Below are 121,896 nucleotides of genomic sequence, written 5' to 3'. Positions count from 1 at the left end.
GCCCCGCCCCCCGCATCTATCCCTCCGCCCCTCCTCTCCGCGGGCTGCCCGTGTCCGCCTGTGGCGCTGTCAATAAAGTTGGTTGAACGCGAGGCCTCTCTCCCTGCTGCCCCGCTGGCTTCGGCCCTCGCGCTCGCTCTGCGGGCAGCCGATTGGTCGCGGCAGCTGCCGCTCTCCGGCTTGGGCCAATGGGCGGCCTAGGCCGCCCCTTTCTCCCCGCCCTTCTCCCGCTGCCCGGCGCTGCGAGCGAGCGGCTGCTGCGCGGAGGCTGAGGCGCTGCGGCCCGCGGAAGGACCATGTTCCGCCGAAAGCTGACGGCGCTGGATTACCACAACCCGGCCGGCTTCAACTGCCGAGGTGCGGGGCCGGGCGCCGCGAGGGGACTAGGCCGCAGGCCCGTCACCCCAGACGGGCTCCACCTCCCCCAAGCTGCGCTAGGCCCCGTCTCCCCGTCCCCGGCTACCCTGAGCCGTGCCCCCCAGGCCTGCTCTGGCCGCCCCGCCCCCCTCTGCTCTGGTAGCCCCCTGGGGGGCCCCGCCCCCCCCTCTGCTCTGGTAGCCCCCTGGGGGGCCCCGCCCCCCCTCTGCTCTGGTAGCCCCCTGGGGGGCCCCGCCCCCCCTCTGCTCTGGTAGCCCCCGGGGCGCCCCGCCCCCCCTCTGCTCTGGTAGCCCCCTGGGGGGCCCCGCCCCCCCCTCTGCTCTGGTAGCCCCCTGGGGGGCCCCGCCCCCCCTCTGCTCTGGTAGCCCCCGGGGCGCCCCGCCCCCCCTCTGCTCTGGTAGCCCCCGGGGCGCCCCGCCCCCCCTCTGCTCTGGTAGCCCCCGGGGCGCCCCGCCCCCCCTCTGCTCTGGTAGCCCCCGGGGCGCCCCGCCCCCCCTCTGCTCTGGTAGCCCCCGGGGCGCCCCGCCCCCCCTCTGCTCTGGTAGCCCCCGGGGCGCCCCGCCCCCCTCTGCTCTGGTAGCCCCCGGGGCGCCCCGCCCCCCTCTGCTCTGGTAGCCCCCGGGGCGCCCCGCCCCCCCCTCTGCTCTGGTAGCCCCCTGTCTGGCCCTGGGCTGCCCTGCCCCCCTCTGCTCTGGTAGCTCCTGGGGTGTCTAGCCCCCCCATCTGGCCCTGGGGCGTCCCGCCCCCTCTGCTTTAGTAGCCCCTGTTGCCATCCCTAGCTCTGGCCTTAGGGCGTCCATCCAGGGCCGGCACCAGCCTGGCAAGCAGGTGCTTGGGGCGGCTGCTCCGGAGAGGGGCGGCACGTCCAGGAATTCGGCGGACGGTCCCTCACTCCCGCTGGGAGCAAAGGACCTCCCGCTGAATTGCCGCCGCAGATCACGATCGCAGCTTTTTTTTTTTTTTTTTTATTTGGCTGCTTGGGGCGGCCAAAACCCTGGAGCTGGTCCTGCGTCCATCTCCTGCAGTGCTCTAGGGCTGCTCTACGGACCCTTCATCCTCCACCTCCTCTGGCCCCATGGGCCCAGCTGGTTGGCAGCTGCTCCGGCCTTTATCGCTGGCTTCGTGCACACGGGGTTGCGTGGCCTGGCGTCCTCCCCTCCCACTAGACCTACCTTACTATTCAAACCCTACCGTGGGCTTGCCTGGGCTGGGAAAAGGGAACGTTAGGAAAGGTTAATTAACAATCAACACTTTGTTCTCCCTGGCAGTCAGGCTATGAAAGAAATGTTCCTGGGCAATGTTCGATAAGGCTGTTTCTGGGGCAAATATCTGTGTGTTTATTTTTTAATTCATTCATGAAGGTTGCAAAGTTACACTGTCAAAAGTTAGCAAATGCTGGAATTCATGTTGCCTGTGCAACCTTACTTCAACTGGGTGTGTTCATTGTTTTATAGTGTGTAATTACTTGATCATATTCAATTTTTTCCCCCACAGACTGCTATCTCAGTGCGCAGATCTGCTCAATTAATGAACAACTATGCAGTATTTTGTTTTATCTTCGTTGTTAAGGATGTGGCCCTAGATTAGGGTGACCAGATGTCCCATTTTTATAGGGACAAGATTATTTGGGGTTGTTTTTTTTTTTTTTGGTATTGGCTTCTATTACCCCCCACCCCTGTCCCGATTTTTCACACTTGCTATCCGGTCACCCTACCCTAGACCTACCTTACTATTCAAACCCTTCCCTGATCACAGAACTATTTCCTCATGAGATTTTCCATGGTACTCATCACAACAATATTTGAGTGCTGCCCAAACAGTAATGAATTTATTTTCACAAGACTTCTGTGGGCTAAGGTGATATTATTATATACCCATTTTGCAGTTATGGACCTGAGGCACAGATGACCAATTTGAGATACCTAGTAACTGATTTTTCAGAGTGCTTCACATTATATGTTGCTTTACATGTTCAAACGCAGCTTGGATTGATGTTGGTTGCAATTGTGAGTGCTCAGTGCTTCTGTAGTTCACATCCCAGGGTCTCAAGTTGGGCACCTAAAAAAAATGAGCACGCAATTTAGTTGCCACCTGTGAAAAGTCTGGTTTTAAGTAACCTACCTAGCATGATGTAGGAGCTCTGTGCCAGAGGTAGGGATAAAATCCAGTTCTCCAGGGCAACGTTCGGCTGACTTTTTACCATGAGACCATCCTTTCTCTTCCTGCAATCCCTGCCTTGTTCAGGACACATCTTCCAACTTCTACAACCAATGAGGTGCAGTTGTCCTACAGGCTGGTCTCATTCACACATAGCCCCATTCATCCCCCAGAGCAGGTGCAACCTCCACTGAATGAGGTGGTGGTCCTATGGAAAAAACAGTATGTGATCACGTAATTATAGACTGTATCATAATGCATATGCACAAGCAACCCTAATTCTGGCATTTCCTAACTTTTCAGCACTTGATTTTTGCAACTTTAATGTTCTTTTACTGTAGTCTTTTGGGTGATAGGTATGTGTGTATGTATAGATAGATTAGATAGATGTGTAGTTTGGCCTGTTTGTTCAGTTTTAAGCTTCAGGTGGTTTGTTGTCTTTTTCCCTGGTGGCTCCTTCAGCAAGCAGAAAAGAGATGTTCTTGCATACTGACATTTGCCAGCGTTGCTTGTCTAAAGTGCTTTGTGGTGCACCTTGATCACTATTGAGGCTACCTTATCAAATCTATCTTGTCAGGCAGTTCCCCTTCATTTATGTTGGGAGCACATCTTTTTCCCCTCTTCTGCTTTCAACAGGTTTAGGGTACATTATTCTGCCAAAACAGTTTTAGGGCATTGGGAACATCTATCTCCACCGCTGCCGAAAGAACGGCTCACTGCAAGCCTTGAAAATTACCCTGGTCTGAGGTCCAGGAGTAGAATTTTACTACAGGATATTAAGGACTGAACCTATGCAAAATAGCACTGCTGCTTTGAGGGGCCAATGTGAGATACCATCGCTTAAAAACATCGATCAACTGTGTATAGAAAATAATGTTGTATATAACTGAAGAGCAGGTTGTTTTTGTTTTCTGGATCAGGTGGCCAATGAGATATTGCATTCATGTCACTTTGATAACCATCTTCCACCCCTCCCTCTATCCCCTGGCCTCAATGCCAGTCTAATTTAGTGATTGTTCTGTAGGACCTGTTAGATTTGAAATAAGCATTTTACATTGCTGTTCTTGTTGTTGACTGACTAGAAGTTTTCAAGCCTATTTTTAACATGATTAAAACAGTCAAGTAAATTCTCACCAAGAGTCCACATGGTGAAAGATTATAAATTAAGGTGTATTTTTGGAATCACTGGACAATAGCATTTAAAAAGAAAAAGAATTGGCTGGGGACACAGGTATTCAAATTATCTTCATGCAGTGGATCAGAATTTAAGGGCCTGCTTTTGCCCTCATTGACTTCTGTAAGAAAACATGACTTTATTCTGATTTATTATTTAGTTTATTGTTTTTATTTCTGGCTATAGATGAAACAGAATTTAGAAACTTTATTGTGTGGCTCGAAGACCAGAAAATCAGACACTACAAGATTGAAGACCGAGGAAGTCTAAGAAACATACACAATGACGAATGGCCTAAAGCCTTTGAAAAGGTAACTTTGTACCTGAAACAGTAGAACACGTTATAACCTATGTGTGGTAGTTGGTTTTGGTGATAAACCATCTCTCTTTTTACTCAATGTATATGTTACAACAAATATATTTGAGACACAAGGTGAGTGAAGGAATATTTTTATTGGACCAACTTTTGTTGGTGTGTGACACAAGTTTTTGTGCTTACACAAAGCTTAAGAAGTGACCAACAGAAGTTGGTCCAATCAAAAATATTCCCTCATCCATATTGTCTAATATCCTGAGACGAAGGTGGCTACAACAACACTGCATACAACAAATATATATAGAATCCTAGAATATTAGGGTTGGAAGGAACCTCAGGAGGTCATCTAGTCCAACCCCCTGCTCAAAGCAGGACCACTTCCCAGATGGATTTTTGCCCCAGATCCCTGAATGGCCCCCTCAAGGATTGAACTCACAACCCTGGGTTTAGCAGGCCAATGCTCAAACCACTGAGCTATCCCTCGGAGAAAATGATGAATTCTTTATTTGCTAGAGTTCTAAATATTTTACAGAAGCCAAAATGCAGGGGTAATTGAACACTATAATTTGTTATACGTAATTTTCTCTTAAATCTAAACACGATCAGTTTTTGCAATAATTGGTATCCTTATCTCTTTCCTTACTGGTTAAGGTATTTCTGCCTTTGCTGCAGAAGGAAATGGACTAAAAATAGTCAGTTTTTCTCTGCATAAAACTATACACCAAGGTGGAAACTGACTAGGATCAGATAGTCTTAGCAGCCTATAAAGGTCTACTGTAGCCAGCTCTGTCTGTTGCTACTTCTGATGGATGACTGTCCACTGCCTGCAGAAAGCATGGCAGATAGCCATCAATTTCTGGCAGACTTGCTGTGCATGAACACTTTGACACTCTCCTCTCTGTCTGTGACATCCACATTCCTTTCTGTCTGAGGGCTCAACACCTGCAAGGTGCTAAACAGTCTCTGGATCTGATGCTGCAAAGCAGTTAGTCTTTCAGCACATTTATTTCAGTGGGACTACTTGGATGCTTCCATGTCTTGAGGGATGAGGCTAAAGTGCTCAGGACTTTGTAGGATTGAGCCCTAAATCACTGGAAGTGTAGTTGTTTAGTTTTTCTGACCTGTCCTCCGCTTTCCCTGCTTATGGTGTTGGAGGAAATGTAGGGGCGACAGGGCGATGGCATAAATATAAATTTAATTAGAATGTTTTGGAGTGTTTTAGATCTCTTGTTTATAATATTACAAGGAAAACATCAATTATTCACTAGTTCAGAAGCAGATATGATTGCAGTAAAAGCTGTGTTATCCGGTCCTGTACCAACCAGAAAGCTCTATAAACCGGCATTTCTAATCTTCATAGAAAGTCCAATTTATAGTCTGGTTGGTGTGGGGCAGGCAGGCTCCCTACCTGGCTTCACATGGCTCCCCGGAAGCTGCTCCTAGGCAGAGGAACAGGCCACAAGGGGTTTGGAGTGCGGGAAAGGTTGCAGGGCTGGGGGTTGGGGAGGGAGTGCGGGGCGTAGCAGATGGCTCTATGCGCTGCCTCCGCCTGCAGGTGTGTCACCCACAGCTCCCATTGCCCGCGGTGAGCGCCCCCGGGATCTGGCACCCTGAAACCCCTCCTGCTTCCCAAGCCGCTGCCCCAAACTCCCTCCCAGAGCCCACACCCCGTTCTGTGACCCAATCCCCAGCCCTGTGCTGCCTCCCACACCCAAACTCCCTCCCTCTTAGTTAACTGGTGTTTTTTCACTTATCAGCACCCCCCATTCCCCCAACATGCTGGATAAAAAAGCTTTTGCTGTACTAAGATGAGAGACATGGATGAATTGTGGCATGAGAAGCACTGAAGTGCCTCAGAGGAACCACAGTGGGGAATATAACGTATTTCAGGATGACATCATTCATTAATACTAGCCTTCTGACAAAACTGAGCTTGATAGAAGAGGGGATTGTAGAATTGTTTTGATAGGCATTATTGACAATGTTGACTAATTTGTGGATATGTTTCCTCCCAACCAGTCATGATGATGGATGAGTTTTCCCATTTTTTCTCCTCCACAGTATCTGAAAGATGTTAACTGTCCCTTCAAGATACAAGAACGACAAGAAACAATCGATTGGCTTCTTGGGTTAGCTGTTAGGCTTGAGTATGGAGATAATGGTATGGCTGGTTTTTAAATACCTTTACTTAAAGGTGGTAGGGAAACTGTTGTGAATGATTTTGTTAATATTACACAGGATTTTTCAACCTGAGGCAATGAGAGCACATAGAAAGTATGTTTATTAAAAATGTGTAATTTACTTTCAGCATTTTTATGAATTCTTATTTTTATTTTGTAACATTCGAATAAGAGTTTTCTCCTTTTCAGAGCAACTTCTCTGCATTGATTATTAACGGTAAACTCATAATTTGTTTCCTAGTTTGTTTCATCTGCAAACACTTGGAAGGTGGTAAGGTGATAGGGAACAGCCAGCATGGATTTGTGAAGAACAAATCATGTCAAACCAATCTGATAGCTTTCTTTGATAGGATAACGAGCCTTGTGGATAAGGGTGAAGCGGTGGATGTGGTATACCTAGACTTTAGTAAGGCATTTGATACGGTCTCGCATGATATTCTTATCGATAAACTAGGTAAATACAAATTGGATGGGGCTACTATAAGGTGGGTGCATAACTGGCTGGATAACCGTACTCAGAGAGTTGTTATTAATGGTTCCCAATCCTGCTGGAAAGGCGTAACGAGTGGGGTTCCGCAGGGGTCTGTTTTGGGACCGGCTCTGTTCAATATCTTCATCAACGACTTAGATATTGGCATAGAAAGTACGCTTATTAAGTTTGTGGATGATACCGAACTGGGAGGGATTGCAACTACTTTGGAGGACAGGGTCATAATTCAAAATGATCTGGACAAATTGGAAAAATGGTCTGAGTTAAACAGGATGAAGTTTAACAAAGACAAATGCAAAGTGCTCCACTTAGGAAGGAAAAATCAATTTCACACATACAGAATGGGAAAAGACTGTCTAGGAAGGAGTACGGCAGAAAGGGATCTAGGGGTTATAGTGGACCACAAGCTAAATATGAGTCAACAGTGTGATGCTGTTGCAAAAAAAGCAAACACGATTCTGGGATGTATTAACAGGTGTGTTGTGAGAAAGACACGAGAAGTCATTCTTCCGCTCTACTCTGCTCTGGTTAGGCCTCAGCTGGAGTATTGTGTCCAGTCTGGGCGCCGCATTTTAAAAAAGATGTGGAGAAATTGGAAAGGGTCCAAAGAAGAGCAACAAGAATGATTAAAGGTCTTGAGAACATAACCTATGAAGGAAGGCTGAAAGAACTGGGTTTGTTTAGTTTGGAAAAGAGAAGACTGAGAGGGGACATGATAGCAGTTTTCAGGTATCTAAAAGGGTGTCATAAGGAGGAGGGAGAGAACTTGTTCACCTTAGCCTTTAAGGATAGAACCAGAAACAATGGGTTTAAACTGCAGCAAGGGAGGTCTAGGTTGGACATTAGGAAAAAGTTCCTAACTGTCAGGGTGGTTAAACACTGGAACAAATTGCCTAGGGAGGTTGTGGAATCTCCGTCTCTGGAGATATTTAAGAGTAGGTTAGATAAATGTCTATCAGGGATGGTCTAGACAGTATTTGGTCCTGCCATGCGGGCAGGGGACTGGACTCGATGACCTCTCGAGGTCCCTTCCAGTCCTATAATCTATGAATCTATGACAGAGGAAGAATTAAAATCATACACAAGGTTGACTTCACTATGGGATCAATGTGAGGCACAGAGGTGCAGAAAAGACATTTTTGTCTCTTCAGCATATCTTTGATCTTCAGCAGAAATAACAAGTCAAATGTTCTTAGCAAGATATATACTTAATTTTTTCCCCATATGAAAGCAAATGGTAATATTCCTATCCTGTTATCTAATAGGCATGGTGTCCATTGTATAGTAAAGTGTCGTACTCTGTCCATCTGATGTCCAAGGATCAGGGTCAACTGAAATGTGTGACTAATGGTCCATCTAGAGTGATTACTGAATGTCCCCTCCATTAATATTGAAGGGGCTCCAGCTTAGAAATCCAGTTGACAGCCTTTTTTATAGTAGTTCTTCACTCTACAAGAATCAGTTGAATTGTCCCTTCTTGCTTAGCTAGGATGAAGACTGCCACTTAAGAGTCTGTCACAGGGTTGCCCAGAGGATTCAGGGGCCTGGGGCAAAGCGGGAGAGCTGCGGTGCTTGTACTCACCCGGCGGTGGTCCGGGTCTTTGGCGGTGGGGGGCCCTTCAGTCACTCCGCGTCTTCAGCAGCACTGAAGGGCTCCCCGCTACCGAAATGCCACCAAAGACCCAGAGTGACTGAAGGGCCCCCTGCCACCGCACTCTGGGCGGCCCTGGTCTGACACGCTTTTATGTCCTCCCTATGATGTAGCACATCTCTGCAGTTGTGCTTCGACTTTGAGCTAGTACATAGGCAGTTGTAACAGCTCCTACCTGAGCAAGGTTTATTAGAATTTTCCTCTTCTGGAGTTTCAGTAGTGGGAAACAACTGAAACATCTACTAACTGATTTGGCTGCCAGTCTTCCACCATGTGCTGAAAATGCAGTTGGCCCAATTGCAGCTAACCATGTGCATTAGTAATGGGTTTTTTTCTATGCTTTGAGCTCCATTAATTTTAACTAATTATTAGCTCTCTCCTGAATTTTACATTTATGAAGCAAAACTGTTTTTATTTTGGCAGCTGATAAGTATAAGGACTCCACGCCTGACAGTGCTAAAAATACTGACAATGCAGCAAAAAATGCAGAGCCACTGATAAACTTGGATGGTAAGTATACAGTAACTTTATCTTTTTGATCTCTAGAAAAATATTGTTGTTGATGCATCTTACGTCAATCTGTTCCTCTTAAATCTACAGCCTCTATCTATATTTTAAGCGAAAACCTGAAAGTCATATTTTAGCATTTTGGTTACCAGATAGATTCAGAAAATCATCTTCAGCGTTTTTGAAATGTGTGGGTTCGGGTATTCTAATGCTGTACTGAAAGTACCTATCTCAAGGCATGTTATGTCTTTTGATGTTTGTTTTGAAAGCTTTATTTCCCAAGACTCTGCATTTATACTTAAGGAGAGACGAGTGCTAGTGGTTTGCTCCAAAGTACTTGCTCCATATTAATTCCAGTCCTTTTGAATTGGATTGATGAAGAGCTTGTTTTGGTGAGAGAATCTTTTTCCTGTAGAGCAAAGTACCTAGAGTTTTATTCGGGCATGAGGAGGAAGGGATGCAAGCCAGAAGAAGGGGGTGGGGGGGGTGAGGGGAGAGGAAGAATATTCTAAAGAATAGTTAGTCTAGTCTAGTTAGATGTAGTCTAGTCAGCAGGGCCTGATGAAATGCACCCTAGGTACTTAAGGAGCTAGCTGAAGCAATCTCAGAATGATTAGTGATCTCTTTGAGATCTCCAGGAGGATGGGTCCCAGAGGACTGGAGAAGGGCAAACAATAGTACCTATCTGTAAAAAGATGGCCTGGGTAATTATAGTGTAATTTTGATCCCTGGAAAGATACTGGAGCAAATTATTAAGTGAGCAAATTATTAAGTAACCAATTTATAAACACCTAGTGGATAATAAGTTGATAAGTAATAGCCAACATGGATGTCAAGAACAAATCATGCCAAACCAATCTAATTTCTTTCTTTTACAGGGTTACTGGCCTAGTAGATTCCAAGGCCAAAAGGGTCCACTGTGATCATGTAGTGTAATGTCCTGTATAACTCAGGCCATAGAAATTCCCCAAAATAATTCTGTGTGTGTGTGTGTAATAATTCTAAAAAACAAACCCCACTCTTGATTTAAAAGTTATTGATGTGGACACTCCACTCTGACTCTTTGTAAATTGTTCTAATGGTTAATTACTCTCACCATTAATGTATGCCTTATTTCCAGTCTACGTTTGTCTAACTTCAACTTCCAGCCATTGGATTATGATATACCTTTCTCTGGTAGATTGAAGAGCCCATTATTAAATATTTATTCCCCATGTAGATACTTAATGAAGTTACCCTTTAACTTTCTCTTTATTAAGCTTAATACAGTAAAAGCTGTTTTATCTGGCCCTTCACCAGCCGGAAAGCTCTATAAACCGGTATTTCTGATCTTCATTGAAATTCGGGTAAATTCAGGTGTAGAGGAGTGTAGAGCGCAGGCTCTGGGAGGGAGTTTAGGTGTGGGAGGGGGCTTGGGGCACGGGAGGGAATGTGGGGTGCTGGTTACGGGGGGCATTCACCTCGGGCGGCTCCCCGCCAGCGGCAACTTGTCTCAGCTGCTTCTAGGTGGAGGCGTGGCAGGCATCTCTGCGCATTGTCTCCGCCCTGCCCTGAGTGCCAGCAACGCAGCTCCCATTGGCTGAGAGCTGTGGCCACTGGGAGCTGTGGGGGACCTCCTGCCACGTCTCTGCCTAGAAGCAGCCAGGACAGGTTGCCGCTTGCAGGGAGTCACCCGAGGTGAGGGGCCCCCGGATCCAGCACCCTGAAACCCCTCCCGCACCCAAACGCCCTCCCAGAGCCTGCACCCCATCCTGCACCCAAACTCCCACCCTCTTTGTTAACTGGAATTTTTCACTTACCAGCACACCCCATTCCCCCAACATGCCAGATAAAACGGCTTTTACTGTAGATAGACTCAAAGAGCTCAATCACTATAAGGCTTGTTTTCTAATCCTTTAATCATGCTCATGAGTCTTCTCTGAACCCTCTCCAATTTATCAACATCCTTGAGTTGTGGATACCAGAATTGAACAGAGTATTCCATGAGCGGTTGCACCAGTGCCAAATATGGCAGTAAAATAACCTCTCTGCTCCCACTTGATTCACTTGTTTAGGCGTCCCAGGAAAAGACTAGCTTTTTTTTTTTTGCCATTGCGTCACACTGGGAGCTCATGTTCAACTGATTATCTACCACAACCCCCAAATCTTTTTCAGAGTCGCTGCTTCACGGGATAGAGTCCCCCATCCTATAATTGTGGCCTGCATTTTGTTCTTAGATGTATACATTTGCGTTTAGCTGTATTAAAATGCATACGTTCCTTGCACCCACTTTACAGAGTGATCCAGATCACTGTCCTCTTCATTATTTACCATTTCCCCAATCTCTGTGTTGTCTGCAAACTTGATCAGTGATTTTATGTTTGCTTTCAGATCATTCATACAAAGGTTAAATAGCATAGGGCCAAGAACTGATCCTGCAAGATCCCACTGGGGAAACACCCGCCTGATGATGATTCTCCATTTTACAGTTACATTTTGAGACCTATCAGTTAGCCAGTTTTTAATCTATTTGATATGAGCCATGTTAATCTTATATCATTTTGGTTTTGTAATCAAAATGTCATATGGTACCAAGTCAAATGCCTTACAGAAGTCTAAGCATGTTACGTCAACACCACCTTTACCAACCAAACTTGTAATTGAGTGAAAAATGATATTAAGTTAGTTCGATAGGATCTATTTTCTAAAAACATGTTGACTTGCATTAATTACGTTACCCTCCTTTAAGTATTTGAGTCCCAAATCAGCCGCTCCACTATCTTTCCCAGGATCGATGTCAAGCTGACAGCCCTAAAATTAAGCCTATGGTTCCAAAATGCAGGTTAGATTTCTTGCTCTATATCTGGAACCAAATATAATGACAGTATTTATTTATCTTGCAGTGAATAATCCTGACTTTAAGGCTGGAGTGATGGCTTTGGCTAACCTTCTTCAAATCCAGCGACATGATGACTATTTGGTAATGCTTAAGGTGAGATTCGCATCTTTAGTTTTTCATATTTTGGGAATCTGGTCTGAGCAATTAGGGTAACTTTTATTTGCACCCAAAAATCAAAAGTTACTGACTTCACATGGGGGGAAAAAACCCCACCCATAACATGGTGTGTGAAGTCAGTAACTTTTGATTTTTGGGTGCAAATAAGTTTGTCTGCTAATACATTTTGTACTTAATTTCTGGTTGGTGTAAAAGAAAAATGATCATCTGAATTGAAGATATGGGCATTTATATTTCAAAGATTTTCAACAAATGGTGGTAGAATTCCTGAAGTCGTTAACTGAGAATTCGTGTCATCTAAAGCTGCTGCACTTATTTCATGCCTTTTATTCCAGTATCTCTGAATGCTTTAAAAAGTTAATGAATGTAAACCTCACAACACACCTGTGAAGTAAATAATAGTATTCCAATTCTAGAGGTGGGAGAAACTTAAGAACAGAGGCTAGGTGACATGACCAGAGTCTCTCAAAAAAACCTGTGGCAGAGCCAGAATTAGAACCTGTATCTCCTGACTTCCAGTCCTGTACTAGTTCATGACTGTCCTTCCACTTTGCCTTAACTTAAGCAGATCTTATTTTATCCTGTAAATTAATCAGACTTTCTAATGGCCAGATAAAGCAAATTGGCTGATTAATTTTCTAATTTACGCTCCTATCCCAAGTACTAATTGGAAGACACAGAAGATCTGTGGTTCAGTGATGGAACTCCGTAGTCTTCTATGAATCTCGGATCAAAACTGTATTCTTACATCATTGTACTGGATTGGAGCAAAGTAACCCCTCAGTCTTGATCATAACAAAATGTGGAAATAAGCTTTGTTTTGTTCAGCAACCAAAAATATGCTAGGTATTTCAGACAAATAAAAGGATATAGTGTAAATTTGTTTTGGAGATAGTGTGGATTTAGAAGTTTGTAATACCTTCTTATGAAGTACACGGTAACCTGTAATAGCTATGTTAAAAATGTAGTTTTTACGTCTTCACTATATCCAGTGCTAGACAGCAATAATCACTATATTTTAGGGCCGTCAAGCGATTTTAAAAAATTAATCGCAATGTTAATAATAGAATACTATATTTTGGATGTTTTCTACATTTTCAAATATATTGATTTCAATTACAACACAGAATACAAAGTGTAGAGTGCTTCCTTTATATTTATTTTTTATTACAAATATTTCCACTGTAAAAAATCAAGAGACAGTACTTTTCAATTCACCTAGTACAAGTACTGTAGTGCAATCTCTTTATCATGAAAGTTGGATTTACAAATGTAGAATTATGTACAAAACAAATTACATTGTTTTATTTTTGAATGCAAAATTTTAGCGCCTACAGGTCCACTCAGTTCTACCTCTTGTTCAGCCAATCACTAAGACAGACAAGTTTGTTTACATTTGCAGGAGATAAGCCTGCCCGCTTCTTGTTTACAATGTCACTTGAAAGTGAGAAGAAGGCTTCACATGGCACTGTTGTAGCTGGCGTCGCAAGATATTTATGTGCTAGATGTGCTAAAGAGTCATGTGTCCCTTCATGCTTTAACCACCATTCCAGAAGACCTGTCCATGCTGATGATGGGTTCAGCTCAATAATGATCCAAAGCAGTGCAGACCAGCACACGTTCATTTTCATCATCGGAGTCCGATGCCACCAAAAGAAGGTCGATTTTCTTTTTTGATGGTTCGGGTTCTGTAGTTTCCACATCGGAGTGTTGCTCTTTTAAGACTTCTGAAAACATGCTCCACACCCCGTCCTGATCAGATTTTGGACAGCACTTCAGATTCTTAAACCTTGGGTTGAGTGCTGTAGCTATCTTTAGAAATTTCACATTGGTACCTTCTTTGCGTTTTGTCAGATCTGCAGTGAAAGTGTTCTTAAAACGGACAACATGTGTTGGGTCATCATGAAATATATGGCAGAATGTGGGTAAAACAGAGCAGGAGACATACAATTCTTCCCCAAGGAGTTGAGTCCCATTTAATTAATGTATTATTATTTTAACGAGTGTCATCATCATGGAAGCATGTCCTCTGGAATGGTGGCCAAAGCATGAACGGACATACGAACATTTAGCATCTCGCACGTAAATATCTTGCAATGCCGGCTACAAATAGTCCCATGCGAATGCCTGTTCTCACTTTCAGGTGACATTGTTAATAAGAGTGCAGCATTATCTCCCGTAAATGTAAACAAACTTGTTTGTCTCAGTGATTGGCTGGACAAGAAGTAGGACTGAGTGGACTTGTAGGCTCTAAAGTTTTACATTGTTTTATTTTTGAGTGTACTTATGTAACCAAAAAAATGTATATTTGTAAGTTGCACTTTCACAATAAAGAGATTGCACTACAGTACTTGTATGAGGTGAATTGAAAAATACTATTTCTTTTGTTTATCACTTTTACCGTGCAAATATTTGTAATGAATAATATAAAGTGAGCACTGTACACTTTGTATTCTGTGTTGTAATTGAAATCAATATATTTGAAAATGTAGAAAACATCCAAAATATTTAACAAATTTCAATTGGTATTCTATTGTTTAACAGTGCAATTAAAACTGATTTAAAAAAAAATTTAATCTCGATTTTAAAATATTAATCGCAATTCATCGTGAGTTAACTGCGATTAATCGACAGCCCTACTATATTTGTATTATGTTTTTCTATGTAAATGTATTGAAACTTCAAAATTTAAGAGAAAAGCAGTGAATAGGACCAGAAATGTGGAGAGGATGACAAAACACAACAGGCAAGAGGAGAGTACGGCAAAGAAAATCCTGAGAGAGCTCTTTTGCTTTTAACTGGGTTAAGACTAAAACTTCATGCTGGCAGTTCTGGCTTATAAACCACCCTAATTTTGTTCTTGTGGCTTGATATTGCTAGAATGTGTCAGTGGAATTGCTGTTTTGTGCACAATTTTGTGATACATAATTTCTATATGTGAACAATGTGATAATCTAAATTAATACTTAGCTATTATACAGTGGCTGCTTTAGAAAAGCCTAAGAGAGAACAAGAGTTACAGCTAAAATTTACTAAACCTTTGTAGCTAGTAAAGCAAAAATTCCTTGATGTTCTCTTTGCCCAGCTAACATTTTGAGAAGTTGGCCGGGGAGAACACCTTCCTCACAGGTACCAACAGTGCTAAAATAATTTTCTTTCTGCTAAGTCTCATTATTTTGATAGTCATCGCAGCTGTAATGATTTCATGATGAGACATCCTAAACAAATTCATATTCTTAGTCAAATTAATCTCTCTTAATGCCAGTTCCCCTGGTTTGAAAGAAAATTCTATATTGCCTTAGCTCGATGTTGTAATGTCACATGTCAACTTTAATCATATGTCAGGCAACAGGAGAAATAGAAAGTGAAGTGATGCATGAAGTAATTTGAGTGCTTTTGTCAGACTTGAATAACTCAGCAAGGAAATGGTGAGAGAAACAGCTGTAATGAGCAGACTTTTTGCTTTGTTATGGTCCAATTCTGGCGCTCTCGTATCCAGAGTTATTTTTAGAGGCCTTTATACAGACATATATCCGTATGAATAGTCCTGGAGTGGTGAAAGTTGCCAAGTGCAGGAGCCAGTAAATTAACCAGATGGGCAGAAGGATTGTAAAATATCCAAGATCAAGGCTGTACTTTTTTCCCAATTTTTAAATATTACAAGTCCTTTTGACTTCATGTTTTATAAACAACTCAATAGCCAGATTTACTTCCGATTCTGGGCGGGTGGACGACGGTTCAAACCATGGCAAAGGGCTCCGAGCGGCAGTAAGCACCTTCATTGGACATTTTCCAGTAGTGCAAAATTTTGTGGGCCTTCCAGCTGTCAGCATAGCTCAAAAGTAGGTGCTGTTGACTTGGGAAGGGACCATGGCTAGCTCATCCTCAGGATGAGCTAGCCTCTGGTTGAGGTTAAAGCTGCTTCACGCTGTTTGACTTCCATGGAGTACTGGAGAGACATGCATCAACATGGAATTCTTTCTTTGGTCTTCAAACTTTGTTTCTAGGCAATTCGCATTTTGGTTCAAGAGCGCTTGACTCAGGACGCCATAGGAAAGGCAAATCAATCGAAGGAGGTAAGTGAATGTAACGCAAGTCCACCTGCTGTAATGAGTCTTTACAGTATTCAATCAAGTACATTTAAATATAGAAATGGATGTTTATTTCTGGCTAGCATTTGTATTTGGTAGCATTCAGGTAGGAGAGGTAGAAGAAGATTTATCCACTTCATACAGCAAATCTGAATCTGAAAGACCAAAGGAAAAGTCACACAGAATAATCAAATGCATGTGATTTTTTTCATGATAGTTATTTAAACAAAAGTTTACTGCTTAATGGAGTGTAATCACAATCCTCTAACATTACAGTAATGTACACTACAACAGGTTTCAGTATCATCATTTCAGTGGAATAGGAAGAGAGGTCCTGGACTGACTCTTGTTCCCAAGTAGTAGTGATGGCTAAATAAACAAGTGGAAGTATTTTATTTTCTTCCCTGTAGTGTAGAATATGCTGTTTCTAGCTTCTCATGTGACTTTTATGGGAGTTGGGGAGGGAATCTAGGCTTTTTTCCCTACCCATCCAAAAGAGAAATGACTGGGATGTATAATTCCATAATGAAAGAATTGCATGAATAATATATCTATGAAAATATGGCTACAGAGCAAGGTTTGTAAGACATTCAGAATGCGTTTGGACAAACATTGCAAAAGGAACGTTCACAGAGAATTCTGGTTTATCAGAGTCATTTCGTAAACATTCTGGCCATTCAGTCCATTACTTGCAATACAAGCTGCTGGTGTGGTGTACTGAGTTTAGATAGTAAAGGCAACTTGTACACCTTTAGGGCAAAGCTGTCCAGAACTGTTCCTAAAGAGCACCTATATACTGTATGCTCAGAGTTGCGGGTCCCTTCATCCCTCATGACATCTACATCACAGCAACACTTACTGTATGATAGATAATGAATAGATGGCACTTCTTGTATTTGTTAATTGGTGACTACAAATGAGTCTTGAGTTGTAACCTGCACTGACTTAGTAAGCAGCGGTGCAGTAAACAAAGGCCTTAGATGTACATGTGACGGGTTCCACCCAGGGTGCCACCTGGAACTGGGGTTCCACTGAGCCCTCTGGCCCACCAGCCTGGGCTCCCTCTCTCACTGTGCTGCTAGGACAAGCTGTAGACTGCTCCCAGGCCTACACTCCCGCATTCATACAGACAGGGACACACTGAGCTCCAGTTACATGCAGGCAGACCAGCCACTGCATGAACCAACAATAGAGAGGCTACAGCCAAGATACCCCCCAGCTTCCCAACCTAGGACCCCAGAGCTGTACCGCCCACCCCTGATCAAAACTCCAACCAATATGAATTTATTACCCGGTTCACTTCTCCCTCAATGTGGAGAGGAATATGCAACAAAGTTGTGTTAACTAAGCTGAGATTTTTCCCTAGACACATACGTCTGATGAAGTGGGTATTCACCCACAAAAGCTTATGCTCCAATATATCTGTTAGTCTTTAAGGTGCCCCAGGACTCTTTGTTGCTTTTTACAGATCCAGACACAGCTACCCCTCTGATACTTCCTTAGATACTTCACTTAAAGGCACACTGGTTTAGATCAAAACATAAAACAAGTTTATAAACTACAAAAAGATAGATTTTTAAGTGATCTCAAACAGATCAAAGCAGATTACCTAGTAAATACACAAAACCACAAAGTAAACCTAAGATACTAGAAAGATTGGATATGAATTAGCAATTTCTCACCCTGACTCATGATACGAGCAGGCTTCCAGATTCTCAAGGCACAAGCTGTACTTGCTTTGCAGCTGGGTTCCCCGCCCCTGTTCCAAGTCCTTTTCTTTCAGAGCTTCTTTCAGCTGTTGAGTTGTGGGGGAGTGAAGAACAACAGATGAGGTCACTCCCTGCCTTATATAGCTTTTCCATATAGTGGGAACCCTTTGTTTCAAACTTGGCTCCCAGACCAGTTTGTGGAAAAAATACTGATACCCAAAATGGAGTCTAGAGTCATGTGGCCTGGTCACATGCCCTTGAGTCATAGCAGCCATTACTTACAGGCTGTCTGGAGTTCTCAGGTATGAAATGCATCATTATTATGCAATAATCATATCATATATATAATAATATTACCATGACAAATATGGGGTGTACTGTCACAGTACGTTAGTGGTTGAATTAGATTTTAAAACTATTACAAGAAGAGAATATGTGAACAGCTGAGATTACTATATCAATATCAGTTATAGGATGCTAAGCTTGTAAAACTGAAAGCTAACCCTGTGCTGCTGTTACTTACGTCACTATAGGGTTGGAGTAGGAAAATAGAAGTTTGATTCATCCTTCCTCTCTTCCCCCTCCTCCTCATCCCCTCCCCTCCCCCCCAGTAAGTGCTATAAGAAAACATAATCCTCTTTGTTTGGGAAAGGGTAGAATTCCATTTTCTTCTCTACTTTCGGCAATCACGGTTACCTGTTAATATTTTATAGTTCCCAAAGGTGTGTTTGGCTCTTCATAGAAGGCATAGAACGAGCCAGTAACTAGCCCAGGGCGCTTCTGGACTAAATTTTAGAGTGATGCAGCAAGTGACAGACAAACAGGAGGAAATCGGTTTGTGAGAGGATGAGCATTTTGGTACTCAGTTAATGCATGTACACAACGTGGGAAATGATGTTAGCAGAATAAATGGATTATATAATGATCTTCCACAACACACGTTCTAGGAGGAAGAAAAACCAGAGGTTGTAATTCACATTGTACTGTGCCAAATTGATCAAAATGTCTTTTAAGAAGTTAAATCGTTAGGAACTTAATGGGATAGAAGGGATAACAAACTTTTTAGACTTTGCCCAACTTTGGGCACTACCAACCTGAGCTATCTGATGGCCGTTAAATAACTTCTTTCAGTGAAACTACAGGTCTGTCGCATCTTACGCGCATTTAACATGCGCAATTTCAGCTTTACGCGGTCGGCAAAAACAAAAAAGAGAAAAATAACAATTTTAATACTGTACCTGTTGTGCTGGCGATTCCGCCCGCCATTCAACTCAATGTAATTTTGACTCTACGCGGTTTTCGCTTTACGTGCTGACCGCGGAACGGAACCCCCACGTAAGATGAGACTCGCTGTATGGTCTTTGTCCCATGCCCTGCGGACAAGACTCTGCAAAAAAAATTGTCGTTCCGACATTCTTGGCAGCCTCAACGCAATGGCTAAGGATTAAATGGATGTAGAAATGGAAGTCCTAGAGCTGATTTCTCCAACTGAAGGATCAGGCATGCTGCCAGGACTGTGTGGGGAGATTTGCACAGCCCCACTTGTTTTTACCAGCTCTGTGAATAAACTGAACGCTTCAGTTGGTTAGGACTGTCAAAAACTAAATCTTTTAAGATCAGTAGATTTCTTTATTTAAATATGGACTGGATTATTTTTTTTTTTAACTGACACTTTATAGCTCTAGGTCAATATTTAATCAGAGTCTAGACTAGGATTCTGATTATACTGCGAGCTGAAGAGAAACTTTTATCACTGACTTTTGAATATGAACACTTCCCAATTCCGGTAATGTACCTTAGGCATATTTGAAATATGCAAACAAATTCCATCTACAAACGTAAGAAACTTTCAGTACAAGATAATTTTATTTGTATGACCGTATTTAAAGGTGTGCGATCAGTATCCATACTGTAAAGTCTTTACAGTAGATGCAAGGGAGAGGAAGTAGTTACATTAATTATGGTGTCTTGCCACAAGACCACATTCTCATTCCTTCATAAATCCTCTTTATGGCACAAAGGGGATGTAAAACTGCCTTAAGACAGCATCTGATTCCTGGGGGTTTTCTGACATAGGGTGTGTGTCAGAGGTAGGAAGGGGTAGACTAAGCCCAATGTACTCCAGTGGACCTGGCCAGCAGAGTGGCCCTTTGTGAGGGCCATTAACCATCAGCACAAGTTAACTAGCACCCTGGGCTCGCCCTCGGCCCCTCCCCTGCAGCTTCAGCTCGCCCCGGCGCAATGCTCTGGGCGGTGGGGCTGTGAGCTCCTGGGGCAGCGCAGCTGCAGAGCCTGGCCTGACCCAGTGCTCCAGGCAGCGCGGTAAGGGGGCAGGGAGCGGGGGGGTTGGATAGAGAGCAGGGGAGTTCGGGTGGGTGGTCAGGGGGCAGGGGTGTGGATGGGGTGGGGGGGAACGGGGTTGAATGGGGGCAGGGGTCCTGGGGGGGAAGTCAGGAAGGATGGGGGGTTGGATGGGGCGGCAGGGGGCAGTCAGGGGACAGGGAGAAGGGGTGGTTGGATGGGGTAGGGGTCCCAGGGGGTGGGCCGTCAGGAATGAGAGGAGGGGTTAGATGGGGCGGCGGAGGTCCGGGGGTGTGTGGATGGGGCAGGAGTCCTGGGGGGGGGGGGGGGGGCGGGCAAGGGCAAGACCACGATCCTGTCCCATAACTGGCCCTCCATACAATTTACGAAACCCGATGTAGCCCTCAGGCCAAAAAGTTTGCCCGCCCCGGTCTAGACCTTGCTGCACAGTGCACATGATTCAATGCAGCACGGCTTACTTCATCTGTTCTAAATGTGTACTAGAGTCACTGGAAAGCAATAACTGTCTTATGTAACAAATTGTATAATGGTATCCCTCAGTGCTTCTAGAGAAAAGATAGCCCTCTATTTTAAGGGACTAGTATTTAAAATTTTACTGACGCTTCCATGCTGGATAAAACTTGCATGCAATGGCTAGCCTTGGAGCAAATGTTTGAAATCAGGCAGGCTTTCATTTTATTTGCACTGGATTGCAAAAACAAGTAGGTGACTTCAGTTATTTTTGGTCACACAACATTGAAATTGGCTGCTTATTAAATTTGATTCTTCCTGGACATGAGTCCATAAAGTGAATTAGTATATTGGATGGAGGGGATTTTAAATGACCCCTTGTTTCATTTCCTATATGTACTGTAGTCAGGGCTTAATTTCAGGTTGCCAGCTCACCATTAGAGAACTAAAAATCACTTTGGGCAAAGAGCATGGAGCCCCCGGGAGAATAAGAGCACACCTACTATTGCTGCAGAAGCATCTGTTGCTACCACAGATCCTTGCCTGCCCCAATAACATTGTTAGATACCACATGATCCAGGAAGAGGAGGACTTCCCTACCGCTTTGCCAGGATGAACAGCTGCTATGAGAGCTAGTGATCACTGTGTATCACCAAAAGGACCCTTGTTCCATGAACAGAGAGCTGACACCATGTCCATGTGGGAAGGAGGCATTGACAAATAGTATTTCTCATCAGAACGGTAACATTAGTGACTTCAGTCCTCCAAAACACTTTAAAACGAACAAGTCACCAATTTACTACTGGTTGTTGTCACGTTTACGTTGCAGCAATATTTGTTTCACTTTGTTCCGAAACTAAGAATTTCACATGGATTATCTGGTCTCCTGAAAGCTAGGGACTTTCATATCTGGGTAACAGCTTTCTGAGTAAAAAGAACGAGGAGTACTTGTGGCACCTTAGAGACTAACAAATTTATTAGAGCATAAACTTTCGTGGACTACAGCCCACTTCTTCGGATGCATATAGAATGGAACATACTTCAAAGCCTGCTGTAGATCTTGCATGAATAATTTTTAGTTCCTAAACACAGCACTTGCATTGAAACATTGGGCCATGACTGCTTTGAAAGTGTGTCCATGCTCATTCAACACTGAAGATGCTACTTGTGGCTTTTTGGTGTTTCTTTGTATGTGGGAATTAGTCAACAAGGAACTGACTGAGTTCACTTATGTCCACTGGCTTCTAAGGCCCCATAAGGCAATGAGGGTCAACTTAGATCCCAAATTTGGGTTTTTTTAAATGCTTATTAATAGAAAACATCTATAGCAGTCCACACATTTTAAAAATAGTTTCCCTTGAAATTTAACGTTCTTCTGGAGTGTTTGCAATCCAAACATATAGCATCCTGTGAATGTACGATACTGATTAGAGACAATTGTTTTCATTGTGTCAGATGAACGTAGTAGAAAAGGTAAACAGCATAAATGATGGGAAAATAACACATTTGATTAGATGATTACAAGTAAAGACTTAAATCTAAGAGAGAGGAAATTTAATATCCAAGTTTGAATCTGACAGTTACCCTTTACAGGTTGGAGGAGAGAAGAGATGGAGAGAACATTGCATATAAAGGAGCACTTACTTGACTTAACTTTCCTTATGCTCTGGGAGCCTCTGTGTAGCTGCACTGAGGGTGTTGTACTAGATTTGACTTAATTTGCTTGGTTCAGCTGTGACCTTTCAGTCTTGCATAAAAGTTGAACTGCCTTAGTAATTGGATTGTTCCCTCTTGTGTTTAAGTAGTCTTGTATTATCATTGTCCATGGACTTCTGTCTCCCAACCAGTAAAATCTCAGTTGAAACTACTAGGCCTGGTCTGCACCTAAAACTAAGTCACTCAGGGCATGAAATTTTTTCATAACCCTGAATGTCATAGTTAGGTAGACCTAATCCCTGGTGTAGATGCGTGTAGGCGTACTGAAGGTTTCTTCCACTGATGTACCTACCACTTGTCGGTGATGTAGATTATCTACATCGAGGGAAAAACCCCTTTTTGTCAATATGGGAAGTGTCTAAACTATGGCTCTGTAGTGGCATAGCTGCAGCACTGTAGCTGTGCCACTGTAGTATAGACATAACCTTACACTGGTGCCACTGTACGATTGTCTTGGCATTTCTGTTAGCAACACTGTAGAAATAGGACTTTGAAATTTGGCTACAGAAATCTACTCCCAAGCTGGAAGAGCATTTAAGAAATTTTTGAACAAACGGTTATTTTCAAGTGTATCAGTGTTGCCTGCTTAAGATGAGTTTACAACGTGATTGGTTTGCTTTTGGTATTTTGAAATTAAAACACTAAAATGTGGCAGTTGCTCATTGGCAATGATTATTTGAGAAGGCGTAGATTGTGCATGCTAAGTGTGCATTTGAATGACTAGAGACCCATTTTATCTATTGGGTAAAACCGAATTTTGGATGTTCCCAATTCTTGGACTGTGGCATGGTCAGCTTTGAGGGTAAAATGCAAGAAATTTGCATTAAAATCCGATTAACTGGACAGGGTAGGGAATTCCTGGTTAAGAATACCAACACCTCAATGCCTTGTGTAGCACAGGTTTAAAGCAAGACTGTGTGATGTTTTGGGTAAATAAAATCAATTGATGGGAACTGCATCAGCCAGCAATGATTATGGTCTATAAAGAATTGCGCACCTGAAAAGCTGGTCCACAGAAAAATCCTTGCTCATCAAAGGTGGATGGAGTAACATTGAACATGGAGGCAGAATGTCTGAGTGTATCGAAAGAACGCTTTCAGGAGCTTCTGAACTGCCACATCGGAGCTGCAGCTCCAGGAGGATGCGAAGAGTCCAGTGATCACCCCTCTGTATAATGTAGAATCTGTCCCTGTCGAGGAGGTTTGAAGCTCAGCATGTAAGCTCAAGAATGGCTGTGCCGCTCGTATTTGTCATATAGCTGCCGAGCTGTTCAAGCATGGCAGGGATTTCATCGTGGGCGTATGGAGTCATGAGAAACTCCCCCTGACTGGCACCAGTCTCCCATTTTGGAAAGGGAAAGGTGATTCTCTGGTGTGTTCCAAACATTGTGCAACGCTTTTTGCTTTACCTTCCAAACAAACTGGTCATGCTGGTAGTGCTTGTGTGTTAAGCCTGCCGTAAGGAATCTATGCCGTTTACATCTAGGGTTTCTTACCTGGCCAGTCAACCACGGAGCAGACTTTTATCATTAGACCAATTTATTGAAAAGGCTCAAGTTTCAGCAGAGGAAGGATGAAGTGCCTTTGTAGGTTTAAAAGCCGCCTTTGACTTTGTTGATCGTTGCTCCCTTTGGCTGCTGGTGTGCCTGGCAAGCTCCTCAATCGTCTCGTAGAAATGCAGTGCCAAAGTGACGGCTGTGTCCGCTTAGGTGCTCGGCTGTCCAGCTGGTTTGAATACAACTCAGGCATCCACCAAGGTGCCTGGCTGCCCCAGAACTGTTCAACACCATTATTGACCGACTAAGGATGCCGTCATTAGCTGCATACGGAGGGTTGTACTGTCTGACTTCTGCATAGCAAGCTTGGAATATGCAGCTGACGTGGCTATATTCGCATCCTCACGAACGAACCATATCAATGCCCTGAAAGTCATCAAATAAGCAAGCTTCTAAGTGTTACGCATGCTCTTTGGAAGCCTCTGGCCACATATCAACTCTTAAGATGCAAATGTATCAAGCAGAAGGGGCTTTTGTCCTTTTGTGTGGCTCTGAAACCTGGGCCACCACAGACACACAAATGCCCCAGCTGAATACTTTGGACATGAAACTACTGCGATGTATTGAAGGCGTATGGTGGTTTCATCACATTACGAACGAGTATGTCAGGCAACAGACCAGATAGCCGCCGATATCTTCCCAAATGACTCAACACTGGCTCAGGTGGCTTGGCCATCTGGTCTGTATGCCAGAGTCCATACCAGCCTTATGCATTTAATCCAATAAAAGCTGGATGTAGAAGACCTTGTGCCTCACGCTGGAGAGCGGTTGTAGCTTCCAGCCTCGTCTGCCTGAGTATAGAGCAGGCCGCAACGATGGCAGACCAGGCTCTTTGGAAACAGGTGATCCAAAGTGTGCACTCTGTGCTCTACGAACAGGCGAGATAACGAATGAACGTAGGGAATGGTGTTAAGGATGAAACTTTCCTTTTTTATGTACAGCGAGATTACACATTGCACTACACTGGGTCAAATGCTGTCCTTGTGGGGAACATGGTACTCAGGTGGGTTCAACCAGAATGATCACATTTGTGTTTTAGTGGGGCAAAATTATGGTCCATTTTACTTCAAAGTTATTTAGTCAATGTCTGATTTCCCCCCCCCCCCCCAAAAGCATTTCTAATGGCATTTTAAATTTTTTTTTCCTTCAAGGGTTTGCCTGTTGCTTTAGAAAAGCACATTCTTGGTTTTGACACCGGAGGTAAGAGATTTTATTTTTTATATATGGTTTAACAGTGATGCTGCATTGGACTAAGTACATAGTTAATCTCTAGAAGTATATGATGTGTACAGTAAGAAGGCATCATTTTTCCAGAAGCCAAAAGGGATGTTTTTCTTACTTATAGGAACTTGTTTACAAAAGTTCTCTTCCATCTTCTGCTGGAGCATAAAAGTAGACGACTATATTGATGGAGTAGAACGGGGTGGGCAAACTTTTTGGGCCGAGGGCCACATCTGGGTGGGGAAATTGTATGCAGGGCAGGGGTTTAGGGTGTGGGAGGGGGCGCGGTGTGCAGGAAGGGGCTTAGGGCAAGGGATTGGGGCAGAGGAGGGGCATGGGGTGTATGAGGGGGCTTAGGGCAGGGAGTTGGGATGCGAGGTGCAAGGAGGGGGCTTAGGCCAGTGAGCTGAGGAGCGGGGTGCAGGAGGGGTTCAGGCTCCAGCCCAGTGCCTCTTACCTAAAGCGGCTCCAGGGTGGCAGCGGTGCGCACTGGGCCAAGGCAGGCTCCCTGCCTGCCCTGTCCCCAACCCCACGTTGTTCCAGGAAGCGCTGCAGCCCCTGGGGAAGGGGGAGCAGAGGGCTCTGCATGCGCTGCCCTTGCCACGCCTTCAGGTACCTCCCCCGACGCTCCCACTGGCCACGGTTCCCCGTTCCTGGTCTGTGGGGGGCAGTGCCTGGAGGCATGGGCAATGCACGGAGCCCTCTGCCCCCTGCCCGGGAACTGCAGGGACTTGGTGCCGGCCGCTTCTGAGCGCGGCACGGGGCCCACAGCGCCATGGGGGGCAATCCTGCGGGCTGGATCTGGCCCGCAGCCCATAGTTTGCCCACCTCTGGAGTAGAATAATATCTCAGGATAATGTTTATATGTTGCGGCCATGTAAAGGCTGACATATTTTATTGCAGGAGGGCTTTATCCTTTTAACAAGACACTGTCAAAACCTTGTTTCTCCTGGCAGAGGAGTTGTGTTGATTTAATGGTTGCCAAAGGGACTAGTGGTGGTCTGCTGTGTTTTGATTATTGGTTTGCAAGTAGGATGCTGTAGCCAGATGTAATAGTACAAACTGATGTGCTCTCTGTTTGAGTGAATAATGGCCAACTGTCTACAGTCTAGTCTAATCTGACTGGCACAGATATCCCTTTTACCATTAAACTAATTCATTTTCAGGTCTGCTGCAGTTCCTTTGTTCACTTAGTTCGTGCTCGGAGCTTTTCATACAACTGTGAATTGGTTTAGAAATTATTCTGGTCTGTCTCCATGTCTGTAAATTGAAAGTGCTTATTAACCATTAATCCATATCTCCTTTTGCCAATGAACTAGATGCTGTCCTTAATGAAGCTGCCCAAATTCTTCGATTGCTGCATATAGAGGAACTCCGAGAGCTGCAAACAAAAATTAATGAAGCCATTGTAGCAGTTCAGGCAATTATTGCTGATCCAAAGACAGACCACAGACTGGGGAAAGTTGGAAGATGAGCAAGTTAAGACTGTAGTTTCCTGTGTACTTAGTTCCTAATTGTACTAAGTACAACTCTGGCATGCATTTTGAAATGGAGATTCTGCTGTTTTGAAAGAGAGCAAAGAGGAAATGGAATTCTGACTGGTCTAGTGAATTACCATCATTTTTCTTTAAATAAAGTTGGGGAAATAGATACAAATTGTTCTGTTTAGCTATAAGTTGCTAAGTATAGTAGTCATTCTCATTCCTTATCTTTGATTGTGTTTAAAAGGGCGTATTATATAAAAATTTGTGGAATTCTGTGTTGCTATATTCCTGCATTATGAAATCCTGGTTTTGGCACAATTACTACTACTCTGAACTCTGCTATGCAACAAAAAACATTTAAAAACTAGGTCATATGGAAAATTCAAAACAAACCCTTTATTTATTACTGAAGTAACCTAGAAAAAGTGAGACATTACAGTTTAACAGGTATTTACGAACATGTATTGGTCAGTAATGGGTAGTTCTCTGGAGGCACTTAAGGACCATCAAGTTAGCATATTCTAATATAAATACTAAAAGACATGCATTGAGGCAGAGGGAAAGATATATCTAGAATTGTATGTTGGAAAATCTTTAATGCATTTGCCATTTCCCATGACAGTTTGGTATAATTTCCTAAATACTCAAAATCAGGGCTGTAGATTAATTGACTCAGGTAAGACATTGCATTAAAATCTTTCCATACACAGGTTCTTTTTAGCTAAAAAGTTAATATTGGTCAGATTGTCGATTTTGTGTTTTAATTCCTTCCCATAAAATAAAACAATGGTTTAAGAAAGTTACATTAAGACTTTTTAAAAAATTGCTTACATAAGCAAAAATTAGAGTAATGGCATAGTATTCCCAGAGCCATTATATTTTCTTGCAATATATCAAAATGTCTTTTTAAAAAAATACAGTAGTAAAGATTGAGGTATAACTTAAATACTTGATAATCTTTTGCACTAAAATAGATCACTTCATTATCTTTTGTAAATATCAATGGCCTCTTTTTTGCAGACTTTCTTCCCCTCAACTGTAGGTGGTGATCATTTTCTGGGTCTGGAATTCTTCCTCCAGGTGTAAAGATTGAACTTCTTTTATGTGAAGTAGCTGATTATTTTCTTGCTGCAGAGAGCGAGAGGAAATAGATTAAAGTTCCTGTTAATACAGTGAAATTTACATATTGGCAAATAGCTGGTCTACACTAAACAAGATGGACTTTACCTCCTGGGCAGTATGGGTAAACTGCAGTTATTCCATAGAGATGTGATCTCTGCTCTGGAAGATACTCATCCGTAAGGAAGCCATTGTCTTTATTCACAGCTATAACACCGTCCCTATTAACAAAAGTGAGAAATGCTTTAGTCTCACACAGAAATAGAACTACTGAACGAGGATTTATGTTCACAGAATTTAAGACATAAAGAACCATTATAATTTATTCTGACCTCCTGCATAACACAGGCCGGAGAACCTCACTGCATCAAGCCGATTGGTTGTGTTAGTGTTATTATTTTAATCAGCCCAGGGCAGAATCACTAAGGGACCTTTCCAAGGAGGCGGTATTGCCTCCCAACTGTCTGTGTCACTGAACATTTGGAAAAGACGTACAGGTTTAAATTGAAAATAATGTAATGGGATTGCATGAATGCCTGCAATGAGGTTAGGACTGGTTCCTTGTTGCCAGCACTGTCACTATAAGGGTTTTTTGGAGTGGGTAGAAGGAACAGGAAGAGGGCCTTTGGTATGGGGCATGTTTGGAAAAGGGAATCAAGCTTTTTACTTAAAAAAAAAAAAGCGTAATGGCACGAGTTTTATAAAAATATAGTTGTAGCACCATTCATAGATTTGATTTTTTTTTTTTTTTGCACAGATAATGTGAAAGCTGGGGGTAGGTTCTTTTAAAATAATTATATACCATTTGTACACTGCTTTTAATGCAAAGTGCATATTACATTTGGGCCTCCATTGACAGGACTACTAAACAGAACTGGCTTGAGGAACATGGGGTTGATTTTGCAGTGTATTTGACATAGATGGTTTCTGTGAAAGTGATTAACTTGTATATTAGATTCACTTAGGGGTTTTCAACTGAATTTTAGCTGTCTCTAGTACCAAGGAAACTTGGAAAACAAGAACTTGATATTTTTGTGAGTTAACATTATTCAGCCTACACTGAATAATATTAACTGCTATGGAACAGAAAACCCCCAAACCACCCCATAACTGTCAATAATACAATAGGCTGGATTGCTGCTTAAAGATGACATGCTGGCATTTTGCCCTTAAATAGTTAGGTGACTATCTAGGGTGTAATAGTTACTAGCCTACCTTCTCCAGTCAGTGTGATAAAAGTGATTGGCATAACTAACAATGCTGAAGGGGTAGTTGAGGTTATTCTGAATGACACGCCTTCCTGTTCCATCTGGTAACGTGCACTCCAGCTTCTTGGTACCTTTTACAAATAAAACATTTAATCAGGCAAGAAATAGTGTATTTTCCATGGAATTTTACTCAGGCTAGTAGGCCACAGCATATTGTGGCCTAATGATGATCATCGGAACAGTCCTGATGAGTGAACTTGTATCCTAGGTCCCTTCTAAAGAATATGAAAATCCACATAATGGAGGATAACTAGAATTTTGGTTTTCTAGGGTGTTTTCTTTACCCTAGAGGAATTGGTTCTATACTGGGAGTATAGAGACTGAAATGGAATTCCCAGTTTGACTGGGCAGGTATGCATGCACCTCTGCTCAATCCACTATAGGGATGTAAAGGAAAGCAATTTCTATATATACTTGTTCATAAGTATTAAAGAGCAGGGGTCAGCTTATCAATGGGTCTACACCAAAATTTGATGATTTTAAGCTCTATTGAATTGAATAGCTAATACTTTGTCCTTTTGTTTGCCTGGAGTGTTTGCCGGCCCGGAGCCCCTCAGCACCCACTGGCCGCACTTCGCTGTTCCCAGCCCATGGGAGCTGTGGGATGTGGTGGCCAGCATGTCCCTCAGCCCATGCCGCTTCCCACAACTCCTATTGGCTGGGAACTGCAAACCACAGCCACTGGGAGCAGAGGGGCTCCGTGCCTGCAAACACTCCAGGTAAATAAAACGTCCTGGCCCGCTAGCAACTTACCCTGATGGGCTGGGAGCCAAAGTTTGGCAACCCCTGAAATACAGGGTCGGCTTATGAAAGGATGATACAGTTTTTACTATTTTTACCTATTCATCTTGGGGGAGTCGGCTTATTAACAAATGGGCTAATGAATGAGTATATACGGTACTTTATTTTTGTCTATGTGCCTCTGTACAGAGGCTCAATTCTTCAATCTGTGTCATATAGACAGTATTCACTGAAAGACCCATGTGGATTCTAAACTCAGTCCTAAACATATCTCAGTACAAAATGCAGCTACGCATGCGTTCTCCTTCGATGCTGTATAGGTACAGAAAATGTCCATCTGTGTATAGCAGCCAATACATTCTTGTGATGAAGTACTAGCTGTTGTGTGTTACAATTCCACATTAATATTCATGACAGTCAAAACCATCTGCAAAAGAATTGCGGAGAAATCCAAATAAGGAACACTTTTTTAGAAACTATACAGAGGCATCCTAATTTTAGAAGTTAAATTATTTCACCTTTCCTTTAAAAACAAAAATCTCCTATCCAGGTCGAGTTACAGTCTCTTCTGCATTCTACTGCTTGAAGTTGGAAGCCTTTGGTCTGTATACTACCCTCTGCCAGTGGCTCTAAAGCCCGTCTGCCCAACGCCCACTTAACCTCTGAAGACATCCACACTTCATTCACATACATAAACCTAACGTGGGGTAGAGGAAAATCGTCCACAATGTTTTAGCTGATAGAGGGCAGCTAACCCACTTAACAGAAAATAACATTACACAGCTTCAGCAAGCCCACCTTATGCAGTAGGATATATTCAGAAGTCAGTAAAGTATTTTTTGCCTTTCAATCTAAAATTTGTCATGTTTAGGCACTGTGTGAAAAAGTCCACTTTTGTAAGGGGGATGATGGGAAGCGTATGGAGAATTTTTATAGATGTGCTATGTTTCAATCTATTAGCTTAAGTTACCTGCGTCTGCCCAGCAAATCAGTTTGGAGAAAGGGTCAAAAGTCAAGCCATTTGGTAAGCCGATGTCTTTATTCACCAGAATCCTTCTGTTAGCTCCATCTACGGTTGAGGTTTCAATTTTAGGTGCTTCACGATTCCAGTCAGTCCAGTAAAGGTTGCTGTGGGGGAGTCAATTAACAAACCACAGTAAGGCTTCACAGTGGGTGAACCAATTTAAAAAAACAAAAACAGAATTGCAAGAACGATCAGAAGAGTCCCAGACCTCTCCGTCTGCTTTATGGAACAGATCATTAGCGGATGTGAAATTCCCTAAAAGGAAAGCTGAACAAGCTCCGAATGTGTTTTTACAACCAGTCATTTGCAACGATGAGACTGAAGCTATTCTTCTGTAATTAGGGCCAGTCCCATTAACTTTCTAGATAGCAAATGTACGAACATGCGGTGTTATAAGTAATCTTCATAAAAAAATGTGTTCCAAATTTGTACAAGATTCAAACCCTTTCAATGATATTTTAAATCTGAACACTGAATATAACTGGTAAATTTAGCCAAATATTAAAATTAGTAAATAGCAGGATAAAAGTGTTTCACGCTCTGATCTTGAGAGCTTCCTTCCTACACACCCTTAAGGAAATAACTAGTTGGAGCGTGTGCACACGAGAGCGAAATGTCTGTCACGCCGGATATTACCACTATTACTTGCTTTGCAGCCGGTAGCATTTACTCAGAGTTAGAGCAAGAAGAGGTTTGTCTCAGGCCAGTGACTGATTAATAAATGACTGTAGGGGGCAGCATGCACATGAGGAAAATTCAGCTCACTTATTCACCAGTGCTTTTCCAATGGGGTAGCCAGATGCCAGTGTACTTACTAGCAGGTTTGTCTAACCCTCTTGAGACCTGTTTACACTACAGCTCCCACTATTGGAATGGTGCTAGTGGTGAATTATAGGTCTGACTTTTAACACGGAAAATGCAGCTCCTCGGTCCAGCATTGTAGTCAGTTGCCCTGTGGGTGAATCTCATTTCATTCCAACCCACCATACGAACATAACGACACAAAGGTCTGTAAGAATACCGCCTTTTACAAAGCATGGGTGCTGTGCTGCCATTTACCCTCTAATTGCGTCCACAGCAATTGCACGAGGATTCACAAGGTCTGCATCAAACAGAACTCGCCGCTCTGAACCATCCAATCTTGCACGCTCAATTTTGTCCAGGCCGCTATCTGTCCAAAACATGGTTCTGCGGAAGTGGTCAATGGTGAGTCCTTCGGGACTCATCAGGCCTGGAAGGAAGTGAAAAGAGAACCACTGTCAGTATATGGGCAAGGGAGTATTTTGTGATCAGACTTGGTATTTACGTACAGTAGAACCTCAGGGTTATGAACACCTTCAGAATGGAGGTTGTATCTCTGAAATGTTTATAACTCTGAACAAAATGTTCTGGTTGTTCTTTCAAAAATTTACAACTGAACATTGACTTAATCCAGCTTTGAAACTTTACTGGGCAGAAGAAAAATGCTGCTTTCCCTTGATTTTTTTAGTAGTTTACATTTAACACAGCACTGTACTGTATTTGCTTCCCTCCCCCCGTCTCTGCCGCTGGCTGATTGCATGCTTCTGCTTCCAAACGAGGTGTGTGGTTGACTGGTCAGTTTGTAACTCTGGTGTTCGTAACTCTGAGGTTCTACTGTAGTACTTTAAATTTTGTAATATCATAATTAATCCTCCCTGTACCCCTGTCGGGCGGTTTACTATTATCCCTGTTGTTCCATCTAGCTCTCCTCCCCCGAATCGATCATAATTTGTGATGCCTAATGGGGAAAGCCAGGCAGATAATGGCTTGCCAAAGGTTATATAGAGCGACCACGTCAAAGCTGTGATTAGAGCTCAAAAATTCCTCCTTCCCAGCCCCACTGTGATTCTGCTATGTGGACAGCAGCTTCAATGTCTCTATTCAAACCAGCCAAAGGAAATGGTGATTTACCTGAGTTAATAATGGTTTCAGGTTCAGCCCCTGGTTCTAAACTTGCTCGGTTAACTGTCCGACCAGCAACGTCTGTCCAATAGACCATTTTTTCCCGACAATCATAATCTAGTCCAACCACTATGGAACCCTGTAGGGATTTAAAATATATATCTTTTTTTTGTTTGTTTTTTAAAACTTATTCCCCTCCACTGCAAAGATCTTTACGATGGGAGGCAGAGTTGACTCAGGCAATCTAGCTGTAGTTTGAGGTTTGTCCCTTTGGGTACAATTTGGTTAAAATGATCAAACTTTCTGTATGTGGGAATAAGCTTGAAAGACATCAAAGTTCCAAACGGGTGGTTGTATTTTAATTCAACCAGCTGGGCCCAATTCGGTGCTGCTTAGGGTGACCAGACGTCCCAATAAAACCGGGACTGTCCCGATATTTAGTTTGTCCCGCGTCCTGACCAATGTATGGTCGGGACACCATTTGTCCCGATATTTTGCACTCTTTTTTTTTTTTTTTTTGCTTCGGCGGCGCCCCCAATGTGTCTTGATATTTTGTTCTTGTCATCTGGTGACCCTAATGCTGTTGTAAGCGGCTGCAGCTCTACCGCCTTGAGTTGCGTTTCAGCCACCAGAGAATTTGAACCGCTCGATCCGTCTGACTTTTGTTTGGTATGAAATACTCAAGCTGGACGAATGGAGAAGCACTTCCTTCTATTCTGAAGCACTGGTGTGTTACTGTCCAGATTTTGTTAGTTGCACGGCCTAGGAGTTTGTACTGAAATCTTTGGGAATTCTTATTTAAGACAGATGTCCCAGGCACATGTCTGTCTCCAGCTGGGCTTTAGAAAAACCTCCGGGATCAAGCAGAGACTTGTACAAGATTGTAGCCAACACATGTAATGACCTTCAAACTTTCAAGAGGGAATATTTCACAATTTAAGTATATTTCCCCCCTCCTCCCGATATAGATTTGATGGTCATGCCCCATCTTAAGTTTCTCTTGGCCTGTTTGGCCCCTTCTGAGATGAGTGAATAAGTGGCTTGTCTCTAATGGGGGGAAAGTGGGGGCGGGGGAGGGAGAAAAGATATAAAAGGAGAAGGGGCTGTGGGAAGGTTCAAAGGTTCAAATACTTTCTCAATGGAGTATCTGAAGCAAAAGCTCGATAGGACATTACCCTCTGCTCTCAACTATACAAATGATTCAATCTCCTACTTAGCCCGAAAACCTCCGAGTGCGATTTTATTTTATCGTCTGGAGAAAGAGAAGAGAGACGACAAAACTGAAAATATTATCCTGATAAGCCATGCCCACTGGGTGAGGTGCTTTGTCCTCCTCCAGTGGGGGCTGTGCCACATCAAGGTCGATGAGTCTACTACAGCCTTGTCTACAAGACCTGAGTCTTTCAACTCATAGAATACCAGGGTTGGAAGGGACCTCAGGAGGTCATCTAGTCCAACCCCCTGCTCAAAGCAGGACCAATCCCCAGACAGATTTTTGCCCCAGATCCCTAAATGGCCCCCTCAAGGATTGAGCTCACAACCCTGGGTTTAGCAGGCCAATGCTCAAACCAACTCAGGAAGTAGCAGCACATACATTCAAAGCCAGAGGTTCAGTCCCGGCTCTGACAACGCAGCCGGGGCGTGGTAAGACAAGTGGTGGCCTGTACAGGGAACTGAACTGGGAAACCTCAAGCTCAAGATGTGTTTCCCTGGCCAGGTGGAGTGTATAAGCCATGTCCACCTGGTGTTGTGCTCTGTCTCCCTCTGGTGGAGGCTAGGCGCGATTGATTAGCCTGCTACAGTTTTGGCAAGAGAGCTGGGTCTGTTTTTAACTTATTTAATTCCCCCCACCCCACCCAAGCACTGGTGTTACATACATATACGTTCCTTATACAGACAGCTCATCTCCCAAGGCAAAGACTCTATATAGACTTGTCACTACATACAGTGCACCCTTTAAACCCTGGGCTGCTAGACGCAACGCATTCCGAAAAAGATACTTTACATGCAGTGAGAGCAGGGTCTTTGCCAGCTCTTTCTGAAGCCTTGTGCCGTTCAGCGGTAAATAGCCGATTTGCTGTCCCTGAGCATACAGCAGGAAGGTGCCCGCAGCAGGCGGAGTCACATCAGGACGCGGAGAGGGCTGGACAGTGGGAGGAGCAAGGCTGGGGAGACCTGTCAGTCAAACACAAAGGTTACATTCCTGCCTGACCTTGCGTGGAGAGACTTTAAAGGTGCGGTGACCTCTCGAAGGGGAAGATCAGGTGTTCTGACCAGAGTTCAAGTTGGAAAAGTATGTGTGGGGGGGGTGGGGAGGTGTATAATCTCTTTTGCCTCTCGCTCCACCACCATTTTTTTGTCAAAACTTTGGATGGGAATTTTACACCCAGCTCTAAGACTGTGTGTGGGCAAGTGCACACACATGCAGAGAGACAAGGTGGGTGACGTCGTATCTTTTATTGGACCCACTTCTCTTGGTGAGAGAGAGATCAGCTTTCAAGCTCCACCGAGTTCTTCCTCCGCTCCCACCCTTTTGAAATCTACCGCACTGGAATCGGGGCGAGACGGATTACAATTTAGTTTCTTGAGTATTGATTTAGGGCCTGATCTTGCACTTGGAGCTGCACAGACATCTGGATCCCATTGCAGGATCAGGACCCTAATTAGTTATATCCTCTGTGTACAGACCCTTGGCTGTGAATCTCTGAGCATTAGTCTAGCAGCGTGACCATTTCCCTCACCCTAACAAGCCTTTTGTTTCATACCCAGTTCCTCTCCAGCAAATCACTGTGTACTCACACGGCGGGGGAATGCCAGGTTCCGATCTCGTTCCTTGAACCTCTCTGCCACTTTCATCCACGCACCAACAATAGCCACTGTTGCCATGACACTGCAGTGGGTTAAAGTTGCCCAGAGCATCACACTGGGGTACGTACTGGTCTTCACGTGGCCTGCCACCATAGTGCTCCAGGAGGCTTTGCCGCCAGCGTTCACACATGGTCTGCGGTCTCTGGGTGGGCTCTACAGCAAAGGGTGAGAGGTTCTGATGGGAGCACGGCCAGAATCTGCTTACAACACGCCCAAGCCCTAAGCACAAGCTCCACCTTGCAAGGCTCGCCGGCTTTCCGGCACCAGGCCCATCAATGATGCTAAAAAAACGTTAGCGCCCCAAATAATTCAAATAGAACAGCCCATAGATCTTAAAGGAAAACGTGCAGGCAGCTAACGCACGCTCGGGCTGGTTTAGAATAGCTTTCAATGGGACGGTGCCCCTTTAAGGAGTTACCCGTTGTTCCCAGCCCAGGTCATTCGAACCAGGCCAATGCCAATCAGTCTCCATTAAAAGAGCTGGTGGCATTTACTACAGTAAAGCGAAGATGAGGACAGAAGCAGGGTCAGTTACAGGAATGGGGTATTTGGCTCCGGGCCCTGGAAACTGAGCCAATGATAAGCCCTGGAGAACGTCCGCCTGTTTCATACAGAACCCAGTGGGAACTCTTGCTTAAAGACTTTCCTAAGCAAAGGCTATAACCTTACTGCTAAAGGAGGGGGGTGGTTTCTGTTCGAGCAGCTCTTGGCACCAAGGTCACATTGATTTGGGAAGCTTCTCAGGGACCTTTTTCCTCCCCCAAAGCAGCAGGGGGTGAGGCTCAGTGCCTGCAAGGGATTTAGCTGCTTAACGTCCGGAGATTTCAACAGGAGTCAGGTGCCGCAGTGCCTCCAGCCTGCTTGGCCTGCAGCAGGGCGCGGGGTGCTTGTTCCATCATGGGACAAGCACTAAGAACATACGAACGGCCGTACTGGGTCAGACCAAAGGTCCATCCATCCCAGCATCCTGTCTACCGACAGTGGCCAATGCCAGGTGCCCCAGAGGGAGTGAACCTAACACCTGCCCCATGTACTTTGCCTTACTCAGCAGGCAGATTAGTAACAAGCTATGTTCGTGCTCATCAGAGGGACCTTAATACACCTGCTGTTATGGGCCTGATGCTGAGAGGTGCGGTGCACCCACAGCTCTGGTATATCATGACAACAGCAAGTAGAGGCTCCAGTGTGCTAGGCGCTGTACAAATACCTAGAGCGAGACCGTCCCTGCCCCAGACAGCTTCCAATCTAAAGTGGCAAAGTGACTTACACCAGCTCAGTGGCAGAGCTGGAAATAGACCCCCACGGCATCTGGAGCCCAATCCAGCGCCCTGGCCCCACTGCCAGCAAGTGTGTGTGGCGGAGGGGGGAAGGAACAGGGTTCAAAGCCTCAACGCAAGGGCTCATCTACCTACAGCTCCATCTCCCATTTCCACGCCCCGTGGGGCAGGTGGAGGTGCCCAGGGCAGGGGCTTTGTAGCACTCAGGAACTCGGGTGCATTTTACACTGGCTATGGCTGTGCACGAGGAAAAGCAGGGTTCATGGATACCTGTGTTTGATCAGCGAAGGGCCGACGGCAGCCCACGGCAGTTCCCACGGCAGCCTCAGGAGGGCAGGGCTCACTCACCTGATGTCCTGCAGCGCGGCGGGGCGGTGCCCGGTGGGCGTCTGCTCCCAGCGATCTCCTGCCCGGCTCCATCCACACACCAGCAAAAGCCGGTGCTGCTGTGGCACTGTAGCGGCCTGTAGTTCCCCTCGTCGTCGCACTGGGGTCTGTGCAGCCCCGGGTGGGCAGAAACCCCTCGAAGCCCATGGGCGGGCTGTGGATAGAGGCGCTCCTGTTCACACGGCGTCAGGCGATGGGCGGTTTCTGCCCGCAGGCACGCGACAGTGAGCAGCAGACACAGCAACAAAACAGGGGTTACGCCGAGGTAAAATCCAACATACATGGACAGCCACGGGCGGCGGGTATCCCAGGCCAGGGGAGGCCAAGTCTCCCCAAGCAGGCGTGGCCCCGCCCATGCCCCACCCCGAGACCCCCCTCCTGCCTCCCGCTCTTCCCCTGTGGCCCCAGCCCAGGCTGCTCCACTGCTCCCCCTCCCCGCCCCCGAAGCGGGCAGGGGCTGGGGTGGGCCGGCAGCCTGGGATTCGGGGAGGCTGGGGCCGCGGCCGGGGCCGGCCAGCACTCCGGGCCGGCTGGTGGGCCGGGACTCAGGGCGGCTGGGGCGGGGCTCCTCCGGTTGCGGTGGGGGGACTCAGGTGGGAGATGGGTAGAAAGGGTGGGGCCTCAGGCTGAAGGGGCGGGGCCGAGGACTAGTCTCCCCGCTGCCCATGTGGACAGTCTTTCATTCTGGCCTCTCTCAGTTCGTTCACTGCGGTGCTGCAGCCTCAGGTACATTTGCATGGGAGGCAAATAGTACAAGTCCCTTTCTATAGGCTAGTAAACTGAGTCACAGAGCGGTCGGTTGATCGGCCGAGGCAGAGTCAGGAATAGACCCCATGAGTCAAAACTGCTGCTCCCTTGCTCTAACCACTAGAGGCCACTCCCCTTCCCCACCTTGCAATCCAGTTTCCTTTACTGGCCCACATTTTGAAGGGGCAAATTTGGTTTTGGGTATTTGTTTTCATATTGCACCCCCATGGCGAACACTGGCCAAACCAGGCAGATAAGCTTTGGCCATGTACAGACGCCAGTGAATGGTACAGGACGCCCGTTAAAGTACTGTACTCAATCATTGTTCTGCCCAGCATCAGCAGGGTTTGACCCTGGGCCCTTCAGCAGGGCCTCTACCATTTGAGCTAATGGCGCACCTCTGGTAGCATAAGGGGGAGGGATAGCTCAGTGGTTTGAGCATTGGCCTGCTAAACCCAGGGTTGTGAGTTCAATCCTTGAGGGGGCCACTTAGGGATCTGGGGCAAAATCAGTACTCAGTCCTGCTAGTGAAGGCAGGGGGCTAGACTTGATGGCCTTTCAAGGTCCCTTCCAGTTCTAGGCGATAGGATATCTTTGGGGGGAGGGATAGCTCAGTGGTTTGAGCATTGGCCTGCTAAACCCAGGTGTGACGTTATTGACATAAACTGGGACCATATAGATCATTGTTGCAACCAAGGTCCTGTAGTGGCACCCAAATCTGGTATAAAGGGGGTCAAATGGGGTGTCTAGGACAAGGTTATGGTTTACTGGTTATGATTATGCTGTCTATATGTATGTATCAGTTTTGTAGTCGAAGTTATGAATATTGGCTCTATACTGTCTGTATGGCAAACTTATGCTATGCTTCTGGGTGACATCCCAGACAAGCTGAGATTAGCTCTGCCTAGCCTGCTTGATGGCCCATTAAGGACCATCAGCTATACAATGGACCCATTGAGAGAAGGCAGATACGCCTTGTAACTCAGCAAAGTATGCAGGAACTTGCCCATGTGACTCCAGACTCCATTTTGCGGTAATTTTCCACAGTAAGAACAAAGAGGTGATCTTACACCTGGAAAAGACTATATAAGGCTGATGCCTGATCTCCATCTGGTCTTCAATCCTGCTTCTTACCTCTGGAGGGACTTTGCTACAAACTGAAGCTCTGAACAAAGGACTGAGGACCCATCCCAGCTGGGGATGTATTCCAGAGACTTGATTTGAACCTGCAGTATATTCCATCACTGCTGCAAACCTGAACCAAGAACTTTGCCATTACTGTATGTAATTGATTCCATTTAACCAATTCTAACTCTCATCTCTATCTTTTTCCTTTTATGAATAAACCTTTAGATTTTAGATTCTAAAGGATTGGCAGTAGCGTGATTTGTGGGTAAGGTCTGACTTGTACATTGACCTGGGTCTGGGGCTTGGTCCTTTGGGATCAGGAGAACCTTTTTCTTTTACTGGGGTATTGGTTTTTATAACCATTTGTCCCCATAACGTGTGGCACTGGTGGTAATACTGGGAAACTGGAGTGTCTAAGGAGATTGCTTGTGAGACTTGCGGTTAGCCAGTGGGGTGAGACCGAAGTCTTAGTCTGGCCGGTTTGGTTTGCCTTAGAGGTGGAAAAACCCCAGCCTTGGGCTGTAACTGCCCTATTTGAGCAATTTGTCCTGAGTTGGCACTCTCAGTTGGGTTCCGCCAGAACCGCATTTGTCACACCAGGGTTGTGAGTTCAATCCTTGAGGGGGCCACTTGGGGATCTGGGGCAAAATCAGTACTTGGTCCTGCTAGTGAAGGCAGGGGGCTGGACTTGATGACCTTTCAAGGTCCCTTCCAGTTCTAGGAGATAGGATATCCACTAGTGGAGCAGTCAGTAGAAAGGGGAGCATGGTCCACGTGTTGCCAGTGTGCTCAGCTAAGAGAACTAGGCTCGTGCGTTCAGTGACTTTTGGCCAGCCTGCTTGGGCAAGAGCACAGCAACTCCTCACTTAAAGTCGTCCCGGTTAACGCTGTTTCGTTGTTACGTGGCTGACCAATTAGGGAACATGCTCATTTCAAGTTGCCCAATGCTCCCTTATAACGTTATTTGGCAGCTGCCTGCTTTGTCCACTGCTTGCAGAAAGAGCAGCCCGTTGGAGCTCGCTGGTGGGGGCTTGGAACCAGGGTGGACTGGTAGCCCCCCCATCAGCAACCCGTGTGGCAGCCGGCCAGCAGGCTATCAATTGCCGGCAGTTCAGCTGTCCCTCCCCCCACTGCCATGTGCTCCTCCTGCCCTCTTGGGAGCCTCCTGCTTGCTGTGTGGGGGAGGAGAGAAAGAGGGGGGCTAATGTCAGGGTGTCCCCCTCCCCCCTGCTTACCCCATCTGCATAGAGCGGGGGGGGGGGGGGAGAGCACGACAGGGCTCAGGACAGAGCTGATCTACTTAAAAAGGCAATGTACTTAGAGTGGGGTCAGCGTACTTAAAGGGGCAATGCACGTCTCTAACACACACAGCGGGTGTGTGTGTGTCTGTCTCTCTCTGCCATGCTGTCTCCTCCCCCTACATCCGTGCTGCCTTGTAGAGTGTGAGGCTACATTAACAACATTGGGTTAACCCTTGAGGGCTCAGCCGAGTGCTAGTTCATCATTTAGCAGTAAGGCATTCCCTGGGAAATAGCCCTCCCTCTTCCACCCTCTGACTTCACCTCCTCAACCATGCTTCACAATCATCATTGCTGTGTACAGTCTTAAATTGTTTGTTTAAAACTTATAGTGTGTGTGTGAAAAAAATTTCCCTGGAAACTAACACCCCCCCCCCCCTTTCACATTAATTCTTATGGGAAAATTGAATTCACTGAACGTCATTTCACTTAAACTTGCATTTTTTGGGAACAACTACAACGTTAAGCGAGGAGTTCCTGTACACAAAACAGGCGGCACAAGGGAAGCAAGACAAGGCTAACAGTCCCAGGCGGTGGGTATAAGAGGCCAGGGGAGGCTGAGCCTCTCCAAACAGCCGGCCCGCGGCCTTCGGAGTGTGCTGCCACCAAAAGAGTGGGCACTCTGGCCGTGGCCCCGCCCCCAATCGTCCTCTTCCTTGGAGGCTCTGCCCACATGGGGGCCTCACGGGATGGGGTGAAGAGGCACGTGCGAGTGGTGAGCAGCCGGGGAGGCCAGGAGAGGGGGCGAAGAGTGGTGGACGGGGTGATTGTGGGTGGGGGCCTGGAGGAGGGGGGGCCGAGCAGGGCCGGGGATGGAGCGTGGGTGGGGCTTTGGGGGGAGGAGGCTGAATGGGGACGGGCCTCGGGGCGGCGCCACAGTCCGGGCGCACACAGCCTCCCCCCGGTGGAGCAGTCACACACCTCCCACGCTAGCAGCGTTTACATGATGCTCAGCAGAAGCATGGGCCAGTCCTGACGTTCACACTGCATCAGGCCTTCAGCCCCTGATCCCTTACCAGGTGTGCAGTGGAAGCCATCCCCTTGGTAGCCTGGTTTACAGCGGCACGAAAAGGAGCCAGGCGTGTTGTAGCACGCGGCGGCTTGGTGACATCTGCCTTCGGCGCATTCATCCACATCTGCGGAAGGGAGAGGAACATGTTCGTTACCCAGACGCAATCGCCAGAGTGCGAACGTGTTTTGGGCCCCACACTACAGAAAGGATGTGCACACATTGGAGAGAGTCCAGCGGAGGACAACGAAAATGATCAGGGGCCTGAGGCACATGACTTACGAGGAGAGGCTGAGGGAACTGGGATTATTTAGTCTGCAGAAGAGAAGAGTGAGGGGGGATTTGATAGCAGCCTTCAACTACATGAAGGGGGGTTCCAAAGAGGATGGAGCTCGGCTGTTCTCAGTGGTGGCAGATGACAGAACAAGGAGCAATGGTCTCACGTTGCAGTGGGGGAGGTCTAGGTTGGATATTAGGAAACACTATTTCACTAGGAGGGTGGTGAAGCACTGGAATGGGTTACCTAGGGAGATGGTGGACTCTCCATCCTTAGAGGTTTTTAAGGCCCGGCTTGACAAAGCCCTAGCTGGGATGATTTAGTTGAGAGCAGGGGCTTGGACTAGATGACCTCCTGAGGTCCCTTCCAACCCATATCTCCTATGATTCTGATTCTAACCTGCCGGCGGGCAGGCCGCCAGGCTGGGAAACCACGTGGCCGCTGTGGCCACAGGGCTCACTCTGTGCTCGGCCACTGCGGGAGGATGAAAGCAAAGGAGAGATTCTCAGTGGTGGCGAGAAGCCAAGCTGGCTCTTGCTCCGAGGTGCTAGAGGCGCAGCGTAGCTACGGCACAGCACCCGCGGGCTGCACTGAACTTCTGTGAGAAGGCGAAAGCAGCCAGCCGGAGCCAGGGATGGTCAGTGCAGCCACCCAGCCTGATCAAATCCTTACAATAAGCGTGGCCAGCGCCCGGAATCTGGCTGCCACGGAGCGTGGGGCCTGAGTCCTCACTACCACACTCTGCTTTTCGGTCACCCACCACCGTGGCAGGCTGGAGCACAGGGCACTAAGGGGACAGAACCAGCCTCGCCTGGCACCGCTCGTCCAGATGACTCAGGGCTGGCCCCTACGCCACAGCACCAGCTCCTGCACGCAGAGTGCCCCCTTCCCCTAGCCCAGGGGATTCAGGATACGCATCAACAGCAGGGCCTGAATCCCTTTCCCTCCAGTCTCTCTCACGGAACGCACTGGGGTCACTGCAGCTCTCACCCCCGTGGGGTTGCTGGCACACGCTGGGCCACACTGAAAGGCCGGCGAGGAAAGTGCTCCAGGCACTAGGACCTATCAGCTCTAGTAGCCGGTGGGTCCCACTAAGAACTGCCTACAGCCTCCAATCATCACACTCCTCTCAGGCCTCCTCACCCTCACCCACTCCTCACCCACCGCTCTGGAGCGCCCCCCTCCTGCAGGGCCTGGAACCCTCGGAGCAGCGGAGTAACCACCCAGGTTCTGGCCCCCGCCCTTCTCTGCTCAGTCGCAGTGCCATGGCGGGGCTCCAGAAGGGCGAGCGCACCACAGCACGTGTCTCCTGCGCTCAGGGCCAAGATCTGGGCCGGGTCTGGGCTGCACCGTGCACCATCGCTCCCTTCCACGAGGCAGCAAAACGTTACAGGCGGCGATGAAATTGTGCTTCCCAACGCCATCCCACGCGACTGCTGCGCTGTGCAAAGATCAGGCCAGAAGCGTGTGTCCAAGCCCATCTAGCGACTTGGGTGAGGCCAGTTTGCTTGGCGGGGGCTGGAGCGGGAAGAGTGGAGATAAAGACCTGACCCTCATGGCCTGCTTCATGGCAAGACACTTCTGGGCAGTTATGTTGGTGGGAACAGAAATTCTGCTACATAATAAAGCTCCACCCTGACGCCCACCCTTGTGCTAACACGTACGGAAACGCACGACCGAGCCATTTGGAACAGGGGCGGTCGCTCACTAGAGGGCTGTACAGCTCCTGACACAGGGGGGCCCAGATCTCAGTGGAGACCGCTAGTTGTTACTGCAACATAAATAATAATAATAGTGGTGATGGCTAGATTCCCGCACCCAGCCTATACATAGCTGTGTCGCCCCCCCCCCCCCCCCCACACACACACACTTCCGCCCCCTACCAGGAGTATCCCACAAGGTAGTAGTTCACAGCTGGTCTATCCCACCCCCACCCCACCCCAGGGGCAGGCTCAGGGGTGCCGTGGCAGAGCCCGGGCTCAGTCGGTTTCCCACTCTCCCACTTGGGGGAGCCAGCGAGCGAGGGGCACTCCTGCTTATCCCCAGACCCAAGCTCTAGGTAGCATAAGGGGGAGCGGGGGGGGGGGGGGAAAGAGACTGACTCCCTTGACCCCACAGAGAGCAACCCGCTCTTAAGAGCCTATTGAAATTGACCAACGCTGTTGCTGTTGATTGTCCCCAGCACAGAATCAGGCCAGCGGTCCGGTCCATCGGTTTCCACGGCGTCTAGGAATCTAGCTATGGCCTAGGGCCTCCTTTGTGGTAGTCGTGTTAGAGCAGTACCCCGGGATCAGGGAAGTGCAACGCACGTGTGAGCGTTTGGATTCCCGCACGAGGTCATTCTGCCCATCCATTACGGCTAGCGCACGGCGCACCCGTCGGCGCTGCTCTCGCTGCCCCGGCAGCACCACCAGCTGCAGCAAGGCAGTGAACGTATTTGGCATTGTAAATACAGATGTGGAGCAGGACAGCGCCTAGGGGGAGGGGAGGAGAAGTCCCCTTCAGGGCCTCTGCCAAGAGGCTGCTTGCCCTCTTCGGCAGGGAGCGGTTTGGCTGTCCACGGCCCCGGCTGGAGCATCACCAGAGCCTCGAGAGGTGGACTCGCTCAACAGGTTGCAAACCCTCCATGCCGCAGAAACCGATCCCCTTGACGGCTGGCTGTGGTGATGCACGTCACGGCAGCCCGTGCTGAGCCAGGCGTACCAGACCCTCGGGCCATGTTCTGCAGGGGCTCGTGGAGAGGAATGCATGAGTTCAGACCCTGGACTATGCATCCCTCCTTACGCTGGCTCTCCAGCCCTCGGGCACAGGAAGAGACTGGACTAAGCGTCCATTTGCTCCATCCCTGGAGCAGGGGGACGGGGAGTGGGCTGGGCCTTGGCTCGTCCCCCCCACTCACGGGCCAGCACAGCTGAGTCGGCATGGGGGTGGGGGTTTGCCATAATTTACTCCTGGTCCAAGCCAGCAGCCAATCGCTACCCCACCCCCACGCCTCTCTCCAGGGGGCAATGAAGAGGCAGAAGAGGATTCTGGGTCTGAAGTCACAACCAGTCCTGAGGCTAGAGGAGAATCCAGTCCTGCTCCTGCTGAAGACACTGGCCCAATGCCCGCTGGCATCAATGGGCACAGTCCTGGGTGAGGAAAATCCAGCAGGCATAAGGCTCGCAGTAACCCTGCCTCCTCCTGCCCAGGCGGTACGTTCTGTAGCCCAAGAAGAGCCAGGACATGCCTGGGGACTTCAGGCTAACATGGGGTTAAGTCAATGTAGAGATGGGCCCAGAACAGCCCCTCAGCTCCAAAGGACCCCGGCCTCTAGGGGGGTTCAAAATCTGAACCCAGAGATGCGGCTGAATTTTGCCAATGGCCTTTCTCTTTGGAACGGGGCCATGCCAACACCCCCTGAACATTGAGTCCAGATCCGGATTTTGCAGCGTGTCATCACCAACCCAAACTGACATCTCCTCCCAACGGTCCAAGCAGAGAACGGGGTCCTGCCAGGGAAGCACTCCAGAGGGAGACAGGGAGGTGGGGAACCCAGCCAGGCCAGTCTGAATGTACATACCAGAGCAATTATGCCCGTTGCCCGTATAACCCGCGAGGCACACGCAGCTGAACGAGCCACCTCCGTGGTGAACGCAGCGGGCACGGTCTGCCGAAGCGCAGGTGTGGCTGCCGTCTTCGCAGGGGTTGGACGGCGGGGGGATTGCTGGAAAGGGAACGACATGACACGAGGATTGTGAGTGGCCTGGAGCTGCTCTCTCCGACTCCTAAACTTTAAGGCCAGAAGGGGCCATCGTGATCATCTAGTCTGCCCTCCTGCAGGTTGCAGGCCACGGAACCTCACCCACTCCTGGAACAGACCCCTAGCCCCTGGCTCAAATCATGGTTTAAAGACTGAGTTACAGAGAATTCACCGTTTACACTAGTTTAAACCTGCAAGTGACTCGTGCCCCATGCTGCAGAGGGAGGCGAAAATCCCCACGGTCTCTGCCAATCTGACCTGGGGGAAATTCCTTCCTGACCCCAAATCTGGTGACCACAGGGGTGGGCAAACCCCGAGGGACTCATCTGGGTGGGGAAATTGCATGCAGGGCCATGAATGTACTGCTGGGGCAGACGGTTGCGGTGCAGGAGGGGTGCGGAGTGCGGGAGGGGGCTCAGGGCAAAAGGTTGGGGGGCTCAGGGCAGGGGGCTGCGGGGCAGGGTGCACAAGGGGTTGGGGGTGTGGGCTCTGGCTCAGTGCCACTTACCTCAAGCGGCTCCGGGCTGGCAACAGCGCGCAACAGGGCTAAGGCAGGCCCCCTGCCTGCCCTGGCCCCACGCCACTCCCAGAAGCAGCCAGCATGTCCGACAGTGGCTTGTGGGGGTGGGGTGGGGCAGGCGGCTCCTCCGCGCATGGCCCTTGCCTGCAGATACTATCCCCAAGCTCCCATTGGCCGCGGTTCCCCGTTCCCAGCCAATGGGAGCTGCGGGGGGGGGGGGGGCAGTGCCTGCAGGCGAGGGCAGCGCACGGAGCCCTCTGCCCCAGGGGCTGCAGGGATGTGGTGCCGGCCGCTTCCGGGAATGGTGCAGGACTAGGACAGGCAGGGAGCCTGCCTTAGCCCTGCTCCGCCATGGGGCTGGCAACCCCGCAGGCCAGATTGAAAGCCCTGATGGGCCGGATCCGGCCTGTGGGCCATAGTTTACCCTCCCCTGAGTTAGACCCTGAGCCTGTGGGCGAGACCCCCCAGCCAGACACCCAGGAAAGATTTCTCTGTAGTCACTCGGAGCCCTCCCCGTCTAGTGTCGTTGGAGATATTTGCTGCTGGCAGTAGTAGATCGGCTACACGCCGTTGTAGGCGGGCTCATCAGAGCGTTGGGCACAGCAGCGAGAGAGGCCCAGCCCTGGCCCATCTGCCATTCAAAGGACTAGGCCCGACAACAGCTCCCTACAAAGAAAGCGTCTTCCCCTGCGGGAGCGGGTTTTCCGTGGTCACCTAAATGACCAGCAGCCAGCCAGCCCCCTCCATCCCACCGTCACACGGCAAATGGGTAAGGCCCTCGCACAGCATCGCCATCTCTATGCTTCCACTCCCACAGCACACAAGGGCCTGGCAGGGCTGGGATGGGGGCCTGGCTAGAGTGCGCTGCGCTCTGGTGATGCCCACTGGCTTTACAGCCCTCGGGGGGACGGGGGGGGGCATTACAAGCCACTACAGCCCTCAGGCTGCTTTAACTTGTGCTGATGGCCTGCACTGAAAGATGGCGGAAGGCCACCTTTGCCCTGTCCCACCTCCCAGGGCCCGTCTTCACTGCAGGGTGAGCCCGGTGATTTGCACCCGGGTCCGAGCTCCAAGTCAGCCTTGCCCAGGTGTGAGCAGCCAGCCTGCAAAGCCCGGCCTGCGTCACTGGGTCCTCACTGGCGCGGCGCTCCCCCATGCATGTCGGTCGGGCTTCTGGGGGGCGCCCCCCGCGGCGTGCAGGGAGCTGAGCTGCGGGAGAATGTGTCTGTCCTTCCGGGGGACATTGTGGGACGGCGACAGAGGACTAGCAGCACACGGGTGAGCTACCTGAGTGAAAGCCGCCCCCGAGCGCTCCCGCACCACCGAGCTCAGGGGAGAGGGTTCGGTGTGCGGGCCAGCGCCCGGACTAGCGCGGTGGGGACGACCTGAGGCGTGTCGCGCGCAGCACTGGTGCCGCTGAGGAGCCAGGCCTCCCTCCACCACCCTTACACACGGGCTGTCCCCTGGCAATCAATGGGGCAGCTCCCGGGAGGGCAGCGCCGAGCAGGGTGAATACGGGCGGCACGACTAGGCCCTCCTGGAACGTGCCCCGGCCAGTGCTTGGGGCCAACTCTTGATTAGTTGCCAGGCGATGGCAAAGCTCCCTCCGACTCCAGTGGGAGCAGAGACCTGGGAAAGAAGCCTTTGGCACGCGCTGTAGCAGGTAGGGAACGTACAGTGGGGGTGGAGGGAGACTCACAAAGGGGCTTGACACTTACGCACGCACACAGGCCTGTCGACTGCCAGCTGGTACCCGCTGGGGCACTCACACCTGTAGCTGCCCGGAGAGTTGATGCACACGGAGCGGTGGCCGCATCTGCTGAGGCTCTCCGCACACTCGTCGACGTCTGAGCAGGAAGAGAAGAACCCGGTTACACAGCCGGCTGGGTAAAACATTTGCTTTCGCACTTCCCGGGGGCCTCGGCACGGGGGTCTCCGTTTAAACCGGCTGATCAGGAGCGTAAATGTTCCCTTTCTAAGCACCGGTTTGGCTCTCTTTCAGCGGGAACCTTTTGCCCCCTTCCACTAGAACCAGTAAAGGGCGAGAGAAATCTCTGCCGATGAGCAGATCTCTGAGCTCTTTCATGTACTAACAAACACCAGCTCTACTCAAAGGCACGGAGCCCGATCCTGATCTCGCTTACCCCAGCGTAACCCCGCTGATGTGCATGACAGGCACCGAGGGCAGAATCAGGCTCCGAAGATCCCGCTTCCCCCCAAACATGTCTAGAATTTCCTCCCTTCCAGCAAAATTCTTGGGAGACTTTCCTCCCCCTCTAAAAATGTTCAACATAATTAGGGCAGGATGACAGGGCTAGAGCCTGGAGCAGGGCCAAAACCCACAACCAAGCTCCCGGAAACTTTGGATTCCAGTTCAGCAGCGTAAGCCCAGCACTACGAGACTTGAGGGAAGCTATTCCCACCTCTGCCACAGGCCCGCAAAGGAGGCAGCGTGGTCCAGGGGATAGAGTCAGGAGACCTACGTTCTCTTGGCCTGAAGAGTTACCACAGGCAAGTCATTGTGCCTCTCTGCCTCAGTTTCCCCTGTTGTACAATGCTGCTGCTGACTTTCTCTTGTAAAGCGCTTGGAGCTGTATGGACGAAGGATGCTACCTACTAGGTAAGTATTATTCTATTACTATGTGGCTTTTCTCAAGTCATCGGCCCAGATCCTCCAAGGTACGAAGGCGTCGCTCTCGGTGGCCTGCGGCTTTCTCAGCCCCAAGCTAGGCTCCCAGGCTCTCTGTACAACGCACGGGGTGAGTGAGGCTCCTCGGACAAGGATCCTCAGAAGCCAGCAAGCTGAGGGGGGTGCTGCCAAAGCTAGCCAGGCGGGAAATGCCAAGGAGCGGGGCTCAGGCTGCTGGCCTGGTGTTCCAGGCTGATGGGCCAAAGATGGGAACCTCCCTCAGCTGCAAACCTGCTACTGAAGACAGGCCCCTGAGCCAGGTCAGTCGCCGAGGCAGCCCAGGCCCTAGCAACCGAACTGTTTCTGTCTGCTTCTCACACCCTCACACCCGCCCGCCATCTCCCTGGGCACTGGCGGTCTCCGTGTGGGTGCTGTACTGCACCCCCTTGTATCAGCGGCCTGCTTCCAGCCCCCCTGCTGCGGGGTCTGACAGGTGTTGGGCCTGAGGCAGACTCAGAACACGCCTCTGGGGTCAGGCCGTGCCGGCGTGATGGGATCCCTGCCTGAACTGAGAATCCTTCAGGCCTCCAAGGCTTCGGCTTCGGCTTGAGCTGGGCTCAGAGCAGCTCGTTCGCTGGGAGGTGGCATCGGCAGCTTTGCAGATGCCAACTGGTGGAAACTTAGGAGCCTTGGGGGTTTAGGCACCTCCTGGGTTAGGCGGCAGCTGAACGGCGGCTTTGGAAATGCCAGTAGCACCTAAATGGCGGACTCAGGCACCTAAAGAGGCAGGAAGGCACCTAAATCCCTGTGTGGATCGGGGCCATACCTGCTGTGTACCTCAGTTTCCCCATGACCATGATACTTACCCTGCTTTGAGCTCGTCCGATGAAAAGTGCTGGGTACCCTCTCACTAAGCGAGTATCATTATAAATCTCCCTTCAGGAAGGATGTACAGAGAAAGGCAAGATGGCGGATTGTAGATCGCCAAGCCTGACCTGCAGAATTAAGCCTGCGGCCGGCGAGAAACCGCTAGCGGTGTTCTCCACTTACCCACGCAGTCTCTGCCGTCTCCCCGATAGCCGGCCGTGCACTCACAGGTGTAATCCAGACCGGTGCCCGGCTGGCACCGCGCTGTCGTGTCACACGCATGGGTGCCGTCGTAACAGGGGTTCGCTGTGCTCAAGTCGGGGCCACCTAGGTTGGCCAGAAAGCAAAAGGCAAACCTGGATGAGGCGCCACGGGACGGGTATTTATATTACAGGAGAAGCCAGACGCCCCCACTGAGATCAGAGCCCCTGGGCACTGCAGAGACACATAGCAAGAGAGTCCCTGCCCCAAAGGGAAGGAAGGGAAACAGAAGTGAGGTGACTTGCCCAAGGTCAGCCAGCAGGGCAGTGGCAGAACTCAGAACAGACCCCAGCTCTCCTGACTCCCAAGTCCAGGGCCTTACCCACTAGCCCACACTGCCTTCCCAGGGCACACAGCTGTATCGCATGTGCGAAGCAATGAAGATGCCGTTAGTGCAACTACAGCTTGCCCCTTGACCACCGTATCACTCGCACACAGAGCAGAAGGGCCAAGTTCTCTAACCCACCAGGCATTCTGCATCCCCATGTGCCGGACGCAGAGAGGGGGAAGAACATCCCAGGTCAGTGCAGCTCTGGAGAATTGTGTCCTAGTGGTGCAGAAAGACCCAGGCACACAACGGTGAGCGAGTGAGTGAATGCACCTTGCCTGCTGGAGCTTTCTACAGCTAACCCATGCACAGCCGGTCACCCAAAATAAAGACAGAACTACAGTAAGTGCTGCTGGGGATGCAGCTATTGGCTAATTTAGGGCTGGAGGCTGCTCTGTCCTGCATCCCATATTGGCACTAAGGAGGTGGAAGGCACCCCCTTAATCCACTAGACGGGCTCCCCATATACAGGCCCCTCCTGCACGTAGCGCAGCTTTGGCTCCAGCCAACACAACAGCCAACGCAGCTGCGCCAGGATGTCCCCCCCCCAAGGAGCAGGAGGAAACCAGGACGCAGAGTGTGACTCGAAACAATCTGCCCCCAGGCTGCTCCGATGCGCTGCCCCATGCACGGGCCCGGGCAAAGCCAGAACTGGCTCTTGAAGTGCCCTGTTTAGGGAAGTCAGGGAGAGATTGAATTCGGCTTTGGACTTTGTCTCTAGGTTAGAGAAACTACCTAAAACCTCGTAATTCACTGGCAAGATCAATTCAAAAGGTGAGGAGCCTGACCCAGCACCCAGTGGAGTCCAAGGGCGTCTTTCCCACGGAGTTTGCATGGATGCTGGATTGGGCCCTGGGGTAGAAATTTCAAAAGCACCTGAGTGATTTAGGAATCTAATTCCCATTTTCAATAGCACCTAGGTGGCTTAGGAGCCTAAGTCAATGGGAGTTAGGTGCCTGAATGCCTTTGAGGATCTGGGCCTAGGTGACGTAGGGGCTTTTGAAAAGGTTTCCCCGGACCTGTTGCGAGTTTGGGATGAAATCGAGAATTGTTGGTTTACGTCTCCTAGAAACACCACCAAAAAACTCAACGAAAGGAATTTCCAGGATGGTAAAGTTCCACCAGCTTTAAATATAGATAGACCAGTCAGGACCAAACCCTGAAGTCTATAGTCAGTTCTTACACAAGCGAAACTCCTGTTGACCACACCGTAAGGCATGAGTAAAGACTCGCCAGCTTTCAACCAAGATCGTAATTCAAACGATTTAGTCTCCTCTGCTTCTGTGTTTTCCTGATGGAAACTGGCATGATCTACATTGGCCCATCTGAAAACCAGCCGGAAGACCAGCCCAATTTATATCGTTATCAGCTGGAGGGAGTAGGTGTGATCTACTACACATTTGGACAGGTCCCAGAATACCCCTCTGGGTAACCAATGCAAACCACAAAATCATTCCAATGGCTGGAAGTTGAAACTAGCTAAATTCAGATGGGAAATGAGGTGTACATTTTTCAGGGTGAGTAATTAACCAGGGGGACAATTTGTCAAGGTCGTGGTGGATTCTCCATCAGTGACCATTTTTAAATTAAGGTTGGCTGTTTTCCCAAAAGCTCTGTGGCAGGACTTATCTGGGGGAGGTCTCTGGCCTGGGCTACACAGGAAGTTAGATTGGATGATCACAATGGTCCCGTCTGGCCTTGGACTCCATGAATCAGAGTCCGTAGGGCTGGACTGTGTTTTCACCAATGCACGGGGGCTGGGAAAGAGCCGTGACTTCCCCCACTCCCCATCGATCTGCACAGGAACCAGGGCCCTGCAAGGGCTGCTGTCCTACCAGGCTGCGATGGGTGATACAGGAAGCCCATATGGGGGGAGCACTCGGGCATTTTACAGCCCCTTACTCACCAGGGCGCATGTTCTGGGCTGGAGATATGCTTGCCCGGCACAGTGTAGATTCAGCCCAGCACGCAGGAGTGGCTGTAGCACCAGAACTCCCACTAGTGTTGACGTGACTCCGGCAGCTCCAGCCCAAGATCCTATTACTGAGAATGCATCGGATCGGCACTGGGACCGTTCCAGCCCAAGCCCCCCGGGCACACGTTGCCTGGCTTTAGGGAGGCTGCCGGGGCTTCTGCTGGCTGTGGCCAGAGCACAGCCCTGCCTACAAATCGCAGCTGCTAACTCCAGCCCCAGCGCCAACCTTCCCCCAGCGAGGGGCGGCGGGGGCCCAGTTTTGCTTTGCCCCGCTGGCTGCATTGTTCGGAGTTGCCTGCGGATCTGAATCTCCCCAAAGTTCTGGGGGTGCTGGGACCTGGGTCTTCATGCCCATCTCTGCAATCAGCCCAGGCTACGCGGACTCGGCCATGATCCTGGTGTAATTCATTTGCTACAGGCCCCTGACATGGAGACGTCCCTGAGACGCAGACTCTGAATCCCTCTCACATTTGGTCCCGGCTGTGCTCTCAAAAGGCTCTTCCTCTACCCCATTATTGCACTTGGCTAGCGTCCCCCTTTGGATCCTTTATGGCCTCTATTAAATAGCTTGGCTTTCTGACCCCAAGAGCTGGAACTAATTTACTTGCTTAGGGTAGGAGGCTGGGGAGGCTTTTGTTCAAGGAGCGGCTCCTTAAGCAGAGCACATCCACCCTGCACACGCCCTATCGCTTCACCCTGTAGTGGGAAGAGCTCTCCACTCCCAGGTGATTGCCCCGCGCGAGAGTCAACATGCCCTTTAAATTCCACACAACATGCCCTTTAAATTCCCCGGGGTCAGGAAGGGAAGAGGAGGGTCAATAGCTCTGGCTCCCAATTACTGATTCAGAAAGGACACGGCCCCTTTTACTCCATCCTCCTGGAAACAATGAGGCTCCCAGAAAGTACAGGCAGCTGTGTTGTTCTACACGCATTCCAATTAGATAAGAGCTCCCTGGGGACCAACAGGGAGATTGGGTTTCAGGAAGACCCCTCTTCGGAGGGACAACCAGCTCTAGCGCGAGCTAACCAACCAGACGGTGGCTAGCACCCACCCACGTGGCCTTAATCAGCTCTCTCCTCCCCACATTTACATTATAGCCACACTTCAGGCCTTCCGGCTTCTCCGTCCTTTCGCCACGGACGGCAATGTGCAACTCAACAGGTAACGACGCAGACACAGCGGGGGCCTGCTCCAGCGCCCCTGGAATCTTTCCACTGATGCCGGCAGGCCCTGGATGCACCCAGAACCGTGCTCACTGCGCGCGTGGTGCTACAAAATACACTCAGCGCCACCTCTGATCACCCCACTCCAGGAAATAAAAGTCTGCACAAGGAACGCAGCCTCTGGCTCCAAACCTGATCCTGTACAGACATCACGAGAGCGTTTCTTCTTCTAGCTTTTCTTGAGCGACTCCTGTGCCAGTAGATTAGACAGAGATTACACACCCACACACACATCCCTGTACACAGAACTCCCAGTAAAGTTTCATGTAGAATCTGCTTTGGCTGGAGAACAAAAATAATGAAGCAACAACGTGAAATTTCCACCCCACTCTGCTAAAGTGCTGTCCTTATGCTGCGCAAGAAGGGACTGAAATGGCTAGATGGGTAACACATGGATGTCCCGGTGCATTTTTGAATGAGGAGAGACCAACCTACCCATTTTGTTCTCTAACACAGTCGGTTAGACACCACCATAGTAGAGTTGGGTGGAAAAATCCCCATTTTTGCTTCTTTACTTTTGTCTTAAAGCCAAAGCCGAATCTCGTGAAAGCTCAGAAAGCCGGGGAAATGTTACCACTTTCTTGACTAAAGTTTTGAAGTTTTAGGAAACAGCAGCGGCTGCTGGGAAATGGGGTTCACTGTATTTCAAACGATGGGCCACTGGATATTTCAGCATGGAGACAGACCTCTGCCAAGAGAAGGCAGGGGGAGATGTGTGTGGGGGGGAGGGTACTTGCTTTCCACCCAGCCCCTCACTACGTTTTTTCATGGCTGGGGAGGGGGTTGCACGTCCAACAAACACACCAGAGCCCGGAGTTCTGCCTTTCAGCACTGAGGAACACTGCGTGGTTATTCTGGGCCAGCTCTGTCTGCCGCGTGGACGGCTTCGTACCCCTCCGTGCAGCAGAGTTTACAGCGGGAAAGAGCTGCCTCAAAACCAAACCGAATGTATCTCAAAGCACAGCATATGGCAGCCAGCGAAACCCCCGCTGGTACCCCACGCACTCAGACTAACAGCTGTCGCTGTGGGCCGAATCCTGAGCAGATGAGGTCCTGCAGGGATCTATCATAATGGCACGTGCTTAGCAGGACAAAACAAATCCAATCCCTTCACAGTCATCTAATAGCAGTGGGAAAACTCCACCTGGGTGAAATGGGGCAAAGCCAGAGGCCAGTGGCGTTTTGCCCAGGTACACATGGCCTAATTGAGCTCCACAGACATTTTCTACTGTGCTATTGGCGCACGTACAAGCCTGTGTGTGCTCACAGGAACTGTATCATTCCACCAGCAGTTACCCCCAGGGCCAGACTGCCACTTGGACCATGCACCTGTGCAGAGGAGGAAAAATTCCCCTTGCTCTCTCGCACGGGCTACCGAGACGTTTGGTCTGGGGCCACTGGAGTCAGCCGGTCATTCATAGAATCATAGGAGATTAGGGTTGGAAGAGACCTCAGGAGGTCATCTAGTCCAAAGCAGGACCAACCCCAACTAAATCATCCCAGCCAGGGCTTTGTCAAGCCGGGCCTTAAAAACCTCTAAGGATGGAGATTCCACCACCTCCCTAGGTAACCCATTCCAGTGCTTCACCACCCTCCTAGAGCAGACAAACAGAGAGCTTTGACTCCACCTTGCCCAGCCTAGCCAGTGCAGGAGGTGGTACAATACACTGCCAGGAAATCACAACCCCCAGGGACCCAGGGGAAGCAGGGGAGGGTTGTGACTCAGTGACACAAGGCCTCTCAGGTCTAGTCCTGGTGGTGCAGCTCACCACTCCACTCACAGCCGGGCCTGTAGTCACATTAGACTGACACCCATCTTCCCTCCCCTTGCCGCATACTATTTTAGGCCACGCTGAAAGCAGGGGTGTTGCACCGGCAGGGAATTCGGCCCCTACTTTCAACAGGCCGACTGAGTCGAGGATGACTCGGTAGAGCTCACCTTCTCTGGAGCCAATCTGGTTGGTAATGGCGTAGCGCAGGACCCGTTCCTCATCGTTGTACAAAGCGAAGATCCGATCCACGCTCAGCTGCTGGACGGCAGGAACGTCCCTGTGGTGGCGGGCGGGCGGGCAGTCGTGGAAGGTGATGTTCTGGTGCAGTTGGTAGGCAAAGGTCTGGTTGATACTCCCAAAGGTGAGGAAATACTGCCGGTAAGCTGTGGAAGTCACGGCTGCAAAACAGTGCCAAGGACCCTGGTCACACAAGTATGCGGTAGCTTGATGAATTATTATTATTTGCACCACAGCAGCTCCTAGAGGCTCCAATCACGGATCCAGGCCCTGTTGGGCTGGGCAATTTCCAAACCTGGAGTCCCTGCTCCAAGGAGTAATGCAACAGCAGGTGGATGAGCCCAAGCAATGGAGAAGGGGTGGAGGAGAGAATGAAGAAAGGAGTAAATACAACGTGTTTTCACAGACTAATTCTGTGCACTGATGACCATGATACTTTCACTCACTGGAGAGGTGAGCACCGGGCTTGGGCCAATGGCCTGTGGTTAGCCCTCAGCACTGCCATGCAGGAAATAGGGTGGCCAGGTGCCCGGTTTTTGACAGGAAAGTCCGGTCGAAAAGCGGACCTGACAGCGTCCGGTCAGATCTACTGACCGGACAACCAAAGTCCGGTTACTGCGGGTGGCGGAGGTGCCGGGTCATCACCCACGCCGGCCCCTACTCAGCTGGAGCCGCTTCCTACGGGCATCAGGCGGCTGCAGCTCCCAGCCCCAGCTCCGCGGAAGAGTCCCTCCTAACCAGGCTGGGGTGGGGAAGCCAGGAAGAGCAGAGAGCGACAGGGGGAGGGAGAAAGAGGAGCTAATGGGGGCGGGGCCTGGGGGAAGGGGCGGGGCAGAGGCAGGGCCTCAGGGAGGAAGAAGCAGGGCAGGAGAGATTCCGGCATGCTTCCGGGAGTGTCCATTTTTAAATATTACGAAGTTGGCAACCCTAGCAGGAAACCTAGTGATTTCACGAGGAAGCAAGCATGCACAGCACGCGGGGGAGATGGGAGGGAGGCTTCCTATCGCTCAAGCGTGACTCCTGCAGCCACACCAATCTCAGACTACAAAATCCGAGTCAGGGCTCAGATCTGGATTCCAAACACCCCAATATTCTGCACTGTTCAGTTCCTGGCTTTCAGCTGATCCCTTCAGCGAGGCAGAGACCATCTGCAAAATTCAGGGGAGGATTTTGATCTGGGATTTGGACTCCATCTCTGCAGTCCAGCCCTTTTCGGCGGGGAGGACGTTATATGAGGCACAGAGTCCCGGAAATGCACCAAGTCCTTCTGCCTAGAAAAGGGAGGTGTCCCCAAAAAAAAACGGGAAGCGAACGTCCTGCAAGGAAGCAGTTTCTCTGCAGATAACGGTGGAAAATTTAAAAATGGCCACTGGTTACTGCAGAACGCTGCAGAATTCCAGTGTGCATAACATGCTGTGGGCAAACACGACAGCCTGGCTAATAGCAGGCTAACAACATTTGCTCTGCAAAACAAAACACACAATGAATGAGATCCCGGGCACCTCCAATCATACCTGAGTGAGAGTAGTGGTAAAGTTCCTTGTACGGTGCAATGTGGACAGTAAAGTTCTCTGGAATAAAAGGCAACTGGCCCTGAATATGTGTCTTAATGCTTAGGTAATTTTCTGGCCCCAGGCCATCAGCTGTTTGAGTGATATGGACTCTCTCCTCTCCTGGGTAGAAGGTGACGTCCAAACTGTGGGTGAATTTAGCACCTACAATGAACAGGGAAGAAAATCAAGCTCTGTTTCAGCTGTTTTAATGGGTAAACTAACGATCTTTTTACCCAATTCTTAGATTATATTTGAGACCGATAACACAAGCAGATCGTTAGCCCAGAGCGGATAATACCGACCTTTTCTGAAGCCTTTGGATTCAGGAGGCTGGGTTTAAAGATCTGCATGTGCTAATATCACACACGGCCTCCCAAGCTGAGCACCACGTCACATGCATCTACAAAGGGGAGACTAATCATCCGAGTCGTTACCCAGCACCGAATAGGTTAACGCTGCTAGTCACTTGGATTCCAAACCATCGTTCAGAAGTACTGACCGGATTTTTTGGCAATAATGTTTTGGGTGTAAAGGCTGGGCCAACGCTGGTGTAATAGGATCACATGGAGATGGAGACTCTGCATGGTGTTTTAGCTTCCAAGTCTATGGGGCCTGGGAGCACCCGGAGACCGCACACTTACGCCCCAGTCCTCGGAGGTATTGTGGGGCCTACCTCCCACTGGCCACGGGCCTTAGTCCCAAGAGGGAAAAATGCCTCTTGCCCCTGTAGTGAACCCTCTGGCCCTTTCAGGAGAGCTCCAGAGAAGACCAGCCAGAGGACAGTGAGTGTCACAGAAGGGGAATAAAAAGGAGGAATGGGGGTTAGGGTGCTCAAGGCTGAAAGGCACCGGGTGTGAGGAGAGGAGGGGAAGTACGTAGCCATTACACAAGACAACCTGTTAATACCCCTGTCACAGGGGTGGCTTGCCCTTACGGGCCAGAGGCCTGAGGCCTAGCCAGGCCTGATTACACCTGTGTTGGATCAGGTGGTCCCACCGGAAGGGCAGCAGGAAGCCGCCGCGACAGGGGTCATGAGCGTTGCTGAGGCCACCAGGGGCAGGGGGCCTGGCTGTGAGCTGGAGCAGAGCCTCTGGCCAGCAGGGGAATCGTGATGGTGATGGCTGCAGTTCTGGTTTGCCGTATGGGCAAAGGAAAGAGAAGCTAGGCCAGGAGGGCCTGGAAGAAGGGAATGTAACGGGAGAGCCCTGCAGACGGGAGAAATTGTTAGCAGGGTACCGCAGAAGCACCCCTGGCCAGGAGGGGGGGCACGGCAGGCAGCTGCCTGCCACGATCCCCCAGAATAACTCATTTCCTCCATCAACAGAACCAGGCCCATAACTCAGGAGATTTAGAAGGTGAAAACAAGCAGAAGTCAGACGACACTGGGCGTTCCTGACGATTAGCTGTTCCACCCCACCCCTCTCACTCCTTGAAAGCCCCCCAAAGTCAAGGGGAGAGGCTCCCCTGGGGGTCAGTGGGCCCCAGCCCATGCCCTGTTTGCATTGCGTACTCAACCGTGACTTACCAGTGACGCTAAAGCCGTTCTCGTAGCCTGGTTTTTCCAGAGCGAAAAGCCACCCGAAGAGACCTCCGATGGGAGTCAGCGGCATGAGCGCCCGAGCTGCCGGCGGAGGTACATGGCTAATGGCAGTGTAGGCTCTCCCATCGTTTCCAACGATGTAGGCATGCAAGTCAACGGCACTAAAATGTACAGGCGTTTGTCCCACCAGGAGATTCCCACTTACTTTACCGTTGAGACGGTGAGCAGCCCCTGGGAAGAGGACACAACACCCTGGATCAGTCTCAAAGAACAAGTCAATGACAGAAGCTCTGCACACACCCGCTACAATTTACCTTCTGGCAAGCAGTGTCTGCCGTTCCCATAGAACTTGGACTGACAGTGGCAGCAGAAGCCGGTGGCATAGTCGGTGCAGAAGGCATGCTGGGAGCACTGGTGGTGGTTCCGTTCGCAGGTTTCCTTGCTGGCGGTATTGTACGTGAACCCTACATCCAAAGCACAGGTTAGCACGTAGTAAGGAACCAGGCCTTAGCACGTCACCAGCTGCACAACCCTCTACTAGCGAAGCTGTACAAACCCGGACAAAAGCTTTCAGATCTTAAAGGAAATCTGACAACATCTGCCCTCTCGCTGTCGTTGTTTGGAGTGGGAAAACACAGCTGTCCCTTCAAGGTGGGGGGGATCCTGTGCAGACAAAGCTCTCACTGACTCCAAAGGGAGTTTAGCCTGCAGCAGGACTGCAGGCTCGGGGCCTGTGTCTTAAAAACGTTTTCCACTGCTGAAAACACAATAGGTGTTCCACTGGTAACAAGATGAGAGGTGCCCGAGAGACACAGCCAGTGTGTTCCACTGTTCCACAGTTCTACCCAGGTGCCAGGCATGTAGTAGTGGAAAAATCCATCCCAAGGAGAATTGCAGCGGTACAGGAAACCTGCAAACTCTATTCCACCAGTGGGTCTGCAGCCAGCCAGTGTCCCCCATCCACAGGGGTGAATTCCCCCCTGCCCCAGACTTGGGATGGGATGGGTGACTGTGTGAATGATTAAACCCAGCACCTCCACTGGCCATTCTCAAGGGTGCACATGGGGAGATGTTCCTAATTAGCACCCTGTACTGTCGGAAAGGCCAGTTGTAAAATTCACGTAGGCTGGGAGGTTCAAAGGGGCTTAGGAAGTTAGGCACTCAACCCCGACTGAAGATCAAAGGGATTTTAGCACCTAACTCCTTAGCCCCAACTGAAAACTCCAGCCAGAATCCCTCCTAGCTACTGAGAGACACCGTCACCATTGCCTGGGCCCAGGCCAGACCGTGACCCCCTTGCAGATGCCACCATTCGCTAGAGCAAAGTGGCTTACAAACCTGCAACCTTCGTGGGAATCGCCATAAACGAGCCGGAGTCCTTGCGTTCAGGGCAATCACCCCTGGGGTGTACGTGCGCACACAACTATGGCCTGCCTAGGAGCTCTCAAGCATTTGCCTTGGTAAGGGCCAGTTCCTAACTGCCCGTCGTTGCAATGGCTGAAAGGTTCAACGTCTGGATTTTCTTGCTTTTTCTGGGCAGCTTGTATTTCTCACCAAACAGCCGGGCTACAGTACTTTATCCGGCAGCTGTTAAACATCATGCCTCATACTTCAGAAAGGCTGGAACCCCCGGCCCAGCTCTCTCTCTCTCTGCACATTAATAACAACTCCTTACTCTCCTTCCCCGTCACTCAGCTCCTCACAACTCAGGAGGAGGTCTGGCAGAGCTCCCCACGGCTTGTGCCAGCTGTCATAGGGACAGACAAGCGCAATGGGCCAGCCAATGCAAGCCTCTCACACAAAGACGCTACCTCCCGCTGTGACTTATTACCTTCTCCCACGTTCCCGCCCACCTTCCCCGATGTAGGACCAAGGGATTCGGCCCTGTTACCATGGCCTTAAAACGTCTCCAAAACGCTCAGATAATCTCGCCTCCTCCACCTGGTCCTTGTGGAGTATGAATTAAAGCAGAAGTAAACTTGGAGTTTGCTCTGTTCTGGATCATCTAATCCCCCTAAGAGTTCACACGGCTCCCCTGCCTTTTGGGAGCCGGGGTGGCCCCTCATAGACTCATAGACTTTAAGGTCAGAAGGGACCATTATGATCATCTGGTCTGACCCCCTGCATGCTGCAGGCCACAAAACCGTCCCTACCCTTTCCTTGACTCTGCTGATGAAGTCCCCAAATCCTGTGTCTTAGTGACTTCAATTGGCAGAGAACCCTCCTGCTAGAGATCCCTGCCCCATGCTGTGGAGGAAGGCGAAAAACCTTCAGGGCCTCAGCCAATCTACCCTGGAGGAAAATTCCTTCCCGACCCCAAATATGGCGATCAGTAAGACCCCGAGCATGTAGGCAAGAGTCTCCAGCCTGACCCTTGTTAGCCATTATACTGTTTACCTACCATTGCTTGGTATTCCTCAGCTAATATGGTTTACCATTAAACCATTCCCTCCATAAACTTGTCTAACTTAATCTTAAAACCAGACAGGTCCTTCGCCCCCACCGTTTCCCTCGGAAGGCTGTTCCAATATTTCACCCCTCTGACGGTCAGAAACCTTCGTCTAATTTCAAGCCTAAACTTCCCTACGGCCAGTTTATATCCATTCGTTCTCGTGTCCACATTAGTACTGAGCTGGAATAATTCCTCTCCCTCCCTGGTATTTATCCCTCTGATATATTTAAAGAGAGCAATCATATCCCCCCTCAGCCTTCGCTTTGTCAGACTAAACAACCCAAGCTCCTCACACCTTTGCTGCAGGAAGTTAAACAATAAGATTTCTGACTATTACAAGCATGTGTAAAATGTGTCATCTCAGCAGTTAGTTCCCTGTGGTGGAGAAATCTCTCTCGCCCAAAGCCGGCGTAGGGATATACAGTGATCCCCTCCCAAAATAACAATGCCCCTGCCACTGTATTATCTGTACTTCCCCACGCCAAACCTTAAGCTAAATCTCCCTTCCCGTTAATGTAGCTGAATTCCTGCTCTAGTTAAGGGTATCAGCACTTGGTGTCACTCTGCTTTCAGTTCACACTGCTGGGGCGAAGATCATTTATTGCTCAGTGGATACGAGATTTTAAATTCCGCGGGACATCGCCAAGTTAAATCGCTCGCTATGGGCCACCTCCTCAGCTGGTGCAAATCGGCGTCGCTCCCCGGACTCCAGTGGAAGTCCAGCTGGCTTCAATGCAGTTGATGCCAGTTTACACTAGTGAAGGTTCTGGCTCGATGGATCTTAATTTCACTCATGTCCTAATCAACAAACGAGTCTTTCCGGTGAAGAGTGCTTTAAATGTTGTTAGCTACAAAGAAACCCAACAGTTGGAAATCAATTACGGACACTTTGGGTTCACATCACTTACCCTCCTGGTTAAAGCTGCCGTCTTCGTCCACACCAACTACCTGCCTCCCACGATTAAAGGGAGGGGAGTTCTCTGGGTAGCCCTGATGCATGACCTCCCCGTGTGGGTAGACTGGAAAGATGTCCGTCTCGGACAGTACGGTGTCACTGTCTGGGTAGGGCTGGACATTGTCCTGCTCAGTGTTTGCTGACAGCCCCTGGGTCGTTAGCTCCAGCAGGCTGTCCTTGGTCTCTAGTGAGGACGGGTTTCGGATTCCTGTTTCTTGGGAGGACTCCACTTCATCTTCCAATGCAGGAGGCGCCTGGGATGGCCCTTCCTTCGTCCCATGCATTTCAGGAGAGGCCGGGTGACGGCTGGACACCGGATACGGCAATGTGGATTCCAGCTCCGAACCCAGCCTTGGCTCGCTGTACAAATCAAGACTCGTGTAAACATCAGGCACCAGCTCGGTCGGGTACTCAACGTCGTCTTCTTCGTTCTCGTCGTAGAAGGGCTCAGCGTAGTCTGTGTCCTCCTCAGGATAGTCAGCCTCCAGGATGTTCTGCTCCAAGGTGGCACTGCTGAGCGTGCTCTCCAGAGGTTGCCGGGAATGCCCCACGGAAGGCTTTTCGCCAACTTGAGCTGGCATGACGTTGTCCAGTGGGGAGGTGCTGCCAATGTGGAAGGCCCATACGCCAGGAATCCCTGAGTTGCTTGTTCTAGATACAAATTACAAACAGTTACATGCAACTACTATTGACAGCTGCTTACAAATCACAGAGCGTCCCATCCAGCAACTCCTGCTCAGACAAAATCTCCCACTGTGCTCAATGGGAGATTTGCCTGAGGACAGACTGTACAACTGGAGCTACTGGTCGAAATGCTCAGAAATGGCTAGTGGTTTGAGGGGCCTTGATTGGGTGGGAGGCAGCAAACACCTGAAACACCTTAAGGGGCCTGATTTTCAGAAAGTGCCAATTACTCCCCCTCTGAAAAAACAGACTCCTTTAATAATAATACCGAGCCCTTACCTAGCTCTTGTCATCGGTAGATCTCCAAGTGCTTTACGAAGGGGGATCAGTATCATTATCCCCATTTTACAGATGGGGAAACTGAGGCACAGAGTGGGGCAGTGACTTGCCCAAGGTCACCCAGCAAGCCAGTGGCCAAGCCAGGTCTCCTGAGTGCAGTATTCTACCCACTACACTGCCTCCCTTAAGGGGCCTCAAATTGCCCCCCTTTAAATTGGAATCGCTCGTCCCATTTGAAAATTTCGGCAATGATCTTTCTGGTACAGGAGAGGATCAATATTTTATGTCAGGAGGAAAAATCAATGTTTATTTCTTAGAAAATCTCAGTCTATATGTTTTCACAGCTGTTTTTTAATTCAATTTGATGAGCTCTACCCAACCTGTTATTTGAGCTGCGCCAGGCTTAAATAGGCACTAGTGCCTTGTGGGGAAAAAAAACTTTCTTTAGAAACAGTTGTGCTTTTATGTCCCATTTTCTGCATTTTTTTTTCTTCCCTTGTTCTTTATGGCTGAGGTCAGCTGTGTGCAGAACAGCTGGTCCTCGAGAACAGAGATAATGTACAGAACGGCTGCCATTTCACGAGCTCAACGGCTCCCATTGTTTGGATGAAATCCCCCCTCTGTGCAGAAGGCCAATACCAGGCCTATATGACACGTAAGGACCATATAAGCCCAGTTTTGAAGGCTTCCCCGGTGTCCTGCCTCTCTGTACATGGGTGAGTTTCAGCCCTACTGAAGTCTTTAACGGGTTGGTGACATCACAATCACTTCCACGGCAACTGATTCGGATGTCTCTGGCTCTTTAAATTTCTCCGAATTCATAGACTCCTAGACACCTAGGGCTAAAAGGGAGCTCCAGAGGTCATCTAGTCCACCTAAAGTTTTTCCTAATATCTAACTTTAATCTCCCTGGCTGCAACATAAACAGATCACTTCTTGTCCTCCCCTTGGTGGACATGAAGAACAACTGATCACCTAAGTTCCCTGTAAGCTGCACGGCCGCGCAGCAGCCTATTTAGCGCCACGCAAGCGCTCAGGGAACCCAGCCGGACCTGCCATGGCCGGGGGAGGGGCACCCCTTCCCCGGCCCCCAACCGGCCGTGCCACCCCTGCCCAGACCCAGACGCGGCCAGATCGGGCCCAGCCGCAGCAATGCGGCACGGCCCGACTCCGGAGCGGCCCAGACCCAGGCATGGAAGGGGCAGCCTGGATCTGCTGGGGCGCCTATCCTGCAGCCCCAGAGCTCCCACGGCGTGGAGAGACACCTGTTCTTCCCCCCCCCCCCCGCCCCCGCAGCCTAGGTGTTGCTGCAGGGAGAGAGTGCTGGGGCGGGGGGGGGGGGGGAGTCCTCTCTCCCTGCGGTAGCCCCGGAGCACCCTCCTGCACCCCAAATCCCTCATTCCTGGCCCCACCCCAGAGCCCATGCCCCTGTACCCCAACCCTCTGCCCCAGAGCCCCCCTCCCACACGCTGAACCCCTCAGTCCCACCCTCATCACATGAATTTTGTTATGTGCACCAATATGAAGGTGGTGTGTCATATTAGTGCACATAACAAAATTCATTCTGCACATGGGTGGGAAACATTAGAGGGAACCCTGCTGATCACCCTCCTCTTTATAACCACCTTTGACACACCTGAAGACAGCGAGCGTGTCACTATAACAATAGCCTGTTCCGCAAAACCTGGACTGTGTTCTACCTCACCAAAAGCGCCGAGGAGCACTGGCAAGAACAGATGAAATCCTGGAGCCGCTGAAGTCCATTGACTTCAGTGGAGCCAGGGCTTCACCCAACATATGGGCTTGACCAATATCAATACACAACCCATCTAGCCTGCTTGTTTTCATACTTCCCATGTCTTAGTGGCACCTATTATGTCCTCCAAGCCAGCCAGCTCATCAAGTGATCCATCCCCTGTAGCACAGTTCCAGCTTCTGGGAAACAGAGGCTAGGGACACCATCCCTGCCCATCCTGGCTAATCGCCATTGATGGACCTATCCTCCAGGAACTTATCTAGTTCTTTTTTGAACCCCGTTATAGTCTTGGCCTTCACAACATCCTCTGGCAAGGAGTTCCACAGGTTGATTGTGCGTTGTGTGAAAAAAATACTTCCTTTTGTTTGTTTTAAACCTGCTGTCTATTCATTTCATTTGGTGACCCCCTAGTTCTTGTGTTATGAGAAGGAGCAAATAACACTGATTCAGCTAGTCCAGTGGTTCCCAAACTTTTTACCTCGCAGCCTGTCCACACCCTCCCCACCAGGGCTGGGAGTGGGGCCAACACAGGGGTAAGGGGGTCAAGGCTGGGGCCACAGCTAGGGTGGGAGCAACGCCTCGGCCAGGGCCAAGGCCGACCGCCGGGACCCCAAGTGTGGAGCCAGCAGCCAGGACCAGCAGCCAGGGCCAGGAGCAGAGCTGGGTGGTGCTCCCTCCTGGCCCCACATGGGGGCTGGCCTGGGCCCCAGTCACGCCCCCCCAAACGTTCTTCCACACCCCCCCCAGGGGGACCTCTGAGCTAGTCAATACCTCTTTGCAATAACAGGGGTAAGTAAACTGTAGGAAACCATCAATCAGGGCAACAGGATCGGTATGTGTTTCTGCGTACCAGGATCCCAAAGCAGAAGACAGTTTCCAAAGGGGATGTTTTCCCTGAGGCAGCCTCTGCTTTTAGCTCTGACAGATCCAGGAACCGGCATTTCAGCAGCCTGGGATTGTATCTGATGAAAGAGCCGCGTTATACAGACATACCATTCAACGCGCTCCCATCCGCGCTACTTACTGGTAGAGATTTTTCACAGACTGCTCGCTGGTGGTGACAGTGTAATACGGCCCTTCTCTCTTCAGGTAATCAGTTTCGCCTCTGCTGAAACCCACTCTGGCTGGCAGCTCCAGTTGGACGTTGTAAGACTCCTTGGGCCGAGTCCCAAAGAACTGAAGGCCGTCATCGGGATAAAGGAAAAGGGCGTAGGTGTCGGAGTCATCATAGGCTAAGACTGCCTGGAAGGTGTTCAGCTGCAGAAGAAAGCAACATCACAAATGTACGGGAGACTTGTTAAACGGGGGCTTGGATGCGGGAGTCACCGTGAGAGAAAGCCCTGGAATGAGGGACACAAACTGACCTCACCTACATGGGACTTTGGTTTTGATGCAATTAGTTCACAGCAATTAAAAATAAAGGGCACATCAAAGGGGTTTGGAACTCTGGGACCAGACTGGGTGACATTGTACGGGGAGACTTTGGCAAACCAGTAAAGTGCCTGAAAGCACTATGGCTTATTGTTAAAGGCGGCCTAGTCAGCAGTCTCAGCTTGACCAAGGTAGGAGGGGGGGAAGTTTTGGGGTGCCACAGAAAGGGCAGCTTGACCCCGCATCCTTCCTGATAAGAATTGTGTTGAAGTTGCTGATACATGCATTTTAAAAGAGCAGGATGTGCCCCAGGAATGTCTATTGGGGTCTCAAGGCTGCAAACTCTGGAAAACCCAACACCTGGTTAATCAATAATCAGAAGGAGCCTCTTGCTTGCCCATTGAAACTGCTTGCTTAACAAGTTTTCTCTAAGGGACATGTCATTCTATTACTAATGTATAAATAAGGGAAAAAAGCTTGAGATAGTTGGACTCGTTTGGGGACTCTTTTTGGACTCTCCCTCTGGATACATCTTGCGGTCCCCACCGGCAGACGGAAGATTTGGCCACCAGAAGCCTGCCGCTATGTCACTCGAAAGCCACACACAGCTTTGGTAATTATCAAGGGTTGGGGGTGTTTTACTAATCTGTTGTGGATGTGTGTAAGTGCTTGAGACTAAGTAAAGTTTAACTTTAAGTGAAAGCACTCTTGTGTTGTCCTGTTTGTGCCAGCCATCTATCGGTCGGATGGCCATGTCTCCCCTGATTTCCTGACACCAGCTCGCACAGAGTAAAAGTTACCAAGAGCTTTGGGTTGAAAGAACCCCGGATAACAACATCTCCTGTGATGAAAACGTGAGAGGTAGGGACAATGGCTAGGATTTGGCAGGAGAGTTATACCTCTGAAATTCTCTGGGAATTGGGCATCTCATTCCTTTGGAAAATCCCACTCAGGTGCTTAGCCAGAAAATCTGTCAGTAGCAACCATCTCTTATCCCCTTCCCCCTGTATGTCCAGCATTAGAATTATTACAACCCTCCACATCTTGTTAATTGAAGGGAGAATTATTACAAGCAGTGCCTTTGGAATCTAGGAAAATAATTTAGTGTCACAATCTTGCGTGTGTTGCAAAATGATCCATAAGTGTGATATGTTCTGGGTGTTTAAAACAGGAAAGGGGGGAAATCGTCTCCTTGTTGTGCGCGTGCACACACACACACACACACCACACACACACACACACACACACACAGGCATTCAAGAGAAGAGAATGAGGGACCTGAATATTCGCTGGAACTACAAGAAATGTGCAATCTGGGGCTTTTACCCTGAAGAGAGACCTCCTAGCATATCATAGGAAACGCCATGTGAAAAAACTGGGACTGGGATGTGTTGCCAGAACTGCTGTTACCAATCCCAGCACTGTAGAGAGGAACAAATGCAGTGTGCGCCTTCCGCTTTTCACGTGGTTTGTGTTTGACTGAATTCTCACATGGAATTCTTGCCTCAGCTCGCACAGGAAAGCAGCCAGAGATCGATAGTGGCTCACGAAGAACCAAAACCGTACCACATTCTGCATTCGTTATTTCGTATGGGAGAGAGTTGGCTCATTGGCTCAATGGGATGTCGTTTAAATTGGGCTTAATGAGCTTTTTGTGTAATTGGTGCCAATGGTCCACTTCAAACAAGAATGATCAGTTCACACCACAATGATCCCATCATGAGGCGTTTCCACAGTTTGGAAATCCAGGCACAAACTTCTACGGTATTGCTCACCAGCCAGTCAGACCATGAGACTCACCATCTGTCCATAGATTAGTCCTCAGTCTCCAGACATGTTATGTGTGAAACAAATTTTGCTGGCCCCAGTCACAGTCCCTAGGGAGCAATACAACCCAGCTGGCAATCTCTGGTCAGGACAGCAGAGGACCGAACAAGGGCAGGAGAACAGGGCTGCAGTCAGGAACAGAGTTCACCCACCAGCCCCTGTGGGGACTGTGGTTTCCTCAGCTCTTTCTCCATTACCCACCTGCCTTTCACACGGATCTGATGTTCAGACATAAACGACCCTCCCAAGACTGTCAGCGTCCTTGCTGGGGTGGGGGGAAACCGTGTTACATAAACAGGGGCTGTGCTTCTGTCCAACTGAGATAGGAGCAAGAGAGATACCTGAATTTGCCACTGTGAGCCAGGGAATGCCCCTGTGAAGTCTTTTTGAGCATCCGCCGGCTCCAGGAAGACACATTATTATTAACGTGAGGCTAGATTCTGCTTTCATTTATACCTGGGGTCTCTATCTCTAGTCTCTATATATCTATATCTCCAGTCGTAGAATCATGGAGATGTAGGGCTGGAAGGGATCTCAAGAGAGGGGCCAGGCCCATGTGTTGAGACAGAGTTAAATATACCCTGATCAGGGGTTCTCAAGACAAATTTTTTGTTGGTCTCAGAGTGCGGCCATCCATTCTTGCTGGTGGCCATTCTCACACTTTTTCCTAAGATACTTAATTTGCTTTAGGAAAAACAAATAAATATGCACATAGACACGTCCAAATCATTGTAATTTCTATATGGCTAGCTAGTAAGTCTGCTGTGAAAAGTGATATTAACGAACATACAAGGATCACTTTTCACAGCAGACTTACTCAGCCCTGGCAAGCCTGGGGACAAATTCAACCCTGGATAAGGGTCGGGGGAGGCAGCGAGGGTTGGGGACGACAGGGTGGGTGGGTGGCCGGCCAGGGGAGGCTGGAGCATGAAGCCCTGTGGCCAGATCCCAAAGCCCCATGGCTGGGGAACGGGGCTCAGGGACAGAGCCCGAAGTTCTGGGGCTGTAGCCCAGGGCTGGAACCTGAACTCCCACAGCCAGAGCCTGCCGCCTCCCCAGGGCTGAAGCCCAAAGCCTGAAAGCCTGAGCTCCACCACCTCTGGGACAGTGGGGAACTCACTGGCTGCCTGCTCCTCCAGTGTCGTGTCCCAAGTGTCTCCGGAGGGGGGCAGGGCCCAACCCCTACTGACAGCCCCAGCAACAGCAATCAACACCAAGGCAGTGCAGTCAGGAAAAACAGGGAGGGGCCTCTACTTTGCCATTCCCCCTCTCCCCCCATCAAAGCCCAGGAGATTGTGGCCACAAGAAAAGCCCCTTGGTGGCTGCATGTGGCCACATTTGAGAAACGCTGACCTAGACCATCCCTGAGAGGCAGTTGTCCAACCTGATCTTAAAATCCTCCAAGGATGGGGATTCTGCAACCTCCCGAGGTAGCCTGTTCGTGTGCTTAACGACCCTTAGCGTTAGAAAGCCTTTCCGAACATCTAACCTCAATCTTCCTTGCTGCAGCTTAAGCCACTTCTTGTCCTGCTGGATGGAAATGGAGAACAACCCATCACTGTCCTCTTTATAACAACCTTGGACATATTTGAGGACTGATATCATTTCCCCCCTCAGCCTTCTGTTCTCTAGATAAACATGCCCAGTTCTTTCAACCTTTCCTCAGAGGTCAGGTTCTGTAAACCTCCTCTCCTTTCTGCTGCTCTCCGCTGGACTCGCTCCAATTTGTTTGCGTCTTTCTTCAAGCGTGTTGTCCAAAACTGGCCACGGAACTCCAGCGGTGGCCTCAGCAGCGCTGAGTAGAGGGCAACCATTAACTCCTGTGTTGTCCATACGACGCTATTGACGTCAGAGGAGCTACTCCAAATATACAACAGGATCCGGTGAGAACAGAACCCGTTCCAAAACCCGGAGATTGTCAGTTCACGATCACTTAGGCTATGTCTATGTAAACCACACACCTCTTGGGCGTGGGGTTCTGTCCCATCTAGTGGCACCGAGACCACGTAGCGAGAGATTAATGAGTCTGCTCTACAGCCTTCGATAAGAGCCACTTGGCTTTTAGCTCACCCAGTAGAGGCTCATGCACTACCAGGTTCGATCCCGCCTACGGATGACCGGGGTCTGTTGACGTTACATCTACACTAGCAGTGCTTTACCAGCTAACTATACTCCCAGTGTGGACGCAGCTATGCTAGCAAAGCCGCAGTTTGGATGAATATTGTAAAACCCCTATACTGGTAAAAGTGCAAGTTTTGTGGCTATATCTACATTGTGCTGGCACAGCTCTGTCGGTCGGGGATCACACCTCTTTGCACCCCTGACTGACACAGCTACGCCTGCAGAAGGCTGTAGTGTAGACATGGCTGTAGCCCTTGTCTACACATAGGTTTTGTATTGTTATGGATCTGAATTTTTTCCCAATATAGTTCTACTGGTACAACCCCACATGTGGACATAATTATATCAGTATAAAGGTGCCTTATACCAGTGTAGCTTATTCCTCTTCCCAGTCACTGTATGATATCCCAGTATACACACATTTATACTGGCATAACTGTCCCAACACCAGTGGCTTGGTACAATGTGTGTGTGTAGACAAGGCCCACTGCACTGGAAAGGAAGCTGCTAATTCCTCAGAAGGTGAATCAGTATACCACACGTCTCCTTGGAGCAGACGTACCTTGTAACCAACACCAGGCCAGATCGCTGGCCCATGTAAATGGCGTCGCTCCAGTCAAGCCAGTAGACCTGTGCCAATTTATACCACCATTGTCTAAAAACTAGTTATAAGCAGGAATTTTTAGATTGACCAAGGAGCGGCTCCAGTTAGCGAAGCTCAGAGGGCATCCCAAAATTAAAGTAGGTCTCCAATCCATTGTCTTTGGGTGAAATTCACTCTGGGCAGCCACCCAGCACATCCACCTCCCTATCTACGTCTACGAGACCCTCGTCACCAGAGTATCTGAGGACTTCAACACTATTTGATTCCATCCTCAATCCCCATCTGAGGTAGGGCAGTGCTATGGGGAAAACTGATGCATGGGGTGGCTTAAAGGACTTGCCCGAGATCATACAGGAATTCTGTGACCCAGCCAGGCACTGAGCCCAGAGTCCAAGTCCAGTGCCCTATCCCCATCCTTCCTCCTCAAAATAAGTGCTGAGCAGGTCTCGGGCTGGCCCTTTGCACAGGGCTGAATTCACCACTCGAGGGGCGATCAGCCACAGAACAAGCACTGCATTGCTTGGCTTGCATGGCTCCAGGATGAGACATTCATCTGCTTCAAGGCTGCCCTAAACCAATTCCACTTCCCTCCCTTCCTCCCAGTGAGGTATTCCCCAGCATGCATTCCCCTGCAATGGGGCTCTTCCATCATTTTTCTCTACTTTATCTTCCTGGCTCTTAACCCCAGCTCTTCTTTTCCTGAGCACACAAGAAACTCCTCCACAACATCGGATTTTTCCTTCACAACCAGGGGACTTTTATCCTTCCTGATCCTTCTGCCTTCACATAATCTCCCAAACTCTCTCTCCCAACTGAGCACCGAGTCCTGGGTTCACATCAACACCCTTGGTCAGAAGAACATTGGGAGAAGAGAGAGAAAACACATCATTGGCCACATTCTGGACTCCGTTATGTTGCTAGCTCAGTGGACCCTCTAGTACAATATCATCAGGACCTGTATAAAACTGCTGCCTCTATTACCCAAGTGCGCTGCTACCAGGTGGGCATTTCGAGAGGTCCTGAAAATTTGGGGTGAAATCCTGGCACCGGTGAAACCAACGGGAGCTTTGTCATGGACTTCAGCAAAGCCAGGATGTCACCCTTAATCAGGTGCAGGTTTCCTCTGAATGTTCTTCAGCGCGTTCATGATCAGCGGGCGTTCACAGCTAGCCCCTCGCAGAGTAACTAGTCCTAACTCATCCTGAGTGAGCTACCTGGCAGGACAACCAACCCACACCCCTGATATGTTGAACTCCTTTGGACTTGCCTTTGAAGCTGGCTTCTAGCCGGGAGGGATAACTCAGTGGTTTAAGCATTGGCCTGTTAAACCCAGGGTTGTGAGTTCAATCCTTAAGGGGGCCATTTAGAGATCTGGGGCAAAAATCTGTCTGGGGATTGGCCCTGCTTTAAGCAGGGGGTTGGACTAGATGACCTCCTGAGGTCCCTTCCAACTCTGATATTCTATGAACCTTTGTACTGTATTCTGAGTAAACCCCAAACACAATTCTCCTGTATCTCACAGCTATAACCCCATTGACTGCTTTGGAGTTACTCCTTCTTTGCACCAGTGGGAGAGAAGAATCCATCCCCCAGTCTCTACTAAAACATATTTTTTCTGAGTTTTGGGCTCACTGATTTAATGAGGCTGAATCTCTGTGTCCACCAATTCCCCAGCTGGAAAGTGCATAATAATACTTCCTTTCTCACTGTCTTTGTCTTGTCTTTTCATACAGGCAGGGACTGTCTCCTGCTATGTGTATGTACCAGAGTTAGTATAACACCAACAGATCCCGGCTGTCAGTGGGTGGGATCAAACCTAGGATCTCTGGAGCTAAACACATGAGCCTCTACTGCAGGGGTGGGCAAACTTTTTGGCCTGAGGGCCACATTGGGTTTCCAAAATTGAATGGAGGGCCGGTTAGGGGAGGCTGTGCCTCCCCAAACAGCCAGGTGTGGCCCAGCCCCCAACCCCTATCCAACCCCCCCTGCTTCTCGCCCCTGACAGCGCCCCCCAGGACTCCTGCCCCATCCACCACCCCCTGCTCCCTGTCCCCTGACCGCCCCTGGACCCTCGCCACCCCATCCAACCCCTCCTCTCCTTCCTGACTGCTCCCCGGGGACCCCTACCCCCATTCAACCACCCCTGTTCCCCGCCCTCTGACCACCCCACCCCCTATCCACACCCCTGCCCCCTGATCACCACTCCCAACTCCACTGCACTCTTACTGCACTGCCTGGAGTGCCGCCCAGAGCACTGGGTCAGGCTACGGCTCTGTAGCTGCACTGCCCGGCCGCCCAGAGCATTGCGCCGGCGGTGGGGCGAGCTGAGGCTGCGGGCGAGGGGGAACAGCAGGGGAGGAACCAGGGGCTAACCTCCCAGGAGCTCAAGGGCCAGGCAGGAGGGTCCCGTGGGCCATAGTTTGCCCACCTCTGCTCTACTGCATGAGCTAAAAGCCACATGGCTCTTAGCCAAAGCTGTAGCAGACTCATTAATCTCTAGGTGGTCTAGGTACCACTAGAGGGGACTGTGTCCCACCAAGCAGGCCTGGGTTATGTACTTCCCCTAGCCGAGGAAGAACACCCCAAGCTTCAGCGACTTCCCAGTTGATATCCCCGACGAGGCCCCACTTGTAACACTGCCGGCAGGTGGGATCGAACCTGCAACCTCTGAAACTTAGTGCATGAGCCTCTACTGCGTGAGCTAAAAGTCACCTGGCTTTTCGGTGACTGTAGCAAACTCATTACCTCCAAGTGGTCTAGGTGCCCCTAGAGAGGGACAGAGCACCACACCCAGCCGGCATGGGTTACACTAGCACAAAGGGGCCCTGCCCTCAAAACGGGTCCTTTAAGGGCTGCTGCAATGTAAGAACGTAATGAGAATGACCTGCTAGTGTTTTATTGGGGGGAAGGAAAGAATTTAAATTATGTTTAAAAGCCTTTCCAGAGAAATGATGGAAAATGAAATCCTATTAATGATCCCATTCTAAGTGTGACGATGAGGGTAAAGCCACGGAAAGATGCCCTCCCAAGCCCGTTCGCCTTTGGCATCACTGACGCTCAGCAGCATGGACTACTCTTATTACAGTAATTTCAACAGCCAAAAAAGGGCCCCAGCTCTATTTGCAGAGTTTCCTAGCATTTCCACAAGGCGGTCATCATCCGTCCTCTATAAAGGGAGTTTGTTGTGAAGGACACACCCCCACACTCACAACCACAGGCATTTAGGACTATGCCCCAGCGACAGCAGTTCAGCAACACAAACAAAGCTACACAGAAAAAGATCTCAAAAGGGGGAAAAAAAACACTCTACAAAGCCGGGCAAGGCAAAGCCTGGTGCAACTTCACTGCAGTCAACAGAGTTTACTTTGGGGCTTGAGTCTGCTCACTAAGTCCTCACTGAACAAACTGAGGATAATCAGACAGGATCGCTCCTAAAGTTTGCCAGAAGGTTTAGGGGAAAATGGTACAGATAAGAGGGATGGATGGAGTGTAAAGGACAGAGGTCAAAGAGCAAGAAAGGTCAGCTCAGAGCTTGTTACTAGGCTGATCTCAGTGGAGTTTGGCCGTTTAACACTTGTTAAAAGAGCCAGAGAGGGCAAATTCCACCTCCGTGCAGCTTCCCAGAGCTCCAGCTAAAGGGGTAAGTCAGATTTCAACTCGCTTCACTGTGCAGGCTGCCAGAGACCAGACCGCTCACAAACACCGTTCCTGTTTTCAGTTACTTGATCAAGATCGTGCCAGTGTATAAGAACACTGGGGAGAAATGTCTGTGAAATGCTGTCCCTAAACAAACTAAGTAGCAGCATCGTTAGCAACGGTATATTGATCCAGCATTGCCACATCTTGCGGTTTTATCGCAGGTCTCATTTGGAGTTTATTTTAAAGCCCCTGCTCTTGGAATCATGTGATTATGTGAGAATCTTAACTTGCGTTTAAAAAAAAAATGTAAGGTTCTAACTCATGCATGCGGAGAAAAGCTTGAAAATGTGACCATAAAGGTTCAAAACCTAGAAAGCAAATAGAACCCCCCTTTTTAAAAAAAAAGCCTCATGATTTTTAAGCCACTCATGAATTTTTTTGAGTGGGAGAGGCAGATTTTTGAACACTTGAGTTCAACAAAATTGTTGCTCCTGGAGTGAGCTATGCTTGGCATGTCACAAGTAGCGGATATTTTAATTAGGGATTGTATGATTGTTTTCCCTGAGGCATACAGCAACTTCCTCCTTCAAAAAGAACACATTTTTCTTCACTCCCATTTGGTACCAAGTTAGGAAGTCCTGAAATACTGTCGCTCCATTTCTATCACACTCTTTCCCAAAGCAGCCATAAAAACCCTCAGCACAAACCCCACCGGTGACCCACACTTCCTATGTCAGACCAACATCCTGCAACGGAGAGGCACTGGCATGGCACCAAAACCAACAACTGGGCCAGGGGGCTCCAGCAACAGCAGGCCTGCTAAACAGCGGACTTTTAAAGAAGATGCGTTGAGTGGAGGACTGCACTCCTGATCCCCGCTTAGCACAGCATGGGATTTTTCTTCCAGTCCATCAGTCAACCTGCAGGAGACCCACTGGGTCCATAGAGGAAGCCGGTGGATGAATCAGAGATGCATTGCCAATGGGAAAGAGGCACTTTGACAGCTTGAAAAGTAATGGACATTCAGCCAGACTGTGCCTCTGTTCATCACCAGCATGGAGAGGCAGCAGATAAACAACCTAATAAGAGCCCATGGGAAGAGAGAAAGAGAGTCTATTTGTAAGGTTCTTGGGGTCTTGGAGCAAAGAGGCCAGGGGGCCAGTGCTTTGGAGATCTCTCAATCCTAAAAAAGGCTGTTCGACATCTGATGCTGGAGCTGAAGGAGGAGGTGCAGAAAGGCATTCATGGGGAAGCAGCACTAGTCTATATGCTGTATGGCTGAGGAGAGTAAAGGTCAAAGGAGACCTTGTTTTCTGAAGACACCCTTGACTGTTGCAACCTCTTAATATGACAATACAAGTAAGTGCAGAATAGTGACATTATCTCACCACACGGCAATGCTGGGCCACATTACCTCCACCTCAGGACCAGGCTCTTCTATTTGCCTTCTCATCATCCAAAAACAAGAGGATGGCCAATGAAATTGAAAGGCAGCAAATTTATAACTTGATTAAAGGAAATATTTTTCATATACAACGAGTGGTTGATTAGCCTGCGGAACTCATTGCTACAAGGTACCAGCGAGACCCCGGGTTTAGCAGGATTCAAAAAAGGATAGGGCACTTGTATAGACAACTGGATAGCGAGAACATTCAGCCTTACATTACAGTAGAACCTCAAAGATACGAACACCAGAGTTCCGGACTTATTGGTCAACCAGACACCCTCTGGAACTGGAAGTAATCAGGCAGCCGCAGAGACAGACAGACAGAGATAAAAAGCAAATACTTTATTGCCTCTGGGCTTTAGCTTGCTCCAGACAGGGTCAGAGCTTCTGACCCTCGGGAGCACTGGGCTCAGGATTTTAGACCTGAGGGAGTAGTGGGGCTCGGGGCTTCCTCCCCACGGCTCCGTTCCCGGCTTCAGCTCCGCGGGGAGCACTGTGGCTCGGGGCTTTAGCTACGAGGGGAGCACTGGTTTCAGCCCCCGGTGTTCCCCCTGTAGCCAATGCCCAGGCACCCCTCCCCCCGCTCAAACCAGGAGCAGAGCTGTGGGGAGTTCTGAACCCCAGTGCCCCGCCCCCCCCAGGGCAGAAGCCAGGAATGGAGCTGCAGGGCTGAAGCCCCGAGCCCCAGCGCTCCTCCCAGATCTAAACTCCAGAGCTCTGGTGCTCCCAAGGGTCAGAAGCCCTGACCCCACCCCCAGCCTTAACACACACACCCACCCTTGGCTGCAGCCCCAACCCTCCTTTCCCCTTCCCCCCTCCCAGTGGATTAAGTGCAGAACGTCTTGTTCGGAATTAAGGACATTTCAGAGTTACGGACAACATCCATTCCTGACGTGTTCGTAACTCTGAGATTCTACTGTAATATAATTTTTTTTTAAAGTTGAGGGGGGATATATGTGCAGTGTAGATGTAGCCATGATATAAATATCATATGTATCTATAAATATTATAAATAATCATAGAAAAATTCATGCTTCAGGGTACAAACCAGCTCCTAACTGATAGGGCCGGGAAGAAAACTCCCTACTGCAATTTATTCAATAATTGCCCATCTCTGAAGCATCTGGTACTAGTCACTGTAAGAGACAGGGATGCTGGATTAGATGGACTACTAGACTGACCTGGGATGGCAACTCCTATGTTCCTATCATGTTGCAACATGATGTTAGCATGTCATCAGCAAGCTGCACGCAGGCAGCTCAGAACAGAACAGAAAATCAAGGTATTTTTCAAGAAGTTTTTCTCTGCAACCCAAACGAATTACAGATTAAAAAAAAAAAAAAAGACTACAGCCAGGCTTTCAGGGCACATGAGAGATGTGCAAATAACGCTGTAAAAGTCAAGCAGGGGGGCACTGACAACACTAGGAGCTCCCTAACCCCTCAGTAAGGAATCAGACCAGTGAAACAGCGTTCATCATGACAGCAATTTCCGCCTTCATGGGCCAGAGCCATGAAATGACTTGGGAATCCAAGGGCTGTGAATCTAAAAGCGTTTCAGTCTATTCATGAGTGTTATCAGTTCGTGTCACTGAAAAGCATGCATCACGGCAGGAAGTTCTTGAGACCAGATCTAATTGGTGCCTACTTTTCCCATACACAATATCAACCCACGGTGGAAATTCTGAAAGCAATGCCCCAGAGACATTTGTTAATGAGTAACTTGGAAAACAAACCCCAGAAAAGGAGACTAGGATCCCAAATCATTAACAAAATGTTCGGAGTGGTTAAAAAAAATAAAATCACAAACCCTGGGCCAAACACCTACTTGAGATACTCACAAGTATCAGTCCGTCTGAGCCGGATTCTGATCTCAGTTACACCAATGTAAACCCAGAGCAACTGCACTGAAGCTACATTTGCAGCTGAACCTTTCAGCAAAGGCCAATGGGAGATTTCTGCACCATCTCTAACTAATACCATCGCCCGGAGCATTCAAAGCACCTGGTTGGTTTTCTCTCTGTCTATACTTAAGCCCCTTTGTTTTCAGTTTAAACCAATTTTTACTGAAAAAATCCCGGGTTTTACAAAAAGTATTATTCGTTTTTTTCTGATTTTCACCCTACTTTTGTACCATTAAATATATAAAAAAGTAAATCGTTTTATTAGGAAAATACATCTATGTCATGCAATGGATTGTAGTACGATAATACTTTCGTCTGTGTGTATATGCAAAACTGTCTGTTGAAGTAAGGGTTTGTATTAGTCTAGAAGATACACACAATAAACAAACAGGCACACACACAAGCTCTGAAGTGCGTGTGCATCTGAATGTACTGATGAATATTATGCCCACCAGGTACACATTTCAAGCCGTAAGCAGATAACGGTTTAAAGATCTGACACACTAACATGGGAAGAAAACGAAAATCCGTCTCAGAATACATTTCAGAACACAAGGAAGTATTCAAGATTTAAAAACAAAAAAAAGGCGAAAAGGATGAAGGCGAGTGTATGCGCTGCAAATGGTGTGGCCCAATATTAAATGTAAATATTTATAGGCTAATAGTTCTAAGTCTAAACCGTAAACTGTTTATTCGAATGAAAAGATGTATTTGGGGATGAGAGATGTATTGTTTTCTTAAACTCAGAGGTGACATTTGTTTTCCGTTCTGTTTTAGTTCTGCAGCAAACCACATTGAATTCCATTCATCAAAGCTTTAAATGGAAATTTATTAAATTGATTAAAATTTATTTTTTTTAAAGCTACTGAATACTTTTTCCCCCTGTCCGCCCATCCACCAAAATAAACCCTGATATTTACCCAGAAAAATTATTAATCGTTTTTTCCACCGCTTTTCACCCGTTTTGGTTGTAGTAATAAACACCGATAAATTCCCAGGAAAATTAAATATAATAAAAACTGAAAACAAAGGGCCCTATCAAGGTCTTTGCAGCAGAGACCAAGTCTTTGTATATGTTGAGTGGATGCTGTTAGTAGTCAAATTATGACAGCTCATGACCGTTGATTTTCACCACTGGTGTTTGCAAGAGAGATTGTGAATCCCTTGTGAGCAGTGAGTGACAACAGTAGCCCAGCTGACTTCAAGAGGACTCCTTGGAGTAAGGGTCTCACAGTCGGTCCTTAAGCGTTTTGTGAATGGTATTCTAGCCTCACCATGCGAGATCCAAGCTGTGTTGCCATCAGCTGTTCAATTGTAGACACTCTAGACAGTGGAGTTTGGGCTGTGACCCTAAGTCTGAGCTCTGGTTCAGCTCATGCTCCATGAGGGGTTAGAGAGCACACGAGTGAAAGTCCAGGTCTTAGGGTATATGTCTACACTGCACAGTTAACTCAGAGGCACTTTAAGCCCAGGCTGCGGGTGTGGGTTAGAGCCTGAACTCCACTTTAACTCAGGTTGAAAGCTGATGAGGGTTAAATCACTGGAGTGCTGATAGTCCTCCAAAGCTCTTCCCACAACTCCCCCAGAGGACAGACAAGTTTTTCAGTAATTGATCTAACTTACAGGGAAAGAATCCTAGAGTGTCTCAGCACAGAGAACCCTGGGATCTGCACCCAGACACACATGGGTGAGGGTAGAAACACTGGGGACACAGTAATGCAGGTAGGACTGTGTGTAACCCACACATCTCCTGGGTGTGGTGTTCTGTCCCATCTACTGGCACCGAGACCAGTTAGAGAGAGAGATTAATGAACTTCCTCTACAGACTTAGCTAAGAGCCATGTGGCTTTTAGCTCATGCAGTACAGGCTCATGCACTAAGCTTCCCAGGTTCGATCCCGCCCACCAATAACCAGGGTCTGTCAGTCTTACATTTGCAGTGGGCATGCTCACACCTGAGTGAGGCTAACTAGGGTGCTCAGACCCTGGTGCCAATCACCTGGGATAACTGTGCAGTGTAGACATAACCTTAGTCTGGAAAATTGGTACAGATGCTCAAAAAAACCCAAAAACAAACCAAAAACAAAAAGAAACAGGGGCCATCGACCTGGGTTACATTTGCCTGATGCATTTCTGGTTAGAAACCTTCTCCCAGCCACATCTCTCTCTGGAATTACACTGTTTCTTCAGATCCCAATGGGATCACAGCAGCTAACATTAACATTGGTCTTACCTTCTTAGAGGGCTCCGAGTTTCGAGAGACTTCCTCATAGGCACCCACGTTCTCCCAGGTGGCGATGAAGGCATGGATGGGAGTGAAGGCAGCGGCGGCTGCACTAGGAAATCCAGCACGGATAAGGCGAGCGGCCTGGCCCAGTACCTCGGTGGACTGATCCTCCCGGTAATAGATCTTCCCCCTCCCGCCGCTGGTGTCAATATCGGACAAGAAGGGGGCGATGGCCGGGAAGTCGGTGGGGAAGTCGTCGTCCACGTACTGGGTCTCTCTGGGGAAATCCTGGGTGGAGATGATCCCATTGGTTCCTACCTACAAGAGACAGCAAAGAATTCTACTCACAGCACCCTCCACCATTCGGTCCACCCTCACAGGACTCCTGTCAACAGGCAGCAACAGCTGCAGTGCAGAAAGATCCCATTCACTGCAACACCCCCGCCCCCCTCTGCATCACCAGTTCCTCCCTCCGAGCCAAGTCCTTCCACCCACCTCATCCAGGGGCTTTCAGTCCAGCAGGGGCCCCACCACAAGGGACCTCACTTACCCAACATTGCAGGGGGGGACAAAGACCTCAACTTCCTCCCTTTCTTCTCTACCCATGTGAGCTCCATCCCCAGCTGTAGGCTCACTCCAGGCAACCCCCACACCAGAGGAAACAGCTGGGCACAATGTTTTCCAGCACCGTTAGCTAGACAGAGGAGTAGGGGTAGGGATAGCTGGGTGAAAGGGGAGCATGTAGGACAATCTACGGATGCACCAAGTTCTTTGCAACTTCCCAGGACAGGACTGGGCAAACTATGGCCCACGGGCCTGCGTCCAGCCCATCAGACCTTTGAATCTGGCCCTCAAGCTCCTGCCGGGGAGCAGGGTCGGGGGGCTTGCCCTGATCCGCATGTGCTGTGGCTCTCGGGAAGCAGTCTCCCGCCTCCGACTCCTACACCTAGGGGCAGCCAGGGGGCTCCCCACGCTGCCCCCCGCCCAAGTGCCGGCTCTGCAGCTCCCATTGGCCGGAAACCACGGCCAATGGGAGCTACAGGGGCGGCACCTGGGGAGGTGGGGGGAGTAGCCCGCCATGCAATTTCCATACCCAGATGTGGCCCTGGGACTAAAAAGTCTGCCCAGTCCCGGACCAATAACCCTGCTGCGGGCTGTTACTAGCCCTTCAGCTCTCGTTCTAGCCTCCAGCCCCGAAGTGACTGTAACCTGGGCAGGGCGGGGGGTGCCCGGGAGCCGCGGGTTCGAGCCCCGGGCCCGGCGCTCAGCACTCACATAGAGGTGGCTGAAGCGCGTCTCGTAGAAGAGCAGCGGCTTCCCGAGCGGCACCACGGCCGAGGTCTCGTCGTCGCCGTCCTGCAGCAGCCGATCGCCCCGGGGCGCCCCGTAGGGGAGCAGCTCCCGCCGGGGCAGCGCCGCCGCCGAGCCCAGCAGCAGGCAGCGAACGAGCAGCAGCGCGGGGAGCCCCATGCTGGGGGCGGCGGTGGCCCGGGGCTCGCTCCCCTCCCGGGCGGCGGCGGCAGGAATCTGCAGCCCACCACGTCCGACCTGAGCTCCCGGCGCTGTCCTGGGCCGGGGCGGGGTCTCGGCTCTGCCCCGGCGCCGCCATTGGGCGCCCCGAGCCCGGCCAGCGGCCAATCACTCCCGGCCCCAGCAAGCCGGAGCGGCGCCGCATCTGGTTCGTGTTAAGCCCGGCGGTGCCCGGGGCCAGCTGGAGCCCGGCGTGGGGGGACGCAGGGGGTCCCCCGATTGCCGGGGGGGGGGGAGAAGCAAGAGCCGGCCCCGCTGGTGCGCTGCACACCGGATTATGGGGGGACAGGTCGGGGTTAGTCTAAGCCCCTCTTTGTAGGGGACTTTCAGCGACCGCCCCCCGGTAGTGGGGACTGAATCAGCCCCATGCCAATGGCTAGGGGGACCAGATGTCCCAATTTTATAGGGACAGTCCCGATTTTGGGGTCTTTTTCTTATATAGGATCCTATTACCCTCCCACCCCCTGTCCCGATTTTTCACACTTGCTGTCTGGTCACCCTACCAATGGCTGGTCTGTTCACACCCCTGCCAGGGCACCGCTGGCCAGCCATGTGCTGGGGGGCGGGTGTGCCAACGTGGCCCTGGTGTGGGGAGCCCTCTGGAGCGGGGCTCTGCCTGCCCCCTGGGTTGATGGCCAGAGTGGGTCTCTGGACTCCATCTCCGCAGAAGCTGCAGGACTCGGAGGAAGGCCGGGCAAGTCTCTTGGCCAGCTGACAACAAGGAAAAACGGAAACACACACACCCAACGGTGGGTTGATGTGTCCGTGGAGATTTGAGCCCGGTGTTTTGCAACCCCCCCAGGGTGCAGCTGGTTGCCCCCAGTTCTGGCCCATCCCAACGGGGGTGCGGAAAGCCAGGGAAGCCACACCACTCACTCAAATGTTGGACGGCCGAGAGTTTCACCAGGGGTGAGTCCTTCTGGGGAGGGCCTCCATTTTGGGGTGCCCAAGTTGAGCCTCCATAAAGGAGCCTGATTTGCCAAAGGAGGGGTGCTTGGTACTCCCCAAGACACAGGCCGCTTTAAGGTGTCTCAACTTGTGTCCCGAAAAATGGAAGCAGCCGGTATCGCCAGCCACGTTTGAAAATCTTGGCCTGATTCATTACTGGGCATGTCGTAAACCTGCTTGATCTTCTCCAGCTAATAATCTGACTCTAGGTTTCACATTCCCTGCTTGTGCCCCTTTGGCCTGCAACATTTGTATTATCTATGCTCAGCAAGCATCTACAGACATCCTTTAGGACTGAACCGAGCAGCCGGCGGAGCAAACGGAGCGGCTGGCGGGGCACCGAACCAGTGGCTGGCACAGCAGCAAGAGGTTGGCAGTGCAGCCAGTGGTGCATTTGGAGTGGCTGGAGGAGCGAGCGGCTGAAGGAGTGAGCAAGGTGCCTTCTCCTCTCTCCCCGCCCCCCGGGTGGGAAGTGAATTCACACGAATGCACTTCTGAACTCTGGGTCTTCACTGACCAAGGACAACAGCTGTGAGTGGGGTGCTGTAGAGGGACAAGGGAGAGGCACACTAAAGGAACTTTTGGTTGTTGGACTTAAGAACCTGTGGCAAAAGACACTGCCCAGTGGATGGACTCTCGGTTGCGGGTTCTGTATTTCCAATAGCTAACACCGCAATCTTTGTCTGCTGGGCTTTAATTGTTTTAATAGTTCCGTCTTAACAAAGACACATGCTTATTATCAACAACGTCTGTTCCTTTTGTTTGGTCCCGGAAGGCAGAAACAGACCGGGCAACCTTTTTTTCCAAAGGGAATATGATGGAATACGTTTGTGTACAAAGAAGATTTTTAACAGCCATGAAAGCATTCAGGAGGGCAGTTATCAAGTCTAACATCCTCCGTCTTCTTAAGCTGTACGCTGGGAAGAAATGGGCTGAACACCGCACTGGTTCATCACTGCTGTGTCTGGCCATCACTCAGACTGTCCCCATTCAGCTCATAATATGCCGCTTTGAGAAGCCATATAATTTACACTTTCCCACCTGATGATTTGCAGTGGGTAAAACCCACAAATGATCGGCCCCCTTTTCATGCCATTCTACAAGCATCATTAAATACAGGTTGAGAGGGAGGGGCTGGTTTATTTCATCAATGGGTTATTCCGGATAGTTTGTACCTAATCCCGTAGTTTGGTGTATTATCTGCCACTCACAATTCCCCAGGCTGCACTTACCAGACGATAACCAGCTGGAACCAAATCGAATGGCGTTCAGGGCAGTCTGCAACATCTTTCCTGTACCGTATTAGCTTCCTCCCAGTTTCTCTCTGAGGAAGAAGTTGTTGAACAGACACTCACAGCCTCCGTTATAACAATCTGCAGAGCAGAGCGTGCCTTCCTTTACACCGAAAACTTATGCTCCCAATACTTCTGTTAGTCTTAAAGGTGCCACAGGACCCTCTGTTGCGGATTCAGACTAACACGGCTACCCCTCTGATACTTCACAACACCTTGGTGGCCACTGGTGTCTTACAAACGCTTAGATAGCTACTTCCTTAGTAGCCTTCCCCCCACTCTGTCTGTTATCTCAGGCTGCACTGTGACTCCATATCTATATAGCTCCTGGCATGGCCCCGTTGCCACAGCATGCAAGTGCCTAAATTCACACCTCCTTGCACCTTTCCCATAGAGAGATTAAGCAACTTGCCCAAGATAAAACAGGAAGAGGGTTGAACCCAGCTCTCCTGAGTCCCCCTCCAGTACTGTAACCTCAGGCCTTATGAGACTTAACACCTCAGCCTGCCATAACTTCAGAGAATAACAGGGTTGGAAGGGACCTCAGGGGGTCATCTAGTCCAACCCTCTGCTCAAGGCAGGACTAATCCCCAGACTGATTTTTGCCCCAGATCCCTAAATGGCCCCCTTAAGGATTGAACTCACAACCCTGGGTTTAGGAGGCTAATGCTCAAACCACTGAGCTATCCTGCCCCCCTGCAGAGCTGGCCATGGGCCTTGCCCCCTTGGGAGAGCTAGCAGCACTGGGCTGGAGCAGCTCATGCACTCAGAGGAACACAGGGACGAAGACTATGCCTGGAATGAAAAGGGAGGTTGGGTGTGCCTCCCCCCGCCCCCCAAACACACACACTGTGCACCCAAGTCTTTATACTGTACACTACTCTGGGCAGGGACCTCTGTTCGTATCTGTGTCTGCAAAGTGCCATCTGCACCTATGAGGCCTGATAGTCAACAATATTTAACCATGCACCCTGGAGGGAAAACTACAGCTAGACTCCACACCGGAGAGTGTGTGAGAGTTTGTGGGGCTGAAGCACGGACAGGAAATCCCCACAGTCCTTGGAGAGTTGATTAGAAATTGCACCAGGGGAAGCTAAGAAAATAAACAGGAAATGCTCATTTCTCCTGGGACGTTTTGAAGACAAAAACGGATTTCAAGTGATGTTGTCATCGTGCTTCTATTTGAGGTTCGGCGTGTTACGGCGTAAAGGCCAGGCTGAGAACAGGCTGGGTTGGGTTACGTTTTGAGTCTACAAGGATCAGAACAGGGGCAAAGGATTCTTCCTAATAGTGGGGGGAGGGCGCACCCCACCCCTGCCCCTCTTCCCCCCGAGGCCCTGCCCCCCAGGCAAGCCAGAAGCTGGAGCCGGGTCAAGGTAAGACCTTCCACCTGCCCTGAGTAGCTCCCCACAGCTGCCTGGGCTCCCTGGGCCACTCTTACTTGAACTGGGCTCCTGCTTCCAGCCTGGGCGTGGCCTCAGGGGGAAGAGGCGGGGCAGGGGGCCAGGCCCATGGCGAAAAGGCCTATCCACTTTCAAAAGTGGGAGGGTCATGGCTCCTTCCCCCACCTCCTCCCCCGTTCCAGCACCCCTGAATCAGAACAGAAACAACGTGGAGTTCTTAAACCTAACCTCAAAGCCTAATCATCTTCATCTGTCTGCTTTAGGGTATGCGCTGGTGCCCATTCATTGTTACTATTCATTTGTACTACTAGGGGGAGCCCTACTCATGGACCAGGACCCCGTTGTGCTAGGCGCTGTACAAACGCTGAACAAAAAACAGGCCCTGCCCCCAAGAGCTTTCAATCTAGGTATAAGACAAGAGCTGCAAATGGATTCAGCCAAAAGGGAGAGCACAAGGAACCAGCGAGATGCGATAGGTCAGCCTGATCGGCGGCGGTCTCAGCACACTGGCAGTCTAACTGCTCTCGCATCACAGCAAAGGAGTGTTTGGAGCAGGGAGTTGAAGGGAAATATCGAGGTAGCTTTGTGGACGTTTACAGGGAGCTCCTCCCAAGCAGAAGGGTCAGCACAGGGGAAAGCAGGAAGGTGCCTGTTTGAAAATGTAACGAGGGAGCACTGGGAGTTTTTCAGTGCCTTCTAAATTAACGGATCGGCAGCGCGAGGTTGCTAGTGTATTTCATGTAGTCTCCTCCCCTCGTCTGCTTCCCTGGTTAGAGGAAGCCCTTCCTGGGGTTGATTTCTTTGAAGGGGAGGGCTGTGGTTACTGCTTTACATATTCTTCTGGTCTTGGTGGAAAAGCTTTTCTCAAAGAGGAAGGGCTTGCGGGTAAGTGGCTGGACTCTGGCGTAGGGTTGGTTTCACTGGTACTATTTGTGTCCACATTTGGTCTAGGTTTTGTAAGGGTGTGGATTTAAATGCCACCACATGGTGCTCACTTTTGAGGTCAAGACACAGAGACAGTGAACACGGTCATCCTGCTTCACATTAGCAGGGATTTTTTTTTTAAAGTTTGCAGGGATATAAACCCTCCGGCTTCAAGTCATAACCCAAGCGCTGGGAGTAGGAAGAAACAGGAGCTCTCAAAGCACTCTACAAAGGAGAGATGGGGAAACCGAGGCACGGGGAGGTTAAAGCGACCTGCCCCAGGGCACCCAGCAGGCCAGGGGCAAAGAGAAGAACAGAGCCCAAATCTTATGAATCCCAGTCCAGTGTGTTACCCACTACGGGAACACTATGCTCCCAAAACAGCTGGACTGAATTTATGGATGGCAAAGCAAAAATTAGTTCAATACTTCTGTGCACAGTAAAGCTGAGCTTGATGCAGTATTAAACACAGGGTGAACTCCTAGCCCCACTGAGATGAGGGGGAGTTTCGCCTTTAGTGGGACCGGCTTTCCCTCCCTAATACAGGCGTTCAGCCTGGCATGATACCTGCAGTAGCTCTTATCAGTGTTTTGACAGAGTTCAGGCAAAAGTTGCTTCTGTTAACAGGGCACATATTTTACATGCACAACATTCAGCACTGAATCTGTGCTGATGTCATCTGGGAAGGAAAGGGAATGTTTCTCTGGAGCATGTCAATTCCAAGAAGGCTTAGCAGATGTCCCTGCGGTGACAGAACGGGAGAGCTTCGCTCTCATGCACAGCTCTCACTTCACTGGTAAGGAGCAAGGCCCGGAGCATTTTTTAAAGGGGAAAAAGCATTAAGATGCTTAAGCAGGGAGAGAGGAAACGTACGAGACGGATGGGGGGTATTTCCTCCCTTTCCCCTCTTCATATTACTAATCTTTTGGCTTTCGAGTGAATCTCTTACAGCTGCTCCATCTTGCGTCTTGGCCAAGGACCCTTTGTTCGTCCGATCTGCACCCATGTACGTCTTCATACACAATCTCAGTCTACTAAGCAGCTTTGGGAGCAATAATAATTAATAGAGATATACCATTTCCTAGAACCAGGAGGGACCTTGAAAGGTCATCAAGTCCAGCCCCCTGCCTTCACTAGCAGGACCAAGTACTGATTTTGCCCCAGATCCCCAAGTGGCCACCTCAAGGATTGAACTCACAGCCCTGGCTTTAGCAGGCCAATGCTCAAACCACTGAGCTATCACTTCCATGCTGGAGCCACACAGAACCGCCACAGGAATCCTTTGCAGCAAGTGAAGCCCACAGGGGCCCGTTTCCTCACCCTTAAAGCCTAGGCATGAAATCCTGGCTCCACTCCACTCCATGCGAGTTTTGCCACTGAAGCCAGGATGTCACGCTAGATTTTCAAAATGGTGCCCAGCCCTCAGATACATATAGATGGCGATTGTGTGCACACGGACATGGATGATGTAGGTGAGCGGCTTCCCCAGTGTCTCTCTCTCTCTCTTTCACCTCATCAGATACATAGGCCCTGATTCAGAAAAGCCTGCCAGTCCGGGAGAGCATTACGCACACGCTTACGTTCCGCTGGCTAAAATAACACCAATGGTCTAGCACATTCTTAAGTGCTTTCCCCCAAAGCAGGGCCTCCGTTTGTACGATATGGGACATGGTCTGTTTTTTGTTGTGTGTACAGCATCTGGCACAATGGACCCTGATCCCTGAGTCAGGACCCCTGGGTGGTACCACAATATAAATAGTAAATAATGGACCACCAAGACCAGATGACAACTGGCTAAGGCAGACTCACTTGTTAAGGCAGAGGTCATGCTTGGAGCTGTGGGAAGCAGCTGGAATCACGAGCAGGGATTGTAACGATGCAGTTCTGGCGGGACCCAACTGAGAGTGCCAATTCAGGACAAATTGCTCAAACAGGGCAGCTACAGCCCAAGGCTGGGGTTTTTCCACATCTAAGGCAAACCAAACCAGCCAGACAGTGAAGACTTTGGTCTCACCCCACCGGCTAACCACAAGTCACACAAGCAATTCCCTTAGACACTCCAGCTTCTCAGTATCACCACCAGTGCCACTTGATATGGGGACAAATGGTTGTGAAAACCAGGTCCCCAGTAAAAGAAAAAAGGTTCTCTCGATCCCAAAGGACCAAGCCCCAGACCCAGGTCAATATACAAATCAGATCTTGCGCACAAATCACGCTGTTGCCAATCCTTTAGAATCTAAAATCTAAAGGTTTATTCATAAAAGGAAAAAGATAGAGATGAGAGCTAGAATTGGTTAAATGGAATCAATGACATACAGTAATGGCAAAGTTCTTGGTTCAGGCTTGTAGCAGTGACAGAATAAACTGCAGGTTCAAATCAAATCTCTGGAGTACATCCACAGCTGGGATGGGTCATTCAGTCCTTTGTGTAGAGCTTCCATTTGTAGCAAAGTCCCTCCAGAGGTAAGAAGCAGGATTGAAGACAAGATGGAGGAGAGGCATCAGCCTTTTTATAGTCTTTTCCAGGTATAAGAAAACCTCTTTGTCCTTACTGTGGAAAATTACAGCAAAATGGAGTCTGGAGTCACATGGGCCAGTCCCTGCATACTTTGCTGAGTTGCAAGGCGTATCTGCCTTCTCTCAATGGGTCAGTTGTATAGCTGATGGTCCTTAATGGGCCATCAAGCAGGCTAGGTAGAGCTAACACCAATTTGTCTGGGATGTCACCCAGAAGCATAGCATAAGTTTGAAATACAGACAGTATAGAGCCAATATTCATAACTTGAACTACAAAATTGATACACACATATAGACAGCATAATTATAACCAGCAAACCATAACCTTGTCTTAGACGCCTCATTTGACCCCCTTCATACAAGATTTGGTACCACTACAGGACTTTGGTTGCAACCATGTTCTATATGGTCCTAGATTATATCAATAACGTCACAGGGATTCTTTAATCTAACACATTTCTAGTGAAGACGTCCGCTATTTGTTTGCCAGGTTCATGCCCGAGGGGCCGGGGGGAGGGTGGGTAGATTTCTAGACTGATGGTGTTTTTGCGATAAGAACATAAGAATGGCCCAGGGTCCACCCAGCCCAGTATCCTGTCTACCAACAGTGACCAATGCCAGGTGCCCCAGAGGGAGTGAACCTAACAGGTAATGATCAAGTGATCTCTCTTCTTCCATCCATCTCCACCCTCTGACAAACAGAGGCTAGGGACACCATTTCTTACCGATCCTGGCTAATAGTCAATAGCTAAAATTCATGGACTTAACCTCCATGAATTTATCCAGTTCTCTTTTAAACCCTGTTATAGTCCCAGCCTTCACAACCTCCTCAGGCAAGGAGTTCCACAAGTTGACTGTGCACTGTGTGAAGAACTTCCTTTTATTTATATATATATATATTTTTTTTGTGCACAACAGACCCGTTCCTTGGATAAATGCTTTGGGACTGAGCAATAATTTGCTCTGTGTTGTACAGTCCAAACCAGCTGAGACATTTGGCAGTCATAAAATAATGGAATAAGACCAACAACTTCTTTCATGTTGGGTAGACCACTAAATAGCGATCAAATGACAACAACTTTGGGTCACGATTGGTATGAGAGATCCTACATTTAGTCCATTTGGCCTACTTCATAGCGTGGAACTTTTCTTGTGGAGAATTTGGCTACCACTCCAAATCCAGAACACAATATCCTCTACAAAATAGGGCAGCAACTGCTGATTTATCTTTAGTAATGATTGTAGCTGATTCCTTCTCTCTCTCTTTTTTTTTTTAAGTGAATGTTTTTGCCTTCTTTTTGCTGTTGTTCTTTTCAGTGAGATCGATGATCACCTACTACCAAGATACACGCTAAGCAAAGACACAGGATTTATAGCTTGTGTGATTCAACGGTCACGGGAGAAATCGATTTTCTTCACTCTTGTCCAACTAGTCCTTCCTCAGCACTTCCAAAAGCTGGCAGTGCCCGCTGGGTTCTGCAGTCATTATTATAGCATAGCACGTAGGAGCCCCAGTCATGGCCCAAGATCCCAGTGTGCTAGGCGCTGTACAAACACAGACCAAAAGGAGAAGTCCCTGCCCCAAAGAGCTTACGATCTAAGTATTGGAAAAGAGACAACAAATGGATACAGACAGGTTCTCACTGCTCTGTACGGCAGCACACCCTAAACACTGGGATAACAGTGTAACTCAGTCATGCTATAGGCCACCCACTGATCTCAGTGACACCCACTGGGTGGGGGTTATACAGTGATTTCTCCAATCAGGATTTGACTCAGTGTTTCTGCCCAAGGAGATAATTTACTGAGGCCTTCACAAACAGTCACTATTTTCTGGGTGCCTCACTGCCCGGCTTGTGACCCCTGCGCTTTGACTGTAAGAGTTGCTGAACACTTGCAGCTTCAATACCCCCATTGAGTGCAATTCTATCTATCCTGGGGACTTATCTGTAGCATCTGAGCACCTCACAGTCTTTAGTGGATTCATTCTCACAAGCCCCCGGGGGATGGGGCAATGCTATCACTTGCAGAATGGAGGCCCAAGGAGAGACTTCAGTGACTTGCTCAAGGTCACACAGGAAGTCTGTGGCCAAACAGGGACCCACACAGGAACCTGGGTCTCCGAAGTCCAAGACTAGTGCCATAATCACTGGCCCATCCTTCCATCTGTGGGTTTGTGGGTGCAAAACATTTCTGAAATGCCAGCTCCCAGGTGTCAAAAACGGAGGTGCCCAAAATGAATGGCTACTGTTGAAAATGTCCTCAGCTTTGTTTGTTGGCCAACTGAACGGCGGCTGTGATTTGACCACAGAGATCCCTGAAAGAAAGATACCATACGTGTTCTATAGCTAGCTGGTAGTTTAGGTCTTTTACCCGGGCAAATGAAGTGCAGCAATGGAAAATGCTTCTTTTAAACCTTACTCATCACCCATTGCCATTAGGGTCTGATTCTGCACCCTGGAGTCAACAGGAGTTGTGCTGGGATATGTGCTGATGATTTTCTCAATGGGATTTCCTGTTTTCCTGATATTGAAAACTCCAAGAAAGTTACTGGGAAATTCTTTGATTGGGGCTCTTTGCTAGTCAAGCTGAGGATGATCATAGAATATGAGGGTTAGAAGGGACCTCAGGAGGTCATCTAGTCCAACCTCCTGCTCAAAGCAGGACCAATCCCCAGATGGCCCCCTTAAGAATTGAACTCACCACCCTAGGTTTAAGCAGGCTAATGCTCAAACCACTGAGCTATCCCTCCCCCCAACATGCTCAGTATGTTCTCACCATGTATCCTGAGTCGCGCAAAAGGCTAACGCCGGCTTCTCAACCAAAGTGCTATTATCTAGCAGCAAATAAACACTGCTCCTAGTCTTCAGAAGGGAAAATTAATTTTTTCTCCATCCCACTTGTTTTCCACGTGATCGTGGCAGCTGCAATAAGAATGGCTGATGTTCCTCCAAAAATTAGCGATTCCCTTTGCTGCTGCAACTCCCACCGGTCCGCGCGAGTGGAAGTGCGGGAGCCGATTTGGAGAAATGATCGCTGCAATCTGCAGCTATTAGCCATTTTCTGTGTCTGCAACAGATGGATCTAATTATAGTCAAATGGGCACATTGGCTGGATGCGCCGATTTCTTTACTTAATTGATCCAAGCTGCTGAACCATGAATATTAAAAGCTTGATCACAAATCAACAACATTCTCTCACACAAATCGCTCCAGGCAAGAAGGCGATGGGTTCACTTTGGCCCAGATCCTCAACGGTATTTAGGCTCCTAACTTCCACTGAAATCAAGAGACGTAGGAGCCTATGAGCCTTTGAGCCTACTTCTGCCCTGACCCAGGAACAGCCATACTGAGCCAGACCCGTGGTCTTTCTAGCATCCACTCTGTGACAATGGCCAGTACCAGCTACTTCTGGGGAAAGGTACTGGAATCTCCATAGTAGACAGCTCTGGATTAAACTGCTGATGGGGGATGTTCTTTCCTCACCCCCACCAGTTAGTAGTTATTGCCATTGCACAAGATGTAAAGAAGAGCAGGATTTGGTCCTTTGTATTTTTCTGTATCTCAACACATTAGGAATGGCTCTGTTTGAGCCTTGGGAATGTGGATCATAGACTCATAGGACTGGAAGGGACCTCGAGAGGTCATCTAGTCCAGTCCCCTGCACTTACGGCAGGACTGAGTATTATTCTAGACCATCCCTGATAGGTGTTTGTCTAACCTGCTCTGAAAAATCTCCAATAATGGAGATTCCACCACCTCCCTAGGCAATTTATTCCAGTGCTTAACCACCCTGACAGTTAGGAAGCTTTTCCTAATGTCCAACCTAAATCACCCTTGCTGCAATTTAAGCCCATTGCTTCTTGTCCTTCCTCAGAGGTTAAGAAAAATTTTTCTTGTAACAACCTTTTACGTACTTGAAAACTGTTATCATGTCCCCTCTTCTCCAGACTAAACAAACCCAATTTTTTCAATCTTCCCTCATAGGTCATGTTTTCTAGACCTTTGTGCCCTGTCCTTTTGGAGTTTAACTCATTTCCATCTGAAATGTTGCACACAACCATCTGGGTCTGCATTTACCTCCATAGTGATCCAGGGAAAGCCCTTTCTGGGTTCCTGGGGCAGCTTGGAAGTCAGTGGAGCGATGCTGATTTTCAGCTCGCCCTATGTCTCCAGAGCCTTATTAATATTTCCCTTTTCGGGACAAGATCTCATTTAATTTGTATATCTCTTCTTTAGAGCAGGAAGTGACTTCTGCTGACTCATCTCCTTCTTGGACTTTCCCGCTGATCAGATGGGGAAGGGAAGAGGGGATCTATCCATGCCGGTGTCCACTCTGGATCTGAGCAACGCGGGGCCCAGCTGTCGTTCCCCCAATAGTCCCTGAGATTAGCCCAGTGAAAAATTTGATTGATGATGTAGATAAGAGAGGTCTCCACTCAGAGATGGAGACAAATTATCCCAGCAGTAACTCCATCAGAGCTCAGCTGCGGAAAGATGGCTTTATGTGTGGAGAAGAAGAAATGTGGACTTGTTACTTTGAAAGGCCAGCTACTGAAGGTGATTTATTCCTGCTTCTCCCAGCCAGAAATGTAGGAAGGCTGAGAATTTCAAAGTCAACCAAGGAATTTGATTTCAGAGTGGTAGCCGTGTTAGTCTGTACCTTGTCCTTGTTAGAGATTAACAGGATTGTGGTTTCAAATCCCGTAGGCAGGTTTGAAAAATCTCATCTCAACTAACTAATGCAAATGCTTAAAAATGTATCTAAGAGGCAAAGTTTGAAAAGGAAAAGGAATTTTATCTGTGGTACCCCTTCCTTCCTTCCTTCCTTCCTTATCAATAGCTTGACCTTTCTTTGGCACCGCCTGTCAAGAGATGACCATTAAATGATGATAATGCAACACAGCCCCAGCTCTTCAGCTGTTGTAAATCAGCATAGCTCCATTGACTTCAGTCGTGGTGTCTGTCCAGCCTTCCCCCACGGGAAAGGGAGATGGCATCTGTAACTACATCTGACAGTGATTGATTTTCTTAATGACAGTCTCACTTTGGGACAAAACCAGAAGTCCTTACTTGGTTCTAATTCATGCAAAACGCTTCCTGATGTCAAGGATTTTTCCTTCAATTCAATTATGGAGAAACACAAGACGCTTATATTAGCTCAGATTGCCTAAGTAGTTTGCATTTCCAATACACAGCCATCATTTTCCCATGTGCTGAAACTGCTTTCTTCTTACTCCATAGAGAAATATTTTCAGGCATCTTTCAGTGCTGATCTTTACAGAAGGAACCTTTTGTTGTATATTTCCCCAAACAACTCTCAGTTTTCATTCAGACATGCGTAGCCCGACGCCCGTCCCTGCTTCCTGGCTTTTCACTGTGTAGAAGTTCCTTCTGCTGCAGTTTGTTGCTCAAAGGCAAAAATCAAACGTTTTAGGTAAGTCAGCATCAGCAAAGAGGGGATGAAGTGCAGAGCAACCATCTTTTGCTGTGAAAGCCGGTGGCCAGGGAGGGGACAGTGGTATTGATAAGTATTACGTTGTTCATTGTGAGACACAAAGGTATCTCCTGGCCAGGCAACAATCTATGAATGAGGGGAGTGGCATTTTGTATCTTTTGACAGGACAATCAGAAATTCCAAACCCTGCTCAAACACATAACAGAGCTCAGAGCGAGACCCATCCCTGGGCATCCTAAAAGAGGGGAATTTTAAAAAGAGAATACGTTTAGGGTGATCATATTTCCCAAAGGGAAAATGAGACATCATGCAGGGCTGGCCCTCCCTCTCCCCCTCCCCACCATGGGGCTGGCCCAAGCCACTCACCCAAGCCCCCCTCCCCAAGCAGGGGGCAGGCAGGATTCTGGTGTGCAGCGACACACATATTAAATGGGATGACCATATTTCTGAAAGACTGGGGCTGGCATCGCTTCTCGCCCGAGCCCTGCCTGCCCCCCACCGGAGCCCTGCCTCTCCCCCCTTCCCCCGCATGGGGCTGGCATCACCGCTCCCCCCACACACACGTTCCGCTGCACCCCATTTCCCCCCCCCCCCAAATGGGCATTTGTTCCATTTGCTTTTGCCGACTGATCAAATTGGCAAACAGGACAAATGCCCACTTTTGCCAAAAAAAAAGTCAGGACGGCCAGGACAGGGCTTAGAAAAGGGACTGTCCCGGCCAAAATGGGATGTATGGTCCCCCGAGATATGTTTGAAATGCAGCACGGTACCTCGTCTGCGCCATCAGTGACACTGCAGATGGGCTGTGCATTGGTCCCCTCTTCTCCAAAGCAGGCAACAATGCGTGCTCTGAGAACCTGCGGCTTGACCCCCGCTCTGTGTCGTTGGGCGTGTGGCCTCATATTTGATACAGCCCTTTTGGCCCGGCGGTGAACGAGCAGCGGCATTCTTTGAATTTTTATGCAGATGATGTTGCACATGACAGGCGCTGCCGCAGGAGAATATGAGGAAATCCCTAACGACTGCTCAGACGGAGAGTTCTTCAACCCATGCTGCAGAAAGCTGACACCAACGTGAGATTCTTTGATGCTCTGGACTGCAGGAAGCCCAGATCCCGTTACTATAGTAACACAAGAGAGAGATTTGCCGGCTCCATCCTCGCTAGGCTTTGTAGACAGGTGTGGGGGTCTATACATGAGCTGGGGCAGGAACTCTTTGGCTGGACAGGGCCAGCCTTTTCCACCAGGGAATAGATTTCCATTTTTAGCTCTTCCGCATCCTTTCTACAATAAGGGCTTCATCCAAAGCCCGTTGAAAACAATGGAAAGACTCCCACTGATTTCAAAGGGCTTTGCATCAGGCCTGGGTGCTGGAGGGTCAATGGGCAGGAGTAGCTCCATTGAAGTCAATGATGTGCACCAGTTGAGGATCTGGGCCATGTAATCATTTCTATTCCTGTTTCTCCCCTCGCAACTGTGCTTTAGTATATTGGAGATGGACCCGATACCCTTACTTGTGCTAACTAGTGTCTTGCTCCAGGAGTAGTCTAGTTGAGTAAGGTGCTACTCAGCATAATCTGGCCCTCTACAGTCTGTGGAATGGGCTCTGTTAATGCTACTCTGAGAAACTTCCCGAGGTCATCGTCGGACTCCTGAGCATTTAAATCAATAACCCAGAGAGACAGTAACATGAAGTTGCGGACAATCCGAGCAAGGCCTGAGTCCATACCTAAGAGGAAGGTATATTGACTGCCGGAAGGTTGTTGTCTTTGATCTATTCTTAAGGATTCTCCATCTCAGAACTAGAAAAGAAATTAATGGAGATATCCTATCTCCTAGAACTGGAAGGGGCCTTGAAAGGTCATTGAGTCCAGCCCCCTGCCTTCACTAGCAGGACCAAGTACTGATTTTGCCCCAGATCCCTAAGCAGCCCCCTCAAGGATTGAACTCACAACCCTGGGTTTAGCAGGCCAATGTGCAAACTACTGAGCCATCCCTCCCCCCATTTGCACACATTTGCATTGTTTATCCCCCCCCCAAAATCCTAAATTTAAAGGTCTAGCTCAACAAAGCCCCTTTGCTGTCTGTTTTCAGGAGATTTGCTGGTTTCTCCTGAATGGTTGTGTCTGAACAACACACATAAATGGATGCTAATGTACTGTGCTGCTGAATGACACAGGGTATATTTTGCTTGCCATTTAGCTCAAGTAAGCAGGCCTGTTGGTACATCCCAGTCTGGGCACTTCACAATGAGAGTCCTGATCTTGTTAAGTGCACGTTGATGGTAATGGAGAGATGGCAAATTTTGGTGGAAAACCAGAGCTCTGGCCGGGTGGGTGAATGTTTAACTCTTCAGAGCACTGGCAATAAATAGGCAAAGGCATAAAGATAGATTAATGCCACACTCCTGAGTTGCAGAAGAAGGCTGATTGAGTACGGATAAGCTCCAGTGACATATTTAGGATCTGGAAAAGTCAGTGATGGACTTGGGGTGAGATGAGCAGAGCTAGAGGCAAACTCTGGGAAGGGTCTGAACATTGCTATTAGAGGCACTGCTAGTTAGCTTAAGGTGGGAGGGATAGCTCCGTGGTTTGAGCCTTGGTCAGCTAAACCCCAGGTTGTGAGTTCAATCCTTGAGGGGGGCCGCTTAGGGATCTGGGGCAAAATCAGTACTTGGTCCTGCTAGTGAAGGCAGGGGGCTGGACTCAATGACCTTTCAAGGTACCTTCCAGCTCTAGGAGATAGGATATCTCCATTAATTTATTTTAGGCAGGCGGGATCTTGTTAAAATGTACAGCAGGTTGGGGAAAAATTGAAAATCTAAATTTCAATGAGAAATCACCAAACATATTGGCAGCAATTACGCCAACATTTCCTCCATCTTTCAACCAACGCCAATTAGTCACAATAGTCTAGAGGGGAAAATCCCCAAGAGTTTGGAAGGGATCGAACCCCTCATACTTGCTCGCTTAAGCCAGTTTCTAATTAAACCCTTGTTTACACAAGAAAATTGCACTGGTTTAATTTAAATGAGTTTTCAAACTGGTGCAAATGGTGGGCAGTTATTTTGATTTAAGAGTGATTTACTCCTATTTAGCTTAAACAATTCCTATTGGATTTAAGCTAGCCAAAAGGAACCAGTGTTAGACCTAAATAAGGACATCCATGCGGGGTGGGGAGGTTGAACCCATTTAACTAAATTGCTAGAAATGCACATCTGATGTTAAACTGATTGAACTTCCTTGTGTAGACATGGCCTAATAGGGGTTGGAAAGAAACTCTCCCTGGGGTCAGGTTATCCCATTTCTGCAGAGTTTCTTTTTCTGAAGCAGCTGGTGCTGGCCATAACTAGAGAAAGGTACTGGACAAGATAGACCCCAGGCAACTCCTATTAAAATGAAAGGTCTGGTTCGAACATCATGCTGCAATAAGGATTAGATGAGCATGAAGATTCATCAAATAACATTACACTCCACTGTGGAGCCATATGAGAGCGAATGCAATTGTAGTCTAACTAATGATAGTCAGATACTTACAAATCATCCCCGAGAGCACAGACTGAATAAATACATCCCTGGGGAGAGGCTGAGAGGGAGAAACAAACCAGACAGGACAGATGTTAGTCACGGCTCTCGATGCACAACTAGAAGGCGTGCAAATGGGGGGCTGAATCAGAATCTGACTAGGATAGAATCGTGTTCGAGGAGCCAGTGACTCTTCCCTCTCCAGCCATGGCCTAGCTAACTGCTGTGTGCCCCACCTCTGCAGGGTGAGGGTTGGTACACCCACATAGATGCAGGCCCACCTCTTCACCAGTCTGCCGCTAAACCCACTAGCAGACCTGGCACGGCTGGTGCGCACTGAATTCTGGCCCCTTTCTGAGCAGTGGAATCACAGCTCTGCTCGGCCTAGCGCCTTCCCTGTGCGTGTCAGGATTTGCTCTTTCGTGTTTAATAAATGAGCGGTTACTGAGGTTTTACCATGCAATGGCAATAGTGCATTGCAGAGGGGAAGATCTTCTCCACTTCTGGCTGCTTTGCTCCCTTGAATTTTCCACATTATGTATTAGGCAGATTTAAAAAAAAAAAAAAAAGCTGGGTGGGGGGGGAGAGGAACAAAAGAGGAGGGTAGAAAACTTGATAAAACTTTCAGGGCCTTTTCTATGCAGCCGGGCAGCGAAGGTGAGAATTTGTAATGACAATTGCGCCCTCTGTTGGGTAAAGTGGAAAAGACTCAAACTCTTTCGCTTAGAAACCTCTTCAAGTGCATCATCAGAAGCAACCTCACGACAGACCAGGACCCACGAACGCAGCGAGGGAGACTAGACAGCAAGTGTGAAAACTCGGGACGGGGGTGGAGGGTAATAGGAGCTCATATAAAAAAAAGCCCCAAATATCGAGATTGTCCCTATAAAATCGGGACATCTGGTCACCTTAAGCGCAGCGGTAGCAGATCCTGCCAGAACGAGAGATGCAAAACCTGCAGGCCTATCTCCACTGCTACAATGATCACCACCCCTCACTACACACCTTGATCCATGGGTCCTACACATGCCTGTCACAACCTTGGTGCAGCACCTCAGCCAGTGCAACGAATGCCCCAATAGCACGTATGTGAGTGAAACCAGACAATCATGCTGCTCTCTAATGAACACACAGGAAAATGTTAAAAGACAAAACCACCCTCTCACCTGTGGGCGAACACCTTTCACTAACCCATCACTCTGTATCTGACCTGTCAGTCCTCGTCCTCACAGGAAACCCGCACAAGGCTTTCAAAAGCCAAGCCTGGGAGCTTAAATTCATAACTTTGCTAGACACTAAAAATCGTGGACTGAAGAGAGACCCTGGATGTATGGCTCATTCCAACAATCTGTAACACACTAACAACCCCCTGGCTGCTCATTATTGAGGCCCACCTTGAAATGCCTTGGGCCTGATGTTCAGAGGCGCTCCAATCGAATTCAACAGGAGCGGCGGGGAGGAGAGGGGGCTCGGCACGCTGGAAAAATCAGACACGGGGGGGGAATTGTGTTCTGTGAAGTTAGCTGGAGTTTTGCCATTGACTTCAATGGGGTCGGGATTTCAGCCAAGATATTTAAAAGCTGGCTGTCCCCAAACCGACACAACCCAAATTAGTGGCCGCTTTTGAAAATGTGGAAACAAAGAGGGAAAGCCCCGCTTGCCTACCTAAAAACGTAAGAACATAAGAACGGCCATACTGGGTCAGACCAAAGGTTCATCCAGCCCAGTATCCTGTCTACTGACAGTGGCCAATGCCAGGTGCCCCAGAGGGAGTGAACCTAACAGGCAATGATCAAGTGATCTCTCTCCTGCCATCCATCTCCATCCTCTGACAAACAGAGGCTAGGGACACCATTCCTTACCCATCCTGGCTAATAGCCATTAATGGACTTAACCTCCATGAATTTATCCAGTTCTCTTTTAAACGCTGTCATAGTCCTAGCCTTCACGACCTCCTCAGGCAAGGAGTTCCACAAGTTGACTGTGCGCTGTGTGAAGAAGAACTTCCTTTTCTTTGTTTTAAACCTGCTGCCCATTAATTTCATTTCGTGGCCCCTAGTTCTTGTATTATTGGAATAAGTAAATAACTTTTCCTTGTCCACTTTCTCCACATCACTCATGATTTTGTATACCTCTATCACAGCCCCCTTTAGTTGCCTCTTTTCCAAGCTGAAGAGTCCTAGCCTCTTTAATCTCTCCTCATATGGGACCCGTTCCAAACCCTTAATCATTTTAGTTGCCCTTCTCTGAACCTTTTCTAGTGCCAGTATAACATATGAATGTTTAAGATTGCCTCTCCCCCATCTCATCATAGTGCAGAGAAATATCAACAGATTTTCGCTTTCCCTTATTTCCTACTATGTCAAATATCAGAAGTACACAGCTGCCTAACTCTTTTATAGCTGGCTTCTGAATGCCACAAATCAGTTCTGTATTTCCTATAAATGAACTTTCAGTCCACAAGATGCCAAGAAAGTCTGGTCCTGGATGTTAAGAAATGAAACTCGGAGAGTTTCTCTTTACAATGACTAGCACAGTGAGGCCTGGTGTCTGACTGGGGTTCCCAAGTGCTCTGCTAATATAAATAGTAAATACATCATAATACCTGCCTACCTCATATGGCGTCACAGGAGGGCTTTTTATGCTGCAAACATGAAGGTCTCTATTCCCTGAGTCTGGTGGCTTCGCGCTGCTCCAGCCATGCGGAGCTGCCAGTTTAGTGAGATTCGTGGCTGCTTTGCCTCTCCAGAGTCACACAAAGCAGGCAGCGCCTCCTGGTGGATCTTGCCAAGTAGTGCAAAGCGCTAAGTGTTGTTAGGGTTAGAATTAATACAGGACGAATAACTGAATTCCTCCACAGTCAGTGAGTGCTGGCCCTCCAGAGAACGTGTACAAAAGCCAGGTAGCACCCCACATAGCAATAGATGCACAGTATCCTTGTAGACAAGTTTCTTACTCTGTTCTTTGGCTACCTAAGACACGCAAGCCTAGCGAAGGAGAACAGGCCAGTAGTTCTGGCGCTCACTCAAGTCCCAGGGTTCGATTCCCTATTATAGCTTTATAATGTTTAAGGCCGAAGGGACCATAAATCATCTGTTTGACCTGGTGTATATCACAAGCCATTACATTTTCAACCAGATGCCTCTATTCGGGGGTTCTCAAACTAGGGGTCAGGACCCCTCAGGGGGTCGTGAGGTTATTACATGGGGGGTCGCAAGCTGTCAACCTCCATCCCAAACCCCGCTTTGCCTCCAGCATTTATAATGGTGTTCAATATATAAAATAGTATTTTTAATTATAAGGGAGGTCGCAATCAGAGGCTTGCTATGGGAAAGGGGTCACCAGTACCAAAGTTTGTGAACCACTGCTCTATATTAAGCCCAAAAGCCTTAGTGAGACTAAGAATTTCAGTCCTCAGGAAACAAAACTGCACTGCTGGGCAAAGAACAGGAGAGACCGAAGTGCCACCACTGCCCGACTGGATTAGATGGGATTTCCCCAGATGATCCCAGCAGGATCCCACACCCCATGCTGCAGGGGATGGTGAAAACCCCCCAAGGCCCCAGCCAATTCGACCTTGAGAAAAATTCCTTCCTGACCCCAAATCTGGCCATCAGTTGGCTGAGCATGTGAGCAAGACACACCTGGCAGGCATCTAGCAAGAGGCTTCTCTGTACCACCTCAGAGCACCACTCCACCCCATCCCATGTCCCCTCTCCAGCTGTGGCCAATCCCCAATGCTTCAAAAAAGAATATATTTAGCCAGTTGTGCATGGAGGGGAGGCAAAATTTCCTTTCTGACCCCTGCACTGGAGCCCTGAAGCATGAGCTTTAAATATAATCGTTACCTTAATGCAGCGCTGCAAGTGTTCTGAGCATGTTGAAGGCAGTGCAGGAAATCCTGTTCTCCCAATGGCCCATGAAGATAGGGGATGAACAGGGGGACTCAGATTCACAGATTTCAAGGCCTAAAGGGACTACTATGGTAGAGAGCCCACCCGCCCGCCATGTGCACAGGCTGTAGAATTTCTTCCAGAAGCTGAATTAAAGCATTATCTTTCAAAGGGGTATCTAATTGAGACATCCACCACCTCCCCGGTAAGCTGTTCCAATTTTAACTCCCCCCCCCCCCCCCCCGCCCTGCTCAGAAATTGCTTCTTATTTCAAGGCTGAATTTCTCTAACTTCAATTTCCAGTCATCGGATCTTTACCCCCAGAGACCAGCCACCAGGCCAGACACCTACACCCCCTCCCTACAGACCCCAGCTGTGGGATGCCCCACAGTCCAAGCACCTGCACCACCCCCCTCTCCCCCCCGAGTCCAGGGATCCAGAGGGAGAAACAGCCTGATGCTGATCAGACCGGGCTAGTATGGAGTTTCCTGCAATGATTTCAGTATTGGGCTGTGCAGGGCTGACACTAAACAGGGTCTCCATCCCTGCCGGGCTGGGGGCGCCGCTCACTGTGGGGCCACGGCACACACGCTGCCTCCTTCCTTCAGGGAGTGCCAGGAACCCTCCAGCTTCCCCTACTCCAACCCCTAGCAATATCCTCTATTTGCAAGCTGGGGAGCTGGGCTCTGCTGGGTCCAGCAGTCCCTAGTGGTGGCCGGCAGCTCTGCAGTGCCAATTTTGTGAGGAAAAACTGAAATTCTGCACAGAACATTAATTCTGCGGCAATTTCTGCATTGCTCAGTGGGGCAGAATTTCCCCCGGGGCACTGTACACAGTGATCAAGTCACCTCTCCGCCTTCTCTTTGATACACTGGATAAGCTGAGCACTGTCAGTCTCACATTCTGCCACAGGCTTCCTGTGTGGTGTCACGGGGATCACTCACCACTAGAGCGGCACTTCCTCCTGGCAGCTCTGGTCCGACACCCTCTTCCGCCATTTCACTCACTCTCGCCCTCTCTGGGACTCAGCTCGCTCCCGCTGACTTGCTCCTCCTGGCTTGGCCCTCCAGCTAGATCATCACAATGGGAGTTATCACAGCCCCATTGGACACTTGTCTCAGCCAATCTTCTGCTCCGCTGTCCACTCTGTGCCACTTCCCCAGCGGCTGGTAGGGGAACCTGGGCCTACTCCGGATTCCAATCCAGGGACGTTACAACCTGCAGCCAAGGTCTCACTGCCCCAAACCTCACTGCTGTTTCCCTGGACTGTTTCCTACATCGCCTCTATCAGGCTCCTTCTCTGACACCTCTCTGGGAACGCCCTTCCCTCAGGGCCTGGATCCTCGGGCTTTATTGTCCCCCCGGCTCCCTCCTTTCCCTCGCTAAGCCCAGAGCGTGACTGCAGGTCTTCTGTACTGCAGCCCCTTTCTCACTGCCGCTTTCCTGGCTTTGTACCAGCCCGGCCTGTTCCTTCTTATCTGGGCTCCAACGTCAGTCACGGGTTGCTTAGGCCACCTAATTCCCCTCAGGTGCAGCATTATCTGATTCTCAGCCTCATTGACCCTTTCCAGGCTAGTGTGGGGGTGAACACCCCATCACCTGTGGACTTGGGCAAGTCACTTAGCCTCTCTGTTCCCCAGTTCCCCACGGGGGCTCTGAGGATGAATCCATTAAAGATCGTGAGGCGCTCAGACACCATGGCGATGGAGACCATTGACGTACCATAGATAGATAAACCCAGATTAGATTAGATGCCCATTAGACCGAATGAGCTAATCAGTGGTTCCAGTACTGTCCTCCTCCAGTTCCTTTGACTTCAAAAGAATGTGGCCAGAGCACAGACTTCAGGCTATTTCCCATTACATATAACACAGTAGAAATGAATATTTTCTCTGGATTGCGGCCATAAGATAAGCAAGTTCCGGCGTTGACTCCACAACTAGCCCCAGGATAGGATACAGTCTGCTAACCATCTTCTTTCCCCATCTCATCACTCTGCCGATGGCACCATAAAATCCACTTACCATCATTGGCGCCTGATAAATGACGCAGCTGGGACACGGATTAGGGATGGCATCAGTAATGAATTAACATACAGCTCGCCTATAGGCAACAAGCCCATTAAAACAGCCTACTTGTGTAACACCGACAGAGCCCGGTCGTTGGCAGGTGGGATCGAACCTGGGACCTCAGGGCACGAGCCTGTACTGCATGAGCTTCAAGCCATGTGGCTCTTAACCGAGGCTGTAAAACAGACTCAATCTCTCTCTAAGTGCTCTCGGTGCCAATAGATGGGACAGAACACCACACCCAGGAGGTGTGTGGGTTACATCTGGCTTTACCGTGTCTGCCTAGACACTAGAGTTTGCTGCTATGCAATTCCAGCTTTGTAGCTCCTGGACTGATTCCTTCTTGTGCTAGGGCTGCTGCTGGATGACGTGAGCCACATGCCACGACAGTGTCTGAATCATTACTGCTTTGAACAAGGCTTAATTTTACACCAATTGACAAACAACATTGCCGAGCCAGTCCGTGTGCTCCCCTAGACTCTCCACTGATTCTCCAGACAGGCACAGTCAAGAAACACAGCTGGCCACCAGACTACACCACCCTCTGTCAGACTTGGCCACTATGAACCACGCATGTGGGATTTGGTCACTGCAATTCTCTGAACCTAGGAAGGAAATCACTGACCTTTAAAGTGCTCCAGAACAGAGTGGGGTCCTCTCTCTTTTCTGGCTCCCTGTTAAAGATCAGGGCTCATTCGAGATTTCAGCCCCGAACTTCACCCAGCCCTCCATGGGGCTGGCCCACGGTACCCTATGTTGTTAGGGACCATGGCAGCAGAAAGAATTGCCTGCAGATATAATCAATATAGCTTTCTTGGGACAGTGAAATAGTTAATTACCTTCCACTAAATGCTTTCTTTCATTTCCTTCTCCCTGAAACAGGAGGCATGTGCGCTGTCTGTGAGCATCATCTAGGGAATTTCAGACTGAAAAGGCAAACTTCACCTGCTCACCTCACATACTGAGTTTCAGGACTGCGTCCGTTTAACCTGTTATGGTAGGTGTCACCCAGGGGTGCAGTTACATATATTCTTTCTTTGTGTGAGAGCAGAGGGCAATCTTGGAAGAAGCGCTGCATTGGTGTTAGTTTTGTGATGTTGTATCATTAAGGGGGAGGTGTTGCAAGCAGCAGGGGAGTTTGCGCTCTGCCGTCATCTCTCTACCTAGAGCCAGTTTTGGAGGCAGAGATGCTCCCTGGGAACCCAGGCATTAGTGTCTGGGCTGGGATCATGTGTGCTGTTTGTGACCATCTCTGTTCCAGGACCGGTAAATAAAACAAGTTACATTAAGAATATAGCCAGACTCCTCATCACTGATTTCACCTCCAATGAGAAGCCGACCTATGGGGCTCCAACCTCTGTTGCCACACGGCAAAGGGGTGACCATAAGAATCAGTTATTTACATTGTCCTAGATGGCACCCTGTTCCTATGCAGCCACACAGGAGAAAAAGGTGCATCCCACTCCAGCTGCCACCCGGCTACATAGGAAATACCCAGATCTTGGGCCAGGACACGGGTTGCATACCCCATACTCCTGCCATCCAAGGAAGTGGGTAAGAAGAGGGATGCAAGGGGCAGGGAGTGGGGAGCAGGCAGAGCTGTACCTTCACCCCACTGGCACTGGAGGGTAAAGGGCTTGTAAGGGCCATTGCAGCACATTCTTCCCCCGCTATGAAGGGGAGCTCTGAAGGGACCATACCTCAGAGAGGTGTCTGGTGCTCCTCCCCAGAAGGCAGAACTACAGGCTGTCCCATGCTCAGGGCTGAGCCTAACGGCCCCATCGGGCCCTTTGTACGCTTTAGAAAAAAAAAATCCCACAAGCACAGGCTTGGGATCAGCTTTCCCAGGCACATCTTCAGGGCGTGGCCCTCAACAGGACAGACTCTGTGGTGGTCTAGCCCTGGCAGCATGGCTACCCCTCCCTTCCCCACTGAAGCGGACAGGGGGCCGGATCACGCCCACCTCCCTCACTCACCAGCCCACGCGAAGGCCGTTGCTGAGCACAGAACGTTCCTCCACAACGTTCGGCACGAGCCGAACACCGGCAGCCTCCACCTGGCCTGGCCTGCAGGCACGACAGCGTGAGGCACCTACCGCCCAGGGCACAGAGCTGGCCTGGAAAGCCTCCAGAGCAGGTGGTGCCAGCATCGGAGGTAGCTAGGCCAGGCCCGATCGGAGATGCATTGATTGAACGCCTCTCTTATAGCCACTGCTCCTGTAACGGCTCACCCTCGCCAGAGCCTGTTGCCGCTCAGTGATCGTGCTGCCTCTCGGAGCTGAACGCCCCCAGGGGTGCTGTGGGGGGAGCACAGAGGCACCACGTGTTATACTCAGCCACTTGCCCCAGCTTGGATGGACACAGGCCAGTCTCCACCTACCTACGTGGGTGGCACTTTCACCACCCTGTGCTGGATTGTGCTCAGTGAGAATATGGGGCCTTTACTTCCCCTCCCCCCTTTGCTTTAGCCCTGCAGCGTAGCCCGCAGCCTGGCCCCCACACTGTTTTTACACGGCGAGACTGGAGAAAAGGTCAAGCTGAATTATGAAACCCCGGGGCTGTGTTATGATTAAAGGGTAAACGTTGTCTCTGGAGCGTGTCCCTGGTGGAGCCGACGCCTCTGCTCTGTCTCTGGGAACATCCAGCAGCCTGGTACCGGCAGGTTGTAAAGCACGCGCCGGCACATCAGCACTGCTTTGGCAAGAGAGCGGCAGGGAATTTAATCCACCCAGGGCCCTGAGACGGCTGGTGGAATGAATGTTTAGTTTCACAAGGACGCTGATAAAAAAAACGACTTAAAAATGGGCTGATACGGCGGCATACCTAGAGCCTTATAAACGCCTGTGAGAAAAGCCCATTAAACAGAGAAAGTCCATGAGCCGCGGGGTGCAGAAACACAGGCCCGGCCGGCTGGCTGGCTGGGATGAATATATTGCACTGGGAGCCTCTGCAACCCTATGAGCCGTGCTGTGGCTAGGGTTGCCAACCCTCCAGGATTGTCCTGGAGTCTCCAGGAATGAAAGATTGGGCTGCATTAGTAGGAGCCTTGCCAGCAGATTGAGGGAAGTGATTATTCCCCTCTATTCGGCACTGGTGAGGCCACACTTGGAGTACTGTGTCCAGTTTTGGGCCCCCCACTACAGAAGGGATGTGGACAAATTGGAGAGAGTCCAGCAAAGGGCCACAAAATTTATTAGGGGGCTGGGGCGCATGACTTACGAGGAGAGGCTGAGGGAACTGGGATTATTTAGTCTGCAGAAGAGAAGAGTGAGGGGGGATTTGATAGCAGCCTTCAACTACCTGAAGGGGGGTTCCAAAGAGGGATGGAGCTCGGCTGTTCTCAGTGGTGGCAGATGACAGAACAAGGAGCAATAGTCTCAAGTTGCAGTGGGGGAGGTCTAGGTTGGATATTAGGAAACACTATTTCACTAGGAGGGTGGTGAAGCACTGGAATGGGTTACCTAGGGAGGTGGTGGAATCTCCGTCCTTAGATGGTTTAAGGTCAGGCTTGGCAAAGCCCTGGCTGGGATGATTTAGTTGGTGTTGGTCCTGCTTTGAGCAGGGGGTTGGACTAGATGACCTTCTTAGGTCTCTTCCAACCCTGATATTCTATGATTTTGTTTGGTGATGAAACCTCCAGGAATACGTCCAGCCAGCGCTGGCCACCCTAGCTGTGGCAGCATCTCTCCTGCTCCGCCACAGGGAAGGCTGGGAAACATTGTGTCTGAGGGCCGTGCGATGCGTCATGGAGGCCCTTGGTAACAGGTGAGGTAAGCCTGGCATGATGAGGAGGATCCAAAGAGAAGCAAGACTTTCGGCAGCACCCTCGAACGAGGCATGAAGTGTGTGTGTCTGGGTGGTGGAATCACATCCTGACCCCAGCGCCTGTTCTCACCTGCTCCCAGGGGTTAAGGAAGGGCGTGGGGAGGAGCCAGATGTCCCCAGAAGGGGAAGTAGGGCTAGATTCCGTCCCCTTGGGGCTGTCATAGGAACACGGGAACTGCCAGACCCCATCAGACCCGAGGTCCGTGTAGTCCAGCGTCCTGCCTCTGAACGTGGCCGGCACCAGGGCCGTTATTTGCTGTGGGGTGGTGGGGGCAGTTGCTCCCCCAACCTTGGTGTGTCGCCCCTCCGACTTTTCATAGCTCCTCACGTCTCCCCCAGGCCTGCGTGTGCTGCTGGGGGGGGTGGGCTGGGTCAGGGCTGCTAATCGCCACATTGTCAGCAGCATCCCTCTGCCCACCAGCCAGCCAGGAAGCAGCAGTGGCAGCTTGGGCTGGAGCTGAGGCTGGAGTGAGACAGTCCCACCCCCTATCCTTGGGCCGGTCACTGGTAAAACAGCCCCCCCCTCACCTCCCTACTCCTCGGGATAGGACCAGCCTGCCAGCTCCCTGCCCCCTGCCTAGGATGGGAGTGGCCCACTAACGCCCCATGAGTAGCCGTGGCCTTGATGGGGAGGCGGGAGTGGCGATGATGACACAACTTTGCCCACCCCAAAATTTTTCTGGAATGATGCCCTGGCTGGCACCAGATGCTTTAGACCAGTGGTTTTCAAACTTTTTTTCTGGAGACCCAGTTGAAGAAAATTGTTGATGCCCGTGACCCAGTGGAGCTGGGGATGAGGGTTTTGGGGTGTGGGAGGGTCTCAGGGCTGGGGCAGGGGGCTGGAGTGCAGGAGGCGGTCAGGGCTGTGGACTGGGAGTGCAGGCTATGGGGTGGAGCCAGGGATGAGGGGTTTGGGGTACAGGAAGGGGTTCCGGGTTTGGAGGGGCCCAGGGCTAGGGCAGGGGGTTGGGGTGTGGGAGGGGGTCAGGGCTCTGGGCTGGGGATGAGGGATTTGGGGTGCAGGAGGGGGCTCCAGGTTTGGGGGGGGCTCATGACTGGGTCAAGGGATTGGGACACAGGGGTGGGGCACAGGCTTACCTGCGGCGGCTCCCGGTCAGCAGCATAGCGGGGGTGCTAAGGCAGACTTCCTGCCTGTCCTGGCACTGCGGACTGCGCTGCGCCCCAGAAGCAGCCAGCAGCAGGTCCGGCTCCTAGGCGGAGGCACGCAAGTGGCTCCACGTGACTCTTGCCTGCAGGCACCGCCCACCCCCGTTCCTATTGGCCGGTTGCCAGCCAATGGGAGTGCGGAGCCAGAGCTCGGGCGGGAGCAGCGCGCGGAGCCCCATGGCCCTCCTGCCTAGAAGCCGGACCCGCTGCTGGCCGCTTCCTGAGTACAACACAGTGTCGTGTTTTAACATCTTTTAACGACTTTTAACGTCCCAGTCAGCAGTGCTGACCAGAGCAAGGTGACTGAGCGCCTTGCATGCCGCGACCCAGTAGTGGGTCATGACCCACGGTTGGAAAAACCCTGCTTTAGAGGAAGGCGTGAGAACTAAGCCGGTCGGGAGATTTTTAAATGAAACTTTTTTTTTTTGGTCAGAAAATGCCAATTCTTCAAAACCAAACAAGTTCATGGGAAAGGGTTGGTTTCCATGAAGGGGGTGAGGGGGAGCGCTGACACTGTCTAAACATCCCATTCTGACATTCTCTGAATGAAGAGTTCCAGTTTGGGGATTGACACAACTCTTCATTTTAAAATGTAAGTGGATTTAGAATGTTAAAAACTATAAAAAATAGATACACAATAAAAAGGATGAAATCAAAAAGAAACATTTAGAAATTATCAAAACGTTTCCAGTGACCTGATCTGAATTTTTTTTTCATATTTTCAGTTTGCGAATATTTTAAAGATTTCAATTTTTCATCCTGATCCGGGATGGGAAAGTTTTTAGGACAGTTTGACAATTCTCCTGGAGCGTGAAAAACTGTTCCCAGCCCGTGTCTCGTAAGAACTCTGCAACAGCAGATATGGATAATCTGCCCCCTATCCTGGCCTCCTGTAGTCAGAGATAGAGATCGGCATGAACCCTGAAAGACAAGGTTTAATAGCCCTTACAAAATGTTGTTCTTGTTAAACTATTCTTGTTATTCTTGTAAATCCTTTTTAGAATCCTGTTAATGGCAAAAGGATATCACAACATCTATATCCCTTTAATTCAATTCAACCGAAGGAAAAGAACCTACTCAGTAGGACAATCCATCTGCTCTTCAGCAACGGGAAATATATGGGACTGTAATGGGGTGCACTCACCTCTCGTGAGCGCCCCCTGGTCGAGTGTGGGTGTGCCTATAGTTTTTTCGCAATTTCCTCCGCTCACAGTGCCCCCTGTTGGTTGCTGCAGTTGCCAAGCAGGTCTTCGGTGACTGAGCCCTCTCACTCTGTCCGTGTGTGAAACAAACAAACCCCTTCCCGGGTCCACAATCCAAAATGTCCTTCAGCCCTCCCTGGGCTCAGTCTGTAACCAGTCCAACAAGGCCCATCACGGCCCTCGCTTGCTCCGGCTAAGTTGCAAGGTTCCTACTCTGCAATTGAGCACCACCCCAAAGGCTTCTTTCCTGGGGACTCCGTGTCTCTACTTCGTCCTCAGTTACCCAACCTTCCTGCTGAGCCCTCTTAGACTCAACTCACTGACCACAGCTCCCCGCTGACTCAGTCCCAGTGCAGCCCCCTTCCCTAGGGTGCCATAGTTCTAATTCCCTTCCTTGGGGTGCAGCCACTTCCCCCAGTGGCTGGTGGGAGCGGGGAACTTGATCCCACCCACTGGTCTGGGTCCCAACCCAGGGACCCTTTAAGTAAAGCAGCCTTGTGCTGCATCCCTTTACTAATTGCTGCTTTACGTTTCCCTAGGTCACTTCCCCGTAGCCCGTCTTGAGTGTGGCAGCCAGCCAGAAGCTATTCTCTTGCTCACCCAGTCCCTGCCAGCAACTGATCTGTCCAACCCTTTTAGCCCCTGGAGCCAACCAGGAGTACCTCTTGCTCCCCCAGTCCCTGCCAGTAGACAGATCTCACACTGGCCCTGCAGCTCCTTTTATATGGCCTGCTGAGCCCTGATTGGCTGCTCTCTGCAGAGTCTCTCATTGGCTGCTTCCCCTGCAGCCACACTAGCCCACTTGAAGGCCCTCTCTACTGCTCCTTTCCTGGGATGGGTGTGGCAGGACCTGGAGGCCTCCCGCAGGGGGCCTCTGGGCCTAGTCCACCCCATCACTGGGACATAAGGCTGCCTGGTGAGGACTCTGTTAAGAACTGGCAAAGATAATCTCTGCTTCCTTAGCTCAGGGCATCAGCCCTCCTATTATCAAAGTAATTTCGCCATCTCAGGGACTTTGGACTCCTCCCTTCTTTCAGCTCTGGCTGGCCTGAGGATTGCAAGATGCAGATTCCATCTCGATAACCCATGCCTGTGTCTCCTCATTGCAGATCTTTTGCAACATACTGTAGCAGCAGGGGCTAACCTGATAGCTGCTCTGGGCCTCCCACTGGTGCAATATGCGGCTGCTCACCGTTTACATAGGGCAGAATTAGAGACCGTAACATCCCTGTGCACCACACTCTGCCCTTGCTGCCAGTTCCCTTCCAAGTGAAATTCAGGGTGTGGGTCATCATCTCCTGCTATCTCGGAGGCCAGCCCCTCGATAGCCATAGTGCAAGCTGGAGACAAGGTTCTCTAAACAACAGGCCCTGACCCTGGAAGTTGACCTGCCAGAAATTGTCCAAACTGTAAGATAACTCTTCATTTCGTCTTCCTGGTAGCATCAGTCACTGGATTCCCCAGGTACTTAGAGCCGGAGCTTCACATAAGCAATTGTGCATGCAAAGATATGGGCACAAATGCATGCCTATTTGTGTATGTAATTGTGACTGCCTGCGCAAATTTGGTATTTACATGTGCAAATGGCCAGTTATACGACTAAGAAGAGTGTTGCTGCTGATCAAGGAGCAGAAAGCTCCTTGTTCTACTTAGTGTTTAAAAAAATCGCAGTCAATCTCCAACCATAGCTGAAACAGTCCAGCTAAGTTTTTGGTCCTAGTATTTTCTACTGTGAGATCCACAAGGGTTTGCAGCATAATTCAGAGGGGTAGCCGTGTTAGTCTGTATTAGCAAAAACAACGTGGAGTCCTTGTGGCACCTTAGAGACTAATAAATTTATTTGGGCATAAGCTTTCGTGGGCTAGAACCCACTTCATCAGATGCATGGAGTGAAAAATACAGTAGGCAGGTATATATATTACAGCACATGAAAAGATGGGAGGTACCAGTCCTCGCTTACAGACAGCCCCCCAATCTAAAACAAATACTCACCAGCAACTACACACCACACAACAAAAACACTAACCCGGGAACCTATCCCTGCAACAAACCCCGTTTCCAACTCTGTCCGCTTATCTATTCAAGGGACATCATCATAGGACCTAACCACATCAGCCACGCCATCAGGGGCTCGTTCACCTGCACATCTACCAATGTGATATATGCCATCATGTGCCAGCAATGCCCCCCTGCCATGTACATTGGCCAAACCAGACAGTCTCTACGCAAAAGAATAAATGGACACAAATCAGACATCAAGAATTGTAACATTCAAAAACCAGTAGGAGAGAACTTCAGTCTCCCTGGACACTCAATAATAGACTCAAAAGTGGCCATTCTTCAACAAAAAAAATTAAAACAGACTTCAACCAGAAACTGCAGAATTAATTTGCCAACTTGACACCATCAAATTAGGCCTGAATAAAGACTGTGAGTGGCTGGGTCACTACAAAAAGTAATTTTCCCTCTGTTGATACTCACACCTTCTTGTCAACTGTTAGGAATGGGCCACATCCACCCTAATTGAATTGGCCTCGTTAGCACTGACCCCCCACACTTGGTAAGGCAACTCCCATCTTTTCATGTGTTGTATGTTTATACCTGCTACTGTATTTTCCACTCCATGCATCTGATGAAATGGGTTATATTCCCACGAAAGCTTATGCCCAAATAAATTTGTTAGTCTCTAAGTCCCTAGTCCCTAGTGCCACAAGGACTCCTCATTGTTTTTGCAGCATAAATGTTACCCAGTAGATGGCGTAGCATCTCCGTGAATGTTCAACAGCTCTGGGTTCTTGTAATAACATTTCACTGACTTTCACTTGCTAGAAGCATATCTATTAGCACTCAAGTGTCATGTAAAAAGCAACAAAGGGTCCTGTGGCACCTTTAAGACTAACAGAAGTATTGGGAGCATAAGCTTTCATGGGTAAGAACCTCACTTCTTCAGATGCAAGTAATGGAAATTTCCAGAGGCAGGTATAAATCAGTATGGAGATAACGAGGTTAGTTCAATCAGGGAGGGTGAGGTGCTCTGCTAGCAGTTGAGGTGTGAACACCAAGGGAGGAGAAACTGCTTCTGTAGTTGGATAGCCATTCACAGTCTTTGTTTAATCCTGATCTGATGGTGTCAAATTTGCAAATGAACTGGAGCTCAGGAGTTTCTCTTTGGAGTCTGGTCCTGAAGTTTTTTTGCTGTAAGATGGCTACCTTTACATCTGCTATTGTGTGGCCAGGGAGGTTGAAGTGTTCTCCTACAGGTTTTTGTATATTGCCATTCCTGATATCTGACTTGTGTCCATTTATCCTCTTGCGTAGTGACTGTCCAGTTTGGTCAATGTACATAGCAGAGGGGTATTGCTGGCACATGATGGCATATATAACATTGGTGGACGTGCAGGTGAATGAGCCGGTGATGTTGTAGCTGATCTGTCTAGGTCCTGTGATGGTGTTGCTGGTGTAGATATGTGGGCAGAGTTGGCATCGAGGTTTGTTGCATGGGTTGGTTCCTGAGTTAGAGTTGTTATGGTGCGGTGCGTGGTTGCTAGTGAGACTATGCTTAAGGTTGGCGGGTTGTCTGTGGGCGAGGACTGGCCTGCCTCCCAAGGTCTGTGAAAGTGAGGGATCATTGTCCAGGATGGGTTGTAGATCACTGATGATGCGTTGGAGAGGTTTAAGCTGAGAACTGTAGGTGATGGCCAGTGGAGTTCTGTTGGTTTCTTTTTTGGGCCTGTCTTGTAGCAGGAGGCTTCTGGGTACATGTCTGGCTCTGTTGATTTGTTTCTCTATTTCCTTGTGTGGGTATCGTAGTTTTGAGAATGCTTGGTGAAGATCTTGTAGGTGTTGGTCTCTGTCTGAGGGGTTGGAGCAGATGCGATTGTACCTCAGCGCTTGGCTGTAGACGATGGATCGTGTGGTGTGACTGGGGTGGAAGCTGGAGGCATGAAGGTAGGCGTAGCGGTTGGAGGGTTTTCGGTATAGGGTGGTGTTAATGTGGCCATCGCTTATTTGTACGGTGGCGTCTAGGAAGTGGACCTCCCGTGTAGATTGGTCCAGGCTGAGGTTGATGGTGGGGTGGAAGCTGTTGAAATCATGGTGGATTTCTTCCAGGGTCTCCTTCCCATGGGTCCAGATGATGAAGATGTCATCAATGTAGCGTAGGTAGAGAAGGGGCGTGAGTGGACGAGAGCTGAGGAAGCGTTGTTCGGGTCAGCCATAAAAATGTTGGCATATTGTGGGGCCATGCGGGTGCCCATAGCGGTGCCACTGGTCTGGAGGTATATATTGTCACCAAATTTGAAATAATTGTGCATGAGGATAAAGTCACAGAGCTCAGCAATAAGTTGTGCTGTGTCATCATCAGGGATACTGTTCCTGACAGCTTGTATTCCATCTGTGTGGGGGATGTTTGTGTAGAGAGCCTCGACATCCATGGTGGCTAGGATGGTGTTTTCTGGGAGGTCACCAATGCATTGTAGTTTTCTCAGGAAATCTATGGTGTCACGGAGATAGCTGGGAGTGCTGGTGGCGTAGGGTCTGAGTAGGGAGTCCACATATCCAGAGAGTCCTTCAGTGAGAGTGCCAATGCCCGAGATGATGGGGCGTCCAGAATTTCCAGGTTTGTGGATCTTAGGTAGTAGATAGAATAACCCCGGTCGGGGCTCTAAGGGTATGTTGATTTGTTCCTGTGTTAGTGTAGGGAGTGTCCTGAGTAGATGGTGCAGTTTCCTAGTGTATTCCTCAGTGGGATCTGAGGAAAGTGGCCTGTAGAATTTGGTATTGGAGAGTTGTCTGGCAGCCTCCTTCTGGTAGTCAGACCTGTTCATGATGACAACAGCACCTCCTTTATCAGCCTCTTTGATGATAGTGTCAGATAATAAGTGTCATGTAGGAGCCAGAGCGCAGGGTTTTCAAAAGGATAATGTATACCTCAGACCAAAATATTTGAGAATTTGATGCTTTCACCGACTGGTTCTCAAGCTGTTCCCCATAAGCCGGTCCTTTTTAAGACATTAAGAACTCAGCTGCCTCTGCCCCAACCTCCCAGTCCTGCGTCCGCACCGTGCCTTGCCCACCCTGGGCTAGGCTGAGAGTTTCTCCTCCGCTCTGCGTAGGTCCAGGAGGAACTCCGGAGAGGAATTGTGACTCACAGAGATGCCTGAGTCATTGTTCCTGCTAAGCGCCTTTGCTGCACGGGGCTGCGGGGAACTGCGTGCTGTGTCAGCTCAATACCAGCGCGGGCCCAGCAGCTCCCCGGACTCCTTACCCCATGCCCCAAACTCGCTTATGGGTGAAGTTTGTGGGGTGGGGGAAGCACTGGACATGCAGGCCCTGTTGTCTCCCTATGTCTGGACCCAAAATCCGGGTAGGTCTCTGCAGCTCCTGTAACCTGCACCCTCTGTGCAGCACCCAATCTCGCCCCGACAACGTCCTAGTAGGGGAGGAGTAAGAAGCCAGGATGCAGTAAAGCTACCCGTGATGGCTTGGGTGTGGCAGCTTGGTTCTACCCCTGCTATTTTTAAATCTGGGCGGGGTATTTCCTGCGCAGGCTGGTGACAGCATGAGGGCAAGACTGCTGGGTGCGGTTATGCACAGAGCCACCTTACATCAGCCCGGCTAAAGAACATGCTGGGCTGGGCTGAGGACCCTCTGCTTCTGGTCTCCCTTCCTCCAATTTCCTCAGCCCTCAGTTTCCAGGAGCCCAAGCAGTTTGGTTCTGTCCTTTCCTTGGCAACACTAGCGCCATCCACCAGTGCAATCCCCAGTGTACCCAAAGCAGCACAGGGCCACCAGGGGCACGTCTACACTGCGCTGTCTGTGGGATCCAGGCTTGTGGACTCAGTGTTTCCAAGCCCATGCTGCATTGTAAGCCTGGGCTTACAATCCCTGGACCTGGATCCCCCAGCCGTGCTAACGTGTCCATACTGCACTACGCAGACCTTCTGATTCGGAGCTGTGGCTTGAGCTGCATCCACATGGCAAAGCGACAGGGTTTGGACCCGAGTCACAGTGGGATCCAGGCTCTGATCCACCCCCATTGCAGGGCCCTAGGACCCGGGTCCTGAGTTTTTGCTGACCCGAGTCAGACTGATTTGTATGTGGACAGAACGTTGGCTTGGGCTCAAACCTGAGTCTTTTCCTGGTCTTAATATGCAGTGTAGACACCCAAGGAAACTCATGCGCCACAGAAAGGCCCACGCGGGAGTGCACACAGCAGTGCCACCTCTCTATCCAGCTAAGTTCGGTGCTTATATGGCCCACTCACTGTGGATCGGAGCGCCTCACAGTCTGTGATGTAGCTCTCTTCACACCATCTCTGTGAGGCAGGGAAGTGCCATTATCCCAACTGAAATCATGGAAGTTAGGCGCCTAAATACCTTTGAGGATCTGGGCCTAACTGCCTTAGGAGCCTCCCATTTAACTGAACTTAGAGACCTAGGCCCGTAAATGCCAAAGTCACTTTGGAAAATGGGACTTAGGAACCTAAGTCATTTACATCTACATTGGGGGAAATAAACTCAGGCAGCAAGTAAACAGCTGGGTAAATATTCCAGCTTGGACTGGAGCTTGGGCTCTGAAACCCACTCCCCACCCTGGCTTCAGAGCCGGAGCTCCAGCATCTTTACCCAGCTATTTTTAGTGCCATGGCACGAGCCCACGTCTGCAGACCCAAGCTGCTGCAGGGGCAGTCCTCACTGTAGACCTATCCTTAGACCCTTCTGAAAACGTTCCCCAGAGAGTCGATTTGTTCTCCGGGGATGCCGCTGGGCGCTGGAGTCTCTTGAAAAACTGGCCTTAAACTTTTATTTGGATTCTTAAATGCAAAAGCGAGACAAGAAAAGGAGCCGCTGCCTGAAGTCTGCTGAACAGAATGATTCAGGAGGGAATTCCAGTGAACTGCTTCCCCAGGGTGTGGCTCTAGACATCCTTATTGACTTATGGGTTGTTCGAGAATTGTCTCTCAGGCTGTTTTTCATCCAGCGGAGTCCACATTGTGTTTTGTTATGTCCTAAAAGAAACACAACAGTCTTCCCAGCACAGAAAGGGGAAAGAGGCCATTTTTGCAGCAGTATTCTTTGCATGCAGATGTGGTCGCCTTATCTCAAAAAAGACATATTGGCATTGGAAAAGGTTCGGAAAAGAGCAACAAATATGATTAGGGGTATGGAGCGGCTGCCGTATGGGGAGAGATTAATAAGACTGGGACTTTTCAGCTTGGAAAAGAGACTACTAAGGGGGGATATGATGGAGGTCTATAAAAGCATGACTGGTGTGGAGAAAGTAAATAAGGAAGTGTTATTTACTCCTTCTCACAACACAAGAACTAGGGGTCACCAAATGAAATTAATAAGCAGCAAGTTTAAAACAAACCAAAGGAAGTATTTTTTCACACAACGCACAGTCACCCTGTGGAACTCCTTGCCAGAGGATGTTGTGAAGGCCAAGATTATAACAGGGTTCAAAAAAGAACGAGATAAATTCATGGAGAATAGGTCCATCAATGGCTATTAGCCAGGATGGGCAGGGATGGTGTCCCTAGCCTCTGTTTGCCAGAAGCTGGGAATGGGCGACAGGGGATGGATCACTTGATGATTCCCTGTTCTGTTCATTTCCTTTGGGGCACCGGGCATTGGCCACTGTCGGCAGACAGGATACTGGGCTAGATGGACCTTTGGTCTGACCCAGTGTGGCCGTTCTCATTGACACATCCAGGCACTAGATTTGGGTCTGCAGTTGGACAATTGCACTGCAAATCACTCCATATGCAGAACTGCTGCGGGAGTTATTCGCACCCCAGAAAAGTTCAGGTGCAAAAAGAAGTGAGGCAGAAAAGTCAGCTCTTCAATCACTTCATCGAACCAGATTTTTATAAAAGCTCCGCGGCTGCGGTCGGCCCTGATCGTCAAACGTGCCCAGCACACTGGGTGCGTGCTAGATGCTGAGGGCTTTTGGAAATTTGGCTACTTAGGTGCGTAAGGGAGAAAATCTGGCCCACACTGAGCCTGAGAGTTACTGGAAATCTGAGCCATTTGCTATTGGCCCAGTTTTCTTTGCCACGACCCCGGCTTATCTGTGAACAGTCACTCGAGACAAAAGCACAATCAGCAAATCAGTTCGGACATTCTCTGCCTCTCCTGCGTTGAGGGATCTGATGTAAAAACCCAGCTGGCATCAGAGAGGAACGTCTGACAACCACTGCATGTAGACATGCTGCTTCTTCTACAGCGGCCGTCCTCTGCATGTACCTTATACCCTCTGTAATTAACACGGAGACGGACCCTTTAAACAGATGGCCCCTTAACTCCTGCACTGAGTCCCTAGCTGAAATCCACCGCACTCTGCCAGAGGGAGGGGCCGCGTATGCATGTTTGTGGGATTGGTCCGTGGGGACTTCCAGGAAATAACTTTTCTTCTGTCAAATAACTCTGCTTGTTCCACCAGCTCCCCCAATTACATCATACCAGCATCCTCACAATTTCCACAGCAACCAGCTACAAGGCTACCAACGCCCATGGGACGAGCCAACCTGTGCTCAACACAGAACCTCAGTGGGGTGGGAGAAGGCAAAAGGTCATTTCCCCCCCCTTTTGTGGCTGCCTGATTTGGGGGCCTGCCAGGGGCTGGCTTGGTCCCCGACATAAGTTAGAGCAGCCCCAGAGCTGGGGGAACTCCCAGCTGACCAGACGGGCCTGCTTTATGGGTATTTCATGCATAGATGCTATTGCAGAACAGAGAATCAGACTGATGGTTTCGAGCAGGGAATAAGAATCAGGAATGGGCAAATTCCTACTGACCTAGTCTCCACTCAGCCCAGCATGCAGCAATAAGATGAGCTATGCGGACGCCAACTCTCATTGGGGTCGATAGGAGTTAGGTGCCTGAATGCATCTGCAGATCTGGACCTATATTCCTACATCAAATAGCAGCAGATCTCGGTTTTTACAATGGCAGGTGCACGACTGGCCGCACGTGGCTTGGTAAGCAAACTAACCGTGTGCGGCTGTCTCGGGGGACGGGCTCCCCTTGACGGAACACACCAACCCTCCGTTCTGAGGTGCAAACTTACCAGCTTTACAGACCATGTCTGCACTGCCCAAGGATTCACACCGCACAGGTTGACCTCTCCAATCCCCTGCATGTACTGGCCCCTGGAAAACCTGATGGGTTCTTTGGGGGCAGCTCCTCTGCAGTTGCTCCAAAGACCTGGTCAGGAATACGGACAGGATCTGCCCAGGGCACTGCAGGGGGAAATGCATTTTCTTTAAGGGTCCCATCCAAGAAGAAGGGCACCTGGCTGGAATGATCTCTTTCCTTCATTCCTTTGGCTAGTTGCTGAGTTATTTAGCTCAAATTTGTTTAGCCTTTAAAACAATTAACATGCACCCACCCCTCGGCACAGTTGAGCCCAGATCAGCAAGACAGAGCACAGGGTGGCCAGACCGAGGACGTGCGTGCATTGGCAGTGGTAATTGAGGAAGGTTACCGAGGTCTCTGCTTGCACAATGCTATTTTAGATCTCGGGAAGAAGCTTGTTGTCTTCAGATGTTTATTACAGATCTCCACCCTGCCTTGTCTTGCTTTTCCTGCCACTCAGCTGTCTTGCTTCCTTTTCTCTGCTCTCAACAGGATCATGCCAGAAACCACATGGCACAGACCTCCCTCACTCCTGCTTCAGAGGCTGCAGGGCCCTGGGGCCAGACCCTACTTCCACTGAACTCCATGTGGGGATTTTCAGGAAGCTTCCAGAGAAGCAAGAAGGCAGCGTCTCCCCAGCTTGCTGAGGGCTCCCGGCCTCCCCACAGGCTCTTTTAGGCAGTTTTAGTGTCCAACCTGAAGTCCAATCAACACAAACAGTTCCTCAGCTCTCCCTGGGGTACAGCTCCCAGGGGCTTTCCCCCGTGTAGCGCTCAGGTTCCCTCTGCCTCCCCTCCCCAGGGACTCTGGCCCCTCACGTCCTAGCTCTCCAAGGCAGAGGGAGCCCCAGGTCCCTTCTCTCTGCCCTTTGTCTGCCTGGGGCTCAGCCTAACTCACCAAGGCTCCCAACCCCTCACCAGCTCGCTCATTCTCGAAACCCAAGTGCCCTCTTTCAAAGCTCAGCTGGGGTCCGCTGGCCAGTCACAGGTGCACTGAGCCTGCTCCCCCTTGAAGGACCAGTGTCACGGCCTACAACTAAGTACACACACGAGCATGTGCCTGGCTGGTTTGTGCAGGAACATTCACAGCAGTGGAGGGAGAGCTTCCCAGCTCCGTAACTCTGCAGCAGATGGGTAACAATAACATTATCATTCTTTTAGTCAGCATCCCCACTTACCATAGTGCAACAGTTCCAAAGAAGGCAACGCGGTAGCAATGCTTTGGGAAATATCCTTGAGGCTTTCCATTCCTGGAAAGAGGCATTTCCACGCCATCATACATCTTGAATCCAATGGGAATTGCATTCACTTCTAAATAATAGACAAATGCTTTAAAGATTCCAGACACAGAGGATTTCCTGTGATAAGGCTTACACACATACTACTCGGATGTTACAGAGTTTGTCTAATCGGACAAGACCGTTAGCAGTTTGCAGTCTTTATCCGCTTACATTAAAGTTTCGTTTCCAAGCGGTTTGGTGACATCATGATCAACTTTTCCTGGGACTTAGAACTTTCCATGGAGCAGTTTTGTCTGGTCAGTTACTAACACACCGGAGACAGATTGACACAGAGTTCTGCTGTATTCCACAAGATGGGAAGAATTAGAACAACCTGTTAAAAATTCAGTCACATCCCACTTTCTGGGTGCATCCACCAAGATGTCATGGACTGTCAGCAGGATTAATGCTCTCTACTGAGATTCCACTTGAACACAAAGCAAGGGTTTAAATCAGTAGAATATTTTGAATGGATTTTAAAATGTTTCAAGTAAATGAGATTGCCACTGATTTCTGCAAGCAGCATTCGTACAACTGCCAGGCAGGGAGGGAATTGGTATAGGTCTGTGGAACAATCCTGCTTGGAATTATTTCCCCAGAAGAATAAAGTTTATGGCAGTGGTTCCTAAACGATGGTCTGCAGAGGACTTACGTTGAGCTGGGTGGTCACATGGTGCTGGTGCCTCCTCCTTTCCAGGTGCTATCCCGCACTGCGAGACAACTAAACTACATTCCGAATAGCCATTTGCCCCGTCACAAACTGCTGCATTACCACAAGGATACTATCTGATCGCCTATGGGAGGGATAAAGCAGGGACTCCTAAACTTTTTCATAGCTTCAACCACGTCTTCATCGAGCGATTGGCTTGTGGAGGCAGCCATCCATTCCCTCCCATAGGTCTGTTACTGCCTTGAAATTAGCCCAGACGCAGATTTCGGCTAATGCATTTTTACCAAATGACGCCTGAGGACATTCCTTTCTGCTATTCAAAAAGGGTGGCTGGCAAAATATAATCAAATCATACACCAATTTAATTTAATTTAATTTAATTTAATTTAATACATGCTCCAGTATTATTTCATTATTTTTTATTTTAAATGATACAAAATACAAACATAAAATCCTACTACTACATGGGGAGGCAGTGACCCTTAGCAAGCTGGGGAGACGCTGCCTTCTTGCTTCTCTGGAAGCTTCCTGTAAACCCCCACGCGGAGTTCAACGTACATCAAAGTCCAAAAACCCATCGCCTATGGGAGGGAATGGATGGCTGCCTCCACAAGACAATCTTTCTGTGAAGACATGGTCCATGCCATGAAAAAGTTTGGGCGCCCCTGGTTTATGGAATTTGAAGCATGTTTCCTTCCTGATGCAAGCAAAAACAGAAGCAACTGTGTTAATGGTTTCAGTGTCCTATCTGAATATGAAATAAGCACTGTTTTCCCACCCGGATCAGTGTCCTAAAGAGGACTGTACAGCAGATGTCATTTTTACTACATTTCCCCTTCCCATTTGTTTAGGTTTTGCAGTGCGTTAGAAACAATTCTGCCCGATTCCCATTTCTCAATACATTGGATGAGATCCTCACCTGGCATGAATTGACATCATTCCATTGAAATCAATGGCGCTCTAGTCATGTACAACAGTTGAGGATCTGGCCTGTTATTCCTTTGGTAACCATCTGAAGTTCCAGGATTTCACAAAAAGTGCAGGGGATGTGCCATGTGGCTAGTGTTGGTTTATACTAGGGCCTGAACTCATCCCCAATTCCTGTACTGACAGCAGCCCTGGAAGGCTCACTTTACTTTCTCCAGTCGTTGCATCAGGATGTCCAAAATTTGTCACGGGTTTCCAGTTTTTGTGCAATTAGGAAAATGTTTCAGTATTTCCAGTTATCCCTTGCCCAGTATTTTCCCATTCATAGTCCTCAAGGGACATAGTAGGGCAGTTTCACTCTGCTGCTTTTAGCACATGGCATTTGGGAGATGAGGAAGTGGTGTTGGGCCAAACTGTATTTGCTGCCAAAGGTAAGTAATACAGTCTGTGGTACAGTGTGTCACTGGAACATGTCACTGGCATACGGGTACTATGCGCGTTAATGTCATTTGCCAACCCATTTGGTCAATCCCTATACCAAGGATTTGGCTCCAGGCTTGACTAGTTTGGGGATATCGCTTTGCCCAGCTCTCACGTACTGTGGCATGTCATGAACATTTTCTTTGCAGGGTAGCTGGCTCAGGACACGTTGTTTTGGAATTATACAGCTGGAGATAATTACAAGGGCTTTTTTTATGGTCATCTGATTACTCAGAAAAGGCTTAAAGTTAGAACTGTAAATGGGAAGGGGCGGGGCCTCAT

The 121,896-nt window shown here is 49.3% G+C and overlaps 2 protein-coding genes across 2 annotated transcripts; one reads left to right on the top strand and one right to left on the bottom strand.

Moving 5' to 3' along the window:
- Positions 1-209: 209 nt before the first annotated feature.
- Positions 210-26,671, top strand: RTRAF (RNA transcription, translation and transport factor). Its single transcript, XM_054025527.1, has 8 exons — positions 210-357; positions 3,896-4,020; positions 6,087-6,186; positions 8,770-8,856; positions 11,736-11,824; positions 15,856-15,924; positions 24,843-24,891; positions 26,232-26,671. The coding sequence occupies exons 1-8, from the start codon at positions 297-299 to the stop codon at positions 26,384-26,386; spliced, it is 735 nt and encodes a 244-aa protein (XP_053881502.1). The 5' UTR covers positions 210-296; the 3' UTR covers positions 26,387-26,671.
- A 444-nt stretch (positions 26,672-27,115) lies between these two features.
- Positions 27,116-80,926, bottom strand: NID2 (nidogen 2). Its single transcript, XM_054025526.1, has 21 exons — positions 80,650-80,926; positions 79,381-79,692; positions 65,261-65,493; positions 61,471-62,168; positions 58,425-58,574; positions 58,096-58,341; positions 56,532-56,732; positions 54,948-55,178; positions 49,404-49,547; positions 47,443-47,571; positions 45,025-45,168; positions 41,193-41,312; positions 36,965-37,207; positions 35,271-35,492; positions 34,477-34,646; positions 32,481-32,610; positions 31,608-31,779; positions 30,495-30,652; positions 28,731-28,854; positions 27,624-27,736; positions 27,116-27,524 (listed from the first exon to the last, which is right to left on the bottom strand). Exons 1-21 carry the CDS (start codon positions 80,842-80,844, stop codon positions 27,514-27,516), a joined length of 4,146 nt encoding a protein of 1,381 aa, XP_053881501.1. The 5' UTR covers positions 80,845-80,926; the 3' UTR covers positions 27,116-27,513.
- Positions 80,927-121,896: the final 40,970 nt, after the last annotated feature.

The sequence above is a fragment of the Malaclemys terrapin genome, chromosome 4 (assembly GCF_027887155.1).
Source record: "Malaclemys terrapin pileata isolate rMalTer1 chromosome 4, rMalTer1.hap1, whole genome shotgun sequence".
Lineage (NCBI taxonomy): Eukaryota > Metazoa > Chordata > Testudines > Emydidae > Malaclemys > Malaclemys terrapin.
The sequence above is the reverse complement of the archived record's forward strand: the minus strand, read 5'-3'. Positions and strand labels throughout refer to the sequence as shown.

Coding starts and splice junctions, on each gene's coding strand:
- RTRAF (XM_054025527.1), top strand. CDS start 297: ATGTTCCGCCGAAAGCTGACGGCGCTGGATTACCACAACCCGGCCGGC. Junction 358..3,895: donor GGCCGGCTTCAACTGCCGAG/GTGCGGGGCCGG, acceptor TTCTGGCTATAG/ATGAAACAGAATTTAGAAAC. Junction 4,021..6,086: donor GGCCTAAAGCCTTTGAAAAG/GTAACTTTGTAC, acceptor TCTCCTCCACAG/TATCTGAAAGATGTTAACTG.
- NID2 (XM_054025526.1), bottom strand. CDS start 80,844: ATGGGGCTCCCCGCGCTGCTGCTCGTTCGCTGCCTGCTGCTGGGCTCG. Junction 55,179..56,531: donor TTACCACTACTCTCACTCAG/GTATGATTGGAG, acceptor ACTGTTTTGCAG/CCGTGACTTCCACAGCTTAC. Junction 28,855..30,494: donor GATTTGCTGGGCAGACGCAG/GTAACTTAAGCT, acceptor TATTTGTAAAAG/GTACCAAGAAGCTGGAGTGC.